Raw genomic sequence first — 143,677 nt, 5'->3', positions numbered from 1 at the left:
ACACATGCTGCTCAGAGTGGCAGACACCCAAGACCTGCCCTTTCATCTTTGAGAAGCAGAAAATCCCACCCAGGCCTGTGCAGGGTGCAAATGATACCCCAGGAGGGCAGGAGACTGAGGCGTCACGGTCCCTTGAGTCTGAGCATGGCTGTGGACCCGGGAGGTCCTCCTTAGCCCCCACATCCATGCTCTTGGCCAGGCCTCTTAGGTACTAGCCTGGGCCCCCAGGAATGTGATGATTTGCCGCAGCAGGGGTCGCACCCCCACCATGGAGCAGGCCAGGCCTCTGCAAGTCCTCAGGCAGGGTCCTTCCTCCTGTTCCAGGCCCAGCCCCCACACCCACAACCGGTCCCATCCCATCCCGCCCCTTCCTCTCTTTGTGTTGAAACTGGCTGAGGAGAGTAGGAAGTGCTGGCCCTTGGAAACCTCGAAGGCCTCTCTCTCAGGCTCATCTAGGAAACAGCCGGTGAGCTCCCCCACCACAGGGGCCTTGGCAGCAGCAGGGGGGATTCCAAGCAGCTGCCATCTTGTCAGCTTTCCTGTGGCAGAAGCCACGGGGTCCCTCCGGGTCCCCTGAGGCCCTAGGGTCCCCCCGGGTCCCCTGAGTCCCTAGGGTCCCCCAAAAGCCCAGAGGTCACCAGGCAGGTGGAGGGCAGTGTGGGGGCCCGGGGATGAGAGGAGAGTTTGAAAGGCCTTGAGTCAAGCCCTTCCTCACAGCCAAGGACAGTGGAGAGAGTTGGCAGAGGCCTCAGCTCCTCAGGAAACTGCCTAATAAACTGCCTAATGAGTCTTCCTCCCTCTTGCACGCTGCTAAAATCTTAGAGGTCCAGTGGCTGAAGGCACGGCCCATCCAAGAGCCCTATCTATCCTTACAGGGGGCTTTGCATGAGGAGGGGTGGGCAGGGCAGCTAGGCCCTGTCTCCCCCCACGTCCAGAGAGTCCGGAGCCCAGGCCTGCCTGAGGCCTAACCCCCGTCCCTTCTACCCAGGATTAAACAGGAGCCTGCATCTTTAAATTGTTTTTTTGTTTGTTTTTTAAGGTGACTGTAACCTAAACTCACCTTGAGCCCCTCGCAGCCCCCATTCCCTCAGCAGCCATTTTTCCTTTACATTTTTACTAATTCCCAGCTGCAAAAACTGAGACATTAATGATAAGCAAAAAGAAGAAAAGTCTCAGTCGCCATAATCTCCCAGCCTGTGTTGACAATTTGACATGATTTGACACGTTTCCTTATAACTTTTTTTTCCCTGCATTTGCACAGCTTGGAGTTTTAGAGTCTTAAACATCCGGTGCCTGAGCCCTGATGCTGCAGCCTGTGGGAGGTGGACAGAGGATGCTGGGTGGCTGCAAGGTGTTGGCAACAGGGCCTGGCACCAGGCACGTGCTAAATATGTGATTGTGACCCCAAGGCTCACAAGTTTCCCATCTACATTTTACTCAGGAGAACAGAGGCTCAGAGAGGTGAAGTGACTTGGCCAACATCACACAGCTAGGAAATGGCCATGCCCTTAGGACCCAGCTGGACTAACTTGCACCGCAGCCCAGCTCTACCCGACCCTGGTGCTGCCACAGCATCGGGACAGGGGCAAGGTGGCCCCTGCCCATCAGCCTTCCTCCTCGCACATTCTATGCATCAAAGACCCCAGGGCCACCAACAGAGCCTTCTTTCAGGCTGGGGCAGGGGCTGAATTGGCTGCTTCCTCCCCCTTCAACTTGGCAGAAAAGCCTTTTTGTTGTGGCCCACACAGAGGCCATTCTCCTCGGGCTCACGGGAAGGAATGCCGGCTTCCTGCGCATCCACAGTGCCCAGGCCACACGGGGTCCTGTGTGTAGGTCCCAGAGGAGCCCCTCCACACCCCCCAGCCCTACCTCAGGGAACTTCGGCTCCCAGACTTTCCTCCTTACCCTTGACAATTTGAGAAACCACACAGGGAGGTAGGGGACAGCCCCCCTCGGCTACCTTGGTAAATGCCGGGGATTTTCAGCCTCACAGCACTTTCAAGACGCAGCAGTTCCACCCTCAGCTGACTTCTCAAGTGGCCTCATGACCCACAAAGTGTTGGCAGAGGCCCCTGCCAGGCTTCTCGCCCTGTCTCAAATGTCCCCTGCACTTGCCTGCCTCTGTGCCTTTCCTTACGCTGTTCCCTCCCCTGGAAAACTTTTCCCTGTACATGTCATCCAGTGCAAATGGCATAGACCCTTCAAGGCCCAGGGTGTGGCTTCCCCATCCCAGATTCCGCCTGCTTTCCTCAAGGTGGTTGTTTCCTTCTGCCTCTGGCTCCACAGCACATGGATCTCCTCAGCTCTGAGCCCAGCCTGCCCCTTGTTCCAGGCACCCAGACGCTGACCACGGCTCCATCACTCTCAGCGCGGGGGTGCGTCCTTGGGCAAGTACCTCCACCTCTCTGAGCCAATTCCCCACCGGTACAATGGGCACGTGGTCATGCCTCTTCCATCACGCGGCTTGGTGGAGCTGATGCTTAGAAACACGTAGAACAGCTCCTGGCTTGTGAACGGCTCTCGATGGTTCGTTACCAATATCCCTACTCTAAGTGCAGGTACCTGGTGGGCACTGGGGTGGTGTCCGTTTCCTGCCTGTGGGATGGGGTCACAGGTCGGCCAGCCTGAGGACAGGTGTCTGGGAAGAGGGACATTCCTGTCCCACCCGCTTCCCTCCCAGCTGCCAAGGCCTCACCCCACTGGGCCCTGGGGACAGGGCTGCCCTGCCCCAGCTCCTCCCTCACCGAAGCACTTGCCCTTCTTCCCAGACTCTGGGCTCCAAGCCCCAGGCTCAGGTTTCCTCTCCAAGCACCTCTGACACCTCCCACCCCCACATCTTTCACCCACTCCAGGCTTCGCCAGAAATAGCCTTGCAACTCCCCTCCACTGACAGCCAAGCTCAGAGGCCTCTCTTGGACAAATAATATTACTCCTCTCTCAACATGGGTCACAGCATGATTTCTTAATGGGATCAACTGGATTCCATTTAAAACTGTTCAGAAACAGGGCAAGGTGGTGCATGCCTGTAGTCTCAGCTACTTAGGAGACTGAGGCGGGAATTCGAGGCTGCAGTGAGCTAGGACCATGCCATTGCACTCCAGCTTGAGTGACAGAGCAAGACCTTGACTCTTAAAAAAAAAAAGAGAGGGAGAGAGAAAGGCTGGGCGCAGTGGCTCACGCCTGTAATCCCAGCACTTTGGGAGGCCGAGGCAGGTGGATCACTTGAGGTCAGGAGTTCAAGACCAGCCTGGCTAACATGGTGAAAGCCAATCTCTACTAAAAATACAAAAATTAGCCGGGCATGGTGGTGGGTGCCTGTAATCCCAGTTGCTCCGGAGGCTGAGGCAAAGAGAACTGCTTGAACCCAGGAGGCAGAGATTGCAGTGAGCCCAGATCTCACCACTGCACTCCAGCCTAGGCAACAAAGCAAGACTCTGTCAAAAAAAAAAAAAAAGTCAAACTAAAAATATTTGAAGAGATTTATTCTGAGCCAAATATGAGTGACCAACAGCCTGTGACACGGCCCTCAGGAGACCCTGAGAACATGTGCCCAAGGTGGTCAGGGCACAGCTTAGTTGTATGCATTTTGGGGAGAAATGAGACATCAATCAAATACAGTTAAGATAAATGTTAGTTTGGTCCAGAAAGGCAGGACAAAGTGGGGGCTTCCAAGTTATACATAGATTTTAAATTTTACTTTGTTGAAAAGAGTTATTATCAATAGAAAGGAATGTCTGGGTTGCGATAAAGGATTGTGGAGACCAAGGTTTCATCATGCAGATGAAGCCTCCAGGTAGCAGGCTTTCTGAGAGAATGGATTATAAACATTTTTTGTTGTTGTTGTTGTTGTTTGTTTGTTTTTTATCAGACTTGAGATCTGTGTTGATGCTAAATGCTGGTTGGCTTTTCCTGAATTCCAAAAGGGAAAAGGATACAAGGAGGCATGTCTGACTCCCCACCCTTTCCGTCATGGCCTCTAGCACTTTTTCAGGTTAACTTTGGAGTGCCCTTGGCCAAAAGGAGGGAGTCCATTCAGATGACTGGCGGGAGTGGGCTTAGAATTTTATTTCTGGTGGAAGAAAGGAAGGAAGGAGGAAGAAAGGAAGGGAGGGAGGGAGAGAGAGAGGGAAGGAAAGAAGGACGAAGGGAAGGAGGAAGAAAGAGAGGGAAGAGGGAAAGAAGGAAGGGAGGAAGAGAAGACGGGAGGGAATAAAGAAGGAAAGAAGGAAGGAAGGAAGGAAGTGAGGAAGGAAGGAAGTGAGGAAGGAAGGAAGTGAGGAAAGAAGGAAGGAATTCCTCTGGGTCAGTGACACAGCACTATCCTACAACCTGTGGACTCCAGCCCAATCAATCTCTCTTTACAGATGGGGATACTGAAGCCTGGAGAGGGAGTTGATTAGGTCATGGCCACCTACTGTTTGAACTGTGTCTTCTGATCCCCAGGCAGCACTCTCCTGTCACCCTCCCCTATCTTACCCCCCCACCGCCCCACTCCTATGGAGGATCCCCCTCATCTGCTCTTCTGCAGAGGGCAGGGGGTTGTGATTAATTCAGCTTTCCTGATAAAGGGCAGTTCTGTGCTTCCTAGAGCACGAGTTTCCAGTAGCTAATGAGGAGGAGCTCTGCTTGGCCTCCCCTCCCTCTGCCAGTGGCCCCTACATTGTCCTGCAAAAACAACCCCTCCTCCCTCTCAGTGCATGGACTCTGGCAGAGCTGACTGCTCACCCAGTGGTGGCTGGATGGGCTTGTGCCCCAGGACCAGACAGCAGCCCCCGAGTGCCTGGTGCAGCAGGAAACCCAAGCCTAACCCATCAGGGCCTCCCCCGGACTTTTCCTGGAGTCCCTGGGAGGAAGAAACCTGTGTCCACTGGGATTGCTGAGCTCTTGGGATGTGAGCCTGGAGCCCTTGACAGGTCATCTTGCCCCCACAGGGAGAGAGCCTGCCCCGGAGCGAAGCCAGTACAGAGGAAAACAGCCTTGAAGTGGCACAGAGCTGAGGAAAGGGATCATCTGAGAACCTGGATCCAGACATGCCTAAGGGCTCGGGGCCCGACTTTGCAATTTCACATACCGATCAACTCACTTTATTTCTGAAGCCAGTGTGAGCTGTCAGGTTCTGGTTTGGTTTAGTTTTTTTTGTTTGTTTGTTTGAGATGGAGTCTCACTCTATTGCCCAGGCCGGAGTGCAGTAGCACAATCTCGGCTCACTGCAGCCTCCATCTCCCAGGTTCGAGTGAGTATCCTGCCTCAGCCTCCCACGTAGCTGGGACTACAGGCACATGCCACCACGCCCACCTGGCTAATTTTCTTTTTTCTTTTTCTTTTCTTTTTTTTTGTATTTTTAGTAGAGACAGGGCTTTACCATGCTGGCCAGGATGGTCTCAAACTCCTGACCTCAAGTGATCTTCCTGCCTCAGCCTCCCAAATTGCTGGGATTACAGGTGTAAGCCACCATGCCTGGCCCCAGTTTGGTTTGGTTTTTAAATTTTTGCCTTGACAATGTCCTAGGGTAGCTTGAGTTCCAAATTCATGCCTCCCTTCATGCCTTTTTGTTGGCCACCCAGGACTCCTCAGGAGCTTGCCAAACTCCAGGACCACAAGGCGCCCATCTCTTCATCTGTCAAAAGTATACTGAGAACCAGGGCTCCCTCTGGGGTATCTGGCACAGCCCCCCAGTTGCTTATGATAGCAGAGGACACCTGGGTCTTTGCAAGAGCCCCTAGGGATCAAGTAGACAAAGGGTGGAAGGTAGGGGTTGGGGCGAGGCAGGGGACATCAAGTTAACTGCTACACTGCAAGCTCCGCCTCCCGGGTTCATGCCATTCTCCTGCCTCAGCCTCCCAAGTAGCTGGGACTACAGGCACCCGCCACCACGCCTGGCTAATTTTTTTTTGTATTTTCAGTAGAGATGGGGTTTCACCATGTTAGCCAGGACATTTTCGATCTCCTGACCTCGTGATCCACCCACCTTGGCCTCCCAAAGTGCTGGGATTACAGGCATGAGCCACCACGCCTGGCCACATGGGCGTTTTCAGATTACATAAAGTAATACGTGGTCAGCCATCACAGACAGTGAGGAAGCCACGAAAAAGCCAAAAATGGCCAGGCATGACTCATGCCTGTAATCCCAGCACTATGGGAGGCTGCGGCGGGAGGAATCCTTGAGCCTAGGTGTTCGAGACCAGCCTGAGCAACATAGCGAAACCCCATCTCTACCAAAAAAAAAAAAAATTTTTTTTAAATTAGCTGGGCATGATGGCATGTGTCTGTAGTCCCAGCTACTCAGGAGGCTAAAGTGGGAGAATCACTTGAGTCCAGGAGTTTGAGTTTGTGGTGAACTGTGATTGTGCCACTGCACTCCAGCCTGGGCAACACAGCAAGACCCCCTGTCTCAAAAAAGAAAAGTCAAAAAAGACCATGGAAAATGCGAACAATCTGGCCAGGCACGGTGGCTCACGCCTGTAATCCCCTCACTTTGGGAGGCCGAGGTGGGTGGATCACGAGGTCAGGAGAGCGAGACCATCCTGGCTAACATGATGAAACCCCGTCTCCACTAAAAATACAAAAAATTAGCCAGGCGTGGTGGCGGACGCCTGTAGTCCCAGCTACTCGGGAAGCTGAGGCAGGAGAATGGCGTGAACCCAGGAGGTGGAGCTTGCAATGAGCCGAGACCGTGCCACTGCACTCCAGCCTGGGTGACAGAGCAAGACTCTGTCTCAAAAAAAAAAAAAAAGAAAAATGCAAGTAATCTCTGCTTTCCCACCAAACATCCTTGACACTTTAATGTAAATCCTCCAGGCTTTTCCTTATGAGGAGAGATATATATATATATCAGAGAGAGAGAGAGAGAGAGAGTCTCGCTCTGTCGCCCAGGCTGGTATGCAGTGGCACGATCTTGGCTCACTGCAACCTCCACCTCCTAGGTTCAAGGGATTATTCTGCCTCAGCCTTCTGAGTAGCTGGGACTACAGGCGCATGTCACCACACTCAGCTAATTTTTGTATTTTTAGTAGAGACGGTGTCACCATATTGGCCAGGCTGGTCTTGAACTCCTGACCTCGGCCTCCCAAAGTGCTGGGATTACAGGCGTGAGCCACTGCACCCAGCCATATTTTAATTTTTATGTGAGTTTATACTGTGCATATTTGGATTTTTTAACCTGCCTTTTTCATTTAATATAGCATGAAATTTGGATGAGAAATTGTGGGATGTAGGAGACTTTCACTTTGTACTTGATTCATTGCTTGAATTTTTATAAGCATGCATCATATGCCCACGACGATAAAATACGCGAGCAAATGGTGCAGTGAGTCTTCACTTAACGTCATCGGTAGGTTCTTGGAAACTTCAACTGTTAAGCAGAAACAACAGACTGTATAACAAAACCAATTTTACCGTAGGTTAATTGGTATAAACAAGAGTTAAGTTCCTATAGCATGTAGTTCCTCCTTTCACTTAGAGTCTGAGTTTCCAGGAACCTATTGGCAACATTAAGTACTCACTGTATACTTTAACTCTGTCTCCCAGGCTGGAGTGCAGTCGTGCGGTCTCGGCTCACTGCAACCTCCACTTCCCAGGCTCAAGCGATCCTCCCCGCTCAGCCTCCTGAATAGCTGGGATTACAGACGCACGCCACCATGCCTGGCTAATTTTTGTAATATTTTTAGAGACAGGGTTTCTTCACGTTGGCCAGGCTGATCTCAAACTGCTAGGCTCAAGGGATCCACCCGCCTCGGCCTCCTACAGTGCTGAGCCACCGCATCCGGCCCGTAGATCATTTCCTACTACATCCTTTTGGTGGATGCACTCTATGGATGCCTGGAGTTCCTCAACCCATGGCAGGACAATTACAGATAAAATTCAGAGATGCCTGTAATTATCACAGATGATCCTCCAGGGCTCACACTGCACCAGACTTGATATGCTTCTGCACCCCCGTTGAGGGAGTTCCTCTGCTTGTACTTCACAGCAGAGGAATCCAAAGCTCAGAGAGGTGAAGGAACTTACACAAGGCCACACAGCTAACGAGTGATGGAGCTGGGACTCAAGCCCACACCTGCTTCTAACCCCAAAGCTCATGCTCTTAATCTTTCATGTATTCAGGGAACATCTACTGATGTCGGGGTTCAGGCCAGGGGTCTAGCAGTGAATAATATAGAGACCCTCGGCCAGGAAAGGTGGCTCACGCCTCTAATCTCAGCACTTTGGGAGGCTGAGGTGGGTGGATAACCTGAGGTGAGGAGCTCGAGACCAGCCTGGTCAACATGGCGAAACCCTGTCTCTACCAAAAATACAAAAATCAGCTAGGCATGGTCACACGCGCCTGTCATCCCAGCTACTTAGGAGGCTGAGGCAGGAGAATCACTTGAACCTGGGAGGCGGAGGTTGCAGTGAGCCAAGATCACGCCATTGCACTCCAGCCTGGGCAACAAGAGTGAAACTCCATCTCAGGAAAAAACAAAACAAAAAACATAGAGACCCTCCTACTGAGGTCACATTCTAGGGAGGTGAGCATTCCAGGCAGATGGAGGAGCAAGCACAAAGATCCTGAGACTGGACCAGGCCTGGCCTTTCTGGTCTGAGGACCAGAAAGGAGACAGGCAGTGGGTGAAGGGGATGGAGGTGGGAGGAAGAGAGCAGGACCAGGCTACGTGGTAGAGTCGGAGTTGTTCTAAGCCTGATGAAGAGAAACCATGGGAGTATTCTAAGGGGCAGGTGGAAGCTGACATGATCTGATTCATAATTTTAATAACACATCCTGGCCGGGCATGGTGGCTCACACCTGTAATCCCAACACTTTGGGAGGCCAAGGCAGGCAGATCACCTGAGGTCTGGAGTTCGAGACCATCCTGGCCAACATGGTGAAACCCTGTCTCTACTAGAAATACAAAAATTAGCCGGATGTGGTGGCATGCACCTGTAATCCCAGCTACTCGGAAGGCTGAGGCACGAGAATCATTTGAACTCGAGAGGCAGAGGTTGCAGTGAGCAGAGATCACACCACTGCACTCCAGCGTGGGCGACAGAGCAAGAATTGGTCTGAAAAATAAATAAAATAAATAATTAAATAAATAAATAAAAGATACATTCTTTTTGTTTTGCTAAATGACTTTTGCAAACATCTACAATCCTTGCCTTCAGAGAGAGTCTAAGAAGCGGAATTGCCAGCCCACAGTGTTCCAAGGTTTAATACTGACAAAGTACTCCCAGAAAGAAAATAACACCTGTTTCTATTCCTCCCTGAAGTGGTTGAGTGCCCATCCTCTCCACTAGGTGTGAGATCACCTTTATCAACATAATTGGTGAGACTGCTAAAAATAATGCTTTGTTGGCGTTATTTGCAGTTCTTTGATTACCACTGAATCTGAACATTTTTGCCTATGTTCATTGTTAACCCTTTTGGGTTTGGGAGTTTTGGGGGGTTTTTTGGTAGAGGGAGGGGATAATGGCCTACTCATCACCATTGCCCAGTTGCCTTTTGCGATGTTTCTTCTTGTTGATTTGTAAGCACTCTCTCTAGTGTGAGGAAATTGACCCTTTGTTAGTCAACGAATTTTCAGGGCTAGAAAGTTCTTAGCCCAAGCTCCTGGGCTCCTTGTGCAACATGTACAGATAGGGAAACTGAGGCACAGCCAAGAATGGGTATTGGCTCTGGTCAGTTCAGTCAGTTCTCTGGAACCATGCTGGCTCTAGTAAGAACCTTCTGCCCACCTCATTCATTACGTGAGAGAGCCTGTCCCTTCCTCTACACCCTCCTGGTGTCTATAGGGCTCTTTCTCTGCTCCCACCCCCAGTTTCCTACCACAGCCTGTTATTCAGTTTCTAGTGGAGGGGAAGACATTCTGCAGACAACTGGCTCTGTGTGCAGATGCCTCCCATGGAGGAATGGGCTCCTGAAAGCAGAGCTTTGTTTCCTGGGGTGGGGATGAGCTGTCCTCCCCTTGTCCCCAGATAACAGGAGGGGGACACAGAATGTGATTAGGAGGCTTGCTGAATGCACACATGCTTGTGCCAGCAATCGGTTCAAGGTGGTGCAGTGCTGCAGGAGCAGGCTTTGGACATTAAAGGAGCGTCGGAGGAGAGACAGTGGGTGAATCTGACTAAGTCCTGGATCAGGGCTCAGAAATCCTGGATCAGAGTCCAGCTCTGTTTGTGCAACTTACTTGAGCTTTCAGCCTCTGCTTCCTGTGTTAAGATGAGGATCCCAATGGCGCTAAGAATCAGTGAAAAGATGGGCTTAAGTATGTGCAGACATGAGGTTCCACTGACTTCCCAGCACCCATCTTCCCATCTCTTGGCTACACACCTTAATTTTCCTCTGGGAGCTGCCCCTCCTTCAACTCTGAGTTCATGAGTTGCAGAAAGGCTGCCTCTCTCCTCAGCTTCAGGGGCAGGTGGGGCCCAGGTGGAGTCAGTTCCCCATCCACAAATCTATTCCTACCAGGAGTGGGCAGTGGTGCAAGTCATGTCTGGCCTTTGTCTATCTTAAAATGAGCATCACACAAAAGAACAGAGGTACAAGACAGAAAGATGACATTGTTTCAGCCCCTGGATACAGCCAGACCTGAAGTCAACATCTCTTACATGTTTGCACGAGCCAATAAATACCATCTCTTTGGTCAATCCAAAGGGTCGAGTTGGAATTTCTGTAATTTGTAACGGAAAAAATACAAAATGCAATTGTCCCTCAATCAGATCCTTGCATTTCATCACCCAAGTCTGAGGCTCAAGGAGGGCAACAGACCTGTCCCAGCTCACATAGCAAATTAGCATCAGAGCTAGGGCTCTGAAAGTGCAGAAACTCCCATCCCAGTCACATTGTCTTGCCCACTGGGGTCTGCTGAGTTACATAACATGCAGCTGCATCCACTCTCCCTAGCACCCATGTGAACTTGCAAGTTAACAGCTTTGCAAACACATGTCTTGTTCAGTTTCATAAACCAATCCTGCAGAGTTTAGAAATCAATATTCAGAAAGCATATTTCCAAAACATGGGGAAACCTTTGTGTACCAAACTGTTCATTCAGCTTTATTTGCAACAGCAGTAACTGGAAGCCACCAGCCCAATAATGGGACACTGGTTAAACAAGTTGCAGCATATTCTTTGATGAAATATACCCCACAGGTCGGGTGCGGTGGCTCACCCCTGTAATCCCAGCACTTTGGGAGGCCGGGGCAGGTGGATCACTTGAGCCCAGGAGTTAGAGACCATCTTCAGCAACATGGTGAAACCCCATCTCTACAAAAATTAGCTGGGCGTGGTGGCTCACGCCTGTAGTGCCAGCTACTCAATAGGCTGAGGTGGGAGGATTACTTGAGCCTGGGAGGTCGAGGCTGTAGTGAGCCGTGACTGTGCCACCTGCACTCCAGCCTGAGCAACAGAGTGAGACCCTGTCTCAAAAAAAAAAAAAAAAAGGAAAAGAAATACCATACAATATTTATTTATTTATTTATTTACTTTTGCGGTGGAGTCTCACTCTGTTACCCAGGCTTGAGTGCAATGGTACGATCTTGGCTTACTGCAACCTCCACCTCTCAGGTTCAAGCAATTCTCCCCGCTCAGCCTCCCAAGTAGCTGGGATTACAGGCACCTGCCACCATGCCCGGCTAATTATTGTATTTTTGTGGAGACTGGGTTTCACCATATTGCCCAGGTTGGTCTTGAACTCCTGATCTCAGGTGATCCTCCCGCCTCAGCCTCCCAAAGTGCTGGAATTACAGACATGAGCCACCTTGCCCGACCCCACGCAACAATTTTTAGATGATGATCCTGGAATTAGTTCATGCAACAGCATGGAAATAGATTTGATACAACTTTAAGTGAAAAAAACAGGCTAGAAATTGAACAATGGTGGTCTTTAAAGTGCAAATGAGCAGGATAAAGATTGGGAAGAAAAATTGCTGGCAGTGTTAGATTTTGTATTAGATGCGCTGGGATAATGGCTGGCTTTTCTTCCCTCTTTGATCTTTTCCAAACTATTAATAATGTGCTTTTGCTGCTTTTACTATGGAAAAAGTCCACTTGTTTCATTTTTTAGTTGTAATTAGGCCTTTCATACAGACATATCAGCAAAATGATGCTTCAATTCTTTCATGGAACGAGACAGCATAAATACTTTGATATATAAATCTAAATAAAACAAAACGACCAATAAGTATAGACGTAACTGAAGACCAAAGTTCTCGGGGCGGTCAGTCTGTGCTTCGGGCTGTCAAGTGGGGAGCTTTTTGGTGTGAGAAAGCCCTAGAGAAAGGCTTCATGGCCTGAGTCTTACAGGGTGGAAGGATCTGGAAGGTTAAGGAGAAAGGCAAGACGGGCAGAAGAATGGTGCACATTAGTGCGTGGCAGCAGGAATGAATGGGGGATCTGCAGCCTGGCTGCAAGTGACCCAGTGCTCATGCTGTGGGCGTATCAGAGGCACTTTGGGACATGTAAAGTTAGGCCAAAGTACTCAGGGTCTTCAAGGCTGTGCCAGCCCCTCCCACCTGCATTTTCTTTTTTTTTTTTTTTTTTTTTTTTTTAGACGAAGTCTCACTGTCGCCCAGGCTGGAGTGCAGTGGCGCGATCTCGGCTCACTGCAAACTCCGCCTCCCGGTTCACGCCATTCTTCTGCCTCAGCCTCTTGACTAGCTGGAACTACAGGTGCCCACCACCACGTCCGGCTCATTTTTTGTATTTTTTTAGTAGAGACGGTGTTTCGCCGTGTTAGCCAGGATGGTCTCGATCTCCTGACCTCGTGATCTGCCTGCCTCAGCCTCCCAAAGTGCTAAGATTACAGGCGTGAGCCACTGAGCCCGGCCCCACCTGCATTTTCAGAAGTGTGCAGCACAGCCCTGATTGGGGTTCACTCCCTAAACATCTTGCCAGAGCAGCCAAGGAGAGAGACTGGGAGGGAGGGAGACCCCAGGGCCCTGCAGGAGTGGGCCAGGTGAAGGCCCATCCCAGACAGTCCTACAGTGGTGCTTGATGCTTGGGCTGTGTGTAATGCCAAGTGGCCAACAGGGCAGGAGGGTTCTGCTGGCTACTAATAGAGGACAGAGGGGAGAGGAGACAGGAAATGAGCACTATGGGGGCTCTAAGTGGAAAGGGGCCTTCGAGAGCACCTGATCCACTTTCCTAATTGGGCTAACTGAGGTCCAAAAGGAGTCCATGACTTTCCCAGGGTCACTCAGAAAGTGAGTGGCAGAGTTAGATTCAGACTTGGTCCCTGGCCCTGAGGAGGGTGCACCTGCTACTCTTCCTTACTCAAGTGCAGTATATGCATACATTCTGTGTGTCTAAAGTGAAGACATTACAGAGGCTGCATGCAGTGGCTCACGCCTGTAATCCCAGCACTGTGGGAGGCTGAGGCGGGCAGATCACTTGAGGTCAGGAGTTCGAGACCAGCCTGGCCAATATGGTGAAACTCTGTCTCTACTGAAAATACAAATATTAGGCCGAGTGCCGTGGCTCATGCCTGTAATCCCAGCACTTTGGAAGGCCAAGGTGGGCGGATCATGAGGTCAAGAGATGGAGACCATCCTGGCCAACATGGTGAAACCACTTCTCTACTAAAAATACAAAAATTAGCCAGGCGTGGTGGCATGTGCCTGTAATCCCAGCTACTTGGGAGGCTGAGGCAGGAGAATTGCTTGAACCCGGGAGGTGGACGTTGCAGTGAGCCGAAATCACACCACTGCACTCCAGTCTGAGACTCTGTCTCAAAAAAAAAGAAGAAAGAAAATACAAATATTAGCCAGGCATGGTGGCGGGCGCCTGCAATCCCAGCTGTGCAGGGGGCTGACGCAGAAGAATCACTTGAACCCAGGAGGCAGAGGTTGCAGTGAGCCAAAATTGTGCCACTGCACTCCAGTCTAGGCGACACAGCAAGACTCCATCTCAAAAAAAATAAAAGTAAATAAAAATAAATAAAGTTGGCCGGGCGCGGTGGCTCAAGCCTGTAATCCCAGCACTTTGGGAGGCCAAGACGGGCGGATCACGAGGTCAGGAGATCGAGACCATCCTGGCTAACACGGTGAAACCCCGTCTCTACTAAAAAATACAAAAAACTAGCCGGGCGAGGTGGCGGGCGCCTGTAGTCCCAGCTACTCGGGAGGCTGAGGCAGGAGAATGGCGTAAACCCGGGAGGCAGAGCTTGCAGTGAGCTGAGATCCGGCCACTGCACTCCAGCCCGGGCAACAGAGCCAGACTCTGTCTCAAAAAAAAAATAAATAAATAAAGTTAATACATTACAGAGAAGGCTGAAACCCGGATCCCCTTTCACTCCCCAGAAGTAACCCCTTTTTCAGTTTGCAATATATCATTCCAGACCCTGTCTGTTTATTAAATATTATGTATCTATATATTCATAACATACATAATATTTGTTTTGTGACTGAATTTTTTGTTATCATTGTGTGCAGTGTTCTGCAACTTATCTTTTCACTCAATATTTTATTCTGGATATCTTTCCGTGTCAGCACCTAAAGATCTACCTCATTGTATTTGTTGTTTGTTTATTTTGAGATAGAGCCTCGCTCTCTCACCAAGCTGGAGTGCAGTGGCATGATCTTGGCTTACTGCAACCTCTGCCTCGCGGGTTCAAGCGATTCTCCTGCCTCAGCCTCCTCAGTGACTGGGATTACAGGTGTGCACCACCACACCCAGCTGGTTTTTATATTTTTAGTAGAGACGGAGTTTCACCATCTTGGCCAGGCTGGTCTTGAACTCCTGACGTCAGGAGATCTACCTGCCTCGGCCTCCCAAAGTGTTGTGATTACAGGCGTGAGCCTCCATGTCCAGCCCCTACCTCATTGTTTTTAGCGGCTCCCTGTTTTGTGCAATAGATTATTAGGGATAAAGGTAGCAAGTTCTCCCTCCCTGAGTACACAGGAAGGCATCCCACCTCCTTTGTAGGGGCCTAAATGACTACATCTGGCCAATGGGCCACCAGCAGAAGTGACAAGGGTCACTTCTAGTGAAAGGCAATTAAAAGAAAGGCGAATTTATGGCCGGACACGGTGGCTCACACCTGTAATCCCAGCAGTTTGGGAGGCCGACGCAGGCGGATCACGAGGTCAGGAGATCGAGACGATCCTGGCTAACACAGTGAAACCTCGTCTCTACTAAAAATACAAAAAAATTAGCCAGGCGTGGTGGCAGGCGCCTGTAGTCCCAGCTACTGGGAGGCTGAGGCAGGAGAATGGCGTGAACCCGGGAGGTGGAGCTTGTAGTGAGCCAAGATCGTGCCACTGTACTCCAGCCTGGGTGACAGAGCGAGACTCCGTCACACACACACACACACACACACACACACACACACACACACACACACACACACACACACACGAAAGGCAAGTTTCAAGCCCCTCCTCTTCCCCTGAGGCTTTTCCCGTCTCCTGATCCCTGAAGCCTCTTGTTGAGATGGTGGGTCATTATGAGACAGAAGAGACTGCCTAGCCTAGGATACATAGGCCTGGAAGCTAAAATAAAACTTCTTTGTGGCACACTATGAGATTTCAGAGTTAAGTTGTTTTTGCAGTTTAACCTTGTCTATCCTGACTGACACAGTTTTGGGGAAATCGTTTTTTCGAACAATTTCCTTCACCGATTGGTTGCTCCTGTTAACATTACAGACAGTGGTACAAGTAATCTTCATGTCTGCACCTCCTCATGCATTCTTGAGCGCCGTTCTCTAGTTTTTTTTCTGTTTACCTACCCGTGTACATCTCCGCTCTGCTCCACCGTCCTGGGAGCCTGGCCCCCATGGGCTGCATTTTCCTGCCAGCTCCCTTGCCCTCTGGCTTCTGGTTGGGTTTTACCAGTGGGAAGTGCCAGCAGGAGACTGGAAGGCTGGAGAGGGAGGTCAGGGTATGTTCCCACTTCGTCACTGCTTCCCTGTGGAGTCTGGCAGTGGCTGTGCCTTTCATGAGTACAGCTCCAAGCAGGCAGATGCTCGCCCACAGCCAGCTGCAGCTCCCACTGGGGTCTCCCCTCCACTTGCCCTCTAAGCCTGGGGTGATAATGGCACCCCGCTGTGCTGGTTCGGGGGGTGAGTGCCTTGACAACCTTTGCAGGGTCTGGTGACCCTGCCTACACCACATGAGTCATGAAAACTCTACTGTTTATTTGGTCCACCTGGAGTGAATTGTGTAACTTGCCAGGAATCTAAGTAACACACCTGACATTGGTGTGTTGTCAGTTTCAATACATGCTTCCAGATTGCCAGTCCAGGTCACAATACAACTTGTCTGACCAGGTCATCGGGTGGCCCTGCGGCGAGATGGGGACATGGGGCTTCCTCCATGGGGCTGGGACTCTGGCCACTAAGAAGCAAACTCCAGCTTTAAGCGGGTGTCCAGGCCAATCAATAGTCCTCACACTGGGACACCGGGCACCTTCCCCCTGTCCTGCTGAGAGTCAGGATAGAAACCTGACAAGGGTGTTTTCACCAACCTGAGAGTTTCGGCCCCTCTCTGGGGACTGTTTGCGTTTCGGGTCACACTGCTGGCTGCCCCCACCCCCTTCTTTCCTCTGCCAAATTGACATTCCCCAGGCTGCCAGGCCTCCAGGAAGTGGGCAGTTCCTGCCCTGTGCTGCCGACAGGGAATCTCCTCTTCCTATTCCAAGCACTTCCACATCCTCCGTACATTTCATCCCCTTCACACAGTCCGGCAAATGAGAGGTACTGCCCTCATCCCACAGACAGAGGCTGAGGCCTACCAAGGGGCGACAGCTTGCCCAAGGTCACAGAGCAAATTAGGGGCTGAGGAAACACAAAGAAAACTGACCTCCAGCCCAGTAGCCACTCCCTGTTACTCTCCTCCCTCCCCTAACTCAGCCACCGGACAGGGATCAACCTCTCTCTCCAGTTCCTTCATGCATTCGGCAAATACTGTGCGGGCATTTACTGAGCGCCAACTGCACAGGCTGCAAACTATGGCCCTCTGACCAAACTGGGCCCACTGTCTGCTTTTATTTTTTAATTTTTATTATTTATTTATTTATTTTATTTTATTAACTTTTTTTTTTTTTTTTTTTTGAGACGGAGTCTCTCTCTGTCACCCAGGCTGGAGAGCAGTGGTGCAATCTCGGCTCACTGCAACCTCTGCCTCCTGGGTCAAGCAATTCTCCTGTCTCAGCCTCCTGAGTAGCTGGGACTACAGGTACTCGCCACCACGCCCTGCTAATTTTTGTATTTGTAGTAGAGATGGGGTTTCACTATGTTGGCCAGGAGGGTCTCGATCTCTTGACTTCATGATCCGCCCACCTCGGCCTCCCAAAGTGTTGGGATTACAGGCGTGAGTCACCACACCTGGCCGTCTGATTTTATTTGTTTTGTTTTGTTTTTTTGAGACGGAGTCTCGCTCTGTCGCCCAGGCTGGATTGCAGTGGCCCGATCTCGGCTCACTGCAAGCTCCGCCTCCCGGGTTCACGCCATTCTCCTGCCTCAGCCTCCGGAGTAGCTGGGACTACAGGCGCCCGCCACCACGCCCGGCTAGTTTTTTGTATCTTTTAGTAGAGACGGGGTTTCATCGTGTTAGCCAGGATGGTCTCGATCGCCTGACCTCGTGATCCGCCCGTCTCGGCCTCCCAAAGTGCTGGGATTACAGGCTTGAGCCACCACGCCCGGCCCGTCTGATTTTATAAAGTTTTATTGAAGCACAGTCACTCCCACCCATTTGTGTATTGTCTATAGCAGTTTTCTGCTACAAAGGCAGAGTTGAGTTGCAGCAGAGACCATCTGGCTCCCAAGCCTGAAAAATGTATTATCTGTCTCTTTGCAGGAAAAATTTGCCCATGAACCACATTACGATTTTCAAGGCCATTTTGTTTTCATGAGCCCTTCCTTGTGAAAAAAATTTACAAATATATGTAATATATGTTATATATATAATTGTACAATTTTAAAATTGTAAATATATACAATTTGCATAATTTTTGTATGCATATACAAACAAAACTATATCTTATGACTGTGTTGTTATCAAAACAAATACAACCCAGGCCGGGCACGGTGGCTCACATCTGTAATCCCAGCACTTTGGGAGGCCAAGGCAGGTGGATTATCTGAGATCAGGAGTTCGAGACCAGCTTGGCCAACATGGTGACACTTTGTCTCTACTAAAAATACAAAAATTCTCTGGACATGGTGGCACGTGCCTGTAATCCCAGCTACTCAGGGGGCTGAACAGGATAATTGCTTGAAACTGGAAGGCGAAGGTTGCAGTGAGCCAAGATCGTGCCACCGCACTCCAGCCTGGGTGACAGAATAAGACACTCCCTCTCAAAAGAAAAAAAAAAAAAAATTTACAGGCTGGATTGGATTCTTTCTTGTTTTGTTTTGTTTTGTTTTTTTGAGACAGAGTCTCACTGTCACCAAGCTGGAGTGCAGTGGCACCATCTTGGCTTACTGTAACCTCCACCTTCCAGGTTCAAGCAATTATCCTGCCTCAGACTCCTGAGTAGGTGGGACTACAGGCATGCGCCACCATGCCCAGCTAATTTTTGTATTTTTAGTAGAGACAGGGTTTCACCATGTTGGCCAGGATGGTCTTGATTGCTTGACCTCGTGATCTGCCCACCTCGGCCTCCCAAAGTGCTGGGATTACAGGCATGAATCACTGTGCCCAGCCGGAATCTTTTTTTTTTTTTAGCTGATTAAAAATACATTACAGGCTGGGCACAGTGGTGGCTCACGTCTATAATCCCAGCACTTTGGAAGGCCGAGGCAGGCAGATCACTTGGGGTCAGGAGTTCGAGACCACCTTGTCCAACATGGTGAAACCCGGTCTCTACTAAAAATACAAAAATTAGACAGGCATGGTAGTGTGTACCTGTAATTCCAGCTACTTGGGAGGCTAAGGCAGGAGAATCACTTGAACCAGGGAGGCAGTTTCCAGTGAACCGAGATCATGCCATTGCACTCCAGCCTGGGCGATAAAGCGAGAATCGGTCTCTAGAAAAAAAAAAAAAGTTACAACATGTTTGTGGGTCCTTAGAAGTGTCGTAGGCCCTAAGCACTGGGCCTGCTGGGCCTCATGGAGAAGTGAGCCCTGAGTTTGTCACACGGGGGTCCTTCCATTGCTGAGAATAGAGCCCCCAAAGGAGACACCCACTGTGGTTAGCCCCTCTCCTTAGTTCTTATCCCAATCAATAGTAGGGGGCAGGGGAAAATTTTGACAGCTTTGAAGGGAACCATTAAGGGCTTAGACAAAATGATTGCTACAATTCTTGGGATGAAAATTTTAATTCTTTTTCAAACGTCTATATTTCATAATTTTTAAAAAATGTTTTGAGACAGGGTCTCCCCGTGTCACCCAGGCTGGAGTGCAGCAGCAGGATCACAGCTCACTGCAGTCTTGAAGTCCTGGGCTCAATCGATCCTCCCACCTCAGCCTCCCAGGAAGCTGGGACTACAGGCACGTGCCACCATGCCTGGCTAACTTTTTAAAAATGTTTTGTAGAGATGAGGGCTCACTTTGTTGCCCAGGCTGGTCTCAAACTCCTGGGCTCAAGCGATCCTCCTGCCTTGACCTCCCAAAGTGCTGGGATTAAGGCATGAGCCACCATGCCCAGTCTTTTACATTTTAAATTAGCTTTTTTAGAATAAATAATAAATGTATGTGGGTAAAAACATGTTTTGAAAGCTCCAAATTATCTGCAAAGCTACGTAACTCTCCCTCGCACCTCTGCAACCCTTCCCCTTCCCATCACCGACTACAATTCCTTCCAAATAGATTGTGTATATACAAAAAGAGATGCATACTTCTTAAGTCTATAGTCCTATGCAGAAATTCAGCTTGATTTTGTTAAATGGTTCTTTAGTATTCCACTGAATCAAATAATTCAATTAGGATATTTGGGCATTCCCAATCGTTTTCTGTTACAACAATGGAACAACAAATACTTCTGTACAGACCAGCTGTTCCTGAATATTCGGCACGCTTTTTTTTCCCCTTCCAAAATAATTACTCAGAAAAGAGGGAGTCCCTGTATGTACAAGTTCTCATAAAAGGTCTTGCATTACCTGATGTTTTCTGATTATTTCAAACAAGGAAGTACTATTTGGGGAAGACACAATAGCCTGAAATGACCTCAGAGAATTCTAATTTGGGATGTTTATGGCAGTCATCCAAAAGAATTCATTGGGGCAAAAAAGAGGCAAATTTAATGCAGATTTGGTAATTTTTCCTGGGGATATGACTTCACAATTGCAAGTGTTAAATAACACTGTAAACAAGTCCTTTAAAGATTACTTTGAAAGGCGTACTTTAGGCCAGGCATAGTGTCTCACACCTGTCAATCCCAGCACTTTGGGAGGCCAAGCCGGGTGGATCACTTCAGGCCAGGAGTTCGAGACCAGCTTGACCAACATGGTGAAACCCCATCTCTACTAAAAATACAAAAATGAGCCAGGCATGGTGGCAGGTGCATGTATTCCCAGCTACTCAGGAGGCTGAGGCAGGAGAATCGCTTGAACCTGAGAGGCGGAGGTTGCAGTGAGCCGAGATCATGCAACTGCATTCCAGCCTGGGTGACAGAGCGAGTCTCTGACTCAAAGCAAGCAAACAAACAAAACACAGACTAAATAAGGTAAAAGGTAAAAACAATCCAAGTGTCCATGAACAGATAAAATGTGATCCAGCTATAGAAAGCAATAAAAGTGATGAAGTTCTGATACATGCTACAACATGGACGAACCTTGAAAACATTATGCTAAGGGAAACACACCAGACACAAAAGAACAAATATTGTGAGAACTACCTAGAATAGGCAAATTCAGCCTGTGGGGTGGCTCATGCCTATAATCTCAGCACTTTGGGAGGCCGAGGCAGGTGGATCAATTGAGTCCAGTAGTTCAAGACCAGCCTGGGCAACATGGTGAAATCATCTCTCTACAAAAAAAAAAAAAAAAAAAAAATTAATTAGAATAGGAAAATTCATGGAGATAGAAAGGAGATTGGAAGTTCCCAGGGGTTGGGATTATGGAGAAATAAGGAGTTATTGCTTTATGGTTAAAGAGTCTCTAGGGTGATTTAAAGTTTTGGAAATAGTGGTGATGGTTGTACAACACTATGAATGAAATTAACACCATTAAATTCATTCTAAAAATGGATAAAATTGCAACTTTAAAAATATATAAAAACCACAATGTAAAACATATTTTAAGAGAAACCTATATAAAAACAAAAAATAAAGAAAAACAAGTCCGGGCGTGATGGCTCACGCCTGCAATCCCAGCACTTTGGGATGCTGAGGCGGGCGGATCACGAGGTCAGGAGATCGAGACCATCCTGGCTAACATGGTGAAACCCCGTCTCTACTGAAAATACAAAAAAAAATTAGCCTGGCGCAGTGGCAGGCGCCTGTAATCCCAGCTATTTGGGAGGCTGAGGCAGAATTGCTTGAACCCGGGAGGCGAAGCTTGCAGTGAGCTGAGATCGCGCCACTGCACTCCAGCCTGGGCGACAGAGCGAGACTCTGTCTCAAAAAAAAAAAAAAAAAAAAAAAGAGAGAGAAAGAGAGAAAAGTAGAAAGAGATAAAGAAGAAAGGAAGGAAGGGAGGGACAGAGGGAAGGAAGGAAGGGGGAAGACAGAAAGGAGAATGAAAGAGAAAGAAATGAAGTCAAAAGGGAAAAACAACAACAGGCCAAACCAACCAGTGATGTTAGAAGTAAAGACAGTGTTTCCCTTTGTGGTGGGGGATAGTGACCAGGAGGAGCATGAGGGGCATTCTGGCGAACTGGGCATGTTCTGTTTCTTTTTTTTTTTTTTTTTTTTTTTTTTTTGAGACGAGTCTGGCTCTGTCCCCCAGGCTGGAGTGCAGTAGCACCATTTCGGCTCACTGCAAGCTCCACCTCCTGGATTCACGCCGTTCTCCTGCCTCAGCCTCCCCAGTAGCTGGGACTACAGGCACCGCCACCACACTAGGCTAATTTTTTTTGTATTTTTAGTAGAGACAGGGTTTCACTGTGTTAGCCAGGATGGTCTCGATCTCCTGAGCTCGTGATCTGCCTGCCTCAGCCTCCCAAAGTGCTGGGATTACAGGCGTGAGCCACCTCGCCCAGAGAATGGGTTCTGTTTGTGAAAATTCATCAAATGGTTTGTGTATATGAAAAAATGAAATATACCTGCAGGACGTAATATTTTGCAAGTAGATAATTGTGACTTGTGTTAAATTTCCAGGGACAGCATCTTAGGTGTTACAAACACTTAGATGGCAGTGACAGTGGAAAGCTGAGAGACACTCAGAGAGTAAGCACAGTGACAATGACGAAGAGGGGGCAGATGCATGTGCAGAGAGTGATGTAAAATGTAGACATACTCATTTAATGGAATATGACAGAGGGAACAAAGCTACATTTCTAAAGTTGTACCTAATATGTGATTTTAAAGTATATATGTGGCTGGGCGTGGTGACTCATGCCCATAATCCCAGCACTCTGAGGGTGTGAGGCAGGCAGATCACTTGAGGTCAGGAGTTCAAGACCAGCCTGGCCAACAGAGCGAAACTCCATCTCTACAAAAAATACAAAAAGTAACTGGCCTTGGAGTCACAGGCCTGTAGTCCCAGCTACCAGGGAGGCTGAGGCAGAAGAATCGCTTGAATCCGGGAGGTGGAGGTTGTAGTGAGCCGAGATCATACCACTGCACTCCAGCCTGGGTGACAGAGTGAAACTCTGTCTCTAAATAAATAATAAATAAATATAAATAAAAAGAAATGCAGGAGCTGGCAGTTGGGAGTTGGGCCAGCACAACTGGGCCAGTAAAGGCAGGGGCCTGACAGCCACACCCTAAAATCATGTCTCCCCAGTGTGTCTTCTTGAGTGAATGAGAGAGCCAGCTGATGCAGCAAAGTGTGTTCCAGCAGCTCATTTCACATTAGCCACAGGCCCAGTGACAAGAGCTGTTTCTGGCTCATGGCTTTCCAGAACCCATCCTGCCTTCTTCTCATACCAGTACCTGGATTTTCCTTGGAGAAATCAAAGCCATGCTCAGTTTTCAGTCCCCTTGGTTGGGGGAAGGGTTGGCTTGACCTCGCAGATGCAAGGCTGGTCACGTGATCCAGGCCTGGCCAGTCAGCAGATTACACCCTGCTGGCTATAGTGATTGGTTCAAAGATGACCGCATGACCCAAGGGTGCCGTGCCCCATCAAAGCTAACCTTGCAATGGCATAATCTTGGCTCACTGCAGCCTCTGCTTCCTGGGTTCAAGCAATTCTCCTGCCTCAGCCTCCTGAGTAGCTGGGATTACAGGTGCCCAGCACCACGCCCAACTAATTTTTGTATTTTTAGTAGAGATGGGGTTTCACCATATTGACCAGGCTGGTCTCGAACTCCTGACCTCAGATGATCCACCCGCCTAGGCCTCCCAAAGTGCTGGAATTACAGGAGTGAGCCACCGGGCCTGCCAGAAAGGTGGTTTTCTGATGGGCTTGTAGATTCAGAACTGCTGCATGCCATCCCGCCTGGCTGAGTGGTGTGCGTGTTGGAGATGTGGCCTGCCTGAGAGTCCCTGCAGGGGAAGTGAGACGGATTACTGGTGACACTGAACCCTGGATGCACTTAGGCCTAAAGTGAGATCTACCTCGCCACTGTTCAGATACCGGGACCAATAAGTGCCCTTTTAAGCTGAAGTCAGTCTGAGTTGGGCTTCAGTTGCTTGCAAACAATAGAGGGCTGACCAGTGTACCAAGGCACCTTGACATATGTGGTCACTGAGAGTAACTGTGGGGCTTCCCTGTTTCAGATATTTTTGGGGAGGAATCACCAAATTGCATCTCCTACCGGGAGGTGCCCAGACATGGATGTTCTCTCCCATCATGGAGGTTCACAGCAGCAAAGCCTGGGGAGACTGGCAGCCCATAGGCCAAAGAGGCCCCTGCCTCACCTGCACCATTCCTTCCCTTTTCTCTCCTTCTTTCTCTACAGGCCATTGACCAGTGGCAGCAGCCTCCTCATCCTCTCCCAGACACACTCTGGATCTTGGTTTTGCTCTTCTTGCCTCTGGAGAGCCCCAACACTCCCCATTCCCACTTGGTTTAGCTCAGGTATGTCCTCTTTGTGATGCTTACAAGACACACAAACAGAACCAGAACCACTGATCCCTCCTTTGTGTTCCTTCTGCACTGTTTGTATCCTTCTATTTAATGCAGAACTTGGCACTCACTATGATCAGTCATTTATTTCTCCTTTCCTGTTATTTACTGAATGTCTTCTGTGTTCCCAGGATTGTTTTGTGCATTGGGAATACAGCAAAGAACAATCTATTTTCATGGAGTTTATATTCTAGTAGGGAAACAGACATGAAAATCAATACATCAGTGAACTACGCATGGTGTGCCTGAGAGTAAGTGTTACTGAGAAAAATCAAACCAGGAGAGAAGACAGTGATATGGCTTGGCTGCGTCCCCACCCAAATCTCATCTTGAATTGTAGCTCTTATAATTCCCACCTGTTATGGGAAGGATCCAGTGGGAGATAATTGGATCATGGGGGGCAGTTTCCCCCATACTGTTCTCATGGTAGTGAATAAGTCTCACAAGATCTCATGGTTTTATAAGGGAAAACCCCTTTCACTTGATTCTCATTCTTTTGGCCTGTCACCATGTAAGACGTGCCTTTGTTCTTCCTTCACCTTCCACCATGATTGTGAGGCCTCCCCAGCCAGGTGGAACTGTGAGTCTATTAAACCTCTTTCCTTTATAAATTGCCCGGCCTCCGGTATGTCTTTATTAGCAGCATGATAACAAACTAATATAGACAGGGAGGGCTGGAATGTGGAGGGAGGGTATGCTTTTAAATAATGCAGTTGGCCACACAGTGGCTCATGCCTGTGATCCCAGCACTTTGGAAGGCCGAGGTGGGCAGATCACTTGAGCTCAGGAGTTCAAGTAGCCTGGCCAACATGGTGAAACTCAATCTCTATTAAAAATACAAAAATTAGGCTGGGCATGGTGGCTTACACCTATAATCCCAACACTTTGGGAGGCCAAGGCAGGTGGATTGCCTCAGGTCAAGAGTTCGAGACAAGGCCAGGCGCGGTGGCTCAAGCCTGTAATCCCAGCACTTTGGGAGGCCGAGATGGGCGGATCACGAGGTCAGGAGATCGAGACCATCCCAACATGGGCTAACATGGTGAAACCCCGTCTCCACTAAAAAATACAAAAAACTAGCCGGGCGAGGTGGCGGGCGCCCGTAGTCCCAGCTACTCGGGAGGCTGAGGCAGGAGAATGGCATAAACCCGGGAGGCGGAGCTTGCAGTGAGCTGAGATCCGGCCACTGCACTCCAGCCTGGGCGTGGTGAGACTCCGTCTCAAAAAAAAAAAAGAGTTCGAGACCAGCCTGGCTAACATGGTGAAACCTTGTCTCTACTAAAAATACAAAATTAGCAGGGCATGGTGGCGTCGCCTGTAGTCCCAACCCCTGCAGGCCACTTTGGGAGGAGCCAAAATGCAGAGTGGATTACCTGAGAGTCAGGATTTCAGGGTTAGCCTGGCTAATGTGCCAGAACCCATCTCTACTAAAAATGCAAAATTGGCTGGCGTGGTGGCATGCCTGTAGTCCCAGCTACTCGAGGAGAGGCAGAGGCAGAGGAATGCGCCAGATCCAGGAGGTGGAGTGCCTCCTGGAGTGCAGTCAGGCAGAGATCGTGCCACTGCTCAGCCTGGGCAACAGAGCAAGACTCCATCTCAAAAAAAAAAAAAAAAAAAAAAAAATTAGCAGAATAGGTGGTAGGTGCCTATAATCCCAGCCAGGAGGCTAAGGCAGAATCATTTGAACCTGGGAGACAGAGGCAGCAGTGAGCCAAGATCATGTCACTGTGCTCCAGCCTGGGCAACAGAGTGAGTGAGACTCCATCTCAAAATAAATAAACAAACAAATAGATAGATAAATAATGTGATCAGGGAAAGTCTTCCTTAGAAGATCATCTTTTAGTAAAGGCCTGCAGGAGATTAGGAAGTGTAGAGGGTTGAATGGTGGCCCTGAAAAGATGCATCCACATCCTATTACCCAAAACCTATGAATGTAACCTTATTTAATAAAAGGTCTTTGAAGATGTCGTTAAGGATCTCAAGATGAGATCATCCAGGATTATTCACGTGGGCCTTAAGTTCAGTGACAAGTATCTCATAAGAAAAACACACAGAGGGGTGGGCGCGGTGGCTCACGCCTGTAAGGAGGCCGAGGCAAGGGATCACCTGAGGTCAGGACTTCAACACAAGCCTGACCAACATGGTAAAACCCCAGCTCTACTAAAAATACAAAAATTAGCCAGGCATGGTGGTGCGAGCCTGTAGTCCCAGCTACTCCGGAGGCTGAGGCATGAGAATCGTTTGAACCCAGGAGGTGGAGGTTGCAGTGAGCTGAGATCGCAACACTGCACTCCAGCCTGGGCGACAGAGCAAGACTTCATCTTTAAAAACAAAAACAAAACCAAAACAAAAAAACCACCACACGCACAGAGATACACAGAAAGGTGAAGACCAGGTAAAGATGGAGGCAGAGATTGAAGTGATGCAGCCACAAGCCAAGGAACACTTGGAGCCACCTGAAGCTGGAAGGGACAAGGAACGATTCTCCCCTAGAGACTTCAGAGGAAGTGTGGCCCTTGATCTAGGAATTTGGGGCTCCAAAACTGAGAATAAATTTCTGTTCTTAAGTCACCAAGTTTGTGGTAGTTTGACATGGCAGCCTGCCTTAGTCCCTTTGTGTGGTCATGGGGGATTACCTGAGGCTGGGTAATTTATTGAGAAAAGAGGTTTATTAGGCTGACACTTCTGCAGGCTGTACCAGAAGCATGGCACTGGCCTCTGCTCAGCGTCTGGGGAGGGCTTTGTGCTGCTTCCACTTATGGCAGAAGTCTAAGAGGAGCCAGCATACAGAGATCACGTGGTGAGAGTGAAACGGAGAAAAAGAGGCGGAGGCGCCCAACTCTTCTCAACAAGCGCTTCTCACGGGAACTGAATGAGAACTCACCCGCTTCCATGAGAATGGCACCAAGCCAGGCCAGCGACAGTGGCTCATGCCTGTAATCCCAGCACTTTGGGAGGCCAAGACAGGCGGATCACAAGGTCAGGAGATCAAGACCATCCTGGTTAACACAGTGAAACCCTGTCTCTACTAAAAATACAGAAAAATTAGCCAGGCATGGTGGCAGGAGCCTGTAGTCCCAGCTACTCGGGAGGCTGAGGCAGGAGAGTGGCGTGAACCCAGGAGGCGGAGCTTGCAGTGAGCCGAGATCGCGCCACTGCACTCCAGCCTGGGCGACAGAGCAAGACTCCATCCCAAAAAAAAAAAAAAAAAAGAATGGCACCAAGCCATTCACGAGGGATCAAACCCTGTGATCCAAACACCTCCCACCAGGCCTTAACCTCCAGCATTAGGGATCAGATTTCAACATGAGACTAGGTAGGGCCAAATAATCCATACCCAAACCACAGCACAGTCCTGGAAACGAATGTGGATTTTGGTACTAGGAGTGGGTTGCTACTGTAACAAATACCTAAAATGAGTAAATAGCTTTGGAATTGGATAATGGGTAGAGGCTGGAAGAATTTGGAGGTACATGATAGAAAAAAGCCTACATTGCCTTAAGTAGACTGCTGGTAAAAATATCTATCTATATATATAGATATTAAAGATACTGATGTTGGCTGGGTGCAGTGGCTCATGCCTATAATCTCAGCACTGTGGGAGCCTGAGACAGGCAGATCACTTGAGGTCAGGAGTTTGAGACCAGCCTGGCCAACATGGTGAAACCCCATCTCTACTAAAAATACAAAAATTAGCTGGGTGTGGTGGGGGCACATGTAATCCCAGCTACTGGGGAGGCTGAGGCAGAGGCTGAGATCACATCACTGCACTCCAGCCTGGGCAACAGAGTGAGACTTTGTCTCCAAAATAAAATGAAATAAAAATAAATAAAGATTCTGGGTGGGTGCAGTGGCTCACGCTTGTAATCCCAGCACTTTGGGGGGCCGAGGTAGGTGGATCACAAGTTCAGGAGTTCAAGACCAGCCTGATCAACACAGTGAAACCCTGTCTCTACTAAAAATACAAAAAAGTATCCGGGAGTAGTGGCGGGCTCCTGTAATCCCAGCTGCTCGGGTGGCTGAGGCAGGAGAATCACCTGAACCTAGGAGGCAGAGGTTGCAGTGAGCTGAGATGGAACCACTACACTCCATCCTGGGTGCCAGAGCTAGACTCCATCTCAAAAAAAAAAAAAGAAAAAAAAAAAGAAAAGAAAAGATGCTGATGTTGAGGGCTCAGAAGGAAATTAGGAGCATGGAAGAGAAAACTTCCATAAGCGCAAATAATATATAGTTATGAACAGAATGTTGGTAGAAATATGAACATTAAAGGCATTTCTGGTGAGAGTTCAGAAGGAAAAGAGGAACATCGTTTTGTTCTGTTTTGGTTTGTTTTGTTTTTGAGACAGTCTTGCTCTGTTGTCCAGGCTGGTGTGCACAGTGGTGTGATCGCAGCTCACTGCAGCCTCAACCTCCTGGGCTCAAGCAATCCTCCCACCTCAGCTTTCTGAGTAGCTGGGACTACAGGCACAAACCACCATGCCTGGTTAATTTTTTATTTTTTGTAGAGAGAGTCTCCCTATTTTGCCCAGGCTGGTCTTGAACTCCTGGCCTCAAGCAGTCCTCCCACCTTAGCCTCCCAAAGTGCTGGGATTATAGGCAAGAGCCACTGTGCCCAGCTAAGAAATGAGAAACATGTTATTGAAAACTGGAGGAGGCCGGGCACGGTGGCTCAAGCCTGTAGTCCCAGCACTTTGGGAGGCCGAGACAGGCAGATCACGAGGTCAGGAGATTGAGACTATCCTGGCTAACATGGTGGAACCCCGTCTCTACTAAAAGATACAAAAAACTAGCCAGGCGAGGTGGTGGTCGCCTGTAGTCCCAGCTACTCGGGAGGCTGAGGCAGGAGAATGGCATAAACCCGGGAGGCGGAGCTTGCAGTGAGCTGAGATCCGGCCACTGCACTCCAGCCTGGGTGACCAAGCGAGACTCTGTCGCAAAAAAAAAAAAAAAAAGAAAGAAAACTGGAGGAAAGGAGATCCTGTTTATATGGTGACAGAAAACTTGGCTGAAGTGTGTTTTACTGTTGTGTGGAAAGTAGAACTTGTTAAGCAATGAACTTAGTGAGGAGAATTCCAAGCAAAGTGTTAAAGGTATGGCCTGATTTCTCCTTGTGGCTTCAAATATGAGACGAAAGACATAAACTAAGGAAGGAATTGTTAAACAAAAAGGAAACAGTGCTTGTGGATTTAAAAGTTTCTTGGCCTATCCAGATTGCAAAGGATGTTAAAATGAGGAAATTTACTGTTGGAAAAGCGTGCTGCAGAGAGAGAGACAAAAATGTATCTAGAGAACTTTGTGCTGAAGAGATTAAGTATGTGACTTATGCATTTACTCAACCATTTTCACAGAAGCCAGGGATAAAATAGAGATGAACTCAACCAGGAAATATATGTGGAGGTGCCTCTTGTCTAATGGCATGAATCCCTATTAAATACATGGGAGACCCACAAGGTTTTTGAAAGTATTATACCAGCAGAAACAATGCCAGCTTAGACTGAAAGAGATGGAGACAAGACAAAATGAAAGAAGGCTATCGGACCCGCAAAATTCTACAGACAGCAACTGGGCTAGACAGGGCTGCTGAGAGTGGATCATTGAGCCGAAGAGAATCATCCTCAGGCCTTGGAACTTATCAGAATTGGCCCTGATGGATTTTGGACTTGCCTGGGACTCATAACCTTTATACTCCTTCTGCTTTCTCCATTTCGGAATGGAAATATCTGTCGTATGCCTGTCCCCCATGATATTTTGGAAGCATGTAATTTTTTTCCTAGTTTCATACGTCCATAGGTGGAGAGGAATTTTGCCTTAGGATAGAACATATCCCAGTTCTCACCCATTCCTAATTAACTAATGAGATAAGGGACTTTTTTGAGATAATTATCTTTAGATGAAATTTTGGATTTGAGTTAATACTGTAATGGGCCCACATGTGGTGGCTCACACCTGTAATTCCAGCAGTTTGGGAGGTCAAGGTGGGTGGATCACCTGAGATCAGAAGTTCGAGACCAGCCTGGCCAACACGGTGAAACCCCGTCACTACTACGAATACAAAAATTAGCGAGGTGTGGTGGCACATGACTGTAATCTCAGCTACTTAGAAGGCTGAGGCAGGAGAATCACTTGAACCCGGGAGGTGGAGTTTGTAGTGAGCCGAGATCATGCCACCACACTCCAGCCTGGGAAAAAAGAGTGAAACTTCATCTGAAAACAACAACAACAGCAACAACAACAAACTAATGGATGGAGACTTAGGGGATGTTGTGATGGGGTCAGTGTATTTCACTCATGAATTTGGGGGCACTTGAGAATGGACTGTGGTGGGTTGGATGGCGGCCCCCAAAAAGATATGTCAGTGTCCTAGTCCCCAAAACCTTTGAATGCAATCTTATTTGGGAAAAGAGTTCTTGTAGTTAAGGATCTCTAGATGATAGATTATCCAGGTGAACTCTAATCCAACAACAAGTGTCATTATAAGAAACACACAAAGGAAAGACAGATGGAGAGGAGAGGGCCATGTGAAGACAGAGGCAGCCATAAGCCAAGGAACATGGAGCTACCAGAAGCTGGAAGATGCTGGAATTCTCCCTTGGAGCCTTTGGAAGGGGAGTGATTTTGGAACTCTGGACTCCAGAACTGTAAAAGAATGAAATTATTTTGTTTGAGCCACCACGTTTGTGTCATTTGTTATGGCAGCCGTGGGAGACTAATACAGGAAGAAAATAATGTGGCCCTCTGGGGAGGAATGTTCCAGGAAGAGGGACTGGCATGGCCAGAGGCCCTGAGGCAGGGATTGTGCTTGGTGAGTTATGGAAAAACGAGGAGCCACAGCAGCTGGAGCTGATTGAACGGTGACAGTGGTGGGGAGTGAGGTCAGAGCAGCTGCAGCGAACCAGATGATGTGAGATCCTGTAGAGCCTTGTTGGCTTTTACCTGGAGTGAGGTACGGCAGATGAGTGACACGGTTGGACTTTCAGTTTAAATAAACAAAGGAATAAATGAGTGCACGGCAGCCACCCCATCACATCCCAGTTATGTCCCCGTCTGTCTACCCTGCTAAACTATGGGTGCTCTGAGGGCAGGGACTATGCCTTAAGATTTTTTCTTTTGCATCCTTAGGGTCCAACACTATACAATCAAAGTGCTCCTACAAACCAATAAGAAAAAGAAATAGGCAAAAGAAAAAGAAATTCAAGTGTCTAACAAACATGAAAAGAGGCTGGCTCGGCCGGGTGCGGTGGCTCATGCCTGTAATCCCAGCACTTTGCGAGGCTGAGACGGGTGGATCACGAGGTCAGGAGATCAAGCCCATCCTGGCTAACACGGTGAAACTCCGTCTCTACCAAAAATACAAAAAATTAGCCGGGTGTGGTGGCGGGCGCCTGTAGTCCCAGCTACTCGGGAGGCTGAGGCAGGAGAATGGTGTGAACTGGGAGGCGGAGCTTGCAGTGAGCTGAGATCAGGTCACTGCACTCCCACCTGGGCAACAGAGCCAGACTCTGTCTCAAAAAAAAAAAAAAAAAAAATGAAAAGAGGCTGGCTCAATTATATTCCTAGAGAAATTGCATCCCAAGAGACACAAAAACATGTGCTCACAAAAAGACTTGTATATGAATGTGCTTATAGCAGCTTTATTAATAATAAGTAAAAATGTAAGCAGACTAGGTGTCCATTGACAAGAGAATGAATAAACAATGTGTCTATCTATACAGTGAAACACTGTTTAACAATAGTAGTTAACTATTGCAATGACTATCACAAATGGATAAACCTCACAGACATAATGTCGAATGAAAGAAGCCAGACAAACAGGCACAAGTGGCATGATTCCATTTATGGGAAGTTTCAGAATAGGCAAAACTATGATGAAAACGTAAGAGCAATCAGGTATTCCTGATTGCCTCAGGACAGTGGTGGGTTAGATATTGACTAGATAGCAGGTGGTGGGGATGCAGTTTTCTGGGGATCGTGTTCTATATCATGACAGGGAACTGGGTTACACAGGTGTATGCATTTGTCATCACTAATCAAATGACACACTTAAGATTGTTATATTACCAGACCAGGCGTGGTGACTCATGCCTGTAATCCCAGCACTTTGGGAGGCCAAGGTGGGAGGATTGCTTAAAGCCAAGAGTTCGAGACCAACCTGGGCAACATAGTGAGATCCCGTCTCAAAAAAAAAAAAAAATTGTTACATTACCATATGTAAAATTTACCTGGGGTGGGGGAAGAACTATGAACAAATATTCAATTCTAGTGAATAATATGCATGCCCAAGTGTTTAGGGACGAAGTGTCTGATGTCTGTAATTTACAGTGAAATATACATTTAAAAAATAGGGATGGACAGATAGATATGTGCTAAAGCAAATCTAGTAAAATATTAGTTGCAGAACCCATATGGTGGGTAGATGGGTGTTCACTGTACAATTTTTTTTTTTTCTTTGAGACAGAGTCTCACTGCCGTCGCCCAGGCTGGAGTGCAGTGGTGTGATCATGGCTCACTGCATGACTGCAGCCTGAACTCCCCGGACTCAGATGATTCTCCTACCACAGCCTCCCTGGTAGCTGGGACTACAGGCACACGCTACCACTCCTGGCTAATTTTCTGTGTTTTTAGTAGAGACAGGGATTTGCCACATTGCCCATGCTGGTCTCGAACTTGTGGGCTCACATGATCCATCTGCCTCAGCCTCCCAAAGTACTGAGATCACAGGCATGAGCCACTGTGCCCAGCCCATTGTACAATTCTTTCCACTTTTCTACATGCTGAAAATTTTCATAATGAAGCACTGGGAAAAAACACGAGGCTCAGTGATCAAGGATGTGCAAATTACAAGACACTACGTTCCATGCACTGGATTGCCAAAACTGTAAAAAACTAGTGGTATGCAGTGTATGCAAGGGTGTGGGCATTGTCCTATACTATAGATGACGGGGCCTGTGGCGATGGTCCCCCTGAAGTCAGTGGCTCTAATCTTGTGTGCTTCCTTCCTGTCCCCTCCTGTCCTGAGCATCCCCTGCTTTACATACCATGTATACAATGTCGCATCCTGTTTTCCCCTCAGTGTTACAGTCTCTATCAGCATTTATTTCCCTACTGCTTTAAAAATTATTTGTAAACATGGTACTTAAAAGAAAACAGGTATTGTAGGATTCCGGTGTTGTTTTTTTCTTTAAAAATATTATTATTATTATTATTATTATTATTATTATTATTATTATGAGACACTCTTGCTCTGTTGCTCAGGCTGGAATGCAGTAGCATGATCATAGCTCACTGCAGCCTCTATCTCCTGGGCTCAAGTGATCCTCCCATCTCAGCCTCCCAAGTAGCCAGGACTCCAGGTGCACCTCACCACACCCAGCCTTTTTTTCTTTTTTTTTTTTTCCTTTTTTAAAATGATTACAAAGTTCACTGTAGAAAATTTAGGAAGTCCAGAAAAGCACAAAGAAGAAAGTAATAATCCCCACTACCTTGACATGTGACGCTTCTCCTTCCTGCCTTTTCCGTGCACATGCATGTATACACACACGAACACAGATTGCTGTTTGTACTTTTTTTTTTTTTTTTAATGGAGTCTCACTCTGTCATCCAGGCTGGAATGCAGTGGTGTGATCTCGGCTCATTGCAACCTCTGCCTCCCGGGTTCAAGCAATTCTTCTGCCTCAGCCTCCTGAGTAGCTGAGATTACAGGCATTTGCCACCAAGCCCGGCTAATTTTTTTGGTATTTTTTAGTACAGACAGGATTTCACCATATTGGCCAGGCTGGTCTTGAACTCCTGATCTTGTGATCCGCCCACTTCAGCCTCCCAAACTGCTGGGATTATAAGCATGAGCCACCGCGCCCAGCCTGTTGTTTGCATTTTAACAGCATTGGGATCCTATAGGACTTTGTGTTTTGTTACTTGCCTATTTAATAGAATTTTTCTAGAGCATAGTTTTATAGGCTACCTGGTTCTCTATTGAGGGACTACATTATGCCTCTGTTGTTGGGGTCCAGGGAGGGTCAGTTTGGGGCTTACTGTGCCCTTGGGGAGCCCTGGTTAGAGACAGGTCCACAGACACAGACTTTAGAGGTGTGCAGGCCCCTGGGCTTGGAAGGCCTGGCAGAAGCACTCACTGACCCTGGAGGGGGTTCATCCATTCCCTGGCCCCCACCTGGCTACCGCAGCAGCTCCCACCAGTGCCTGGTGCCAGGGCTCAGCTGGGAACCGAGCGGATAATCGCTGTCCCCTCAGTGGGACCCTGCCTGTCCCGGCTCGTCCTGGGCTGTCCTGAGCTGCCCTCACTGGGCTGGGTGGGGTGAGGCTGGGCCTTAAGTCCCCCTGAGAGCTGTGGGAAGAGCTGGTGCCTGGGGCCAGCAAACAGGAGTCCTGCTTCAGCAAGGCATTTGGCCCAAGAAGTATCCTCAGTCCGGCCCTCAGCCCGGAGGAAACCCCTGCACAGCAGGGCTCATTGTGTTTCAGGATTTCCCGTTTCCTGACCGCCTAACCTATTTATGGGCCACAATGGATGCTTCCCCAGGGAGACCCCTACTGTACTCAGGCCCATTTTCAGGAGGCCTCTGGACCCAGCCACATCTCATAGGTCCAGCCTGGGCTTGGCCCGGGGCAGGGACAGTCAATGGGTGTCACCTCGTGATAATTCCATCAGTAGATAGAACCTGCCAGGGCGCAACGTTGAGGATTCTGAGGCTCTGTCTGGGCTCAACAAGAAAGAGTGTGACGGTCCATCAGCCGCGACTGTGTGTGTGCAAGACAGAGGGGTGGTGGGTGGTGTGAACTCACAGCTCCTGGCTTACATGGTGAAGGCATTCTCTCTCTGTGCTGGCACTAAATTCCTTATTTCTGAGACAGAGTCTTGCTCTGTCACCCAGGCTGGACTGCAGTGGCGCAATCTCGGCTCACTGCAACTTCCACCTCCCTGGTTCAAGTGATTCTCCTGCCTCAGCCTCCTGAGTAGCTGGGAGTACAGGCTGACACACACCTGGCTAATTTTTGTATTTTTAGTAGAGATGGGGTTTCGCCATGTTGGCCAGCCGGGTCTCAAACTCCTGACCTCAAGTGATCCACCCACCTCAGTCTCCCAAAGTGCTGGGATTACAGGTGTGAGCCACCACGCCTGGCCTAATTTTTGTAGTTTTTAGTAGAGGCAGGGTTTCACTATGTTGACCAAGCTCATGTCAACTCTTGGCCTTAAATGATCCACCCACCTCAGCCTCCCAAAGTGCTGGGATTACTGGCTTGAGCCACAGTGCTCAGCCTAAATTCCTTTTTAATCTCATCTCCTACCTCCCTTCCATATCCCTGCCCTCCAGCCACAGGTCCAATCTCTTCCTGTCTGTGCCCTGCCTCTCCCTGTCTCAGGCCCTTTGCTCAGGCTGCTCCTTTTCCTAACCTGTCTTCCCCTCATCTTCAGCAATTACAGCAGGCAGCTTTATCTAACGCAGCAGGCAACTTTCAACTGAGCAATTCCTTTTTTTTTTTTTTTTTTTTTTTTTGAGATGGAGTTTCACTCTTGTTGCCCAGACTGGAGTGCAATGGCATGATCTTGGCTCGCTGCAACCTCCGACTTCCAGGTTCAAGCAATTCTCCTGCTTCAGCCTCTGGAGTAGCTGGGATTACATGCATGAGCCACCAAGCCCAGCTAATTTTGTATTTTTAGTAGAGACAGGGTTTCTTCATGTTGGTCAGGCTGGTCTCGAACTCCCAACCTCAGGTGATCTGCCTGCCTCAGCCTCCCAAAGTGCTGGGATTACAGGCATGAGCCGCTGCACCTGGCCATTTTTTCTTTTTCTTTTTCTTTTTTTTTTTTTTAAGCTGGTCAGGTGAAGCAGTGAGAGAAGAGAAGGAACAAAGAAATCTGCTACTGGTTGTGACTGATTAGTTGTAAACACCACTGGACTTGGACCAGCCCACTGGGCAATTCTTACTGAACCTTCAAGACCCAAATTCAAATGTCACCTTTTCTGGGAGGCTTTCCTGTGCCCTCAAGATTGGGCCACACTCTCCACTATCTCTTTTTTTTTTTTTTTTTTTTTTTTTTTTTTGAGACAGAGTCTTGCTCAGTCACCCAGGCTGGAGTGTAGTGGCGGGATCTTGGCTCACTGCAAGCTCCGCCTCCCAGGTTCACGCTATCCTCCTGCCTCAGCCTCCTGAGTAGCTGGGACTACAGGTGCCCGCCACCACACCCGGCTAATTTTTTTTGTATTTTTAGTAGAGACGGGATTTCACCATGTTAACCAGGATGGTCTCGATCTCCTGACCTTGTGATCTGCCCTCCTTGGCCTCCCAAAGTGCTGGGATTACAGGTGTGAGCCATTGTGCCCTGTCACTCCCCACCATCTCTGATGTACATTCACTGGGAGAGATCGCCAAGTTTGCGGGCATCAAGTCCCCTAGAAACAGAGCCAGAGATGGGAATTATTGTGCAGGAGTTTTACTGCGATCTCAAGAAAACTGTAAGAGTGAGAAGCAGGGCAGGGCTGGGCCAAGATGTGGTTTTGGGAGAAATCTTGCCCCAGCCTGATCTGAAGGGGAGTTTCAGGGCACGAATGGCACCAAAGAGGCTGTGAAATCAAGAGGCAAGGGGACTAGGCTGCTCTACACCCCCACCCCGCACCCCCACCCAACCCACACTGCTGGCCTTCAACCATCGCTCATAACCTCCTGGGCAGGTCCAGTAGCACGGCTCCCATCAACCAAAGGCGTCCTCTGGAGAGCTTCGAGCTCCTGGCAGCTCACAGCTGCAGCGGCTGAGGGAAGGGGGCACCAACCCGGGGAGCTGGGGGCAGTGTCCGTGTCCCCGCCAAGTGTCAACTTCCCAGGGCAGGTACGGTGTCCGCAGAGCTCAGACTGGGCACCAGAAAGCACAGAGTTTAGCGTCTGATGAGCTAAGCTGAGTCCAGGGAAGGCAACAGCTTTGGGGCTGCTATTGAAACTGCCTTTACAAAATTAATGACTGAGACAGTGAAACAGATCTAACTTAACTGACTCCATCTTGCTTCTAACCTCTAAGCTGTCCTTGTTCATTCCTGGGCGTAGGCTGAACTAACTTTGGGAGAAACTTAGTTCATAGTTTATAGTTTAAACAAAGACGGTAACAGCACTTTCCCAAAACAGACCTCCTTCTTGCCTGGGGACTAGCTTGCCTTTGTAGGACTAACATTAGCCACAAGATTAGAAATTATGGTTTAGGAGTCATGCAGCTGGAGATTCTGACAAGATTCTGACCTTCCCTAATCTGCTCTGTGCTTGAGATATTTTGCAGACTCTGCACTTGATGGATCAATTGGCACCACCCAGATCAGTAAACTGGCTCATCTGATCTGATCCCTATGATTTCATCCCTGACCAATCAGCACTCCTGGCTCACTGGCTTCCCCCACCCACCAAGTTATCCTTAAAAACTCTGCTTCCCAAATGCTCGGGGAGACTGATTTGAGTAATAATAAAACTCTGATCTCCCGCACAGCTGGCTCTGTGTGAATTACTCTTTCTCTATTGCAATTCCCCTGTCTTAATTAATTAGCTCTGTCTAGGCAGCAGGCAAGGTGGACCCCTTGGAAAGTTACAGTACTGGCTGACTCTGTGGCTGGTGGAGGCCCCCTTCCACCCTAGTACCTTCCCAGCAAGCCTGGGGCCTCATCTTGTGGCTGCATCCCATCCTCCCTGCCCTTGGTTGTGCTGGCCAGCCTGGCTCTGTGAAGGCCGTGGACCTCTGGGCAGATGTTTTGGTTCTGGATCTTTCCCGGGCCCCGGCCACCTTCCACTCCCCTCCGTGCCTTAGGCATCATCCCTAAACAAGTCACCTCTAGACTGGCACACAGCTCCCCAAAACCCCTCCTCCTGGAAGCCTCCCCACATTGGCTCAGCCAAGGGACGGCTCAGCTCCATTCCCTGCCCCAGTGACAGCTTTAGGGTTTACACCATAGAAGACTATGCGTATGCAGGAGCCTCAATATTAGAAGTTTCAAAATAGTTTAAAAGGCATTTTTCTGGGTCACCCATTTTTACAACCATACACTGCAAAGGTAGATAGCCCTGCTGTGGCCACGCAAGGTGGTTAGGCCGGCCCACCTGGGGTGTGCTGGCCCGTGAGGCCGGTGTCGGGCAGGGGCAGCAACCGCGCAGCATCCTCTGACACAATCCGTGTGGCGCTGGCCGGTTGTTACATGGGCTTGCAGGGATAATGGCTGTTGAGAGGCCGCATGGCCCCGGGCAGATATATATCACTGGCCTAAGCATTGCCTTTTGATATTTACAGTGCTCATTTGAAGTCTAGGTCTGTAAAATTCAGAAATATGTTTTCTTTTCTTTTCTTTTCTTTTCTTTTCTTTTCTTTTCTTTTCTTTTCTTTTCTTTTCTTTTCGATATGGAGTCTGGCTCTGTCGCCCAGGCTGGAGTGCAGTGGCGCAATCTCGGCTTACTGCAACATCCACCTCCTGGGTTCGAGCAATTCTTTTGTCTCAGCTTCCCAAGTAGCTGGGATTTCAGGTGCCCACCACCACACCCAGCTACATTTTTTTTTTTAAGTAGAGACAGGGTTTCGCCATGTTGGCCAGGCTGGTCTCGAACTCCTCACCTCAAGTGATCTGCCTGCCTCAGCCTCCCAAAGTGCTGGGATTACAGGTGTGAGCCACCACGCCCGGCCCAGAAATATGTTTCATCATGGAAATAAGGACTACATGATAACAGATCTAGTCTTCATGAGCCTGTTTCACCTTCTAGGACCTGGGCCAGACACTGGCCCTTAGTACATATCAAGAAGTGAATGGACAGGTGAGTGAGTGAGTGGGTGAGTGGATTCACAGGTGAGTGGATGGATGAATGTGTGGATGTGAATCAATGGATAACAGCCTGCTTTACAAATGAAGAAACAGGTTCTAAGAGGTAGTGTTGCTTGCTCGAAATCACAAGTAAGTGGCAGAATCAGGATTCCAATTTAGTTCTATGGAGTCCAGAGCTGAAATCAATCAACATAATGAATCAATGCAATCCTTTCTTATCTTTATGGCACCTGCAACCTCGCCAGATAAACCCTAACCTGTGGGGTGTACCAGTATAGCGAGAAGAGGAGAAAAAACCTCTGGGGCAGGGGAGTGGTGGATTGGACTCAGGGAAAAGGCAATAATGGGTAAGGCGACACTATTCTTTTTTGGGGGGAGGGGGTTTGTGTTTTTGGTTTTTTTTTTGAGACCGAGTCTCATACTGTTGCCAGGCTAGAGTGCAATGGTGCAATCTCGGCTCACTGCAATGTCTGCCTTCCAGGTTCAAGCAATTCTCCTGCCTCAGCCTCCCGAGTAGCTGGGATTACAGGCGCCTGCCACCACATCTGGCTAATTTTTTGTTTTGTTTTGTTTTTGTATTTTTAGTAGAGATGGGGTTTCACTCTGTTGGCCAGGTTGGTCTCGAACTCCTGACCTCATGATCCGCCCATCTCGGCCTCCCAAAGTGCTGAAATTACAGGCATGAGCCACTGCACCTGGCCCTTGGGCACCACTGTTCTTGCCACTTCCTGCTGGCCTAGCATCCCCCCGACCCCCAGTGGTGCTGGGTTGGCTTCCAGCCAGACCAACCAAGGGGCTGGTTTCAAGTACCTAGGTTTACACGATAGAAGACGGCGTATGCAGGAGCCTCAACATCAGAAGTTTCAAAATAGTTTAAAAGGAGTTTTTCTGGGTCACCCATTTTTACAACCATACACCATAAAGGGAGGTGGACCTGCTGTGGCTGTGCAATGCAATGAGGCTGGCCCACCTGGGGCGTGCTGGCCCGTGAGGCCTGTGTCAGGCACAGGGCACTAATGTCCCAGCGGTCCTCTGACACCCTCCATGTGGTGCTGGTTGGAAGTTATGGGCTTGCTGTTGAGAGGCTGCGTGCCCCTGGGCAAATATACATTATTAACCGTGGTGTTTATACTGGGAGGAGCGGGCAGACATGGGGGCTGGGGAAGGCCTGGGTCCCTCAGAGCAGCCTATGGGATCCATGAATCCCAACAGGGATCCATACGCAGGGGCAGGGAGGGATGTCCGGGAACCTCAGCTTCTCCCTGCAGCTGAGCCCCCCATTTGAGGAGGGCAGGGAAATGGCGGTGGGGCTTGGGGACGGCGGAGGAGAAAGAGGAAGGGGGGTGTGTCTATGCTGACAGCCCCTCCAGGAGCCAATCTGCCTGGGAAAAGGAAGGGAGAAAAACAGCTCATTCCTGGACCACCAGGCAAGGGGGCTGGAGCCCCAGCTCTGGCTGGATGTACTTTGCAACCTTAAGCACTAGGCCTGGGGCCTCGGGGTTAACCAAATGAATGACAAGGGGTTGGACCAGGTGACCTGATGAGATTTTTTGGCCTGGGACAACCTGCTGAACATCCCTGAGTCAAGGAAGGGCCTCAGGCCCTACAGGCAGAGGAGGAGCAGCTAATTGCCCAGGGGACAGGAACTGAATCCCAGAGCCTGGAGGGAGGATGAGGTGGTCAGGCCTCGGTGTGACCTGGGGCAGCAGCGCAGGGTTGGGAGAGATGCCCTGAAGTGAGGCAGACCGGGGTTCTGGTCTCAAGTCAGCTACTTGCCAGCTGCAAGCCACTTTACACCCCTGAGCCTCAGACTCCCCACATGGGATGAAGGGACAATAGCCGTACCTGCTTCGAAGGTTGCTATGAACACTGTTGATAGCCAGGAGGACTGAGACCTGTTCCTGCCCTTTCCACCTTGGCTTCCCTGTGACACATCAGCCCTAGGGAAACAGGGCCAGTGCCACCCCACATGCAGGTGGCAAAACTGAGAGGCTCCAGGGGGTGGATTCAGGCCGGTTTCCTTCCGCCTTTATGCACACTGCTTCTCTCCAGCGTCCACTACAGGTGATGGCCACGCTACTCCCATGTCCTCACATGCACCTGGGTTATGTCAGCGGCAGCCATGCGTGCACATGCACTCTCACACACTCACACTCAAACACACACGCACACTCACAAGCACACATGCACACTCACACTCAAACACACATGCACACTCAAAGACACATGGATACTCACACTCAAACACACACATTCACACTCAAACACACATGCACACACAAACACACATTCCCTCATGCACACACACTCACACATTCCCTCACACTCACACATTTACTCTCACACATGCACACACACTCATACACTCTCACACACACATATTCACACACATTCTCACACACACTCTCATACACTCACACACATACACTCTCACACACCCCTGCCCTGCCCGCAGGCGCCTGGGGTTGGGCAGTGCTAAGGGTGGGAGTTGGGAGAAGAGCATGGTTTTTCCAGCTGCTGGGCTCCTTCTGCCAGAAAGTGAGGGAGGAAGAAATGGAGGCGGCGGCGGGAGGGGAAGGGTGGGAGTGGGGTGGAGTGGGGGAGGTGGCACTGGCTGGCCGTTCCGTGGAAAGATCACTTTTTCCCTGGAAACACTCCACGGGTTCCAGCCCTCCACCCTCTCCTCCAGCTGCCTTTTCCTGCCTTTCCTGGAACAAAGGCTGGGGGTGGGGAGGAGGAGGCCACAGGGCCCACCTGGACATGGACACGCAGCGACATCACCCCCCAGGCTTGAGTTGCAGAGCCCCCACCCTGCCCTGTCATTAAACCCAGGCCACTAACCACAACTCTGCCTTACGGAGGGAAACTGAGGCACAGAGCAGAAAACCCACCTTCCCCATGGGGTGCCATCAACCCCAAGAAACACCATGCAGCCTGTGCCCTTTGAGAGGTCATGGTGGCCAGTCCCTTGCCTCGGGTAAGGCCAGGGCTCCTAGGAGGAGACCCCTTCCCTGTGGGACTGTTCTGCTGCTTATTTTATTTTATTTTTGTAGAGACAGGATCTCATTATATTGCCCAGGCTGGTCTTAAACTCATGGGCTTAAGCAATCCTCCTACCTCAGCCTCCCAAAGTGCTGGGATGAGTGTGAGTACAGGCGTGAGCCACAGCACCCAGCCCATGCTCTGCTGTTTAATCAAGAAGTTCCTGCTGTGTCCTACCAGGTCTTCTGGTTGTAGCTCATCCCCACTTTCTCCTCTGGGAGGTGGGAAACAGACCCACCCAAGGCCTGTCCCAGCCGCCCTCCCTGGCCTGTGAGCCTGGGCCGTGTGTGGAAGACAGGGCAGCGGGAGAACTGGGGAGAAGGCCTCTGCCTTGTGCTCCACCTGGCTCTAGCCTAGGCTTTCTCATCCCTTCTTTCTCTCCCTCCCCTCCTACTTCCCGTGTCTACTAAAAATACAAAAATTAACTGGGCGTGCACATTGCCAAGACAATCATAAGCTAAAAGAACAAAGCTGGAGGCATCATGCTACCTGACTTCAAACTATACTACAAGGCTACAGTAACCAAAACAGCATGGTACTGGTACCAAAGCAGATATATAGACCAGTGGAACAGAACAGAACCCTCAGAAATAATACCACACATCTACAACCATCTGATCTTTGACAAACCTGACAAAAAAAAGAAAGGGGAAAAGGATTCCCTGTTTAATAAATGGTGCTGGGAAAACTGGTAAGCCATATGTAGAAAGCTGAAACTGGTTCCCATCCTTACACCTTATAAAAAATTATTTCAAGATGGATTAAAGACTTAAATGTTAGACCTAAAACCACAAAAACCCTAGAAGAAAACCTAGGCAATACCATTGAGGACATAGGCATGGGCAAGGACTTCATGTCTAAAACACCAAAAGCAATGGCAACAAAAGCCAAAACTGACAAATCGGATCTAATTAAACTAAAGAGCTTCTGTACAGCAAAAGAAATTACCATCAGAGTGAACAGGCATCCTACAGAATGGGAGAAAATTTTTGCAATCTACCCATTTGACAAAGGGCTAATATCCAGAATCTACAAAGAACTTAAACAAATTTACAAGAAAAAATCAAATAACCCCAACAAAAAGTGGTCACAGGATATGAACAGACACTTCTCAAAGACATTTATGCAGCCAACAGACATATGAAAAAAATGCTCATCATCACTGGCCATCAGAGAAATGCAAATCAAAACCACAATGAGATACCATCTCACACCAGTTAGAATGGGGATCATTAAAAAGTCAGGAAACAACAGGTGCTGGAGAGGATGTGGAGAAATAGGAACACTTTTACACTGTTGGTGGGACTGTAAACTAGTTCAACCATTGTGGAAGACAGTGTGGCGATTCCTCAAGGAACTAGAACTAGAAATACCATTTGACCCAGCCATCCCATTACTGGGTATATACCCAAAGGATTAGAAATCATGCTGCTATAAAGACACATGCACACGTATGTTTAATGCGGCAGTATTCACAATAGCAAAGACTTGGAACCAAACCAAATATCCATCAGTGGTAGACTGGATCAAGAAAATGTGGCACATACACACCATGGAATACTATGCAGCCATAAAAAAGGATGAGTTCATGTCTTTTGTAGGGGCATGGATGAACCTGGAAACCATCAGTCTGAGCAAACTATCGCAAGGACAGAAAACCAAACACTGCATGTTCTCACTCATAGGTGGGAACTGAACAATGAGAACACTTGGACACAGCATGGGGAACATTACACACCAGGGCCTGTTGTGGAGTCGGGGGAAGGGGAAGGGATAGCATTAGGAGATATACCTAATGTAAATGATGAGTTAATGGGTGCAGCACACCAACATGGCACATGTATACATACGTAATGAACATGCACATTGTGCATATGTACCCTAGAACTTGAAATATAATAATAATAAAATTTTTTTAAAAAAAGTAGCTGGGCGTGGTGGCTCATGCTTATAATCCCAGCTACTCGGGAAGCTGAGGCAGGAGAATCTCTTCAACCCAAGAGGCAGAGGTTGCAGTGAGCCGAAATTTCACCACTGCACTCCAGCTTGGGCAACAGAGTGAGACTCCATCTAAACAAACAAAACCTCCAACTTAGTGAAAACAAGGCATTCAATGATAGATCGACTGCAGAAACTGCTTATTACCTACTACTCATTTTATTTTATTTTATTTTATTATTTTTCTTTTTTGAGACAGAGTCTCGCTCTGTCGCCCAGGCTGGAGTGCAATGGCATGATCTTGGCTCACTGCAAGCTCCGCCTCCCAGGTTCACGCCATTCTCCTGCCTCAGCCTCCCGAGTAGCTGTAACTACAGGTGCCCGCCACCATGCCTGGCTAATTTTTTGTATTTTTAGTAGAGACGGGTTTCACCGTGTTAGCCAGTATGGTCTTGATCTCCTAACCTAGTGATCCGCCTGCCTCAGCCTCCCAAAGTGTTGGGATTACAGGCATGAGCCACTGCACCCGGCCCTAAAGTCATATCTATACAAAAACAAACACTAAAGAGAATAGATCTATCTAAAGTGACAAAAATAAGTATAAATAAATACCAGATTTTAGGCCGGGCGCGGTGGCTCAAGCCTGTAATCCCAGCACTTTGGGAGGCCGAGACAGGCGGATCATGAGGTCAGGAGATCGAGACCATCCTGGCTAACACAATGAAACCCCGTCTCTACTAAAAATACAAAAAAATTAGCCGGGCGTGGTGGTGGCGCCTGTAGTCCCAGCTACTCGGGAGGCTGAGGCAGGAGAATGGCGGGAACCCGGGAGGCGGAGCTTGCAGTGAGCCGAGATCGCGCCACTGCACTCCAGCCTGGGCGAGAGAGCGAGACTCCGCCTCAAAAAATAAATAAATAAATAAATAAATAAATAAATAAATACCAGATTTTAAACAAGAATCTGTAAAAATTTTACTACCTAAGGATTTTCACTCAAAGAAGAAAAAAATATGGCCAGGCACAGTGGCTCATGCCTGTAATCCCAGATGTTTGGGAGGCTGAGGTGGGTGGATCACCTGAGGTCAGGAGTTCAAGACCAGCCTGGCCAGCATGGTAAAACCCCATCTCTATTAAAAATACAAAAAATTAGCCAGGCATGGTGGCAGATGCCTGTAATCCTAGCTACTTAGGAGACTGAGGTAGGAGAATCGCTTGAACCAGGGAGGTGGAAGCTGCAGTGAGCAGAGATGGTACCATTTCACTCCAGCCTGGGCAACAAGAGTGAAACTCCAACTCAGAAACAAACAAACAAACAAAAAACTACAACCAAAAAAGCATAGTAACACCAAGCTTGCAGGATGGTGAGTTAACAGATACATTTTATCTTAATGGAAACTTATGTAGCAATTCAGTAACATTTCTGGATGAAGAATCAAGTTACTGTTGCACATTTGTGAAAACTGATCCAGGAGTGTTTCCTCTAATTTTAATTCCTCCTCTTTATTTAAAGTATTAGCAGGAGCATCATTATATGGAATGTCTAGCATGTCTTCCCTTAATCCAGTTGACTCCTCCTTTTGATCCTCATCAGTATTAACCTCAACTGTCTATGCCCTGGGTGTATTCATTAACATATCATTTCCTAGGGACTATTACTTAGCAGCTTTGCCTGCCTTCTTTCTAAGGCCAGTTGTTTATTTCTCTCAATTTTTTGTTGTTGCTCTTCTGTTAGGCTTCTACTTGACTCAGAAGCAAACATCTCACTTTCAGATGAGTTTGTCAGAAAGGGATCAAATTCAGTGGCAGTTACATCATGTCCATTATTTTCCACAGCTTCATCATTATTGCTAATAAAATCTTCAGGTAAAATAGGGAGATCAAGTCGAATTTGTTTTAAACAAGTCTGAACTTCCTTTTCATTTCCCAGATATTCAACTCTGTCAATACGATCCTCAAACTGCAGTTTAGGGAATAGCCTACGTGCCCAGTGTTCCATGTGTCTGATTAGGGTCTTCAAATCTTCAGCCTCATGACCTTTACCTTTGAATTTTGCCTTATCAAATACATGCCTTAAGGCTGGAAGTCCTCTCTCTGAAATTAATCTCTAGCATCCAGCTTGGGTATATTTCTTTTAACTGTTCTCTTTGGAGGTACAGGAACAGGTGCTCCACTTCCTGACTCTTCATCAGGTTCAGCCTCTTCATCATCTTGTCTGTCTGGAGAGACTGCAGGTGGGAAAGGAGGAAAAGCTTCATCTTCTACATGCTCATAATCTGGTAGGTCAATCATGCCATTCTCCTGTGGTTCTAGCATCTTTTCCTCTCACGCAGAAAGCAGGGGCCACAGTGCACAGCTCCAGCGTTCTCGCTTTCACTTTCCTCTTTCTTTTCTTTTCTTTTTTTTTTCTTTTTGAGACAAAGTCTCGAGTCTCGCTCTGTTGCCCAGGCTGGAGTGCAGTGGTGCGATCTCGGCTCACTGCAAACTCCGCCTTCCGGGTTCAAGCGATTCTCCTGCCTCAGCCTCCCGAGTAGCTGGGACTGCAGACTCCCGCCATCACACCCAGCTAGTTTTTGTATTTTTAGTAGAGACAGGGTTTCACCACATCAGCTAGCCTGGTCTCAGACTCCTGACCTTGTGATCTGCCCTCCTTGGCCTCCCAAAGTGCTGGGATTACAGGTGTGAGCCACCGTGCCTGGCCTCACTTTCCTTCACTTTCTCCTTTTTTTTTTTTTGAGTCAGAGTCTTGCTGTGTCGCCTAGGCTGGAATGCAACGTTGCAATCTCGGGGCTCACTGCAACCTCCACCTCCCAGGTTCAGGCAATTCTCCTGCCTCAACCTTCTAAGTAGGTGGGATTACAGGTGTGCACCACTATGCCCAGCTAAGTTTTGTAGTTTTAGTCGAGATGAGGTTTCATTATGTTGGGCAGGCTGGTCTCAAACTCCTGACCTCATGATCGGCCCGCCTCGGCCTCCCAAAGTTCTGGGATTACAGACGTGAGCCACTGCACGCGGCCTCTCCTTTGCTTTCCTGCTCTCTTCTCTCTTCTCTCTCTCTCTTTCCCCTTTCCTCCATCTCCCCTTACTTTTCCTCCTCCTTTCCTCCCACCCTTGTCCCCTCATCCCACTCTCTCCTCAAGCTCTCCAGCACTCCTAGCCTCATACCCATCCTGTAGGCATCTCCCCAAGTTGTTCCACCAGCTCCTCAGACTGCCCCCAGCCACCCTGCTCCTCCCCAAATGCTCCCAGTCCCATTGGTGGCTCCTCCAGACCCCTCCGTTGCTCAAGTCAGAACCCAGGGTTCATCCTGAGCTGGTCAGTTGACTCAACCATTGGGCCCATTACTGGCCAGGCTCGTCCACCTCCTCACCTTCGCCAGGTCCCTGCTGGCTGCTCTCTTTCTGTGCCTGCTCCTGGCTCCCATCTTCCCCAAAAATCACCTCCTAAGGGCTGACATGGGACCTTGGGTGAGGGCCTGGTGCTTTCTGGATAAAGCCCCTGCTCTGGAGCAAGACCTGTTGGCCCGTCCCCACTCAGCCAAGCACCCGCACCACTCCCGCACGTCTGTGGTAGGCCTGGTCTCCCCAGGCCTCTGCACATGCTGCCTGCTCTGCCTGGGAAGCCCTGTCCCTCCTCTCACCCCCGTCATAGGCACACACTCTGTCCCAGGCAACTCGGCAGACCAGGAGCTCCCCCTCTCCATAGACCCTGGGTTGTCCCTCTGTGCTCCCCGTTTCCTGCCCACTTCCCTCCGAGGGCAGGTCCCTGTCCAGCACAGAACGTCACACTTAAGTGTAAGGGACTTGACCCAGGTGAGGAGTAAGAAATCCAAGTAAAGGCCAGGCTCGGTGACTCATACCTATAACCTCAGCGCTTTGGGAGGCTGAGGCAGGAAGATCACTTGAGGCCAGGAGTTCGGGTCCAGCCTGGGCAACATGGCAAGCCTCATTCCTACCAAAAAGAAAAAAGAAAAAAAAAATTAACTGTTTGCACTGGTACACACCTGTAGTTCCAGCTTCTCGGGAGGGTGAGGTAGAAGGATCGCTTGAGCCCGGGAGGTGGAGGTGGCAGTAAGCTATGATCCAGCCTGGGCAACAGAGAGAGACCCTGTCTCTAAAAATAAATAAATAAATAAATAAAAATTTAAAAATCCAGGTAAAGACTGGCTAGGAGGAATCCCTAATAGAGCCAAGAAGCGGCCACCGATGTGGAATCCCCAGAAAAGCAGAGCTGGGGAGGTCTCTGACATTACAAGCCGAACCCCTTCACACCTCGGCTGGGGAGGCTTCTCTCCTGTCCCAGGATCCTAGGCAGGTACCCCTAGACCCACGGGTGCTGGGCTGTTTGCTGTGAGGCACTCCATGAGGCGGAAGCACCGCTGCTGGTCGGGCCACTCCGAGGGCAGTCCGAGGCCGGCAGCCTGTAGTCTCTGCCGTTGTTTGGACCATCTTGCCCATACACTGAAAGAGAAGGATGATAATCTCCCTGTACTCGGCCCCTTCCCCTGCCAGAAGGAGCCGATGCTGCAGAAGAGAAAGGGGGTCTTTATGCCCGCAGGCAGAAGGGCACCGCTCCCCTCCTGGTCCCCCCAGGATGACCTCTGTTGAAAGGACTCTTTGTGAGGCTCCCCGAGTCTGGCCAGGGCTGACACAGAGTCCTCCCCAAGTGGGGGGTGGTGGCAGCCAGCTGGGGGGCTCTGTCCGGGTGAGGTCACAGGACATGGCTGGGGAGGCCTCTGAGCCTTAAGACCTGAGGAAGAGGCCATCTGACGGCAGGAAATGAGAGAGGACACGCCCCCCACAGCATGTAGGAGTGAGGTTAGACTTGCTGCTGCCTGGGTCCAAACCGGCCCTGGTCTCTCAGCAGCTACTGCAGAGTGGGTTCCTTGTGGAATTGGTCACATAGGAGGCGATGCCCACCCCACCTCCTTGTCACCTACTCTCCCCTCACTCACTATGTTTCGTTGTTTGTTTGTTTTTCTAAAGATGGGGGCTCCCTATGTTGCCCAGGCTGGTCTTGAACTCCTGAGCTCAACCATTCCTCCCACCTCAGCCTCCCAAAGTGCTGGGATTACAGGCATGAGCCACCACGTTCGGCCACGCTGTTTGTTTTTGTTTTTGTTTTAAGAGACAGAGTCTTACTGGAGTGCAGTGGCACAATCACAGCTCACTGCAGCCTCGAATTCGCAGGCTCAAGTGATCCTCCCACCCCAGCCTCCTGAGTAGCGGGGACTACAGGCATGTGCCACTGCAATGGATTTTTTCTCTTTCTTGAATCAACTGGCACATGCCCACTCCCAGGGACTTTGCAAATGCTGTTTCTTCTACTTAGAATGCTGTTCTCTGAGATGTTGGAGTTGCCCATTACTTTCTCAAAGGGGCCTACTCAGCCCACTCCCCATTCGATGCCCCCTCCTGGCTCTTTCCTTTGCCCTGTCACCTTCCAGCCTACCATGTCATAGATCATGCCTGGCCCCTCATCCCCCATCTAGAAGTTCAGTGAGGGAAATCCCATTCACTTATTTCACATCCCAGGGCCTGACATCCAGTGGGTGCCCAGTGAACATTTGTCTGAATGAACAAATAGATCATTTCCTTTAATTAATCCCTTCTCTCACCCTGAGACGGAGGCACAATGATTCCTTTACAGACGAAGGCTCTGGGAACTGAAGGATGTTTCCCAAGTTACACAGTGAGAAGGAGCTAGAATTGGGATCAGATTTGGGGCTGTCTGCCCCCCTCCCCCCACATGGCTTTCACCAATGTGCTTCCTACCTCCCTGGTGACAGCCACCCACACACACCATGCCCCCCTGCCTGGCTACGCTCCAAAGAGAGAAGGGCTTGTCCCTTAGGGAATGTTCCCAAAGATGCCTATCAGAGGCAGCTCTGAAGTTCAGGACCACCCAATCCCTCCCTTGCAGGGTGAAAGGATCCCAACCCCAGGTCCTCAGGCAGAGCCCAGCCTGCAACCCTGCCTTCCTAGGAGAACAGGAGAGCAGCCACATCCGTCCCCAACCTCACCCCTGCAAGCCTGACACTACCAAGCTTCGTGCCAGCAGGCCAGGCTTTGACTCTCTGCAATCTCAGCACCTCACCTGTCAAATAGGGCAGTGCCACCTGTCCAGCAGGTGCATCTTTGAGGGACAGGTAACAATGTACAGGAAGGGGCCCCCAGGACCTGAGCTGCAAAGCTGCAGGCATAAATGTCACCCCTGCCCCGCTGCCAAGGCTGGAAGCCGGCAGGAAATGAGGAATGGGAATGCCAGAAAAGAGCTCACCCCTGCCCCACTCCCCCAAAGCTGGAGGAAAAGGCTGAGCGAGGGGCCGCCGAGGCCATGAGTCAGCCTCCCCTGAAAAGCCAGGCAGGGGCCCAGGTCCTCCTCCATGGGTGGGGAGGGTCTCCCTAGGGAACAGCAAAGCCACCCGGGCCAGGAGCCATGTGGTATTCATCTCTCTCAAGCCTATGGAAGGGTCTAGCGTGATGCTGACAGCAGCCAGCGGGACTGCACTGGCCCCTCGAAAAGGGGATTTCCTTACAAAGGCCAAGCTTGGTGCCTCCTTGGGGGCCACCTACCCCTTTCTCTCGGACTACTTGGCATGGCCCCGTCCATCCTGCCGCCCCCATCCCCCAGCAGCCCCCACAGTGCCCAAAGGGCCCCTCTGAGCCAAGGACAGGGCATCAGAGAACAGCAAGGCAGTCCCTTCCCAGTGCAGATGGGGAAATCGCCCCCGGGGGCAGCACTGAACTGCCTGGGGCCGCACGGCCAGCTAGTGGCAGGGCTGGAGATGGGGCCCAGCTTAGCCTGGCCCCAAGGCCTGGCTCTTGGCCCTGCTCTGAAGACAACTCACTCAGGCGCATCCGACCCCTGGGCTGCTGGGTTGAACCCTCTGGCACAGGCAGGCTCTGACCCCAGAGTGGGGACACCATTCATTGCCCCGTTTCATCCGATCTCTCACCAACCCCCACCCACCCCTTGCTCCAGCCACAGGAACTTCTTGCAGTTCCCTCAAACTGGCCAGGCTCTCTCCAGCCTCTCCAGCTCCAGGCCTTTTCTCTCTCTTTCTTTTCTTTTCTTTCTTTCTTTTTCTTTTTTTTTTTTTTTTTTTTTTTTGAGACGGAGTCTCGCTGTGTCGCCCAGGCTGGAGTGCAGTGGCGCGATCTCGGCTCACTGCAAGCTCCGCCTCCCGGGTTCGCCATTCTCCGCCTCAGCCTCCGAGTAGCTGGGACTACAGGCGCCCGCCACCACGCCAGCTAGTTTTTTGTATTTTTTAGTAGAGGCGGTTTCCACCATGTTAGCCAGGATGGTCGCCGATCTCCTGACCTCGTGATCCTCCCGCCTCGGCCTCCCCAGTGCCGGGTTACGAGCGAGCCACGGCGCCGGAGATGCTTTCTTTCTTTTTCTTTTTCTTTTTTCTTTTTTTTTTTTTTTTTGAGACAGAGTCTTGCTCTGTCACCAAGGCTGGGGTGCAGTGGCATGATCACTGCTCATGCAGCCTTGACCTCCCAGGCTCAAGTGATCTTCCCTCCTCAGCCTTCCAAATAGCTCAGACTACAGGCATGCCACCACACCCAGCTAATTATTTTATTTTTTGTAGAGATGGGGTTTCACCATGTTGCCCAGGCTGGTCTTGAACTCCTGGACTGGAGCGATCCACCTGCCTTGGCCTCCCAAAGTGCCGGGATTAAAGGCACAAGCCACAGTGTCCAGCCCCTCCAGGCCTTTGTCCATGCTGTTTCTTTTGCCTAGAAATGTGTTTCTTCTCCTTTCCCTGGTCAGCTTGTACCCATCCCTCAGCTCTCAGTGCAGACAGTAGACATGGCTTCCTCTGAGAAGTGCTCCCTCTTTCCTCCCACCCACCCCCATGAAGGTGGGGTTACAAGCCGCTCTCTGGACTCCCATTCAACAGGAAAGCTACTCTGCAGGGCCCATGGCTCAGCCCCAGATCCCAGCAGCACAGCCAGTACACAGCAGTGGCTCACTGTTTGCTCACTGAGGGAACCAGTGAACAGGAAGGAATGGGCAGCACTCACGGTGGAGGGGCTCCAAGATGACAGCAGGGGCAACCCCCTCCTCTCCCACTCCCTCCTCTGGCCACTCCAGGTGCTGGGGAGCTGGAAGGGAGACTGAGAGGGGCAGGAGCTGCCACTGTCACCCTGACTGTGGTCTCCCCTTGGAAGGGCCAACTCCACCCTCTGCTCTTCAGATTCTTTCTCACTTCTGCTCCAGAGCCCCTGCGGCTCACCTCTTCACTCTCTATTTTCCTCTTCAAATTCCAGAGAGAGGAATCCGACAGCCGTGGCCTGGCACTGGCTGGCCCAGGAGATCATCTTGCAATCATCTTCACCCAGCAGCCCAGGGCAGGTCCATACCCCAGGGTGATTCACTCAGAAATCCACTCATTCTTTCATCCCTGTGCCAGGCACAGTCCTAGGGGCAGGGGATCCGGCAGGGAAGAAACAGATGGAGCCCTGCCCTCCCGGGGCAGACAGTCCAGGAGACTCTTCTCTCCTCCCCACGTTTCTAGGAGCCTCAGTCTTCCTGCCTGATAAAGATTTCTTCATTTCTCCTCTCCTTGCCACAAAACCCTTCTATGCAACAGAGACACAGTCGGGGGCCCAAGAAGGAGGCCAACCACGAGGACCACATGAGGACCCTAAGACAATGACAACTATGGTTACCATGACAACACTCACCGTGGGCTGAGTCCTGCCTCAAGCCCATTCCATCTGCTATCAGTGAATCCCCGCCATGCCCTAGGAAGCTGCACGTGGCTGTTATTCCCATTTCTGTGAAACGGGAAAGTACAGTGAGGTTAGTGTCACATCCTCAGGTCGCAGAGCTCAGGTTGGTAAGCACTGGAACCAGGTTTAATCCAAGTCATCACATCCTGAAGGGAATGGCTGAGCCACTGAGCCACTTGGTTTTTCCCACTCAGAAGGGCACATCCATTGGTTCATTGCCCTGCAATGATCCTGCACCATCGGAGGTGGAAGGCCTCCATTCAGCCTGCCTTCTGGACCGAAGAAGGTGTTGGGCAGGGCCTGCCTGGAAGAGGGGGACAATCACCACCGTTGCCTAGCCAGCCCTTTACGAGGAGAGACACCACCCTCCCCCAGCAGCCCAGCCTCAGTCTCAGGGACCTCTTTTCCTTCTCCACTGTTGCCAGTGGCACAGGGGCCAGTGCCAGGAGCTGTGCGCACTTTACCATCCCATGCTCAAGACACCAGCTCTATTTCCTGCAACCCCCACCTCTGGCCTCTGGCCTCCCTGGCCCGTCTCTATCCTCTGCAGCCCCCATTGCAGCCAGGGCGCCATCCTGCTCCCCAGCGCCCCCTGTGGCCGTGTGGGCTGCCCTCTTCAGGCTCACCCCACTGTTGGGCCCGACAAGGCCATCCATGTGTCCCAGTTGGAAGCTAGTGGTCAACTCAAAATAACTACTCCCCTCCATTCTGACACAACTGTCTTCCCCAGAAGGACGACAGCTGCAAGGGATTAGAGCTGGGGACAGAAGGAGAGAACCCCCAACCCACAGCCCCAAGCCCACGGAGCTGGAGCAGGTGGCAGCGGCATGGGGTGAGGAGCCCGCTCTGCTCCTGCGTCTAGTGCTGCCCTGTCTTCTGGAACAAGTTCCTCTGCCCCCGGAACTGGAGAAGGTGAAAGAGGGGATCTGGAGGGTGCAGCCTCCCCTACCCCAGCACCCCAGCCTGGCCCACCTGTCGCTGGAACCCGCCTCCAAGACTGGGACTGCAGCCTGGAAATTGATGGGAAGAAATCACGTGCTCCTGCTTACCCAACAATTGGCTGTCCCAAGCCTAGACCTCTTGATTCACTCCACCTTCCCCCCACAGTCTGGTGCCACACGTCCTAGTCCTTCCTCCACAAAGCCTTCCTCCACACCACCACCCAAAGTCCAGAATCACACAGTTCACCCACCCCCATACTCTCTCTAACCATATTTCTAGAGGGGAAGAGTTCCCTGGGTGAGGATGACACTCCTGTCCCTTTCCTGGGAAAGCTTGATCACTTTCTCCCTCCAGGTCACAAGGGTTTTCAGGGCCACGTTTTCAGGCCACCTCCCAAGCACATATGAAGAGAGGTGGCATCAAAACAGACCTCCACCTGGCAGGTAGCCCTTGACCTTCCCGCATTTACTGAGCCTTTTCCCTCCCCCTCATCCTTCTAGCTTTAAGAAAACATCGGCTGGGCGAGGTGGCTCCCACCTATAATCAAAGTCCTTTAGGAGGGTGAGGTGGGAGGATTGCTTGAGGCCAGGAGTTCAAGACCAGCCTGGTCAACATAACAAGACATCATCTCTACAAAAAAATTAAAAAACTTGGCTGAGTATGGTGGTGCATGCCTGTAGTCCCAGCTACTCAGGAAGTTGAGGTGGGAGGATTGCTTGAGCCTAGGAGTTTGAGGCTGCAGTAAGCTGTCATCGTGCCACTGCACTCTAGCCTGGGTGACAGAGCAAGACCCTGTCTCTAAAAAAGGAAAACTTCACATTATATACACTTTTGGTAAACCACATATCCTTTTAGGAACTGAGATGAGATACACATTAATAAATTAATAAATATTACCTGCTTTCTCCGGACTATGCCTTAATGTATCTTTTCCTCTCCTTGCTCAAGGGCACTTGGGGTCTGAGGAGAGGAGCAGGTACTGAGACAGGGGGACTGTGTGCTCCTCTAGGACCTGAGCCACTCAGGTTTTTGTAATCAGCTGCTACCTGAGGAACCACCTGAAACTTCGTGGCTTAAAACCACCACCATCGTATTTGCTCCCAATTCTTGCCTTTTTTTTTTTTTTTTTGAAACGGAGTTTTGTTCTCGTTGCCCAGGCTGGAGTGCAATGGCGCAATCTCGGCTCACTGCAATCTCCCCCTTTGAGATTCAAGCAATTCTCCTGTCTCAGCCTCCCAAGTAGCTGGGATTACAGGCGCATGCCACCATGCCCTCTAATTTTTGTATTTTTAGTAGAGATGGGGTTTCATCATGTTGGCCAGGCTGGTCTCAAATTCCTGTTCAGGTGATCTGCCCACCTCGGCCTCCCCAAAGTACTGGGATTACAGGCATGAGCCACCGCACCTGACCTTGTTTGTTGTTGTTGTTGTTGTTGTTGTTGTTTTTCTTTTGAGACAGAGTCTCACTCTGTCACCCAGGCTGGAGTGCAGTGGTGCAATCTCAGCTCACTGTAACCTCTGCTGCCCAGGTTCAAGCGATTCTCCTGCCTCAGCCTCCTGAGTAGCTGGGATTACAGATGTGCACCACCACGTCCAGCTAATTTGTGTGTGTGTGTGTATATTATTATTATTATTATTTTTTTTTTTTTTTTTAAATAGAGATGAGGTTTCACCATGTTGGCTAGGCTGGTCTCGAACTCCTAATCTCAAGTGATCCACCTGCCTTGGCCTCCCAAAGTGCTGGGATTACAGTCGTGAGCCACTATGCCCAGTTCCCTTTTGGCTGAACTCTCTGGGCAGTCCTTCTGCTGGGCTGGCTGGTGACCACCTGTGTACCTGTATTCATGGATAACTGAAGCCTCCACATGCCTCTCCCTGTGGTCTCCTGACATGATCTCTAGGGTAAGTCTAAGGTAGCCAGACTTCTTTTTTTGTTTGTTTTAGACACAGGGTCTCACTCTGTCGTTTAGACTGGGGTTTAGTGGCACGATCACGGCTCGCTGCAACTTCAACCTCCTAGGCTCAAGCAATCCTCCCACCTCAGCCTCCAAAGTAGTTGGGTCTACAGGTGCATGCCACCACACCTGGCTAATCTTTTTTTTTTTTTTTTTTTTTTTTTTTGAGACAGAGTCTCATTCTGTCACCCAGGCTGGAGTACAGTGGAGCGATCTCAGCTCACTGCAACCTCTGCCTCCCACGTTTAAGCTATTCTCATGCCTCAGCTTCCTGAGTAGCTGGGCTCACAGGAGTGTACCACCACACCCGGCTAATTTTTGTAAAAATAATAATAATAATTTTAAAAATTATTTATAGAGATAGGGGTCTCCCTATGTTGCCCAGGATGGTGTCAAACTCCTGGGCTCAAGTGATCCTCCAGCCTTGGCCTCCCATTACAGGTGTGTGCTAGGATTACAGGTGTGAGCCACCATGCCTGGCCTATGCTAGCCAGACTTTTGATGTGGCTGCTCAGGGCTTCTGAGAACACAAAAGCAGGAGCTGCTAGGCCTCCTGATGGCTTAGGCTGGGACCTGGCACAGAATATCACTTCCGCCATGTTCTGTAGTTAAGCATGTCATGGGGCCAGCCCAAACTCAAAGGAAAATACATGAGGCGAGACATGAATACTAAGAGGCAGCATTCATTGGGGGTCAACAAATTGACAGACTATAATGACATACATGGAACTGGGCGGTGCATGAAAAATTCTAACAATGGTAATTTGGGGCCGTGGGAATAAGGGTACTTTGTGCTTTCCTATTTTTACATTTGAAAACAGACAGGAAATAAAGGGGAGGCTCAAACAAGGCATCTAGCTCAGCATCTGAGCAGAGCTGTCTCAGGCAGCTGTCACTGCAGGCCCCCCGGTCCCCAGGGAGTTAGGGCCTCCTGGGGCCCCAACATGGGAGAGGGCAGGGGAGCTGTCCCTGACTGTCAGGGCCTATCAGGGTGGCAAAGGGGCCCTTGTGCTGGGCCTGTCATTCACAACAGGCCTGATATGAGACATCGTGTGTGAGTGAGGTTACTCAGTGGCCAAGGCATCCTGTCAAAGCCAAAGAAGGTAATGTGTGTCACTCGTCACATAGGTCTCAGCTCGGGCCCCATTCCTGAGGCTCAATGCCTATAATGCACCTTAAGTGTTTATTTATTTATTTATTTATTTTTGAGATAGAGTCTCACTCTGTCACCCAGGCTGGAGTGCAGTGGCGTGATCTTGGCTCACTGCAACCTCTGCCTCCCAGATTCAAGCGATTCTCCTGCCTCAGCCTCCCAAGTAGCTGGCACTACAGGCATGCGCCACCACGCCCGGCTAATTTTTATATTTTTAGTAGAGATGGGGTTTTGCCGTGTTGGCCAGGTTGGTCTCAAACTCCTGACCTCAGGTCATCCACCTGCCTCAGCCTCCCAAAGTGCTGGGATAACAGGCATGAGCCACTGCTCCTGGACTGTTTTGATATTTTTAGAGATGAGGTCTCACTCTATGACCCAGGCTAGAGTGCTGTGGCATGATCAGAGCTCACTGCAGCCTCAGACTCCTGGGCTCAAGTGATCCTCCCATCTCAGCCTCCTGAGTAGCTGGGATCACAGGCATGTACCACCATGCGTGGCTGTCTTGTTTTTCAATGGATCTTCTAATCTCTTCCTTCTAAAGAGTGGTCCATGGACCAGCAGTGTGGGTATGACCTGTGAGCTCATTAGAAATGCAAAATCTAGGGTCTTATCCCAGACCTGCTGAGTCAGAATTTGTATTTTAAGGCCGGCCGTGGTGGCGCACACCTGTAATCCAAACACTTTGGGAGGCCGAGGAGGGTGGATCGCTTGAGGCCAGTAGTTCGAGACCAGCCTGGGTAATATGGTGAAACCCATCTCTACTAAAAATACAAAAAATTAGCTGGGCCTAGTGGCAGGCACCTGTAATCCCAGCTACTCAGGAGGCTAAGGCAGGAGAATTGCTTGAACCTGGGAGGTGGAGGTTGCAGTGAGCCAAGATCATGCCATTGCACTACCGCCTGGACAACACAGTGAGACCCTATCTCAAAAAATAAATAAATAAATAAGAATTTGCATTTTAATAACATCCCTAGGTGATTCCTATGCATATTAATGTTTGAGAAGCCCACTCAAATCAGCTTATTAAGGTCACCGTTATACTATATTGAATTTTTTTGGTGGTGGTGATAACATCTCATTGTGTTCAATGCAAGCATTTAAAACAGCATTGTCCAGTAGAAATTGCCTTTACCTGCACTGCCCAAGGTGGGAGTCGCTAGCCATGTGTAACTACAGAACACTTGAAATGTGTCTAGTATGATAGAACTGAATCTTAAATTTTATTTCATGTTAATTAATAAAATCTTAATTTAAGGCTGGGTGCAGTGGCTCACACCTATAATCCCAGCCCTTTGAGAGGCCATGGTGGGAGGATCACCTGAGGTCAGGAGTTCGAGACCAGCCTGGACAACATTGTGAAACCACGTCTCCACTAAAAATACAAAAATTAGCCGGTTATGGTGGTAGGCCCCTGTAAACTCAGTTACTTGGGAGGCTGAGGCAGAAGAATCGCTTGAGCCCAGGAGGCAGAGGTTGCCATGAGCTGAGATCATGCCTCTGCACTCCAGCCTCGGTGATAGAGCAAGACTGCGTCTCCAATAAATAAATAAATGAAAATAAATTTTAATTTAAGTAGCCACACAGCTAATGGCTACCATATTAGATGGCATGAATTAAAAATCTATTTGTGTTTTGGCCAGCCATGGTGACTCACACCTGTAATCCTGGCACTTTGGGAGGCTGAGGCAGGCAGATCACCAGGTCAAGAGATCAAGACCATCCTGGCCCACATGGTGAAACCTTGCCTCTACTAAAAATGCAAAAAATTAGCTGGGCATGGTGGCACTTGCCTGTAGTCCTGGCTACTTGGGAGGCTGAGGCAAGAGAATTGCTTGAACCTGGGAGGTGGAGGTTGCAGTGAGCCGAGATGGTGCCACTGCACTCCAGCCTAGGTGACAAGAGCGAGACTCTGTCTCAAAAAAAAAAAAAAAAAAAAATCTACTTTGTGTTATAATGGCTCATAAACTGCCTGGGTGTGATGGCTCATGCTTGTAACCCCGACATTTTGGGAGGCTGAGGCAGGCAGATCACGAGGTCAGGAGTTCAAGACCAGCCTGGCCAACATGGTGAAACCTCATCTCTACTAAAGATACAAAAATTAGCTGGGCGTGGTGGTGCGTGCCTCTAATCCCAGCTACGCAGGAGGCTGAGGCAGGAGAATCACTTGAACCTGGGAGGCGAAGATTGCAGTGAACTGAGATCACTCCATTGCACTGCAGGCTGGGTGACAGGGTGAGGCTCTGTTTCAAAAAAAAGAAAGAAAGAAAGGAAGAAAAGAAGAAAGGAAGAAAGGAAGAAAATTGCCAGCAGCCTGGCCCCTCCTCTGTCTACGGGGGGATTTGCACGGCCCCTGTACCCCTTGTTACAGTTTTACAGACAAGGCAGGAAAGATTGTGTCACTGAGTGCCACGGAGCCTCAGGAAGCTCCACCTCCTCCACATCCTTCTTTGAGGTTGCTGGGATTTCCTGGGGTGGTGGTGGCCTTGGGCTGGAGTTAGGAAAGGGGCTTTGGGTACAGAGCATCTTTCTCCCTCCTGCCCCTCTGCCAGCATGCTGACCAAAGTGATCACAGCCTTCTGGGAATGAATCTCTGCTCCCCTATCATTAGTACAGGGATCTCAGCAATACCTTTCCATTAGTGAAATGAGTCAAATTCAAAATAAATGACTGGCTAGAATCGTTATATAGGTACCTCTGTCACCATTAAAATGGGACATAAGAATTGGGTGAGCCCAGGCTTGTAAGAGTTTTGGGACATCTTAGTGCAGAACTCCTGCAGGACTTGCCCCTCGCTCCCACCCACCCACACGCTTAAGAAGGAATTCCCACCTGGTACTGCTCTCTCATCCAATCCTGCTGTCCATGTGTATTAGTCTGTTCTCATGCTGCTAATAAAGACACACCCAAGACTGAGTAATTTATAAAGGAAAGAGGTTTAATTGATTCACAGTTCCACATGCCTGGGGAGGCCTCACAATCATGGCAGAAGGCAAAGGAGGAGCAAAGTCACATCTTGCATGGTGGCAAGCAAGAGAGAGCATGTGCAGGAGAACTCTCTTTTTTTGGGGGGGGCACAGAGTCTTGCTCTGTCACCCAGGCTGGAGTGCAATGGCACAATCTCAGCTCACTACAACCTCTGCCTCCTGGGTTCAAGCGATTCTCCTGCCTCAGCCTCCTGAGTAGCTGGGACTGTAGGCACCTGCCATCACACCCAGCTAATTTGTATATTTTTAGCAGAGACGGGGTTTCACCATATTGGTCAGTCTGCTCTTGAACTCCTGATCTCAGGTGATTCACCTGCCTCGGCCTCCCAAAGTGCTGAGATTACAGGTGCGAGCCACGGCATCCGGCCAGAACTGTCCTTTCTAAAACCATCAGACCAGATGGGCATGGTGGCTCACGCCTGTAATCGCAGCATTTTGGGAGGCCAAGGCTGGTGGATCACCTGAGGTCAGGAGTTTTAGACCAGCCATGCCAAAATGGTGAAATCCCATCTTTACTAAAACTACAAAAAAAGTTAGCTGGGCATGGTGGTGTGCACCTGTAATCCCAGCTACTCCAGAGGCTGAGGCAGGAGAATCACCCCTGGGAGGCGGAGGTTGCAGTGAGCTGAGATCACGCCACTGCGCTCCAGCTTGGGTGACAGAGCAAGACTCTGTCTCAATAATAATAAAAAATAAATAAATAAATAAATAAATAAAACCATCAGATCTCACGAGACTTATTCACTATCACAAGAAGAGCATGGGAAAGACCCGCCCCCGTGATTCAATTACCTCCCACCAGGACCCTCCCACAACACAGGGGAATTATGGGAGCTACAATTTGAGACTTCGGTGGAGACACAGCCAAATCACATCATCATATATCCTAAAATTTGCCATGGAAAAGGGAGTGAACATGCACTTCCACTGAGCTTTAGGTTTAGGTGGTATGAACCTATTTTGCATGCTCACTAATAATTTTTTTCTCCTTCCTTTTGGGCTGAGATTTGCTTTCTTTGTAGCACACTACCAGCAGTCAGGCGGAGGGAATGAGAACTACAACTCTCCCTGCCTTTCACTGCTGGGGGCTTAGGTCAGTTCCCAATACCAAGAAAAGAGGTCTTGGGCTTGTAAAGAGGCTTTAGGTTCAAGTAAACATGAGGGCGGTCTTGGAGGATGGGAGGGAGCTTTGGAGAGTGACTTGGATCCCAAAGGCTAGTGTATTTATGGCCCGATTTTCCTGTATTTATTGATTTTTACTATGTTCACTCCAAAATACCAGAATTTACAATTTAAGACTTTATGGAAGCAGGGGCTGGGGGATACCCGAGTGATGAGAGAACCCATGGAGGCTCATACTGATATTTATTGCTGTCATTCAATAGAACAGTAGAGGCGCTTGGTGACCTTTTATACCCCTTTAACAAGGGGCTCTGTTCAATCCCTTTCCATATTCACCCCTTGCACACTGTTTTGCTTTGCTTCAGACACCATGGATACCAAGAGGCACGATTTTTCCGAGGCTCATGCTTTATCCAGATGTTCAACGTCTTGTGGATTTACAATTTGGAGTGCCTCTATCACAGCCCAGAGGCACTCGTGGTTTGCATTACAGGACCGCACACTTTCAGGTTATGGAAAATGTATGAAGATGTAAGTGACATATTAGAATTCCGTATTAAAGGAGGAACTTAAGGGTTTTTTGTTGTTTGTTTGTTTGTCTTTGGTGGGAGGAGGTTGCAATCTGCAGATGTGCCTGGGTGGCAGGCCGGGGCGGGGGAGGGCGGTGTTTTGTGTTTCTTTTCTCTCCCAGCAGTGTCTGACCTCTCTACGCTCAGATGTATCATATCCACTTGCTCACTCCAACGTGGAGCCACCCTCAGATGACAGAATCACCAAAAAACACCAGGAGAAGGTATTAAAATGCAGATTTCTGGGTTGGCTTTAGACAGAGAGAGAATAAAAATGTTCTCTCTTGGGGTGGGGACAATTGTCATTTTAATAAGCTGGGTCCCAGGCCAAGGAATCTGAATTTGCTGGATTTTCATTTTCATTTATTTATTTATTTATTTATTTTTTGAGTGTTGCTCTGTCACCCAGGCTGGAGTACAGTGGTGCAATTGTAGCTCACTGCAGCTTCCACCTCCCCGACTCAAGTGATCCTCCCACCTCAGACTCCCCAGTAGCTGAGACTACAGATGCATGCCACCACGCCTGGCTAAGTTCTTTATGTTCTGTAGAGATGGGGTCTCGGTATGTTGCCTGGGCTGGTCTTGAATTCCTGGCCTCAGGTGATCATCCCGACTTGGCTTCCCAAAGTGCTGGGATTACAGGCATGAACCAGCACGGCCTGGCCCAGAAACGTAATTCAAGAATATGAATTAAAATTCAGCAGATTAGTCTTCCTGTGGGAAGGTACATTGTGGCCACCCCCCCCAATCAGGTCTATCCTTATTTATTAATCTATTTATTTATTTAGAGACAGTCTTGCTCTGTTGCCCAGACTGGAGTGCAGTGGCACAATCTTGGCTCGCTGCAACCTCCACCCCCTGGGGTTCAAGAGATTCTGCTGCCTCAGCCTCCTGAGTAGCTGGGATTACAGGTGCCCACCATGCCCAGCTCATTTTTATGTTTTTAGTAGAGACAGGGTTTGGCCATGTTGGCCAGGCTGGTTTCGAACTTCTGACGTCAGTTGATCTGTTCACCTCAGACTCCCAAAGTGCTGGGATTACAGGCGTGAGCCACTGTGCCCGGCCTATTGAAGTCTGTTCTAGATACCTTATGAACAGACACTTGATGTGCTCAACAGCAGGAGACTGACCTTCTAGCAGGAAACCCTAGGTTTTATTCCCAGCTCTGGCCCACGTGAGCTATGCAGCCCCCGTGAGCCCTTTAACTTCTGTGCTTGTCCATAGATGGGGGCAGCGCCACATATAACCTTCCAGACAGGATCCCAAGGGCGCCACATGCAACAGCTATGAAAGCATGCTGCCTTCTGAAAAGCACTGCCATGTACCGCGCAGGTCGCCATCTTGCTTAGAAGTCACCCGCAGTGCCAAGCCTTCCCAGGCTTCTGGGAGAACACGCATGACAGGGATCAGGAAACTGAAAAAGCTGTCCATGCTAGGAGGCTGGGTGCAGGAAGAAAGGGTAACTTGATTCTGTTCATACATTCAGGTGCTGTCATTTCAGAAATGGGAAGTAGGACTTAATATCTTACTTACTTTATACTTTTTTTTTTTTTTTTTTTTTTTTTGAGACCAAGTTTCACTCTTGTTGCCCAGGCAGGAGTGCAGCAGCGCAATCTCAGTTTACTGCAGTCTCTGCCTCCCAAATTCCAGCGATTCTCCTGCCTCAGCCTTCCGAGTAGCTGGGATCAGCAGTGCGCGCCACCACACCCAGCAATTTTTTTGTATTTTAGTAGAGACAGGGGTTCACCCTGTTGGCCAGGGTGGTCTCGAACTCCTGATCTCAGGTGATCCACCTGCCTCGACCTCCCAAATTGCTGGGATTACAGGCGTGCACAGCCCTTCATATTCTTTGGACCATGAGCTCACAAATGTACCATGAGCATGTATTACTTTTATGATTCCCTCCCTGGTTAAACACAAATGAGATTTTCACTGTCAGCCTGAGACCCTGGTGTTCAGCTAATACGTGACCACGTAGTGACTGGCTAGGCCAGCCCTCACTGCTGAGGCAGAGCTGACTCCAGTGCTTGAGGCAAGGGGACGCCAACACAAAAGAGGACAGGGATGGCATATGGGTCTCATCAGGTGCATTGGGTCGTCATTCCGCCCTGTTGCTTCTAGAGGGGCTAGCTCATCCTCTCTGGGCTTCAGTGTCCTGATCAGTAAAACGAGGGCGATGGGGATGCAGACAAGAGCTCCAAGATCTTTTTCAGTGAATTTCCTGACACTCAGGGCTTCTGGCTGAAGCCGCTGTGGGGGTTAGGGATATCAGTTTGGGGTTGTTCTCTGGGATTCTTGAAACCTTCAGAAATGCCCCAGGAGGGGACTGGTGTGGCGCCCGCCAGTCTTCTAGCCTGGCTATAGAGGAAGCAATCAATGGGCCAGGGGCAATTAAGTGCCATAGTAAATCTGCTCTTCCCCAGAATCAGCCCTGTTGGGAACGGCTGTGTGCTATTCCAAGTTCATGCCAATTACCTAACACTCTCTCATTTAGAGGGCAATTCCTTCTAAAACACACCATGACTTCCAAGGAGCTGGATAATGCAATTCTGCCTGCTCCAATTACCGTGATCCGAGATCACCCGGGCCCAAACTCCATGAGGGCGCCTCAGCCCAGCAGCCTGTCATTCCCTCTTCCCTCAGCCTCACTGGAGGTTGTCGTCTTCCCGGCGAGCTGGAAAGCTGCAGGCAAGGGGCTGTGCAGTCATGATACCACTGTTCACCCTGGCCTGGGGCCAGCTCAGATAATACCTCTCATCACCCCCGGGGCCCCTCGATTCCTTCTTCCTCCGGGATGGGTATGTGAGGCATCTGGGAAGCCGCCCGCCTACCACCCTAAAGAGGGTGGTGAGGTAATCCCCAGACACGTCTGACAAGTGCCTGGGGTGAAAGAGGCTCTGTGTGGAGGAGAGTGCCTCGCTGTGTTTCTCTGAACCCCCAGGAGCACTTCACTGATATCCTGGCACCCAGAAGAGATGAGAAGTTAACCCGGTTTTCTTGTCACCACAAAAGCATCTTTCATGCCATAATCGAGTCTGGATTGGAAGGAAGATTTCACTAGACAGTGGCCAGAGGCTAGATACTCTGTTGTCACTGCCCACCCCTCCACCCACACAGCCATTCGAGGATTCCTACTGTAACCCAGAAAGTGAGGGAGACAGGCACACTGCCTAACAGGCGGATGCTGGTATGCTAAGGACAGGGAAGCAGGACGACGTTCAGTTTTGACCGGAGTTGGCCCTGCGAGAGCAGGCTCTGTCACCTGGGCTGAGGGGGTGTTCTGTGATGCTGACGACAAGGGACTCAAAGGAGAGGGGCAGCATCCTCCAGAAGGTGGCTCCAGGCTGGTCGCTGGCAGGAGAAAGGGGAAAGTTGTCTTAACTGCGCCCACCTGAGTTTCAAGCACTTGACAACCGTCTCATCAGGGAGCCGTGGAGCACCCTTCCCTCCACTTCTCCCCCTCCTGTAGCCCCTGCCTCCTCAGAGACTTGGCCATGCTTCCCCACAGCACACTCTGGAGGATACGGATGTGGGAAAAGCGTGCTTCCTGCCATTTAACTTCTCAGAAGGCAGCAATGGTAATGACAAATCTCAGAACTTAATGTTTTCACCTCTAACCAAAGTCAAAATGGCAGGTGCCCACAATTCTAGTCTGTGCAATGACAGCAAACCCGGGGCAGTGACTGGGGGAGGGCACAGAAACTGGAACAGTCTTTTGATCTTGCATTAAGTTTGAAATTTTTATTACAAAAGTATCTTTCCAAAAAAATTTTTTTTTGAGATGGAGTCTTGCCCTTGCCCAGGCTGGAGTTCAGTGGCACGATCTCAGCTCACAGCAACCTCCTCCTCCCAGGTTCAAGCAATTCTCCTGCCTCAGCCTCCCAAGTAGCTGGGATTACAGAAGCACGCCACCACACCCAGCTCACCCAGCTAATTTTTTATATTTGGTAGAGACGGGGTTTCACCATGTTGCCTAGGCTGGTCTCAAACTCCTGACCTCAAGTGATCTACCTGCCTCAGCCTCCCAAAGTGTTTGGGATTACAGGCGTGAGCCACTGCGCCCAGCCAAAAACATTTTTTTTTTTTTGTTTCGTTTTAATAGTAGAAGAAAGTATACAACCGATTAAAAAAATTCTGCCTAGGTGTAATCACTGTTATTAGTTCTGTGTCCTTCAAGATCATCTAGGACACCACCTAATAGGGGGATGCTGATACGTGCTCTTCTCTGCCCTCAAATTGCTTTCCCCTTAGAAATGTTGCATGTGGCAGAGTTGCATCATATACAGTGCTTAACTTCTGCAAATTCATCTGTGCCTTAAAAAAAAAAAATGCAGGCAATAGTGCCAGTGTCATTCCACTAAACAGGCATCTGTCCAGAATAAGCTCAGTGGGGAAAATGGTGTAAGGTTCCTGTTCCCTCATGCGATTCCAGCGTTTAAAGAAACATTTTTCTTTAAGTCCCTACACTCAAAGCCAGTACTTCAGCTGGAACTCAAATAGAGAAATGGTGATCTGCTCCAATGCTGAGGATACAAGACGTGCTGATTACCGCACCAAAGGCGTTTAGGTGTAATTTAGACTATGTCATTCTGTCTTAAGCTCAACCTAGGACCCAATCCCTAGCAAGATGACTCCACTGGTCATATACTATTTTTTTCCCCATTTAGTCTTAAAAGTTGTTCTGAACCAGTTTATACAGTTGACCCTTGAACAACTCAGAGGCTAGAGGCACCGACCCTCTTATGCAAAAATCTATGTATAACTTTTGACTCTCCCAAAGCTTAACTACTATAGCATCCTGTTGACTAGAACCCTGATAATATAAACAGCCATTCAACACATATTTTGTATGAATTACATACTGTATTTTGTGTTCTCACAATAAGGTAGGCTAGAGAAAAGAAAATGTCATTAAGAAAATCATAAGGAAGAGAAAATCCACTTACTATTCATTAAGTGGATCATCATAAAGGTCTTCATCATCACATTGATGAGGAGGGGAGGAGGAGGAGGTGGAGCGAGAGGAGCAGGGACTGGTCTGTTGTCTCAGGGGTGGCAGAGGTGGAAGAAAATCCTCATATAAATGGACCTGCACAGTTCAAACCTGTGTTGTTCAAGGGTCAGCTGCATAATATGTCTTGTTCTTTAGATACTTTAATACAAGATAGTTCACAGCATGAAATATACAAGATGTTCAATGGAAATAGTTCTCTTTTCATATCACAAAGGAAACAGAAACATCACCATGAAGAAAGACAAACTAGGAACAAATGTACAAACCAGGAATATATCATTTTATTCATTTCCAGATTATGAGTATTACACAGCATATACAAATATTTAGATAATATATAAAACACAGCATAAACTGCAGGAAGAAATATTGGTCTGGAATTCCTTAAGGGCCATCTTGAATTCTGTAAGTTCATGGAAAAGGTATCTGCCCCGACACTGGGACAGGCGGCGGAATAAGCTCCAGCGTTCACGCGCCACTCACAGGACTCCTTACCCCCACTGCACTTACAATGCAGTTACAGAGTTACGACATGTTCACCGGTGTCCATGACAAGCAACACAAAGTATAAATAACAGAACTACAGCAGAGTGAACTAAGATAAATATGTTTTTGCATCATCCTCCACATAGTTTCCTCTTTAAAAGAAGAGTCACATCCAGGGTCTATCCCTTGAGTCACAATTCCAGTTATTGCTGAAGGGAAAAAACAGAAAAGAGGCATCAGTTTAAGTTACTAGAAAACAGACGGTCAGTGTCACAGGCCCCTGCCTCTGGTGACACTTGAGTGGACAGTGACTGTGGAGAATGGACACACATCTGCAGCAGACAAGCAGGGAAGCACCCACTATTGTGTTAGCAGGTACCTATCAGCTGATAATACTTTTGGGCTGATTAAGAGTTAAGATGGGGCCGGGCGCGGTGGCTCATGCCTGTAATCCCAGCAGTTTGGGAGGCCGAAGCGGGCAGATCACTTGAGGTCAGGAGTTTGAACCCAGCCAACATGGTGAAACCCCGTCTCTACAAAAATTAAAAATTAGTTGGGCATGGTGGTGGGCGCCTGTAATCCCAGCTACGCAGGAGCCTGAGGCACAAGAATCCCTTGAACCGGGGAGGCAGAGGTTGTAATGAGCTGAGATAGTGCCACCGCACTCTAGCCTGGGCAACACAGCAAGACTCCATCTCAAAAAAAAAAAAAAAAAGAGTTAAGATGGAAGATATTTTCTGAAGTTCTGTGAGCCAGTGGTAGGAAGTGCCTCATCCCCTCTCACCGTGGAGAGGGGAGACAGCAGTAACAGAATCTTTCACAGGAGCATTCCTGATTCAGTGCTGATGCTAGAAGGAGACCTAAGATCTTGTGATATAAAGACCCCCCAAAGTGTCAACACAGAGAGGCTCTGCAGCTGAATTCTTAGACCAGAGCACCTTCCAGGAGCACAGCTCCCCCAACTCACTGGTGGGCCTTCCTCTGGGGAAGACTGGCTTACCTTTGCCTTGTTCTGAACTGGGAGATACAGTTTGAACTCTGCCGGCAGCTCATCTTCTGAGTAGAGTCTGTCTGAGAAGTAAACCCGTCGGATGCGACAGTTTGCATGGATCTGTCAAGGCAATGCTTCTTTTGAGAGGCTAAACGTGACCGTTTTCTCCCTTTTCCAGAGTCTTCTAGAGGCCCTCTTCTAGGAATGGAAACGCTTCATCTCTGGCATTTCCTTGGCTTGTCTTAGGGATGGATTCTGGTAAGAGGGAGGTCTTTCTTGCTGCATTCACCTCTATACCTGATCCGACTCCTCAATATTTCCTGGACCTTTGTGAGGCCAAAGCTCTCTGGACAGTGTGGGAAACTGAAGCCAGAAATACACACTGTTCTGCTGTGTGGGCCACAAGCCAGTATTAGACGCAGTGTGCCCTAACCCCAACCCGGGGCTCTGTCTGGGAAAGGAGCAGTACCTGCACTCTGAGGGTCTCAATGTAATTGGTGCCATACGCTCGCCGCGTGAAGTCTAATAAGTTGAACTGAATCTGGTTCCAGCCATCATCCAGCCGCATGGGCATGGTGCAGATGAAGGGTTTGACCCGGGTGGTGCTCTGGTAGTTACTTGCCCGAAAGCGACGACGCACATTCTTGTCATCTAGTACCTGTGAAATACAGAGAAGCAGCATCACACAGAGAAGAAGCTCTGTCTTGGAAGCAGCACACAACCTTGTCCAGACAAGGACCTGAATTCCCACAGCTTGCTTTCCCAAGGCTGAGACTCACAGGAAAATAAACAGACCAGACACAGGTCATACGCTGCATGCAGATGGGCCGGAAGTAGCAAGTTTATCTTGTTTGTTGCCAAGACAACACCAGCTGTTTATGACATATAACAGTCGGCTGGCTCTCAGACCACAGAGTACCTAAATGTTATTCCTTTTGAAAAATCAGAAATACTAAAACAGAACAGCCACTGAGTATTAAATAGTCACTCCCGAAATGGATACCATGCTAACTCTGAAGCTTTGAAATCGCTAGATTTTCTAGGTGCTTACTATTTCTTTAAAAACCTGGCATTAAATTTTGATTACTAATGCCAAATTTACATAACAAGGACTGCATTGGGCTTATAGTAGAAGCAGAAAAGAATACATGCGAAAGGATAAAGATACTTTTGTAGGGCCACTTTTTCCCATCAGGTCAAAGGCTCTCTCTCTGGTATAGCCAAGAGTGGACACATTCACGTCCATGTACTTACCTGTACTTCGAAGGTAAAATACTTCTTCAGGTTTTTGATAATCATGACGAGGAAAGGAAGTTTAATTCCCAGTGTCTTCTTGGGGTCTGCAGGGCATGTGATGTATGTGGTGCTGTAGAGAGAGGAAATACCAATAAACACACTCCTGGACTCTCTTCCTTTGTGGTATACACAACAATAATACAGGGTCCAAGAGGAAACACTGGACAGCAGATCTAAAAGATTCAGACACGCCACCCAGTGAATCCCTCAGCCCTAAGTCAGCAGATGCTTTAACAAACGCTGGACCCAGAAATAAAAGCTTAACACAGGACTAGACAGCAGCAATAAAATATCTGGAAAAAAAAGCCAGACAGTGGATCTCAGAAGCTCCTCCGGTGAGAGAAGACCTCAATTCTGGTGCAGGGGAGCCACTGAATGACAGAAAACCAAAACTGAGACCTCTATGGCCCTGAAAACCACACTGTCCACCCACTGGATGAGCCGTACAACACCGCCCACTCCCCACACCAACACACGCTTTGGTTAATAATACAGCTAATACTGACATCGTGCTTACTATGTGCTAAGCAAGGTTTTAAGTGTTTTATATATATTCATTTATTTACTCCTCGCAATAACCCTATAGGGAAAATGTACTATTATTCTGTCCATTGTACAGATGAGTATGCTAAGGTCTGGGGAATTCAGTAACTTGTCCAGGGTAAGCTCTAAGTGGCAGAGCTGGACTCACATCTGGCACTCTGACTCTACAGTCTATGCTATTAGCCTCTATGACATATGCCTCCCTAGTACATGATGTCTCTGGGAGAACAGAGGTGGCAACCTACCTTACATTTGTCCCTTCAATCTCTAGCACCAGGGACTGGATGTCATTATCAGTGATTCTTTTGATGTGGCCATTCCGTACCTACAAGAAAGAAAATTCGATTAGTACTGAAATATCTGATAAGGCTGAATAGGACCATTTCAAGAAAACCATGGTAGCCCAAGAGGCGTACAAAGAAATTTGTGACACAGTACACTGAAGCTTATATGTACGTAAGCCATGCTGTTACCTCTAGACAGGGTCACATCAACCACCATGGGAATCCCAGGTAACTTGGCAATCCATAAATCAGGGGAAACTTCTCCCCAAATACATCAGCTCAATTTAGATTCAGCTAATATCTACTGAATGCCTACTATGCACCACGAATATCACACACATTATCTTCTCACTTAAGCCTCACACAGTCAAAACAATAAGGCAGGTGATACTGTTTCCATTTTATAAATGTGGACATTGGCACCCCGGAACTGCAAATCCCAAACCCTAAGTAGGAGACTCAGGATTCAGCAGTCTTTCCACTGCCTCATACTGCCTCGCAGATTTCTTTCTTTCTCTTTTTTTTTTTTTTTTTTGAGACGGAGTCTCACTCTGTCGCCCAGGCTGGAGTGCAGTGGCCGGATCTCAGCTCACTGCAAGCTCTGCCTCCCAGGTTTACACCATTCTCCTGCCTCAGCCTCCCGAGTAGCTGGGATTATAGGCTCCCGCCACCTCACCCGGCTAGTTTTTTGTATTTTTTAGTAGAGACAGGGTTTCACTGGGTTAGCCAGGATGGTCTCGATCTCCTGACCTTGTGATCCGCCCGTCTCGGCCTCCCAAGGTGCTGGGATTACAGGCTTGAGCCACCGCGCCCAGCGAGAGATGGAGTCTCACCCTGTCTCCCAGGCTGGAGTGCAATGGCGTGATCTTGGCTCACCACAACCTCTGCCTTCCAGGTTCAAGCGATTCTCCTGCCTCAGCCTCCTGAGTAGCTGGGATTACAAGCGTGCAGCACTACGCCCAGCTATATTTTTTTTGTATCTTTAGTAGAGACGGGCTTTCACCATGTTGGTCAGGCTGGTCTCGAACTCTTGACCTCGTGATCCACCTGCCTTGGCCTCCCAAAGTGCTGGAATTACAGGCATGGGCCACTGCGCCCATCCTGCCTCGTGTACTTCTTTGGCCAGAAAAGCCAAGGAAAAGCTGAGTGTTACTGAGGAGGGCAGCAACAAAAAGTGAAAGCATTCCTCCCCTGGAGTTATCCTGCTCCATGCTTCCCTATCTGCTTTTCCCTAATTTTCTACTTTTTAAAGCAGGAATTCAATTCCCATCTGTGCCACACACAGACGCCTTCTTTAGCATTTTCAGCCCACACTGACCTCTCTTTTCTGATTTGTTTTTCTGGCTCATGTTGTCTAGATGACATAATTTAGCACCTCATCCCACATTGTTTTGTATTGTTTGCTGCATATGTAGGAGGTGGATGATGGGGAGGAATCAATACTCAATACAGATTCCTCCTCTCAAAATATTTAGGAAAGAACAATTATCTTCAAGCATTAAACTTTTTTTTTTTTTTTGAGACCGAGTTTCACTCTTGTTGCCCAGGCTGGAGTGTAATGACGCAATCTTGGCTCACCGCAACCTCCACTTCCTGGGTTCAAGCGATTCTCCTGTCTCAGCCTCCCGAGTGCGGAGGTAACAGGCATGTGCCACCATGCCCAGCTAATTTTTTTTTTTTTTTTTTTGTATTTTTAGTAGAGACGGGGTTTCCCCATGTTGATCAGGCTGGTCTCGAACTCCTGACCTCAGATGATCTGCCTGCCTCGGCTTCCCAAAGTGCTGGGATTACAGGCGTGAGCCACCGTGCCTGGTCTAAACTTTTAAGCAACAAATATGGACAGAACAGAGATGTGCAGAGGCACTTTCAAAACAGGGCTGGGGCCAGGCACAGTGGCTCATGCCTGTAATCTCAGCACTTTGGGAGGCTGAGGCAGGAGGAGAGCTTGAGCTCAGGAGTTCGAGACCAGCTTGGGCAACAGAGTATGACATTGTTTCTACAAAAAATTAGCCAGGTGTGGCGCCGCGCACTTGTAGTGCGCTTATAGTCCTAACTACTTGGAAGGCTAAGGTGGGAGGATCACTTAAGCCCAGGAGGTCCAGGCTGCAGTGAGCCGTGATTGTGCCACTGCACTCCAGCCTAGATGACTAGGTGACAGAGCAAGACCCTATCTCAAAAACAAAACAAAACAAAACAAAACAAAACCAAATCCCAGCACTTTGGGAGGCCAAGGCGAGAGGATTGCTTGAGCTCAGGAGTTTAAGACCAGTCTGGACAACATGGTGAAAACCCATCTCTACAAAAAATTAGCCAGGTGTGGTGGCACATGCCTGCAGTCCCAGCTCCTCAGGAGGCCGAGGTGGGAGGATAGTCTGGGCCTGGGAGGTCGAGGCTGCAGCAAGCCGTGATTACGCCACTGCACTCAAGCCTGGGTGACAGAGTGAGATGCTGTCTCAAAAATGAACAAACAAACAAACAAACAGGGCTGGACTATTAGGGCTGAATGGAATATCATATGGAAAAGATCAACTAGGTTTAGAACAGGAGACATCAGAAAGACAAACATATGGTCTTTCTTTAGGTATTGTGGAAAGGGCTGTGTTAGGCTGCCATAATCAATGACTCAATCACACTGACTAAAGCTCCTCTTGTTCACTCATCAGACTTCTGATTACAGTTTGGCTATTAGACTTGCATATGGGGAGAAATCAGTGTTGAGGCTGGCAGTTTTATTTTTCAACATAAATTATTAATAATATGTTTCTGTTTTTAGACATTAGTCTCTGTGACTCTGTCCCTGTGAGTCTGATCCATTCACGGTCTGCCTGGTGTTCTACAGGTGACATCTGATGTCACTGCCCACCCTTTTCACAATTGCAACCAAGTCTTGTCTCCTTAAAGAAGAATAAGCTCAAGCAAGAGCAAGGACCAGTTATGAAGCATCATTTCTATCTTCGACAATGCTTAGCACTGTGCTAGCCATAAACTAAGCATTCAAATATTTGCTGACTTCTGGAATCTGTCACCCTAAGAGTTGGCACAAATGAATAGGTTCAAGGAGGGTTTTAAAAATTCCTGGATAACACATCCACCGTGGACTATTACAGGAAGCCAGAGATGCTGGGGCATATCACAAAGCCCACAGGACCGCCAGCATGAAGAATGCTTCCACAAATGGGTGCCCATTGTCAGAGACAGAATGCTGGGCTAGACGGGACCCCAGTCCCCGCCAGTGGAGCATTTCTTAGGCTCTCAAGACACAAAACGTCACATTGAAATGCTTCTCAGACAAAGCTGGCAATGTTCAATGCCCTCCTGCTTTGAATTCTGGGCCTCTTTCCAAGGAGATTAAGAGCACAAAGGCTTGGCTCTGTGCAGAACACGCCACCACTGCCCACCTCATTCGCCATCTAAATGTTCGCAACCTAAGTGGCAATATTCCTCCTATATTTTCTGTGTAAAACCAGGCAGATTCAGTGAAGAAGGAATTAATCAATAAATCATTTCCAACTAATGCGAGCAGCCCTACTGATAAGAGCTGGCAGTATTCCAACAAGATGCAAACACTACTTTTATAACAGACCACTAATTATTCTCAATAACATAACCATTCTTTAAAATGGGACAAACTGCAAAGATCAAATAGACAGCTAAATTGAAAGGATTAAGAAGTAACTTGGGCCTGGAAACTGCTATTGTTAAAAAGCAACATGTTGCTATTTATCCACCCTTATTTAAAGCATGCCCTCAAATTTCACATCCCTCAAGCTCTCTCCGGCCAGAGTCAACAAGAGGCCTCCGTCAGTCACAGAAAGACCAGCCAGATCTCACAGGGAGAAAATGTTAAGGGAAACTGCCTTCTGCCCCTCTCAAAGTTGACTACTTCCCTGGGACTCCAGCAGATATGACCTATTCAGGTCTTTACAGAAGAAAACAAAGCCATACAATGCACACAGAAGCCAACGCAGGCTGGAAGGCGGATAGACTGTAGTATTCCTACACTTCTGCCCCAAGGCAAGCTAACTTTTAGTTGGATTTTCAATAACTTACTAAAGAGATTTCTCTCTCCCCCAGTGTTACTAGATAACAAACACACTCACAAATTTAAGTTTTACAAAATGAATGAATGTATTCCACAAAACAAGGGAACTTGGAGGGGTCAAGGCAACTTTGTTGAAGGAATGCCCGTCAGTCTCTCTCGAGTTTGAACCTGGCTGGTGGTAAGACAAACTAAACAGAGCTTTTCCCCAAGAGACTGTTTAACCCCCAAAGAAGAAAAATACAAGTATCCCCATATGACAAGCCTCCAGATGTCTGAAATAAAATTAAGTGAATTTGTTAGTGAATTATGATTTTTCTCCTTTATTGTTTAAAAGGCTGCAAATACAAACTCACTGGAAAAGAGTAGGGTGGAGGTGGTAAGGGCGGATCAATCAGATACGTGCATTGGAGGGTAGGGAATTTCCCAAAGCCTTTTCTCTAGGCTCTGAAACTAGGATCAAAGGGGAGAGGTAACAGGCAATTGGGGCAAAGGCTCCCCACCACCATGGCAATGTGGCTGTCACTGCCTAATATTATAAAGGTCTTCCAGGAAAGCAACCCCCTCCTAAAACCAGCTTCTGACAACAGCATACAGGAAGATACACGTCTCAGAAAGTATCCACGTCCTTTCCTTAGCTCCTTCCAGTTCAGGGGTCACTGGGCAGGCTTGGCTTTGAGATGAAGATAAAATGAACCGCTCAGCATTTATTGCTGATGGTGGAAGCAGGTTTTAACATGCTCTGTCCCTCTCTAGATCACAAAGAGCTGTTTTTGATTTGTTAATTCTTTTTCATTCATGACACATTCCCACTATCAAAGTGTGGCCTATGAGTGCTTTATTCCAAAAAAAAAAAAAAAAAAATCTAAAGCCAATATTGTTTTATTTCATTAATTTCCCCTCCTCTGCCCATGAGCTGGAGGTACTCAAAGAGGTTCAGAACCCAGTTACTGGCAATTACAGATTATAATGGTTCTCAGCCTCTGCAGACAACAGAGGGGACCAAAGCTTCAGGCTAGTCTTACACTCTCCCAGGCTTTCCATGGTTGCTAGGGCAACTAATAAAGAACACTGATTTCTCTCCCTCCCCGGAATGTAAGCCTCAGGGAGGTGGGTCAAGCTCAGGGAAAAAAAAAAAAAACAAACTACTACTACTGGGATAGGGAGGGAGCCGGTGGATGCTATATATTTCTATGATTGCTTTAAAAATAACACGAATTGTATCCATTCCCTCCTCCAACTTTCATTTTTCTGGCCCCACCCACTCAGCCTGGCAGGCAGCTGAACCCTCAGCCATCTGGTATCCTAGCTTTAATGACACATGCTCTAATTTACATTAAGCCATTAGAGCTGTCCATTTCAGCAGGAAAGTTCCCGCACTGGGTTAAGGGCTGGTTTCCCAGACAGAAATTAGGCAGAGGGAGACCCCTGTGGGGAGAACTGGGCATAGCTCTGACTCAGACTCCCAGGCTCCAAGAGAGTCTGAGACTCCCTTTGCTGTACTTGACAGGGGCTATCCAGACAGCAGACAAGCAACTCTGGGCATACACCAACAACCCCTAAGTTAGCGTAAGGACAATTATGTGCATAGCTAAGAAAAGGCAAGTGTAATGAAAACCCATGCCTTTGGATAGGTGCTGTGGCTCATGCCTGTAATACCAGCACTTTGGGAGGCTGAGGTGGGCGGATCACCTGAGATCAAGAGTTTTGAGACCGGCCTGGGCAACATAGTGAAACTCCATCTCTACTAAAAATACAAAAAAATTAGCTGGGTGTGGTGGCGCACACCTGTAATCCCAGCTACTCAGGAGGCTGAGGCAGGAGAATTGCTTGAATCCGGGAGGAGGAGGTCGCATTGAGCTGAGATTGTGCCATCGCACTCCAGCCTGGGCAACACAGCGAGGCTCTGTTTCAAAACAAACAAACGAACAAACCCAAAAAACCATGCTTTCGTTCAATTACTGTAAAACCCGACTCAGAATAATGAAGAACATTCTCCCAGGGTCCAGCTGACCCTGGGAAAGCCAGAAAAAAAAAAAAAAAGTTTTACCACCTTTATGTCCAAATACACTGAATTCTACTACTGAAAATGGCACCAATTTAATTTTTATCAACAAGGCGTGCTAACTAAAAACTAGAATGTAGGAAATTTTTTCTGAAGAGAGACTATTTTTAAAATTAGAACAGGAAATGGGAATCTAACACTATCCAGTAACAACAGCAAAAGACTCTGGTCTAATATTTAGTCCTGGAGTAGGGAAGATACAGCAGCAGCTGAGAGAAAGACAAGGTGACAGGAAAGACAGACAAAGGCGTTTTCATGAATTAATGCAATCTCATCTCATGTACTTTTAGGATGCTACCTTGTTTTTTTTGAGACGAAGTTTTACTCTTGTTGCCCAGGCTGGAGTGCAATGGCACCATCTCGGCTCACTGCAACCTCCACCTCCCGGGTTCAAGTGATTCTCCTGCCTCAGCCTCCTGAGTAGCTGGGATTATAGGCATGTGCCACCATGCCCGGCAAATTTTTGTATTTTTAGGAGAGACAGGGTTTCTCCATGTTGGTTAGGCTGGTCTTGAACTCCCGACCTCAGCCCACCTCGGCCTCCCAAAGTGCTGGGATTATAGGCGTGAGCCACTGCGCCCCGCCAGGATACTACTATTAAGACTGAAAATTATACCATGTTTTGCACAAGTATAAGTGGGAACAGAACCTCCTGGTATTTTCCTTACAACCAGAAGTAATGTTTACATTAAACATAAGAGTCTTTTAATAAATATAAGATGTGCTGGTCCCAGATGTCAAGGTAACATTAAAGAAACCCCTAATTTCTTCTAAGCTGTTGGTTTAGAAACTTACAAAAGCTTCTATCAGGAACCTGTATAGCCAGGAATACAGACCTTAAGAAGCTAATAATGTCACGTGTGATAAGTAGCAGTAAATTAACTTAGCCTGAAGAGTCAAGGAAGGTCACTCTGAGAAAGGCCTTTGAACTGTGACTGGAGACTAATTTGAAAAGATGGGAGTGAGGCTTGTGGGGTGGTGAGGGGCAGCGCCCAGCAGAGGGACCAGGAAGTGCAAAAGCTTAAAGGTGAGAGAACAGGACTTCCTTCAATTCAGTAGGAGGCTACTACTAAGAGGGGGAACCGGGTGAGGTGAGCCCCGCCTGGAGAACGAGTGAAGCAGGTGCCACAGCATGGGTTATGTGGCCTTAGAGCCACATTAAGGGCTTAGGGCTGGGCGAGCCACGGTGCAGCAACTAAATTCTTCTCATTTCAGAAGTCTGGTTTTACTGTATTTCGTATTCCTAGACATCTGGATGGTGGGCTCATTTCAAACATCTTATTTTAGTTTTGAGCAAATTCCTTAGTCCCTGCCATATTTAATACTATATGTCATTACTTATAAAGTACTAACTACAGTCATGCATTGCTTAAGCATGGGGTCACGTTCTGAGAAATGCCTCATTAGGCAGTTCCATGGCTGTGTGAATATCAGAGTGTACTTACACAAACTTAGACAGTACAACATCCTACACACCTGGGCTATATGGTATAGCCTATTGCCCCTAGGCTACAATCTGTACAGCATACAACTGTACTGAATACTGTAGGCAACTGTAACATAATGGTAAGTATTTGTGTTTCTAAACATAGAAAAGGTGCAGTAAAGTACTGTATAAATGATAAAAAGTGATACAACTGGATAGGGCACTGGCCATGGGTGGAGATTGCAGGACTGGAAGTTGCTCTGGGTTGAGTCAGTGAGTGGTGAGTGAATGTGAAGGCCTAGGACATTACTGAACACTTTATGAACACCATACATTTATGCTACACTACATTTATTTTATTTAGTTATTTAATTAGGGCTGGGATTACAGGCATGAGCCACTACACCTGGCAGGCTACACTAAATTTATTAAAAATATTTTTCCTTCATCAATAATAAATTAACCTTGGCTTACTGAAACATTTTTACTTTATAAACTTTAAAAATTGAAAAAACTTTTAGTCTATTTTGTAATAACACTTAGCTTAAAACACAAACACAATGTTCAACTGCACAAAAATATTTTCTTTCTATATATTTTTATTCCATAAGCTTTTTCCTTTTTTTTTTTTTTTTTTACTTTTTAAACTTTTTTTGTTAAAAACTAAGACACAGACACCACACACATGAGCCTAGGGCCGCACAGGGTGAGGATCATTAACATCAATCACAGTCTTCACCTCCACATGCTGTCCCACTGGAAGGTCTGCAGGAGCAATAACGCACATGGCGCTGTCATCTCCTATGACAACACTGCCTTCTTCTGAAATATCTCCTGAAGGACCTGCCTAAGGCTATTTTACAGTTAACTTTTTGTTGTTGTTGTTGTTGTTTTCTTTTTTTTTTTTTTTTTGAGACGGAGTCTCGCTCTGTCGCCCAGGCTGGAGTGCAGTGGCCGGATCTCAACTCACTGCAAGCTCCGCCTCCCGGGTTTGCGCCATTCTCCTGCCTCAGCCTCCCGAGTAGCTGGGACTACAGGCGCCGGCCACCTCGCCCGGCTAGTTTTTTGTATTTTTTAGTAGAGACGGGGTTTCACCGTGTTAGCCAGGATGGTCTCGATCTCCTGACCTCGTGATCCGCCCGTCTCGGCCTCCCAAGGTGCTGGGATTACAGGCTTGAGCCACCGCGCCCGGCAACTTTTTGTTGTTGTTGTAAGTAGAAGTATGTTCTAAAATTATGATAAGGCCCAGCACGGGAGCTCATGCTTGTAATTCTAGCACTTCGGGAGGCTGAGGCAGGAGGGCTGCTTGAGCATAGGAATTCAAGACCACCTGGGCAACATGGAGAAACCCTGTTCTCTACAGAAATAGAAAAATTAGCGAGGTGTGCTGGTGAGGGCCTGTAGTCCCAGCTACTTGGGAAGTTGAGGTGGGAGGATTGCTTGAGCCCAGGAGATCGAGACTGCAGTGAGCCCTGATGTGCTACCGCGTTCCAGCCTGGAAAACGGCAAGACCTTGTCTCAGAAAAATAAAATACAATAAAATAATGATAAAGAGTACAGTAAATACATAAGCCAGTAACATAGTCATTTATCATCAAGTGTTAGGCACCATACATCATTGTATATGCTACACTTTTACATGACTGGTAGTGGAGTAGGTTGGTTTACACCTACTCATAAACACGAGTAATGCATTTGACTTAACGAACAACTATTATGTCACTAAGCGATAGGAATTTTTCAGCTCCATGATAATCTTATGGCACCACTGTCATGTGTAAGGTCTGTCGTTGACCAAAACGCCATCATGTGGTGCATGACTGCATATACTATAACTCTGTTGCTAAGGACTTTATATACAGCTTCACTGAATCTTCATAACCGTGAGAAATAGATGAGAAAACTGAGTGGTTAAGGACATGGCTAAGGTCACACAACTGGAACACAGCACAGCCAGGATGCAAATCCAAGATGTCTGACCACGCCCTAGCACTGAGGTTCTTAGGCAAGATACTGCTCTTCCGCTTAAGGAACCTGCAGTCCAGTGGACGATCTACAATAGAAAACTGCCAGCCACAGGCGTACCCATGAGGCTTAACTCAAATTCCCAATGAAAGGAATGTTTTTTTTTTTTTTGAGATGGAGTCTGGCTCTGTTGCCCAGGCTGGAGTGCAGTGGCCGGATCTCAGCTCACTGCAAGCTCCGCCTCCCAGGTTCATGCCATTCTCCTGCCTCAGCCTCCTGAGTAGCTGGGACTACAGGCGCCCACCACCTCGCCCGGCTAGTCTTTTGTATGTTTTAGTAGAGACGGGGTTTCACCGTGTTAGCCAGGATGGTCTCGATCTCCTGACCTCGTGATCCACCCGTCTCGGCCTCCCAAAGTGCTGGGATTACAGGCTTGAGCCACCGCGCCCGGCCGAAAGGAATGTTTAAGTTGAGATCCGAAGGATGAGATGGAGGGGAGGGGCTGTGAGCTTCAGAGTGTCAAATAAATTGCAGGTGTTACAAACACGAACGAGCAAGCCATCCTCATAAAAAGGGAAGCTTGCAAATTCACTGGTACTGTGAATACAGTGCTCACTTCTACACAGACACAGAGCCTAAACAACAGTCAAACCAAATTTCTCAAGATTCTTCAAAGAAACCAAACAGAAATTCTCTCTATATATACTCAGGAAAGAAAACAGTAAAGTTTTCTGGAAATAAAATAACTATAAATAGGCACCACAGTCAATATATACCTAGTGGCAAAAGTCAAGGCCATGTCTAGCTAAATGTAGACAGTCCTCAACTCCCCACAAACTCTGTCCTTATTACAACTTTGCCTTAGTCCCTGGGAGCAGGAAAAATGTTTTCTCTATCTTCCCAAGTCTACACAAAGCCTGTCACTCAGCTGTCGCTCAATAAATCTTTAATAAGTACATCAATTCCCAGCATTCCCCCTACTGGATTGAATTTCCAGCACTTTCTGAGGACTTATAGCTGAGAAAAAGCACACACGACAAAGCTGAGGGATATGGCCCCAAACTTTTTTTCTTCTCTTTCCTTCCCTTGCCCCAAGAGGGGAACAAAACCTCAATCCTAAACATTTTTCAATTGAGTCTAAATAAGAGTTAGAAACACAAAATTAACTTTTACCATTGTGAAGATTTTGCTTGAAATGAGTGTTCTAAAGGTTTTGCCAAAGTGTCTCTTTAATTTACTCCAAGTAACCCTGCCAATCGATTTAACAATGTTTTCACACGTGTTTATGTCATCAGGGTACCATCCAACCTCTAGTGGCGTTGTTAAGGGACACAGTGCACCATGGTTACTTTGCTTTTATATTCTTGGGTAAACATGTTGACCAGTCAAAAAGCCACATTTGAAAACTAAAACACAGCACACAAGATCAAGCCCAGAAGGGTTAAAATGGAAAACTGATACAAGTTTCCTAACAGAAATTCTGAGGCCTCCCTACTACGGGAATTCTTTGAGCTTTAGTAAGTTCTCTGATCTGCTCTGAAAACCTCTCCTCCTAGGTCAAGTCCCATTCCCGATTTCAATTGCCTTATACTGACACTTTGTTACAATTCAGTTTCCAAATTCCACTGGCACAGAGGGCTCCCCTCTCTTGATGCCTTCTGACAGCCCATAACTGAGTCAAGCGACAGCTGGGAAACCAATCTCCTTACAAAGTTCCCAGGCACCCCGGGCTCTCTTTGTACAGACGCAATTTATAGTTTACGATGCTTTATTCCATTGTGAAAAAAAACCATGAAACCAAAAACCTCAGTAAGGCAGCAACATTAAGGAACTGCTTTCCTGTACTCCGGCACTAGCTCTAGCTTGTGGATAGAATCATCTGAAAGAGAAGAGATAGATGGGCAGATTTTACATACACGAAGGCCCAACTTCATTATATTCAGATTTTTCAACTATCTTATGAAAGTAACACTATGAACACACCATCCTCACAGCTGCCCTCAGAACGCAGAGTTCCCTAGTGGTGACAGGCAGAAAGCTGCCCATGTTCTCTCCCAACTTTATGTGGCCCAGAGCTCTCATCTGTGGATAAGGGAATACAGAGGCTTGTTCCGAGATAAAATCCAAAATTCTTGGCTTCATTACCAATAAACCCTGCTGAGATTATTCCACATGCATCTCTATAAAAAGCAGCATTCATCATACCCACACTCGACATTCTCCCAGAGAGAAGTACTAAGAATATGACTGAAATTCCACACTGGAGTGCCTCCTGTAACTTATATTCAAGAAATAGTACAGCTGATTGCCTGGGAATTTGCATGAAGAACGAAATACCAAAGTAATAAAATGCAGACCAATTCATAGACAGCTAGATCTTTCTTCACATCTGCAAAAAATAGACTCATCATCTCGTGGGGCCAAACACAGTATCATCTAGTGGATGCCGGAATAAAGATGAGGCCTGTACTTGGCTCTGAGTTTATTAATCCAAACAAGACTTTGACTGTCAGCATTCTGCAGTTTTCCTGATGGAGAAATCAGGTACCGAGGGCATAGTACAGGCAAGTCACAGTGAGTGTGGAGCAGGTGCCAAGGGCCACTGAATTCTGACTTATTTGGGATCAGTGGGAGGAAGGGAGCAAATAAATGAAATTTAAACATCACTGGCTTGGCCGGAGGTTTTCTGTCTGCGCCTCTGTAAGGGTGCCTGAACAAAGGCTCTGTGTCTAGCGCCCAGCACCATGCCTGGCACAAAACAGGATATCAGTAAATATTTGGAATCCGTGAATAGCAGGTACTTTCATCTGTACATCCCCGAAGCTCCCTCAAATAAGTTCGTGCATTTCATGCTAGGAGATGGGCACCATCAACCCCATTATATTGGTGGGGAAACAGTGGCTCAAAAGAAGGGACTGACCGACCAAGTCAAGTCAGCAGCAAGGGTCGTGGCCCTAACCACACCACAGCTGCAGGACGCTTAGATCCCAGCCACGCCCACCCACATGCACCACCTCACCTCCTCCGCTGCTTACACGACGCCCCCACCTCGCGCCCCAGTCCCGCCAGGCTGAGGACAAGGCACAGCGTCCTCTCCGCCTCTCCCAGGCCCCAATTCGACACAACCATTCCCCGTCCCCAGTCCCCAGACGAGGAGGGGGTGTAGCCCCTCCACCCCGCACCGCCGCCGCCCCCAGCCCGACCTTTTTGTCCCAGATTTGCAGGGGCTTGCTGCCGATGCTGTAGAGGATGGAGAGGAAGCCGCTCTGGAACGTATTTTTGAACATCTCGCCGGCGGCCTTCTCCTAAGCCGCCCCGGAGCCGAGCTAGGCCCAGGAGTAGATACAGGCACCGAGCGGCGACGGCACAGCAGCAGGCCGGCCCTGTTCCGAAGAAGGGTGGTTGAGCTCCCGGCCTCCGGATCTGCAGTCACTGATGGCCGGACTCGGACGCGGGAACGCAAAGTCCGCGATCTTCAGCTCCTAAGCTGCGAGCTCAGAACGGAAACCACAGCAACTACCGCCCGCGCCGCGGTATTTCCCCGCCTTCAATGGAGGCGGAGGGCCGCCCGTTGCTTAAAATGAATCCCTCCGCCCATCTGAGCCCGCCCCTGGGAGCGCGGGGTCCAATCCCGTTACAAGAACCACGGACTTCCGTTTCGTTGCGCTTGTAAGCCCCGCCTGGTCCCGCCTTCTCTTGAGAAAGAGCTCAGTTGTCAAGGAACTATTTTTCTTGCCGTCGTCGCAGAGAGGCCTTTGGAAAAGCGGAAGGGCACGGAGGGTTCTGGCCGTTGTTGCTGGCGCCTGCGTGGTGTCATGGGAACGTGGCGGGGCGGTGAGTGACGTGAGGGGGCGTGACGGCCAGGCCGGGAGGAGTTGCCCGCGGGGGAGAAAAGAGGGTGGGCAGGGAAAGTGGCTTTGAAGAGCTTCTTGGCGTCGGACGGACGCCCAACGAATGCTTGTCGGCCAAGTACAGGATCAGGTTAAAGGGAGCTAACCAATATTGAGCACTAACTGTAATGAGAGCCTAATATACATTCCTGCCTGTCATTATTCACATTGTGGCATGCAGTCAAAGCGACACTCTGAGGAAAATGTATCGCCTTAAATACATTGATTAGAAAATAAGAAAACCCGAACATTATTAGGCCGGGCGCGGTGGCTCACGCCCGAAATCCCAGAGCTTTGGAAGGCCGGGGCAGGGGGATCGCTTGAGTCCAGGAGTTCAAGACCAGCCTGGGCAAAAAAACGAGACCCTTCCTCTACAAAAAAATACAAAAATTAGCCGGGCATGGTGGCGCGCGCCTGTAATTCCAACTACTTGGGGGTCTGAGGTGGGAGGATCCCTTGAGCCCGGGAGGCAGAGGCTGCAGTGAGCCGAGACCACGCCACTGCACTCCAGTCTGGGCGACAGAGCGAGACCCAGTCTCAAATAAATAAATAAATAAATAATCCTGAACATTAAGATAAAGGCAGAAATTAATAAACAAAATTAAGAAAGTTGAGTTGAACCAACAACTGATTTTTATTATTTATTTATTTATATTTGAGACAGGATCTTGCTCTGTCACCTAGGCTGGAGTGCAGTGGTGCAATCATGGCTCACTGCAGCCTCGACCTCTCCTGCTCAGCCAATCCTCCCACCCCAGCCTCCAGAGTAGCTGACTACAAGTGTGGGCCACCATGCCTGCCTAAGTTTTTTTTTTGTAGAGACAGGGTTGACTATGTTGCTCAGGCTGGTCTCAAACTCAGGCTGGTCTGCACTCCAGCCTGGGCAACACAGTCTCTGAAGAACAAAAATAAAAATAAATTAATACGGCCGGGCGCGGTGGCTCACGCCTGTAATCTCAGCACTTTGGGAGGCCGAGGCGGGCAGATCACAAGGTCAGGAGATTGAGACCATCCTGGCTAACACGATGAAACCTCATCTCTTCTAAAAAATACAAAAAAATTTAGCTGGGCGTGGTGGCTGGCCCTGTAGTCCCAGCTACTCGGGAGGCTGAGGCAGGAGAATGGTGGGAACCTGGAAGGCGGAGCTTGCAGTGAGCCGAAATCGGGCCACTGCACTCCAGCCTGGGTGACAGAGCGAGCCTCAGTCTCAGAATTAAACAAACAAACAAACAAACAAATAAATAATAAAAGAGGGAAAAGAAAAGTCCTTTTTTTTCCCCCTCCTGGACTCAAGCGATCCTCCCACCTCAGCCTCCCCAGTAGATGGGGCTACAGGTGCACACACCACACCCAGCTAATTTTTGTATTTTTTGTAGATAGAGGGTTTTGCTATGTTGCCTGGGCTGGTCTCGAACTCCTCGGCTCAAGCAATCCACCTGCCTTGGTCTCCCAAAGTGCTGGGATTACAGGCGTGAGTCACCACGCTCAGCTATCACTATATACTCTGCACTATTGCCTTTATTTCTGATGGGAGGGAAGTTCCATTTTGACTCAGCTTTTAAAAATATATCCTATGAAGAGATTCACCGACTCAGCTTTGATGAGACCCAAATTCTCTGCTTACCTTTACAAATTTTACAAAACCATGTGGACCACTTAAATACATCGCTAAGTCACCTCCCAAGTGCTTGGAAGGGCCAAGCAAGTGAGGGTGCCTGAAGTTTGAGTTTCCTCTGGATGAATATGTCTCCGCTTCTGTCATATCATTCCTTTACTGATACTCTATTCAGTCAGGTTGGTCTTTGCCATTTCCCATAAGTAAGCATTTTCCCACCTAATTTCCTGCCCATACCATTCCCTCCTCCATTTTGTCTGCTTATTCCCAGAAGGCAGGGCTTTCCCTTCAACCCTCTTAAAGTGAGGTAGGCGGCGGGGCGCAGTGGCTCACGCCTGTAATCCCCGCACTTTGGGAGGCTGAGGCAGGCGGATCGCCTGAGGTCAGGAGTTCAAGACCAGCCTGACCAACATGGAGGAACCCCGTCTTGACTAAAAATACAAAATTAGCTGGGCGTAATGGCACATGCCTGTAATCCCAGATACTCGGGAGGCTGAGGCAGGAGAATCGCTTCAACCCAGGAGGCGGAGGTTTCGGTGAGGCGAGATCGTGCCATTGCACTCCAACATGGGCAACAAGAGCAAAACTCCGTCTCAAAAACAAAACAAAACAAAAAACAGAGTGAGGTAGGCTCTCCTTTGTACCCCTCCACCACTGGGTCTAGAGGTGGGATGTAGGTCCTCCTTTTTCTTCGTATCTCCTCCCAGACCATTGCCTCTCTCTCATTCCAAAACCCCCCAGCTCCTTTTAAACTCATACCATCAGGCTCCACTACCCACCATCCCTCCCTCATTGCAGCCATCTCAGATCCCTGGGTCATCTCTTGAATATTTAATGCCTGGCCCATTGTCTCTCTCCATGACTCTCATGAATGACTATTTCTGATATGTGTGCAACAGCTTCATTGAGATGTAATTTACTTACTAGAAAACTCACCCATTTTAAGTGCAAAATGATTTTTCGTATATTTATTGAATTCTGCAAACACCATCACAAATTTTCCATAACTTTCATCATTTGAAAAAGAGTCTCTCATCTAGTTTCTGTCCCTATAGATTTGCCTTTTCTGAACATTTTATCTAAATAGAATTATACAAAATGTGGTCTTTTGTGTCTGTCTTCTTTCACTTAGCATAATGTTTGGAAGGTTCATCCACACTGCAGCAATCAGGACTCTATTCACTTTTGTTGCTAAAGGGCATTCCACTGTATGGCTGTACCACATTTTTGTTTATCCATTCATCAGTTGACAAACATATGGCTCATTTCTACTTTTTGACTGTAAAGAATAAGGCTCTTATGAGGCTGAGCGCAGTGGCTCATGCCTGTAATCCAAGCACTTTGGGAGGCCGAGGCAGGTGGATCACTTGAGGCCAGGAGTTCGAGACCGGCCTGGCCAACATGGTGAAACCCTGTTTCTACTAAAAATACACAAATTAGCTGGGTATGGTGGCATGTGCCTGTAATCCCAACTACTCAGAAGGCTGAGGCAGGAGAATCACTTGAACTCGGGAGGCAGAGGTTGCAGTGAGCTGAGATCGTGCTGCTGCACTCCAGCCTGGGTGACAAGAGCAAAACTCTGTCTCAATAAATACATAAATAAGGTGGCTATGAACATTCACATACGAGTCTTTATCATGACATATGATATATCTAAGAGTGAAATTACTGGGTCCTATGGCAATTATATGTTTAACATTTTGAGAAACTACCAAATTGTCTTCCAAAGTGACTGCATCATTTTCCAGTTCCACTAGCAATGTATGACAGTTACAATTTCTCCACATCATCGCCAGCTCCTATCATTGTTTTTGATGACCCAGGACTTCACTCCACCCCAGCTACCTGCTCTTGTGGAATGACCTCTCCCTCAAGCATCCCACTCTACTACCCCTTCCTATTATTATTCAGGCTCCCTTCTCATGTTCTGAGTCCTTGAGGCCTCAAGTTACGCAACATCACTGGGACTTTGAACATACTACTCACCTCTGTCACATCCTCACTTTCCTTTGTCCTGGCTTAGATTTCACAGCCCCTTATTAACTCATTGGTTTGAGTACATCCTCCACAACATTTTCATCCTCTCCTCCTGGTGTGCACATGGATTCATGTGGCAAAACCTAAGCCAGGTTAAATGTGGTTGCGTCTAGTCTGTTTATCCCCAGGCAGTTAGACATGGCTGGAGAAAGGTTCACAGCCATGAGGACTCATCTTGCATCAAATTCATAACCATGGACCTCCAGTGGACACTTAGTGCAGCTCAGCAATTCTCTGACATTTCCTGGGCACTTGGTCTCCGGTATTAGTTTGTTCTCACGCTGCTGATAAAGACCTACCTGAGACATACCTGGGTAATTTATAAAGAAAAAGACGTTTAATGGACTCACAGTTCCATGTGGCTGAGGCGGCCTCACAATCATAGTGGAAGGTGAAAAGCACGTTTTACATAGCAGCAGACAAGAGAGAAATGAGAGCCAAGTGAAAGGGGTTTCCCCTTATAAAACCATCAGATCTTGTGAGACTTATTCACTACCATGAGAACAGTATCGGGGAAATCACCCCCCATGATCCAATTATCTCCCACCGGGTCCCTCCCACAACACATGGAAATTATGGGAGCTACAATTCAAGATGAGATTTGGGTGGGGACACAGACAAACCATAACACTCTCCTTTATCACCTTCCCCTCTTCTCCTCAACTTTCAATGTTTCCCCCAGTACCTTTCCAATAAATGCCATCTTCCTCCTCCTCTTCTTCTCCTTCTTCCCCTATCACTATTATCTATTTTCAAACCTTTTAAATTATTTCAAACAGGAACTCTGTACCCATTAAGGAAGTATGATCTTGCTTCTATTTCACTGAGAAAACTGAAGCAATCAGAACAGGGCTTCCATAGGACCCTTCTGCAAAACACACAACCCAGATGTGTACACGTCCAGGTATGGTGCTTTCCCTCCCATTGCACAGGAGAACCACCTGTGCTATTTAAGGACAGCCCTTGTACCTGGGCACCAGTTCCCAAAGCCATTGACTCATCACAGATGTTATTCCTGCAACAATGCCCTTGTGCTCCCACACCATCAATTTTCCCTCTGCAGAGGATCATTTCCATAAGTCTATGAACAGCTGTAATATTCCCATCTAAAAATAAATCCCTTCCCTTGGCCCTACCTCTTTCCCCCTACAGCTCAATTTCTCTGCTGCCTTTTATAGCAAAGCTTCTCAAAAGAGTTGTCTTATGCTCCCCACTTCTTTTCTCCTGTCCCTACCTCAGTCCATTCCAATCCCACTTCTGCCACACCACTCTTCAAGCTCAGTTCTCATGCTCACAAGTGACCGCCATGTTCACAAACCCAGCGGCCAATTCTGACACCTCATATGACTTGATTTTTCAGCAACCATTGCTTCCTTCTTCTTGAAATACATTCTTTCCCTGACTTCCAGGCACCATACTCTTCTAGTTACCCCCTTTTATCTTTTCACCAGTCATTCCTTCTTTGTCTTCTTTGCTAGTCCATCCTCATCTCCTCCGTGTCTAAGCTTCACAGGGCTCCAGGTGCCATTTGTGAACTCCACTCTTCCCCAAATCCACTCCCTCCAAAATCAGCTAGTCTCATGGCTTTAATAGCTCCCTATATATAAGCTGATTCTTTCCACCCCTATTCCCAAAGTCTATCTCCATTCCCACTGCTCCACTGGGCTCCGTTTGCCTATATCCAACCATCTACTTGACTTCTCCCCTGGGAGGTATCATGGGCATTTGGATCTTAACATGGCCCAAACAGAGCTTTACATTTCTCCACCCTCTCCCCTCACACACATCCCACACACAGCCCTTACCCAAGCCTGCTCCACCCCGAGTCTTGCTCATTTTGGTAAATGACAGCTTGATTCCTTGCTGAGACCCAACACCTTGGAGTCAGTTCAAGCTCCACTTTTTCCTCACAGCCCACATCAGCAAATTCTATAGCTCTACCTTCAAAATATCTTCCCAATCTAATCACATGCCTACCTTTATTTTTTATTTTTATTTTTCTGAGACGGAGTCTTGCCCAGTCGCCCAGGCTGGAGTGCAGTGGAGTGCACTGCAAGCTCCATCTCCTGGGTTCACGCCATTCTCCTGCCTCAGCCTCCCGAGTAGCTGGGACTACAGGCGCCCGCCACCACGCCTGGCTAATTTTTTTTTATAATTTTAGTAGAGACAGGGTTTCACCATGTTAGCCAGGATGGTCTCGACCTCCTGACCTCGTGATCCACCCACCTCAGCCTCCCAAACTGCTGGGATTACAGGCGTGAGCCACCGCACACGGCCCAGGCATTTCTTTATAGCATCGCAAGAAGGGCTAATGCAGGCCCCCTCCCCTGTACACCTGAGACAGTCTCCTCCTGATGGCTCACAGCCACTCTTGCCATCCTGTAGTCCACTCTCCACATGGCAGCCAGAAGGATCCCCTTAGTAGCTCTTTGCTCTAATAGCTACTCATTTTGCTAAGAATAAAACTCAGGCTCATACCTATAATCCCAGCACTTTGGGAGGCCAAGGTGAGCAGATTGCTTGAGCCCAGGAGTTTGAGACCAGCCTAGGCAACATGGTGAGACTCTGTCTCTACAAAAAAAATGCAAAAATTAGCCGGGCGTGGAGGCGCACACCTGTAATCCCAGCTACTCAGGCTGAGGCACAAGAGTCACTTGAACCCAGGAGGCGGAGGTTGCAGTGAGTCAAGAGTGTGCCACTGCACTCCAGCCTGGGTGATGGAGTGAGAAATATATATGTATATAGTATTATTATATATATTATATATAATATATATTTAATATGTACTATATATAATTATATAATATATAATATTATATATTATAACATATATAATACAATTATATAATATATAACATATATAATACAATTATATATAATATATATTATAACATATATAATACAATTATATATATTATATATTAGATATAATTATATATAATATATTTAATATATATTTTTATATAATATAATTTTTATATGTATATATTATATAGTATATATTATATAATATTTATATATATATAATTTTTATATAATATAATATATTTATTATATATATATATAATATATATATATAATATATTAAATATAATATATTTTTTAAGAGTATGTAAATATGGCGGTAGTTGGCTCAAGCCTGTAATCCCAGCACTTGGGAGGCCGAGACGAGGCGGATCCACAGGTCAGGAGATCAGAGACCATCCTGTAGCTAACCGCAATTGGGAAACCCCGTCCTCTACTAAAAAAAAGAAATACAAAAATGGCAGGAGGCTGTGATGGCTGAGCCTGTAGCTACCAGGAGGCTGAGGCAGGAGGAGGTAGTGGGCAGGAGGCAGGAGCTTGTAGTGGCTGAGATCCAGGCCACTGCACCTCCCAGCCTAGAGCAGAGGCAAGACTAAGTCTCACAAAAAAAAAAAAAAAAAAAAGTAATAAATATAAAAATATATGAGTGTATATATACATACATACATATATACACACACACACATATATACACAAATAAAAAAAAAATCCTTACTCTGGTCTCCTCCATCTTGTTCCCTGAAGCTACTTTGGCCTTCTCTCCCACATCCTTCTCCTCACACACTCCTCCCTCAGTGTTGCCTGCACCCTGTACCCCTCTCTCACTGGGCTTCCCTCTGCCTCTGCCCCTGCGCCGGCTGGTGCTGCTCCGCCGGCTCACTCCTTTCCTCACTCAGAGCTCCACTCAGGCACTGTCTGTGTTAGCTCCCTAGGGATGCCACAACAAATGACCACAACCTGAGTATGGTGGCAACTGAACAAAATAAAATTAAAGTAAAATTAATTCAAAATAAAATGTAAATGTAAAATGACAACTATGTAATCTCTCACAGTGCAGGAAGCTAAGAAGTCCAAAATCGAGGTGTTGATTGGGCCATGCTCCCTCTGAAGGCTCTGGGGCAGCGTCCTTCTTTGCTTCTTCCTGGCTTCTGGTGGCCCCCAGGCATTCCAATCTGGTTGGCTTGTGGGAGCGTCATTCCAATTTCTGCCTCCATCTCCACATGGCCACCTTGTCTCTGTGCCCTCTCCTCTCATTATAAGGATACTCAGCATTGGATTTAGGGCACATCCTGAATCCAGCATGACCTCATCTTGAGATCTTTGACTAATTACATCTGCAAAATCCTTTCCAAATAAGGTCACATTCTGAGGTTCTGGGTGGACATGAATTTTGGGGGGATATTACTCAGCCCACAATACTACTTTACTGGAGAGGATGTCTTTGACAACCCAGTCTTAAAAACAGCACCCCCTCCACACCCTACCGATGCTTGTTCTCCCACTGCTCTGGCTGATTCTTTTTCATTGCACTTATTACCACTTGACAGTCTAAATAGTTATTTGCTTATTGTCTGTCTTGCCCATCACTCAGTTCTGAGCTTCTGGGAGAAAGAATTTGGTCTGTCTGGCTTATAGATGTATTCCCAGTGCTCAAGCCTAGTGCTTGCATTTTTAAGTGGGTATGCAGTATGTGTTGAATCAGTGAATCAGACTCACAGGCTTGGGGCTCTTGGCCACTGAAGGTGCAGCACAAGCTCTGTGTCTCCTGGTCTCTGCAGCTCCAGACCCACGCAGTCCATAGAGCCCCTCCTCAGCTTGGAATCCAGGCTCACTGAGCCCATTTGCCTACCCACAAAAGCTCTGTGGTCTCTTATTGGGTTGTGTTGTTCTTGCAACTTTCTCTCGGTAACTATGCATTTTCTGGACACAGTGGCTCACACCTATAATCCCAGCACTTTGGGAGACCAAAACAGGAGGATTGCTTGAGCCCAGGAGTTCAAGACCAGCCTAGTCAATGTAATGAAACCTTGTATCTACACAAAAATAAAAAATTAGCCTGGCATGGTGATGCACGCCTCCTGTAGTCCCAGCTACTCAGGAGACTAAGGAGGGAAGATCACCTGAGCCTGGGAGGTGGAGGCTGTAGTGAGCTACTCCAGCCTGGGTGACAGAGTGAGACTGTCTCAAAAAAGAAAAAAAGAGGCTGGGCACGTTGGCTCATGCCTGTAATCCCAGCACTTTGGGAGGCCAAGGCAGGTGGATCACAAGGTCAGGAGTTCGAGACCAGCCTGGCCAAGATGGTGGAGCCCTGTCTCTACTAAAAATACAAAAATCAGTCAGGTGCGGTGGTGGGTGCCTGTAATCCTAGCTACTCAGGAGGCTGAGGCAGGAGAATTGCTTGAACCTGGGAGGCAGAGTTGCAATGAGCTGAGATCACACTGCTGCACTCTAGCCTGGGTGACAGAGCAAGACTCTGAAAAAAAAAAAGAAAAGAAAAAAGAAAAGAAAAGAGAAAGAAAGAAAGAAAGAAAGGAAAGAAAGAAAGAAAGAGAGAGAAAGAAAGAGCCAACAGCACAGACATCTCAATTGGTTCAGCTTACACAATTTTGAAAAATAAAGAAATCACGAAAAATAAAGTTAAGCAAACTTTCCATTTGATGGGTGCTAAAACTGCTGTGCCCAGATCAACTATAGAGAAGAACAGAGCTTTCAATGGCAATTTTAAATAAGTGGGATCAAGAATCTGAAGCATTTCTTCCAAAACAAAAACAAAAACAAAAACAAAAACTGCAACAGGAGATGACACACGGGTTCACCAGAACGATCCTGAAGACAAAGCACAAAGCAGTGGCTACGAAGAGGTGGAAGTGGTCTGGCCAAAGCAAAAGTAGACCAGTCGAAGGTCATGGCAACAGTTTTTTGGGATGCTGAAAGTATTTTGCTGTTAACTTTCTGGAGGGCCAAAGAATGATAACATTTGCTTCCTATGAGAGTATTTTGAGTAGGTTACCCAGAGCTTTAGCAGAAAAATGCCTGGGAAAACTTCACCAGAGACTCCTTCTCCACCACAATGCTCCTGCTCACTCCTCATGAAAAACGAGGGTAATTTTGCAAGAGTTTCAACAAGAAATCATTAGGCATCCATCGTACAGTCCTGATTTAGCTCCTTCTGACTTCTTTTTGTTTCCTAATCTGACAAACTCTTTAAAGGGCACCCAGTTTTCTTCAGTTAATAATGAGGCTGGACACGGTGGCTCATGCCTGTAATCCTAGCATTTTGGGAGGCCAGGGCGGGTGGATCATCTGAGGTCAGGAGTTCAAGACCAGCCTGGCCAATGTGGCGAAACCCCGTCTCTACTAAAAATATAAAAATTAGCCCGGCATGGTGGCACGCATCTGTAATCCCAGTGCTTGGGAGGCTGAGGCAAGAGAATCACTTGAACTTGGGTGGCAGAGGTTGCAGTGAGCCAAAATCATGCCAGTGCACTCCAGCCTGGGCAACAGAGGGAGACTCTGTCTCTAGATAAATGAATAAATCAAGCAAGCAAGACTACACTGGCATGGTTAAATTCTCAGGACCCTCAGTTTTGTTTTGTTTTGTTTTGTTTTTTTGAGACAGAGTCTCACTGTGTTGCCCAACCTGGAGTTCAGTGGTGCAGTCTTGGCTCACTGCAACCTCCACCCACCAGGTTCAAGTGATTCTCCTGCCTCAGCCTCCTGAGTAGCTGGGATTACAGGCACGTGCCACCACACTGACTAATTTTTTTGTATTTGTAGTAGAGGCGGGGTTTCACCGTATTGGCCAGGCTGGTCTCGAACTGCCGACCTCAAGTAATCCACCCGCCTCAGCCTCCAAAGTGCTGGGATTACAGGCACCTGCTACCACACCTGGCTAATTTTTTGTATTTTTAGTAGAGGCGGGGTTTCACCGTATTAGCCAGGATGGTCTCGATCTCCCGACCTCGTGATCCGCCCCCCTTAGCCTCAAGACCTTAATGTATTAAATTTATGAGTGTAGATTTAGGTTAGTATTTGAATGCTTAGGAAGATTTCATCAGATTTTAGGCCTTTCATATTATTGGAAGTGTGTGCAAATCAAACAGTGTAAATGTGTAATTTAAACAGTTTAAAACGGCCAAGGAAACTAGATTAAGTGTGCAAGCAATTTTTTCATTGTAATTCATTAAGTTTTGAACTAATTGAACGTTAAAGATTAAGCATTTCTATCTATATACAAAATCAACTTGTTTGTAGCTATAACAAGATTTATAAACTGATCTTAAAGACATGAGGCAAATTAGATATTTAAATGTACAGCTTTAATAACTATTGTTTAAAACACCAGTAACCGTAAGCATCCCTTTCAGTGCACAAAAGCCCTAGTCAGATGCCAACACCCAGTGGACAGTGTCTGTTCATGTTAGTCCAAGCCCAGAAATTCAGAGCATCTGCCCTGGAGACACGATGGGCTTGCCACACACTGGAAGGCAGAGTTGACTTCCCGTGTCTCTTTTCTGATGGCGATGGGGATGGGGATGCGGAGGTATAGCAGTGAGGTGAGGAGCTGTATCCCTTAGCTGGGAGCAAAGATGGAAGGGTGCCCTGAATGACTGGAGTGTCTAGCTGGCAAAGGACAACTGTTTCCCAGCTCCAGCAGTGATAGCCATTGAGCCTATCAGGAAGAGTCATGGTGGGCAGATGAGGTTCCTGCTCATCTGAGAGTGGAGTCTAAATGGGAGCCTGTGAGGCCCTGCACGTTACTATTATTAAAAAAAATGAATTTAAGGCTGGACCCAGCGACTCACACCTGTAATCCCAACATTTTGGGAGGGTGAGGCAGGAAGATCGCTTGAGCCCAGGAGTTTGAGACTAGCCTGGGAAACATAGCAAGCCCTTGTCTCCATTAAAAACTTTAAAAAAATTAGCTAGGTGTGGTGGTGTGCGCTTGTAGTCCCAGCTACTCAGGACTCTGAGGTGGGAGGATCATTTAAGCCCAGGAGGTTGAACTGCAGTGAGCTACGATTACACCACTGCACTCCAGCCTGGGCAACAGAGCAAGACCCTGTCTCAAAATGAACTTTTAACTGTACATACAATCAAATGTACTCTTTTTTAGGTGTAAAGTTTTGACAAGGGCACCAAGTCAAATAACCGCCACCACATTTAGGACACAGAACAATTCCATCATCCCTGAAATGACCTCATGCTTATGTTTTGTAGTCATCCCTAACCCTTGGCAACCACCAATCTGTTCTACATGGATCTGGCTTCTTCGCTTAGCACAATGCATTTAAGATGCACATTATTTTAACAGCCTGTAGAATAATATTCTGAAAAAGATTGTTCATCCATTCTGCCACCTGGCCCCTCATAGCCAGAGCTATTTTAAAACATGCTGGTCCTCAGCATGCTTTTTTTTTTTTTTTTTTTTTTTTTTTTTAAAGCAGGAACTCACTCTGTCACCCAGGCTGGAGTGCGGTGGCGTGATCATAGCTCACTGCAACCTCAAACTCCCGGCCTTAGGCGATCCTCCCACCTCGGCCTCCCAAAGCACTGGGACTACAGGCATGAGCCACCATGCCCTGCCGTTGTGCTTACTTATGAAATCTTTCCCATGGCATTTCAAATACATTAAAATGCAACAATTTTTCATATTTATGTTTTTTTCTTCTGTGATTTTTGAGAAGAATCCTTAGAATTTGCTTTTGAAATTATCTGACAATTCTGTGACTCTTCACTAATTTATCATGAGAAAAATATTTTTAAAAGCAAATATTGAATTTAATGAGCGACACTCACAAGGCTGTACATTAAGACATTTAATTCCACTTATTAATATTTACTTTCAACTTTCTTAGGTTAGAGCCAACACGTTTTCTTTCTTCAGGTCTCAAACATTTCTATAGTCCCCTAAAAAGCTGAGAGGCTGCGGACACTGTGCTCCACATGGAGGCCTGCAAGAATTCCATGGCCAAAGTCATCACAGCTCCAGCCTGCACCAGTGAGGGAAGGGACGGGAGGCTGCTTTCTAGAATCATAAGAATACCCTTTCTAAAAAACATCATATAGCATAATTATTTTTAAAGATTTCATTCCACATACATACTGTCCAAAAATGTATGTGCAAATTTGTTTATTGCAGCAATACTGGTAATACTGAAAAATTAGGAACAATTCAAAGTGTATGAATAACAGATTGATTCAACTGTGGTGTATCACGCAATGGTAAACCATGCAGCCACGAAAAGGGATGAGGTAGATTTATACATGCTAATGCAGTAAGGTGGAATGCACTAAGTGGAAATACAAGTTGCAGAATAAGAATGCATAGTCTGATTATAATTTATGTAAAAATGAAAATTATAATTTTAAAATAGTAAGTGCATTGGAAAAAAATGGGAAGATAAACACAAAATTTAATGGTGATTACCTCTAAGGGAGGAAGAGGCTTTCGTGTGAGCATGGGGTGTGTGTGGCTGGGGGCGGGGGCTTTCGTTATTTACTTCTCTGTAAGCATTTGAATTTTGTTGTTGTTGTTGTTTCTTACCACAAACATATATTACTTTGGTAATCACGAAAATGCAATCAATATTGTTTAGAACACAACCAGGACCACTGGGAGATGAGAGCTGATGTTCTCAATCTCCAAGCACATTGAGGAGGAGCTGAAGACAGTTTTCGTGTTATTAAGTGTTAGGATATGTCCCCTGCTTTCAAAAGTCAAAACAACCTACTCAAAAATCACCTCCTTTCCCTTTTTTCTACAACCACATACTTTCTCAGCTCCACCATAATCGCCCACAAAACTGAAAATTATTTGTGAAACATGATTTCCACATGGAGCAGTTAAAGAGAGCCTTGGTTGAGGGGGGAAATTGGAGGAGGGAGCTATGGTTCCAAGTTCTACATGACATCTCAAGATGCAAGCCAATCAAATGATTCTATTCGAATAAGACCCTCCATGTCCGGAAAAGACCTCAAATGGCAGTAAGTCATGCTAAGTAGCACAGATACGTGCTGTGGAGATAAACATGCACGCACAAAGCATGTTCCTAGGTACAACAAGGTACAAGGTACAACAAAATAAAAGTATTGTGATGCCGTCCCAGAGATCTGGGAGACTCACAGAAATTTGCACAGTCTTGAGTCACAAAGGGCCCCACGAGACAGCCAGCTTGAGAAAATTAGGCCAGTGATGGGGCTGGAAAGCACCAAATCTATCTGCTTGGTGTCCCACGGGTGGTGGTCTATGGGTCCTCACCTGCTGGTGTCCAGAGGGGATGCAGTCTCAAGCTCCCACACCTGAGCAACAGCTTAGATGCCACAGAAGCTGGTCCAAAGGACACCATGATGCTGTGGTGGCCCTGAAAGGGGCCTCTTTGCTTTCCTCCACAGTCACTTAAAAAACTGTGAACATCCACACTCGGGTGCCCACCGTGGGCCAGAACTAGCTGCAGAGGAGAGAAAATGTTGTGTGGACAAAGTTGCTTTTGTGGAGACCTAGCTGGCGCGCCATCCAGTGGCTTAGGTGTCTAGATCTGCCCATAGCTTCTGCTGTCCCCCAGGCAGTGGGAGGACACAAACCAGCAGCCAGGACAAGGTCATGGCCACTGCTTTCACCTGCCCTGACACCGCTGTCTCGAGCTGAGGACCATGGGAGCCAGTGAAGTCTCATTTGTAGCACTGGGTTTCTCCCGTTTAACAAACACAACCAGTGCTTCCGTTCTAGCTCCCCGAGTATCCACTTTTCCTTCCAGCTCATGGATGCTTCAGAACGTGTGGTCAGAAGCAGCCCTCAGATCAGAGACCCCGACCCCTCTCCTGCCTCAGGACAGCAGACTCAACAAGCCTCTGAGATGGGGCCTTTCTTCAGTAGCGGGTGCTCGGGGGACAGGATTGAGATGGGATGAAATGTGAAGACGGGAGCAAAGGGGCAACCAAGAAAGGGCCAAGGCATCTTCCTGCATTCTCAGGAGGCGACTCTTCTTTGAAGGAGAGGCCAGGGAGGATGCTGGTCAGTGGGAATGTGTCCAAGGCAAGGCCCCGCTTTCCTGGCTGAGTCTACTTCAGCCATCCATGTTGTCCCCATTCCTAAGACGGGTTCACTGTGTACCTCTTACCACTCACCTCTGGAAGAGAGTCCTTACAAATGGGCCCTCCTTGGCTGAGTGTGGTTGCTCACACCTCTATGTAGTCCCAGCACTTTAGGGGGACGAGGAGAGAGGATCACTTGAGTCAAGAGTTTGAGACCAGCCTGGGCCACATAGCGAGACCCTGTTTCTACAAAAAAACTTAAAACTTGTCAGGTGTGGTGGCATCCACCTGTAATCCCAGCTGCTCAGGAGGCTGAAGCAGGAGGATCACTTGAGGCCAGGAGGCCGAGGCTGTAGTGCTCCAGCTATTGTTGCACCACTGCACTCCAGCCTCGTGACAGAGCAAGACCCTGTCTAAAAACAAAAATGAAACCTGGCCCGCCTTGCCCCAGGGACCTCCCCTGCTTCATCTGGTTAGAACCTGGCACAAATGCACTTTTGTCTCGTCCTGAGTCACAAGTCTCAGTTCATGACCCTTTCCATACTGAAAACTCTCCATACGTTTCTTTTAAAACCTTTTATTCAATAATATATACTTTTAAAATAATAATACGTAACTGCCGCCATGCCACATACTGCCCCCATCCCCCCACTGTGGAGTCTGTGGTCAGCTAGTTAGCGTGGTTTGCTGCAAAAACAGGCGGCCACGGGACGAGCTGAGGGGCTCTGGGAGCAACAGTAACCAACAACATTCTGCATACCCTTCACATTCCCCATGCTTTCTGGGTCGGGAAGAAGTCAACAGGAAGCCAAAGGCAAGTGAGCCTTTTACATTCGGAAGTGAGGTTTGATATACGGTGGTGGGCTGCCCTTCGCTTGGTCTAGTTCGTGCTCGCCAAACCTGCCACCGTTTTGTGTCTGCTCACGGAACGTGATCTCTCTATACGCGTTAAGACGTTTGATTTGGTTCTTGTTCTGCTTATGGAAAAGTGGGAGAACCGCAACAGACCTGGGGAAAGAGACGGGAGGAGGGAAAGACGTCATTAATCAACCTGAGCGGGCGAGGGGAGGCCTCCATGTGCGGGAGGGCCTGCGCTAGAATGCAAGCTCGGCCTTCCCATGCCACTTGGTGGAGAACCCTGCGAGAACTCACTGAGTTCAGGTTTCCAACAGTACCCTCTGCCTTCCTCTTCTGATTATCATGACAGAAATGGTCTCTAGCATGGCCTTCTGTCACAGGAAGGGTGCTCTGGGCACCATGTGTGTTGTGACCCACTCTTCTACCCTACCCCATCCCTCGGGTCCAGGGCGCTGATAGAGAAGGCTCGGAGACTCTTGACCATCCTGTGCCAGTCAAGCTACAAATTCAGCAGTCAGCTCTAGGTCCCCCTCAGACCTGACCTGATTATCTGAGGTGTCTTAGGACTAAGATGGGGTCTGTATTTACTCAGAAAAAGGGCTGAATCCACTAATAAACAAAGAGCAGTAAGTGAGCTCAAATATTTTTAACTCTCCCCTGGAAACAGCTAGCTGCCTGGCATGGCCTGAAAACCTCATTTCTCCTTCCAGGTCCAGCAGAGCAAGTGGGTGGTGAGATGCCGGCAGCGGAATTCTAGAAGCAGTGCCTCCCAGAACAGCACTACAGTACTGAGAAAGGACTATACACCTGGGAAGCTGTCACACACACAAAATTATTTCATGAAAACTTTCTTTGGGTAAAGGAAGGGTTCCACTGCGTAGTATTTGAGAAGGGCTGCGTGGTGCATAAGGTTTAGAAAGAAATGACTATATTTGCCTTTAAACACTTCAGCTGATTCCAAGCACTCCACTTCAGAGGATCAGTGAGAAGAAACTACACTAATTAAAGACACCACCACCTGCCAAATAATAGCGCTGTCCTGCAAGGAATGGGGCTAGGGAGAGTGTTTCACATATGCAGAACACCGGGCCACAAGGTTAAAGTCATGCACTAAAACAGTCAATCCCAAGAAGCAGGTGTCTGAGTGGCGTGACTCAGAAGCAAGTACATAAACACGGAGCACTCCCACCAGGACACCACTCTAGCCCCATTTCTGCCAAAGGAAAGTTTTCACATCAAGGTGTAACACACATCTTTGGAGTTCAACGTTTATGCCTCCCCACTCCCCAAAGAGACAGGAAATACAAGTTAAGGTCCTCATAGCAATAGTTTGTCTCCCACTTGGGAAAGCTGGTTATTGTCAACATTTTTATTTAAGAAAACAGGATTTAACATGGCATTTTTCTTCCCTCTAAGGGCAGCAGCACATAAATCATACATCAGTCATCCAGTGATACAAAGAGGTGGCCAATTGTGTCTGAAGTAGTCACTTGTAAAGGATCATAACCCAGGCAGTGTTGCTTTTCTGCAAACAGAAGGAAACAGAAGGCTCCATGGTCCTTGAAGATTATCCAAGTTTTCCACTAGTTGTCAAGATTTCTGTCCCAACCTCTTAGTCACCATTTACAGCAAGAAGAGCCAGCAAGTGAAAAACTGTTAATTTATTGATTCAAAGTTTTTTTTTCTTTTTAAAAAACAATCCCCAATACATGCAGTTCAGGGTTAAGTATCACATTTGTAGCACATTGTTGAGTCTCAACACAAAAATATGCAACACCTGTATAATCCCATCACATCTTTTTCCAGCCTCTACAATACCTAGTTGGGGGTGTTTTCATTTACACATCCACATAGCTTAGAAGCATGTTATTAGCGGTTGATCTGGCCCGATGCTTCTCTGCCACCTCCCCTGCCCTGGTCTCCACCGTGGGGTTATTTTTTTCTAAAGGCAGGATGTTACTCAGTCTTAATTTATTAAGGTCACTGACAAACTTTGGCTTCTTGTGTGCTCATGTGGTCCCTGCTTTTGCTTTCGGAAGGGTTTATATTGAAACAACTGTGACTCTGATCAGTTATTATCCCCTCGTTTATTTGTAGGAAATAAGTTTGCTTGTTCCTGTGGGTGCTCACACAGTAACACAGGTTCCTAAAGTAATCATTTAATCTGAACTGGCATTAAAGGAAACTGTTAACTGGGCTCTCTTAGATCTGCTTCAGTTCATATAAAAAAACTCTTCCAATTGTTGCATGTGTCTCAAAGTAGTTCTGCTTCCATCCTTATCAACAGAGCACCTGGGAGAACCTAAGTCATTTCCCTGAGTAGGCACAGACCATGAGCCCCGCAGCACTCAGCTCTCTCCGGGACTCAGCACCTGACTCGAGAGCACCACCTTTCAGTCCACTGGGACCAATCCAGCGGGCAGCGCCCTCCCCAGGGTGCATTCCAGAACATAAACTTGGTACCCTCTGATTTATCCCCTCAAGAAGTACATTTCCTCCTCAAGAGCTACCTTTAGATGGTTTTTCTTATTGGTCCCTTTTAACAGCCCCTCCCCTAGCCACTCTCTTCAAGTCCCCAACGATTACGAGTTTGTCTGTCTCCTCTAATCTGTCAGTCTGAGAGCACCTTCCTCTCTGCAAGGGAACACATTTGCTTTAAACCTTGTGAGTGCTGACATGTTACAGAATGTCTGGGAGGAGGCCCGGCTGAGTGACTGGTGTTTAAGTGCCTCAATGAATGACATCAGCACTTCTCTAGTTGACGAGAAGGCCCAGGAAAGCTTGGTCTGCATCATACACTCAATAGCTTCTCCTACCCAGCCACCTACCCTGCCTACAGGGATAGGACGAAAGCAAGGCCAGCTGACAGCATCCAGGGGAGAGTGAAATGCCACCACACCAGAGGTGCAAATGTGACTCAGCACTTCATGAGTTCTACTCTCACCATAGGATTTCTCAGCAGAAGCAAACCTTGCAGTTAGTTAGGCTCACTTGTAGCCAACAAATGATACAGCCATCTGGATTTGGCATAGGAACCTTTTGTTCTCACCATACCAGGTCTATGTTCTTGAACATAGGCAGTACCTGAGATGATAGTATAACACTACCCTGTTCCCCACATTTTTTGCTTTTCTTTAGGAAATAATTAAGTCCTTATCATAGGCACTTTTAACCTGTTTAAGATAATGAAGCAAACAAATGAAAAGTACTGAGATGAGTTTAAGAAAGAATATGCTAACTGAAAAAGATACTGGGTGCGTACATTTACCATGGTTTAGTCTAAATATTAGACACACAGACACACACACAGACACACACACACCCCTTTTGGAACTCTCCAAGACCATCTCCAAATCTAGGTAAATAATCTTAAATTTTGGGGGAAGCTAGGTTTGGAAACAAAAATGGTTTTTGGAGACAGGAAAAGAGACGGTCTGAAACTGGACTCACTTCAGTTTGGAAAAGAATGGCGTAGGTGCCAAGACCAGACCCAGGAAGGGGTGAGCATTTCAAGCCCAGTTATGGTCTAAGTCTAAGGCATGAAGAGAGGTAAAAGTCCAGGTGCTGGAAAAGCAAGCTGTGTGCTTAAAAGAAGAATGCCTGTGTCAAAGTTGCAGTTACAAAACCCCAGGACAAGGCAGGCAGGTGGTGTCTGCACCTACACCACCGTCAGAGAGACAAGCAGAGGTCAATCACCTGACTCTTCTCCTCCAGGTACTTTTATTACCTTTGGGGGACCCACGGGAAAGGAATGGGGTTACCGCTTCACCAAGACCCTCCAGCAGGCTCCACTTGCCTGGTCCAGACAGGCAACTTAAAAAAAAAAGGGGGGGGCTGAGGAGTGGGTGATAAAGGAGATTGGAGGGGGAGCAGGAAAGACATGCAGTGGCACATCTCCCTGATGATAACCAATGCTTCAGGATTGCCTACAAGGGCACATTAGAAGGCTTTTGATAATCCAAAACACTGAGTTTTGCTGCCTGACATATCAATATAGGTTTAGCCGAGAGCTCACATCTTGCTTTTGATTTTCAGGTAGAACAAATGTTTACATTAGTATACAGCATGTGCAATGCAAGCAGGCAGCATTGGTATGAGAACCTTAACTGAATGCATTTCTTGGCTTTGGGATCTTATTTTTTATTTTTTACTCTATAAACTCAACTCTATAATAAGAGAAGAGATTCATTTGTATTTTAAGTTCCCACAGACCAAACGACAAAAATAGAATCTACATTTAGAGATAGGACCTGCTACCAATACCAATAAGATTTTATTGGAATATGGAATGTAAACAAATGTTTCAAACAAACAATCTAACCTTATAAAAATGTATGGCATTATTAAATAGTTAATAAAGAAATCCTAAAGGGTGATGTGGTAGACACCTCTAGTTCTAGCCTAGGTGTGTGAAGTCCCCAGAGCTGTGGCATGGCCCTGCAGCTGGGATGAGGGGACTGCCTACAAACCATGTTGCTGCTGAGTCCCCCAAATGAAATCAGCCCTATTTTTGTTTAAACAAACTCTAGCTTTCTCTGCTAACATGAAGGTTTGCACAATGGATCCAACACTTGCTCCAGGAGCACTGTTTTCTTCCCCAAGCCCCTTGTATATTCCTCTCAGTTGCTTGAGTTTCAGATGACCCTGCCCAGACAACTCTAGTACCTGCATGCAAGACAGACTTATCTTTGCCATCACATAAATGAATCACATATCAGAACTCACAAATGCATATTACAGTGGGAAACTGTATCTCATGGGGATAAAAGGAGGTGGGAGAGGGATATCTTTTTCGGTCTTTCCTGAAAATATTCTAATGGGATGTTTTCCTCCCTCGCCTTGCCTGAAGACTGACTTTCCAGCTTTAGTTATGGTTGTGAACAAAAAGGTCTCTGTTTCAGAGAGGTGTATTAAAATAGGTGCACACATAGGGATGTGCTGGGAAATGGTGACGTTCTCTTACAAGGCTGCCAAAAAAAAAAAAAAAAAAAAAAAACAGAAAAAGCAACAAAAAAATAGCAACAAGATTTTATGGTAAGGCAAATCAACAAAGGTTATAGTGAGCTCCAAGTTATGCACTTAGCATGGAACTTTTGATGATACCCACGGACCAGTTCATGGCATTGTAAGGTTTCGTGATCCCTCCTGACATCAAAGAGGGCTCTTGTGAAAGTGACTGCAGTTTGCTCCCAAATGAATCCACTTGGAGGAAAACTGCAGGGATGAGGTACATTTCCTGGAGAGCTCATGTCATAAAAAAATACATAAAACATGGATTTGTAAAGAGCTTAAAAAAAATACTGTCACTGTTTTAATATCTCCTTTTTGTAAATGAGGCTGGTGTGTCAGTATAGACTGCTGACATTTCGCTAAGACTTGAGCCTGAATTTCACCAAAGGAAACCCAGACCACCATGGAATAGATAGGAAGTCAGACATTCAGAGCTTGTTGACTGAATGGGTTAATTCAACAGTGGTGCCCTGTTAAACAAAGGTAAATGCACAACAACTCCGAGTCTCTATCTCCCATGCATTCCAAAGGCAGAGCTCCTTCAGATCCTGAACTAGGTGCATCCCCATGCTGCCACAGTGACAGCTCCCTGGAGACTAGCACTGGGGAGTTTCTTTCTTGCTTTTTGACAGACTTTTAGGTCTTTACTCTTCTTTGCATTTAGAAGGAATGATAAGAATTTCTTTTTATCACACTGTAGTTTTCCTTCAAGGTTTGTGTTTGGTTGGTTGGTTTTATTGGCAAGCATCAATGCCGCATTACCCGTCGCTTTCCAGTCTTCATCGTGCTGCCGTGAGACCACTGGAAAGCACAGCATTGTCTGCACAAGGCTGGGACTGCTCCTTCACCACAGGGTCTGCAAGAAAGCAGGAGGAAAGTCAGGCAATCGGGGTGGTGAATGCTGAGAGAAGCCCATGGCAAACCCACCCTTTCAACTGAGAGAGAGACAGACTGATGGGCAAGCCAGGGTCAGGGGGGCAACAGGGGAGACGGAAATCACGGAATTCCAGCCACATAAAAACCAAACACTGAGAAATGATCAGGGGAATCGTTATTGCAGTCAACTCTTATACTTTCTCAGAGCACAGACTCAACTGCTAAGAGGCATAGAAACCCTAATTTCCCACTGTTCAAAATTTCTACTATTTTTATTTTCTTTCAATACTAATATCATCTCTAATCCCTAATGTCTTCAAAGCATGTAGAATAATAAGCACTTCAAAGGAAAGGCGAGTAAAAAGAGCCATTAGAAGACCTATCCATTTTAAGCAACCGTAGTTTGAAATTTTTTAAATTGAAGTATGACATATATTCAGAAAAGCAGAAAGATCATTAATGACATGTCATAAACATCAGTATTCCTAATTTGATCTAACTCGGGTAAAACCATCTTTCTGTCCCAGACACTGGAGTGGGGACATCTGAGTTCCCTGGGGCTGAGGTCTAGAAGGCTGAAGGCTTTTCCATTTGTGGTCTCCCTTATGCATACGGGCCATAGGCTCAAGACCACAGCGACACATTCTTCAGGCAAGAATTTAGTTCATCTCCAGAGGAAATCAAAGGAGAGGGAAAGACAGCATATTGGTTAAGCCAGAGACAACGACTTTAAGTGTTGAATGTTTCCATCTTGATTCAGAAAGCGAACTGAGGTAAGTCTCTCAGCCGCCATGCCCCCCAGGAAGGAGACTGATAACAACAGGAAGTTTATTTGAAACACACATTATCAGTGGAAAGAACCATACACATGCAGAACAATAAGCAACCGCACAAAGTGAATGCGCACACACTTCCAAGTGAGCAGTTCAGTCAGGATTTCAGTGAGGTCTCTCCATACCTATTTACCTTTCCTCAAATTCCTTTCATCCATCCATCTGTTCATCTCCTTCTTTCAAAATATACAATGGTTATCTTACTACTTTTAACTAATTACTAGTTTTCTGAGGGGAGAAATAATCTTCAATTAGGTTTCCACACAAATATATATATGTTTGAAAACAAATTTTAGAAACTTGTGATCCATTAACTCAGGGTAACAGGGAGTAAACAGCCTGAATTCAAGGGAGATACATTCAGAGAATAAGCAAACACCTTTGGTGATCAAGAAACGGATCTACAAAGTTGTTTCAATCATCTACAATAAATGAGGTCAAATTCTGGAATAATCCAATCCAAATACCCTAGAATTCTCCTGACTGGTCTCAAAGATAAAGAGTGGAAGATTTGTTCTCTTGAACGAATGACTCCCTGAACACAGTGCCTGGAGACTCACAGAAGTATGGGTGCTCCATGGCCTCTTTGGCAGTCAGTCTCTGTTGATGGTCATATCGCAGAAGTTTGTCCAGAAGATCTAGGGCCTCAGGGCTGACAAGGTGTCTGTTCTCACTATGGATAAAGTTTTCCCAGCGTTTCCGTGAATGTCTGAGAAGAAAAATGAAACATCAGTAATCAGAGACTAAATTCAACAAGAATCCTTATCTACTAGGGCTAAAGCCAACAAAATCTTAGAATAATGTACTGATTACAAGCTTGTTAAATCTCTAACTGGTGCCTGCCTTACTGCCCCATAGTTACAGCATAGCATCCCGAAACACAATGGTGCTCTGTGATTAGATAAACACAACTAGGTAAAACTTCTATATCTGAATATCTGATTTAGAATATGTGGAACCTTTCTAGATTATTTTTTATGCGGTATGCTTTTAGTCAATTCTGGGTGGCATGCAGGACAGTGGGTAATTTTTATCGGTCAGCAGATATATTTCCCAGGGCTAGCCTCAGGAACAGCGAGGTTACACAAAATACCGTTTGAAAACTGTTAACAAACTGTTTACTTCTCAACATTATTGCACTGTACCTGAAAACTCAATGTACTTTAAAATTTGCTATTGTATAGAAAAACCATTACGGAGAACAAGAAGAAATTGTAAGTCTCTCCACCTTGAAGAGGTATGAAGTAAATAAAATAAAGTAAAATAAAATAAAATAAAATAAACTAAGTTTCTTATTGAAAGAATCATCGCTCTCCAAGTTTGGCCATTAAAAAGAAGCTTTTGCTGTACCAGAAAACTTTTTTCTGTAACGTTATGATTTTTGTTTTACCTTTTCTACTAATAGGTTATCTCTCAGAGAAGTAAAATGATTAAAAGACATAAAGCCCAAATATCTCAGTAAGTTAAAAGAAAATATGCATAGGAAAAAAGACGGCTATTTCCATTTTACTATAATTAGAACAGGAAAAGAAAGTGATTTTGGCTAACCTTTCCACTTCTGAAACGGGGTAAGGTAAAGCACTCTTTCTCTTACTTACTGTCCCAGGATATCGTTGAAGTGTGGATCTAGGTCTATGTGATACTTCTTCAGATACCCATACAGTTCTTCTGTACCCAGAACCTTGGCAATGCGAACAAGCTGAAACACAAAACAAACTGACCAAATCACTGAGCTCAGAACATACTGTGAGCCCATGAGGACGCTTTACCAAAGAATCAGAAGACTTCCACACCACTAACCCTCTAGGGACCAGGTACAAACCCGAGTCCAGGGCAGGCAGACAGACCCAAGGACAAGAAGTTCACATGAATGCAAATTTCCAAACTGCCTTTAAAATAACACAACTTATGATAATAATCTTCTACAGATGGACAAGTACAGGGCATCACAATCTAATGGCTAAAATCTAGTTTTATTAGACAAGGAGGTGCCTGACTTCTTCACATTCACTTTGGAAGGTTGGCACAGATAGCATTATCTGCCTCTACTTCTGCCGACCTGGCAAACACAAAATTCTGTGCAATCTTTATCTTGAAGAAAAGCTCATATGCAGACACTGAGTGACATTTAGTGGCTCAAGGATAGTATTCCTATCTACGGATGCTATTTTCTTGGCATTCACCCCCAAATAAGTAAGAACCAGATTGTGTTTGCTCACCTGGTCATAGTTGTCCTGTCCATGGAAGAAGGGTTCCCTTCGAAAGATCATGCTTGCTAACATACAGCCCAAACTCCACATGTCCAAGCTATAATCATACATCTAAGGCAATAAGGACAACCCATCAGCCAAGGGTAGTAGAAATCCATTTTTCTGATATAAATTTCTTTTTTAGATGAGATTGGGCATGTTCAGGGTGGTATGGCCGTAGATTATTTAAAAAAAATTTTTTTAACTTCCTGGCTCCTAGAAATGTTCTGATCTGAATTTCTAGTCTTCATTTAATCTTTACAGATATTTTAGATTTAAAAACTTCTCTGTCCCCCAAAAAACTAGCTAAGAAAAAACTAAAATTAGCATTTTAGGGTGAAATAATGGCTGGGTTTTGAGTGTATCCAAACTGACTAGATAAACAGCAAATCAGAAAAAGCCCTAAGCAAGTATAAATAGCCCAGAGTAGCTCTGCTAAACAAGTTTACCTGATAGTCCACGAGGAGCTCCGGTCCCTTGAAGTACCTTGAGGCTACACGAACATTGTACTCCTGAGCAGGATGATAGAATTCTGCGAGACCCCAATCTATCAGTCGCAGCTACAAACAGGACAGAAAAAACCATGTGAAAGGAGTGTTTCTAGGGGCCTATGCCTTAGAACAAGGCCACATCACATTAGGTAACAATCATTTGTCCACACAAAAAATGTGAGCAGGTGCACTGGCTTAAAGATGACATTTTCAGCAACTGTGCAAGAGGTCATTTTTAGAGTAGAGCACTTGAAATGCTTTTTGAAAAAATTTTAAATTATCCTGGTTCATTCCTCTCTCTAGATCAACAGAGCTCAACCTTTTTTTCTGCCTACATTCAGAAACTGTAGGCAGTTACATTTGGTAACACATTCTCCCATTATTCATAGCTTTTCATTATAAGCTCCAGGCGTCAGTGAAAGGGCTGGGGGGACACATCCCACTCCAGGACTGAAGCACTGCTCCATTGATTTATTCGTCTACTACTAGATGATCCATTTACTCACTGATTAGGGCCAACAGAGATGGATATCAAAAATAGGGGGGACCTAAGTGTTCTTTTAAGGCCAGGCAGATTGGTCTGCAGGTCATCAAGAAATGAAGCAGAAATCACCAGCTGTAATTTCTTTCTGAGGCCCTTCAGAAAACTATGACCAAAATAAAACAAGTGACTATAGTTAGCCACTATACTTAAACCGTCTACTTTCCTTGTGTACTACGCTTTACAAAGTAGAAATCGACAATGGAGACGGGAAAAATCACAGTAACAAAAGTTTGCCCAAAAACCCATCATGGGTCTACAGAAACCTTCGTGGCACTGGACAGCTTTCTGGTCTGCTCTAAGCCTTTTAATCAAGCTTGTTGCTGCCTGGCTGTAATGGTACCTTTTTCTGTTGGTGATCTATCATGACATTGTGAGGTTTCACATCCCTGTGCATGATTCCCTTGCTGTGGCAGTAATCCAGAGCCTATTAGGTAAGAAAGCACAGATAATAGTAAGCAACCCCACTACCATCCCCCAATGCAAGCACAGTCTTATTATTTGTGACACCTTGACTTGAATACAGTCCCCCAAGGGGCAGCTTGCTGCCTGTATTGAAAGATTAAAAAAAGTGTGCTTCAGAAGGCACCCCTTGCTCTCTCGGCATACTACAGCCAGTAGAGAGAGGGTATGAAGGGAATGGCAAGGGCTAGGAGGAAGATTTTTTTTTTTTTGAGATGGAGTCTCGCTCTGTTGTCCAGGCTGGAGTGCAGTGGCACAATCTCGCAATCAACACTTTGGGAGGCTGAGGCGGGTGGATCACTTGAGGTCAGGAGTGCGAGACTAGCCTGGGCAACACGGCTATATTAAAAATACAAAAGGTAGCTGGGTGTGGTGGTGCACGCCTGTAATCCAGCTACTTGAGTGGGCTGAGGCAGGAGAACTGCTTGAACCCGGGAGGTGGAGGCTGCAGTGAGCCAAGATGGTGCCACTGCACTCCAGCCTGGGCAAAAAAGGCAGGCAGTGGGGAGGGGGGTGGTGTGTGTGTGGGATGATAAACCAGACTCTGGAACCTCACTGGAGTCACCTCTCATAATGGTTCAAAGGACAGACCAGCATCTATGTGGACATGAAGAATGACATTCAAATACATCTTTCAATATGGCTTATTTTGTACACAAGGGTCCCACGTGGGTTTTCTGGATGACCAAGCATTAGTATTTTCCTTAATACAATCCCCGAGCCTTTAAGAATTATCATTACGAGGCCAGGTATGGTGTTCACGCCTGTAATCCCAGCACTTTTGGAGGCCGAGGCAAGCAGATCGCTTCAGGTCAGGAGTTCAAGACCAGCCTGGCCAACATGGCGAAACTCCGTCTCTACTAAAAATACAAAAAATTAGCCAGGCGAGGTGGTGGGCGCCTCTAGTCCCAACTACTTGTGGGGCTAAAGCACAAGAATTGCTTGAACCTGAGAGGCGGAGGTTGCAGTGAGCCAAGATGGCGCCATTGCACTCCAGCCTGGGAAACAGAGCTGATCTCAAAGAAAAAAAAAAAAAAAAAAAAAAAAAAAAGGAATGATCATTACATTATTACTCCAAGGGAGAAAACTGCTTTGTATAAGATGATTGATATGCAGATATTAGGTATATAATGGTTTTTCACAAATTTAAAGAGCTGTGCAACCATTACCACAATCCAGTTTTAGAACATCTCCACCCCTAAAATTTTTCTTGAGCTTGTCTGTAGTCAATCCCCTCTCCTAACTTCTCCCAATCCCTCCATGCCCTGCCCACAACCACTGACCTGCTATTTGCTGGTATAGATTTGCCTTTTCTGCACATTCATAAATGAAATCATACACGTATAGTGCTTCGTCTACCTTCTTTCACTCAGTATACTATTTCTGAGATTCATCCAAGTTGTTTTTCCTTGCTGAGTGGTATTCCACTACTACTGATGGACATTTGGGTTGTTTCCACTCATGCTTTAATTTCCCTTGGGTAGATTCCTAGGGGTGGAAGTGCTGGGTTGTATGCTAAGTTTGTGTTTAAACTTTTAAGAAACTGCCTAATTATCTTCCACAGTGGCTGCATCACTTTTACTCCCACCAGCAACCTGAGGGTTTAAGTTTCGCCACATTCTCATCAACACCTGTCATTGTTCAACTTGATTACAGCTTTTCTGGTGGGCATAAAGTGGTATCTCCATGTGGTTTTGATTTTTATTTCCATAATGAGTGATGAAGTGGAACATCTTTTTATGTGTCTATTGGCCATTCTAAATCTTCTTTGGAGAAATGGTGATTCAAATCTTTCAATCATTTATTAGATTGTTAAGCTCTATTTTTTTTAACATAAAAATTTGCTTCTAAATCTCCCTTGCCTAAAATAATAACTATCTTCATAAACTTCAAATTCAGGACCTTTGGCTAACCTTAACAAGCACCTGAATCCTACACAAGGTCAACGAAATACTCCTCAAGCAGAATCCCTGTCCTCTACCTACCAGTAGAGCCCCCACCAGTTGTAACAACCAAAAATGGTTCCAGATTTTGCCAAATGTCCCCTGGGGGACAAGCTTGACCTGGATGAGAAGCAATAAACTAGACTCTCAAGGACACTGGAGTGGACTTCTTCATGTTGGAGGAGTACACAAGCCAGAGAATGAGCCCTGGGATTAGCATTCCAGGAATAAGCTCCCCCGATCTGTGCTTTTCCCTGAACCAAGAGTATACAATATAGAATGCTTGTTATGGCCAGGCGCAGCGGCTCACACCTGTAATCCCGGCAGTTTGGGAGGCCAAGGCGGGCAGATCATGAGGTCAGGAGTTTTGAGACCAGCATGACCAATACGGTGAAACCCCATTTCTACTAAAAATACAAAAATTAGCCAAGTGTGGTGGTACGCGCCTGTAATCCCAACTACTCAGGAGGCTGAGGCGGGAGAATTGTTTGAACCTGGGAGGTGGAGGTTGCAGTGAGCCGACATCGTGCCACCGCACTCCAGCCTGGGCGACAGAGATTCTGTCTCAAAAAAATAAAAAAATAAAGATTGCTTGTTATTTGAAGATCAAGAACAGGCACTACTAAACTATGGGGATACATATAAGGATATAATCTTCAGAGGAGACACTGAACAGAAGAACACAAGAGAGCCCTGCAGGATGTTCACAATATCCTCTACCAGCCCTGCCCAATAGGACTTTCTGCAACGACGGAAATATTCTATTCCTGCATGCTATGATACAGTAGCCACTAGCTACATGAGGCCACCGAGCACCTGAAATGTGCCTAGTGTGATTAGGGAACTAAATTTTATTTTATTATTTTATTTTTTGGGACAGGGCCTTGCTCTGTCGCCCAGGCTAGAGTGCAGTGGCATGATCTCAGCTCACTGCAACCTCTGCCTCACAGGCTCAAGTGGATCATCCCACCTCCACCTGCTGAGTAGCTGGAACCATAGGCATGCACCTGGACCACACCTGGCTAATTTATACATATTCATATATATATATATGCGTGTGTGTGTGTGTATTTTTTTTTTTGGTAGATACAGGGCTTTGCCATGTTGCCCAGGCTGGTCTTGAACTTCTGAGCTCAAGCAATCCACCTGCCTTGGCCTCCTGAAGCGTTGGGATTTACAGGCGTGAGTCACTAAGTCTGGCCAGCAACTAAATTTTAAATTTTACTTAATTTACCTATGGGCAGTGGTTACTAACTATACTGGATATCATCGTCCTATGTAAATCTGGGTGACAGTTTTACATACACAAACATCCTAAAAACTTTACATTTAAGATTTATTTAATTCGCTTAAATTCTACTTCAATTTTTTTCCTCTGTTTTATAATAACTGTAGCAAGATTCCAAAGTGCCTTTGTGGCAGTGCTTTATGACACCAGGGGTCGTGGGCAGACCTCCCTGAATCTGAATCAGGAGATCTGGTTGAGTCACTGAGTCATCACACTGCAGCCCTCAGCCTCAGTTGTTTCTACATTTTCAAAGGAGTTAAATATTTAGTCTTCCCCACTCCTATTTTTTCTTTTCAGAGAAAATTTACCAAGTGTTGATTCTGCTATATTGCCTACTCTGTCCAAAGGAATAAACTAATTAAGACCACAATACCTGGCATGGGAAAAATACTCAATGAAAGCAAAGACTGAACAAATACAGTAAGGTAATTAATTCTTTTGCCAAGTTTCCTAGTCGGACTCCCTATGGAGTTACTGACATGCTTTGAAATTCTTTGGGGAATTATTTCAGTTTTAAAATCTGGTACAGTTTCTGACTATTAAGCATGAAAGACATTTTTCAAGTTTCATCTGGGATTCTATGTCTCATTAGCAAAAATAAGTATATGCCCTTACTGCCTAGCTGCTACTTCCAGAAAGCAGAAAGGACATCAGACATTGAGCGACACCCACATGTCCACTTGGGAAGACCTGCATTAGTTGGATGTCTTTATGGGACCTAAGGGCAAGCTGGCTTAAACAACTTTAGCTTTGGCTGATGGTTAAATAACACAAAATCTCAATACCACCTTACTTAAAAATAACCAACTGTGAGATCTGAATTGTAGCTCTCATGGGGTGAGAGTGCATAGGATTACTCGGGAAGCACCTCCAGGAAAGGAGCTAGCCTGACAGTTCACAGGATCCTGGCACTGCAAATTTTATCCACACCAGTGCTTCAATTTTAGTCTGGAGAAGACATGGAGAAAGGTGGGATAAATCAAGCTCGATCTTTTTTTGTCTTTCTGATCTTACTGACAAAAAGGAAGGCCCATTAGTCATAAGAGTGAACCTTAAACCCACCACCTCAGCTTTCTCTAAAAAAAAGTGGTTTGTACAAGTTCTTATAAAAACACATTCATTTCATAGAACTGTTCTTAAGATCTACAACTACCCTAAAACTTTTCGCAAGATTGCATATTAATACAAGCATTTCTGGAAGGAGTTCAGTTTTCTCTAGGTTCTTAGTGATCCATGACACAAAAATCTAGGACCCATGGGTGTATTCCAATTTACAAATTGAGCATTCCTTTAAGTGTTTATCTAGACAAACAAAATGATCATTCCTCCACCAACCAGTAATTCTTCAAATTTCATTGTGCTTGGGGTTAGTAAGTCTCTTAGACATTCTACCCATCACTTCTCCCTGCATTAACGAGCCAGGGCTACAGGGGTAGGAAGACTCATGCAAGTAGATGACGACACATGGCAAGGAAAGATGGCTGCAAATGCCTGCCACCCCTGTAGGCATGTCTCTCTACAATATGACTTCAGTGCTTTTCCCATCAAGAAGTGGAGTCGGTTTTTCCACCCTTTGAAGCTAGGCTTGGCCATGTGATTTGCTTTGGAGAATAGGGTATTAGCAAATATGACACAGGTAGAGGGTTGAAAAGTGCCTATACATTGAGGTTTCCCTCTCTCTGCCGCTAGAAACCCCAGGAGGACCACCATGGGAAGTAGCATGGACTTCACGGGCTGGAGGATGAGACCTCAGCTATCCCTGCAGCTCCAGCTGTGGTCCTAGATTGTGAATGAGGCCATCCTGGACCATCCTACCCCAGTCAAGTCAACTGAGACCTAAAGAATCACCTGGCTAACTCACAGAATTATAAGAAACAATAATCATTTTTTAAAAGTCATTAAGTTTGGGGTGATTTGTTATATTCACAGTAAGAATAAAGCAGCAAAGAGAAAACACATGGACCAAACAAGAGCTATGGGAGGTTCTAAGGTATAATGTTCCTGGTACCCCCTGACTGGCCACTTTTTTGTCAGTTCCACTGGAAAGTTTCTATGTGAAGATTCTTCGATGGAGGCCTCAGTATAAGTTTAAAAACTTCACTAAATCCTCTGGGTATCAAGAAACATTCTGCTTGAGTTCTCTTTGTTTTCTCAAAAACTTATCTTTTAATGAACAGGCCTGAAAAAATTAACAGTTTATGAATACCACTTACTTTAAGTAGTTCATACATATAAAACCGGATATCAAAGTCTGTCAGGATCTGGTAGAGTTGCTGAAACAGATTCCAGAAAACAGAAAGTTAATTTAGTCTCACTGCATCTTGTCATCCTAAGTGCAGGCCATTCTCTAAGCTTATTTGATATTTATGTGACTAAGGAATCCCATGACGTTTTTACTGCCTGATCTGAAATAAATGGGAAGACTAAAGATGAAGGTTTTATATTTTAATTACAAAAAAAGGAAGGAATTCCAAGGGAGAAAAACATTTAAGCCAACTCAGATCTTTCCTATTTAATGCTCTGTGATTTTGCCAATTACAATTATTAACCACAATTACACCATTGTGAAGTCTAAGTTGTCTGTCTTCACATTCTTACTGAACATCAAGAAAACTAACCCCACTCTAACACCACAGTATATTCTAGAGAAGTGGGTTCTGAGTGGATGGCAGAGCTCTGAAGAACTTCATGGGCTATTGTGGTAAAACAGTGGCGAGACAGGCTGTTCTCAAAAGAAATGAGGAAAAAGGAGGTGCTATAGCATTTGCAGATGGCAAGAGCTTACAAAAAAATCTATACCCTCTGCTCCCTGGAAACCAATTCCAGGCTGGAAAAAAAGAACATTTCACAGGCAACAACTGATGTTTTAGGAGTGAAAAAAGACAGGGGTATCAAAAACGATCACCGGCCAAACTGATAGACAAATGGAAGTTTTCATTATTGATAATCCAAAGACCCACTCACTGGAAGTTTTTAAAAATTTTCTAAGAGTCAGAATACATTAATGCTACAAGCTTCATTAAAAGCATCATAAACCCCTGTCAGGAACTCTCATTATCTTTGATATCCAATCAAATCCATGTAAATCTGTTTTCCCATCAATTCGCAATCCACACTTTCTATAAAATTAAGAAACACACCTTTATTAAACTTCTCTTGTTCTTCTATTGGGAGAGAGAGACAAGCAATGTAGGGAATCTCTCCAGGGAACACAGAACAGTGTATATACAATATGTCTGTGTAATGGGGGGAAAATAAAACTATACATCCACATTTTCTGCATCTGCAAAAATGATATAGAAGAAAGTAATAAAAACTAGTTTCATGTATATATGTGTAAAGGAATAGGCAGTTGGAATACAGGGGAATGAAAGAGGCTCTTCACTGTCTACCATTTTATATTTTTGATCCACATATAATGTTCAAAAAAATTTAATAAAAACATCAAATTTGCCGAGAACAAAATTTAACATTTTCTAAGAATACCAGGTCTTTGCTTTCTCAAGTTTCCCCCTTTAGGTAAGAGTAATTCCCTCTTCCAGCTTAGGAAAAATATTTGATTTCATCAACCTTAGGGCAGCGCAGGGAATGAAACGCACAGGCCAGTACATGGTGTTGTGGGGTTGGGTGGCTGGCCCTGGCTGCAGCTGACCCCCATTCAGGCAGAACAGCACCAACAAGCCACCTCCTCTACTCAGGAGAGCTTCAGCTACATAACACACACCCAAGTTTTTTGTTCTGCTCCCAGCTCTGCTGCAAGAAGGCTTCTTAGCCAGGACTTGGCTGCACACTGACAGCTTGAATGTAAAGACAGAGGCTTAAGATTCCATCTCTTGGGTGTCAAAGCAGTGCCTCCTCTGTGAGTTAAGGAAATCCCTCACAGAGACTATGCTAAATTGAACTTCAAGTCAATAAATATGCTATGAAAGAGAAAAGATCAAATTTTCTAACCCTTAGAGGGCTGGAATATTTTATTTCCAAAAAACTAACATGGGCTATCTTATTAGGACTTTTATCTGTGGAAGGCTTTCCTCACCATGTGGTACCTACACATGCATCTGTATAAACAGTGCAAGCCATAAAAACAAATGTCTCTGGACTGTCAACACAGTATTTCTAGCTACAAAAACCATTAACAATTTAATTCAAAAGACACCAGTTGTACACTAGTGTTTAGGCCTAAGATATTACAAAGTCCCAAGTGACTGACTGCCATTCACCCTCACTTCTCATGATCTCTGGGTAGGAGGAGACCAAACTACATCTGTCTGTAACATTTAACTGCCAGGGCCTAAAATTCAAGACTATGCAGGGTCCACAGTCTGGCTTCCTCCGACTTTTGTAGCTCTGTTCTTCACTGCACCCCTAGAAGTCCCCAGCTCTGACAAAACAAGCCCATGTTTGCTTCCCTCTCTAGCCCTGCTCCACCTTAGCCTATAAAGCCAAACCCAACCTGTCTGCTTTCTACAGAGCTGACAATGATACCTCCCTTCTCTATCTCCATGCCACTGACTCTCCAACGTGGCTGTGCACAGGACGCCATTAAGAACACAGAATCCCCAGAGTTAGCATTCCTCACACAGGGACTGGTGGTAACCTCAGGTTCTCAAGGTGATTCCTCATTCTGCTGTGTGCTTTGTCCAGACCCCAAGAGTCTCACGCCAACATTCCCTGTGCTTCGTGGCATACACATGACAGGGAGAAACGGGTACAGTGGCTGGTGGCAGAGTCATCAAATTTGGTGATAAAAGATCTCTGAACTCTCCCCACCACCCAAGTATGCGAAGGGCCCACTGAACAACTCACTCAATACCACACCCATTTCCTACACTGAACTCCAACCACATATGAAGTCCTCGCACAGTAGAAGAGCAGGCGCTTCATACACCAAACATCACGTATGGCAGCTCTGTCTTGCATACATGTTTTCACAATGTTCACAGTCAATGGAACAAAACAGAAGCAGTCTTTCAAGAAACAGAAGTACCAAGAGTCCATGACACATTAGAAAGAGAAACGTCACAAGAACCACACTTACCCTCCCTTCTTCTTAGCCAGCTATGGGGAGAACATTATTAAACAATCCACTGCAAAATGCTGGCAGGAAGTCAGCTTTGCTTACATTTTCAAAAAATGACTTAAAAGGTGGAAATTTCCTGGGCCTTTTAATTAGCTCCAAAAAGTCTGAGAAGGAGAATGGCAGAAATTGTAATTTGGTCATCAGACTCAGGGCCTCCATGGTATAAAACCACAGACACCCACAAAAGCATGGCCACAGGTGGGCCTCACTACTACCGTAAGCATACACACAGCTGTTCAGACTCCAATGCGATTCAGCTGCATCACCGTGAGCCCAGACTCGAAGACCCCATTTCCAACCATGACCTTCAGAAGATTCACACTTTATAAGAAAGCTTTCCCAGGCAGCTCTGGTCACCTGCCAGATGTGCGAATCACCAACACACCAAACTCTCAAGACACACAGTGTGTGCACATTCCCTAATATACACAGCTCAGTCCATGCCCATAAATCCCTGTCATGTGTAGAGAGAAGAAAAAGTGGTGGGATATATAAAGTCCAAGCAAAAGAGGTATTTACTGTAGCAGTCACCAGTTTAAGAATTGTTTACATGTAACCCTTAAGTTAAAGAATAAAACTAAGGTCAACGTTTCTAGAAATTTAAGGAAGTAGAATAAATCTTTAATCAAGCAGATCAAAGTTATTACAAATCCCCCTGAAAATGTCACTTATTTCCCTATAAGGAAATGACAAAATGTTAATGACCTATAATAACATACATGATGTAATATAAAAGTACAATTTACTTCCCCAATTAAGATAATTGTTTAGTCTGTAAACTCAACCTCTAACAGAATTAACAAGGCCTCACATTATCTACTAAGTGGTGATTTACCTCTACATGATTTAGAAATTCTCCAAATATCAATATGATTCTACTAGCTTCTTAGGATGGAGCCCATTTGGCATGTCTTTTTGAAATCCCTTTGTTTTTTAATATTTCAAAATAGTACCTTAGCTTCTCTTGAGACACCTTTTTTTTTTTTTTTTAATTGAGATGGAGTCTCATTCTGTCGCCCAGGTTGGAGTGCAATGGCATGATCTCTGTGCACTGCAACCTCCGCCCCTCCGGGTTCAAGTGATTCTCCAATCTCAGCCTCCCGAGTAGCTGGGACTACAGGCGTGCACCACCACACCTAGCTAATTTTTTTGTATTTTTAGTAGAGACGGGCTTTCACCATGCTGGCCATGCTCGTCTCTAACTCCTGACCTCAGGCGATCTGCCTGCTTCAGCCTCCCAAAGTGCTGAGATTATAGACATGAGCCACCACACCTGGCCTGAGACACTTCTAAGTATGGGAGGTTGCTACAATTATTCATTCCAACTCTTAGAGACCAACTTTTCTCATTCATTTGTTTCGAAGTTTTGTCTTGTTCTAAAATATCTTTATTACAGTTTCGGTATATATAAAGCATAAAAACTGCTGATTTTAAGGAGAAACTGACCAAACCAATACCTCTACCATAAAGTGAAATACAAGGAAAAAAAATTAGTAGGCCATAATTCTGAACTAAATTAACACACTTGGCATAAAAAATGATCATGTACTAAAGTTACAAAGCAACCATCAACAAATTCCAAATAATTAACATTATATAGGTCATATTCTCTGAACATAGTGCAATCAAACTTTAAAAAAATTCAACTGGATCCTGGATCATACATTCACAAACACACAGCTATAAAGAATATTACTGAAACAATAATTATAGAGAAACTTTTGAGTATGAACTTATCTTAGATGGCACTATTGTATAAATACTAAATTTCTTCGGTGTACTAAGAGTATTGTGTTTGCACAGGAAAACAGCCTAGTTTCAGTGCTAGCATATTTACAAGTGACGTATCATAATGATGTCTGCAACTTACTTTAAAATGACTCAGCAAAAAGATAAAATAGAGGCAGAAAGGAGAGGCTGGGCATAGTGGCTCATGCCTGTAATCCCAGCACTTTGGGAGGCCAAGGTGGGCAGATCACCTGAGGTAAGGGGTTCAAGACCAGCCTGGTCAACATGGTGGAACCCTGTCTCTACTAAAAACACAAAAAATTAGCTGTGTGTGGTGGGGCATGCCTGTAGTCCCAGCTACTCAAAAGGCTGAGGCAGGAGAATCGCTTGAACCCAGGAGGCGGAGGTTACAGTGAGCCAAGATCAGGTCACTGCACTCCAGCCTGGGTAAGAGATCGAGACTTTGCACTCCAGCCTGGGTGAGAGATCGAGACTCTGTCTCAAAAAAAAAAGGAAAAAAAAGCCAGGGTTAGGGGACAGGGAGAGAAATAACTGCAAATGTGGCAAAACAGTAACAACTGGTAAATCTAGGTGAAGGATATATACTGATTGTGCTATTCTTTCCAATTTTCCAAGTAAAAAGTCTGGGGAGAAAAATGCAAATTCACAATGTTGCAGTTTGCACTTCTAGTTTAAAAACTATCCAGAAGCAAGTTCCATAACCATGGGATGCAGGTAAAATGATGCTTGGGGTTATACAAACTTAAGCACACGTATTGTGAAGAAAAACAAAATCAAGGCTTGGCACGGTGGCCCACACCTGTAAACCCAGCATTTTGGGAGGCCAAGGCAAGTGGATCACGAGGTCAGCAGCTCAAGGCCAGCCTGACCAACATGGTAAAACCCGTCTGTACTAAAAACAGAAAAATTAGCTGGCCGTGGTGGCACACACCTGTAATCTCAGCTACTCAGGAGGCTGAGGCAGGAGAATCGCTTGAACCTGGGAGGTGGAGAATGCAGTGAGCCAAGACTGTGCTACTGCACTCCAGCCTGGGCAACAGTGTGAGATTCCGTCTCAAAAAAAAACAAAAAAGAAAAGGAAAAACAGAATCCAATGAGTTTAATTCAACTCAAGAAATGAAGAAGAAAACCACTGAAAGCCCAACAAAGTTGAAGGAAGAAGAAATGTAAGATAGGAGCAGAAAGAGAAAAACAAAAACAATAACTGAGCAATAAAACCAAAAAGCTGGTTCTTTTAAAGGATTAATAAGAGATCCCTAGCAAGACTGATTTAAAAAGAAAAGGAGTAAAGGCACGAATACTACTTAAAAATGTGAAGGAAAGGATAACTACAGATACGCCAGAGGTTTTTTTTGTTTTGTTTTGTTTTTGTGACCAGTCAACAATACAGTTTTTAAGTCCTAAGAGAATTCTTTGTGTCAATCAAATTGAAAGTAAATAAAATATATATTATCCAAATAGACTCAAGAAGAGACAGAAAACCGGGATAAACTTTAACCTGTTTTAAAAAGGAAAGTATGGTTCAAAGTCTTCCTCTCACCCCTGAAAGACATCTACTCATATAATACCTATCTCATATAAACTTTCAGAGAATAGGAAGAGGAAAAGCTACCCAATCTATCTTGTATAGTATAACCTTGATACCAAATTTAGAGAAGGACCCTATGACAAAATAAAATTATAGATCAAAATTTATAATCCATTGCACCAATATAAAATACTGAAAAGAATGGGCTGCGGGCTGCATCACTGTTAATTCACCCTCGTATTAACCAGGGACAAAAACTCTCTGGGTGATACCCTTAAAACCAGTTGTTAATATACTTTACACTAAAATTAAAAAGATAAAAAAGACAAACTTTCCTAATAAGATGGACACAGGACAAAATAAAAAGAGTAAAGGACATCACGACAATGAACTAAATGATTTTCTATTTGTGGCCTGCCTATCTGGAAAAGAATATAATTTTCCTGCCATGATTTGCTCTTCAAAAATACACATCTGCCATCTGATATTTAATGATCTCTTGACTAAAATGTCATGGCTTGAACATTCAAAGGGGACCTCCAGTTAAACAAGGCAGATCAAACACCTCTGCTCTACCTGAAACTCCTCTAAAATAACCGTAAAAAGGGGCAGGGAGATTAAATCGTAAGAACTAAGGGATAGGAGAAACAACATTGTGAAGCTGGAAAACATGTCTCTGCCAACAGCGAAAGGGGAGCCAGAGGCAAACAGCTTCAAACTGAACAACCTCAGAGAGGCTTAGGACAGGCGACCTCCGATGTTGGTCTAAGAGAGCAAACAGAGTGCACTGGAAATGGGAAAATGAGTTTAAGATACCACATTGAAAACTGGAGATTTAGGTGAAGTCTGCACAACACTCCCCATGGTTCTCCTCAACTTGAGGCTAAGATACCAGCAGCCAAGCCTGCATCCTTGAGACAGGGGCTGATGGTTCTTTAGAGCAATGAGCAGACATTCAAAAACCACGATATTTCAGAGACAAATAACAAAAACTCACACACAAAGAAAAATAGAGAAAAAGTATGAAGGGAAAAAATACAATATTCTTAGTGAGAAAATAGAAGGTATTACATAAAACATAAAAGAACAGGATACTATTTTAAAAAGTTCCGAGACCAAAATGGAGCTGTAAGATGTGAAGTCTAACATTTGAATGAGTTCTGGAAAGTGAGAACAAAGAAGAAAGGGGAGAAAAATCAAAGAACATTAAAAATATTTTTTCCAAAACACAGGGGAAAAAGCCCAGCAAGTATGCAGAACAAAAGATAAAAAGGACCCATATGAAAGCACGTCATCGTGAAATTTCAGAAGACTGGAAATGAGAAAATCCTAAAAGCTTCCAGAGGAAAAAAACAAAAACAAAACCATCACATAAGATGAAACCAGAATGGCTTCAGTGGTAATACTGGAACAATCTCTTCCAAATCGAGGACATTATGAATTAGAACCTACAATTCTATACTCTAGCAAATACATTAATTGGTAGGACAAAATAAAAATGATTTCAGACATGCAAGCCTCAAAAAAACATTAATTTCCCGTAATCTCTTTAAAGAAAGCTACAAGAGAATGTATGAAACATCCCCTTTGAGGGTTAAGACCCGAGAGAGAATTTCTCTAAGAAATCAGAATTCCCACTAACTGATCTTCAGCAGTTGTTAACTCAACAGAGCAGATGCCACTTCAAGAAACAGAAAATGGGCTGGGCGCGGTGGCTCACGCCTGTAATCCCAGCACTTTGGGAGGCTGAGGTGGGTGGATCACGAGGTAAGGAGATTGAGACCATCCTGGCTAACATGGCGAAACCCCGTCTCTACTAAAAATACGGAAAAAAAAAAAAAAAAATTAGCTGGGCGTGGTGGTGCACGCCTGTAGTCCCAACTACTCAGGAGGCTGAGGCAGGAGAATTGATTGAACTTGGGAGACTGAGGCTGCAGTGAGCCGAGATTGCACTACTGCACTCTAGTCTGGGTGACAGAGTAAGGCTCCGTCTCAAAAAAAAACAACAACAAAAAAACCACAAAACGCTGAGGTGAAATTTTACACGTGTAGCTAGACAATTGGTAAAAACTCATTAACGAGGCACAGGCATTTAAAACTTTGGGAATTACACTATGAAGTTCCATTCACATAAGCCTTTCAATTTTTACATTAGGAAAATACTTGGTTTCACTAAAGACTATCTGGTTTTCTAAGACATGCACACACATTCTCATTCACATATACCAGGATAAATGTGGGTGATTCATAGGATCAGCTACACATATCGGCATAGTACCATACCAGCTAAGCGCTGTTATGCTGCTGAATGAAAAAATTTACACCCTGTTCTTTAGAGTTCACTGCTAATTTCACCTGTGAGGAATCATATTAACAAGAAAATCTGTCACATGTGGGAAGTGCTATATACTACACAAAAAACTTCCTTGTTTTGTAGGTCAAAATATCTTCTTTTGCTTACTTTTCACTAACCTTGTTTTAGTCATTTTAGAGTGATAAAGAAAAATTAGGCTGGGCGGGACAGTGGCTCACACCTATAATCCCAGCCCTTTGGGAGGCAGAGGTGGGTGGATCACCTGAGGTCAGGAGTTCGAGACTAGCCTGGCCAACACGGTGAAACCCCGTCTCTACTAATAATACAAAAAAAAAAAAAATTGCTGGGGGTGGCAGTGCATGCCTGCAGTCTTAGCTACTCGGGAGGCTGAGGCAGGAGAATCGCTTGAACGCGGGAGGCAGAGGTTGCAGTGAGCCGAGATCGCACCAGGCTGGGCAACAAGAGCGAAACTCCGTCTCAAAAAAAAAAAAAAAAAAAAAATTTAGGTGTGAGAATAGGTTCTCTTACTCTCACCCAGAACCATCCCTCCTGATACCAACATCTTTCAACTGCTGATTTAGTTTTGTCTCTAGCTCCTGTAACAACAAAATCACAAGTCTCTTACTCACTGACAGAGTTACAATCAACTACAAGTCCTCCAAATGCCCCTGAAAATCAACGCTACTATTTTGTCTGTATATTGGTTTTTAAATTACGTGCTAAAAAGGGGTTTCCACCATGTCTAGTATGCCTAACCCCCAAAATCTTGAAATTATAAAATTTGTGAAAAACCAGTTTAAAACCATGATTTTAAAAGAACACTTCAATGTCTAAAATAATTTACATTATAAGAAAATGTAAAAAACCCAGATAGGGCTCTTCTAAAGCACTGAGTCTGGTTTTCCTGAATCATTTATTTGTACGTCACGTGCACACACACACTCGCTATCTGACAGCACTGAATCCAATGCATTGCTTCTTTTCACAAGAGCCTTGTATCTGTCTATCCCTTCCTCTCGGCAAAGTAAGATTTTGTACAAAAGTCAAAGTTAACATACAACTAAAGCTATGCTGTCTAAAACAAGAGTGTTACAGATGAGGCACGAGCTTAGACCCAGCTAAGCAGCTACTCCTGGAGTAAGCAAGGCAAAGGGTGATGAGTAATTTCACCTAATGCAAGAACCCTAGCCACTTTCTGCATCCTGCACTCATGCTTTAAGGAACCCAATTTGTTATCTCCTCCTCTCATCAATGACAGCCCTGTCCCTTGGGTTCTGGAGTACACAATATTTATCACCACCTCCCCCTCACCCCGTTAACCCCATGCCAGAAAGAAAAGTATACGCACCTTAAAATCTGTATTATTGATATATTCAAATACCAAAGCTGGTGTCTTTGACTGTAAAAGAGAATATTAATGCTTTTTAAGTACCCAAACAATAATCAATGTAATCTGCTTCTGCCAAAATGGCCCATCCCCAAATCCTACTCAGATAACAAAGGGATTCACTCATCAGGGACAGCCTGTCAAGAAAAGTATTCTCTTGAAATTTTATGATGTCTGGAATTTGCTTCAAAATAACTGGGGATAGTGGGAGGTGGGAAGTGGTGGGAGTATAGATGAAATAAGGTTGGCCACAGCTGATTAACTGCTAAAGCTGGGTCATGTGTAAAGGAAGGTTCATCACATTATGCATTTACTTTTGAAAACAGTTGAAAATTTCATAATAAAAAGTTTTAAGAGGAATGTATTCTCTGAATAACCTACCAATGGCCTTAACCAATCTTCAATGGTTATGTGAGGATTTATACCCTGGAGTGTTCCAGTTTGCCAACTATATACAAAAAAAGTGACACATTTTCATCTTAGTTGAGCAAGCCAGAATTGCACTTGACAGAATTATCACAGGTTGTGGGAATGTATCATAGGTCTTTTGGGGGACCAAAAGGAAAATATAACCATCCATGATATGATCAATAAGCTACACCATAATATTATTGCCTTGGCTAGAGACCATTACAGATGGTCTCATCTTATCAAGCAGACCTGTTCCTAAAAACTCATATATAATCGATTATTTTTAAAGTACTATAATCTTTAATCCAATGAGTACAAAAATGTTAAATATTAGCTTGTATAAATCTAGATTTTCAAATAACAGGATTCCTTAATTGAAGTAAAATAACGCTAATTGGCAGTTAAGAAGCTTTCAAAATTGGGAGAAAGTAGGGACTTAAGGAGTTATAGAAAAAAAAAATCATCTAGCAATCTTTTGCTCAAGAACCATGTGAAAGTTACCTAGGAAACAGGCCACAGGGCAGCATGCAGATCTCTGCGAGGACAACTCAGAGTCCAAACAGCAGCCCCAGTAGCAGCCATGATTAAAAATTCTTCACCAGCCCGAAACTGTAAGGGTTTCATCAATATTACCACATCTCTCTACAGGCTGTGAAGTAAGCCTGACCTTCTAATAGACAAGGGGTCCCTATTGATTTTTGTCAACTTCAATTTACTTGTCTTACATTATCACGTAAAACATACACATACTTTAACAAATTACAAAAATAATAAGATGTAGCACTAAGTTCCGCTAACTTGAAAAAGAAAAAGCAAAACAAAGATGCTCCTGGTATACCACATACTAACTCACATTTTAAAAATTATTCTGAAATTCCTATTTTTACATGGTGCTCATTTTTCAATGGGTACTCATTTCCAATGCAGCCCATTTTCAAACAGGAGGCAGGCCAGAACTAGTCATTATAAAATCAATCTGTGCTAAAAGGACAGGATATATCTTAAAGGCCAATTAGTTACAATCTGGCATACAACAATCCCTTCCCTTCTCAGTCTTCTCAGGGTCCAGAAGGAAAAACTTTCCTTATGCTTCAACAATACTGTGTAATCTTGAGTGAATCTTCTAACCTCTGCAAACTACGATTTTCTCATGGTACCCAACCCAATGGACTATTGTGAGGACTGAGTGACATGACACAGTTGGGCACTTGGAATATGCCCAGCACATAGTAAGCACTCAATGCATGTTAGCTACTATATTATTACGAGGATGTCTTTAGCAGCCAGGAAAAAAACCCTATTTCTTTAATAAACAAAACTATCAAAGGAAGAGAACAGGGAAATATCTGAGGTAGAGCAGGTGGAGAACAGCAATGGGACAAGAAGGGGTACGAAAGTGGGAAGGTGAGGTGCCTCCAACCTTAGCTAATCAGAAACACCTAAGGTTAAGTTACTCCCTAGGGAGAGAAAACAAAATTAAACAGTACATTTAAAATGACTAAAAACTAAGCATTAACAAAAATATTTTAGTCTATCTACATATGCGACGTGAGCCCTAATGACACATGCTGAATTAAGGGAAAGACGACGACTTCTTCAAAGGGTCAGTGGAGCTGGGACCTCCTCAGGCCTTTATGCCAGGTGTCCACGTGGAGATGTTCATTCTCCTTGTGTAAACCCAGATTTTCAAATGTCACGCTTACTTAAGTGAGGTAGAGTAACACAAATTGGCAGTAATGCACTTTCAAAACTGGAGAGAGGCTGGGCCTTAAAGGAGACATTCAACAAACATTTGTGGGCTGAATCAAAACACTGAAGTACAAACCCAGAAAAGGGATTTTTCTCTGTACACTTTCAGGTTCCATCGCAGTGGTTGTAGCTGTTTTATCACTGGGCCACCATGATTTTTTTCTGGTTTTCAAATCAGTCAGTAGTTAAGACAAACACCACCATCCCCACTGTATCATTACATGAGGTTCTGCGTGTTAAACAACCCCCATATCCACACCCCGGTCTACTAGTATACTCCCCCAACCATTTGGCACCTACCACAGGGTCCTTTACAGTGTCAATCAGCTTAATGATATTTGTTCCACCACGAAGGTTCTCCAGAATCTTAACCTCTCGTTTTATCTTCTTTTTCTTCACTGGCTTAAATACACAAGAGTAATCAGAAGTGAGACTCCTTTTGAAGTTAGTAAATAAAACTTTAAAACGTTAGCCAATAAGATGGACAGTATGCTATCTTGTACACTCTGTTGTGTTAAAGAGCGTGCCTAAATTCGAAGAGAAAAAACTGACATAGAACGGGCTTGCCTGTAAGAACCTTTAACATTAGGTTAATTTACAGACCCATACAGCTTATGTCTCAAGATCTTTAAGTAGTTATATTGAGGGCACTTAAAAATTTTGAATACCCGTATCACACTTCAAAAATAAAACTTCTGCTTACTAGATAGCTGCCAAGTGGAAAATATAGCTCTGAACAGCTGTATATCATGCACTCACAAATGGAAAAACCAAAACAAAATGGTGAGACACCTGCTCTTCCAATGAGTTACATGTAATTTTGTCTTTCAGGAGTGAAAGACCAGTTCACTGACATCAGGTTACAAACTTGCTTCCCAGCTGCTGGCTCTCATTTCCTGTCACCACTCCCATTTCCTTAATATCTAGAATCTGAAATCAGCACAGAGCCAGTTAATGTTTCCCAACAGATCCCATTCCTGAAGAAAGAGATGTCGAATCAGGAAAGGAGAAATCAATCTGATACAACAGTGACTGAACACTTCTATCTAACTTTTCAGTCTGCTGGAAAGATTAAAAGTTTTAAAAATAATTACTCTCATTACACATATTACTCCTTGTCTTAAATGAGCTAAAGAGTTTGAGGAAGAATAGAAGCGGTTCTGAAAAAGTAAGTCTATCATAATCAAGTATGCTTTATAAGGCACTCAGAATGGTGACTGGAACACAGTAAGCACCTAATAAATGATAGTGTTATTTTCATATTTTTAGTAATTTATTATTTAATAAGTCATTATGAATTCTCACAAAGTCCCTAAGTAGCAGAGTTGAGCTATCTGCCCAAGATCACACAGCTTATGGCAGAGTGAGGCAGGAATCAAAGCTGGAAGCTGGGCAGTCTGACTGCATGCTATACTCTTGCCACAGTGCTTTTGTTTCCCAAGTGTGGCCAACGGGAGAAACGTAACTAAGGAAAAAGAGTATTTTATCATTGAGACACTGTTATAATAGCAGAGGCAAAGAGAGGCCAATGGATTTGCCAAGAAATAATAAAGCAAGACTTCTTTTGCCTGTGTGTGGGGTGGGGAAGGAGAGGGGAGGGGGAAAATATAACATACACACATGCCAAAGAAACCTTCATCTTTTGTTGGTCACTAAGATACAGCTTTGAACACATAACAAAACAGAGAAGGAAAGGACTATGAAACTCAGAGCACTTGCATCACCTGTAACAAGGGGCTTAACTGAGAGGCTAGGCTGGGCTCTTGCTGCGTCCTTGTGAGCTAGCTGCCATGATGATACCCACTCTCCGCCCGCTGTGCCAGGGTTCCCAGGAGAGCAGATGAGGCTGCTGTGCATGTTCCCTGACTCCACTTAGCAACCTTATTCCTTAGTCCCTTTTTCATTAACAAGGGAGCTCGAAACTTTGGGGAAAAAAAGCACTGTACAATCCGATTAAAAAATAGCCAGGGAAGGACACACTACAAAATAACCAGGCTGAAAGATTCAAATATGTCAATGTCATGAAACAAGCTGCGCAATTGTTCCAGACTTTTAAAATTTGACAACTGAATATAACACATGACTACAACTGAATATAATCATATAATCTGGGATTTTCCTTTGCTATAAAGAACGTTATAAAGATAACTGGCAAATGTGAATGAGAGCTGTAGATTACCTAATAGCATTGCATCAATGGTTACCTTCTTTTTTTTTTTTTTTTGAGACGGAGTCTCGCTCTGTCGCCCAGGCTGGAGTGCAGTGGCCAGATCTCAGCTTACTGCAAGCTCCGCCTCCCGGGTTCACGCCATTCTCCTGCCTCAGCCTCCCGAGTAGCTGGGACTACAGGCGCCCGCCAGCTCGCCCGGCTAATTTTTTGTATTTTTTAGTAGAGACGGGGTTTCACCGTGTTAGCCAGGATGGTCTCGATCTCCTGACCTCGTGATCCGCCCGTCTCGGCCTCCCAAAGTGCTGGGATTACAGGCTTGAGCCACCGCGCCCAGCCTACCTTCTAATTTTTTAATATGGCATTGTAGGGTTATGTAAGAAACTCTTTATTTTTAGGAAATGCATACTGAAGTATTTAGGGATGTCTACGATTTACTCTCAAGCACTTCAGGAAAATATACATAACATAAATGTTATTATATAGGTGTATATATGTACATATATGTATGTATGTATGTACATATGTGTGTATATATGAGAAAGAGAAGGATAAAGCAAATGTTAACATTTGAGGAGTCTGGGTGAAACAGATATGGGAATTCCTGCAACTTTTTTTAAGTCCGAAATTATGTTAAGAAGTTAAAAGAAAAATAAAAACTGACTTTTTCTTTGAGACGGGGTCTCACTCCGTGGCCCAGGCTGGAGCGCAATGGCACAATCTCAGCTCACTGCAACCTCCGCCTCCCAAGTTCAAACAATTCTCCTGCCTCAGCCTTCCAAGTACTACAAGTGCACGCCACCACGCCCAGCTAATTTTTTTGTATTTTTAGTAGAGATAGGGTTTCACCATGTTGGCCAGGCTGATCTCGAACTCCTGACCTCAGGTGATCCACCTGCCTTAGCCTCCCAAAGTGCTGGGATTACAGGTGTGAGCGACTGCGCCTGGCCAAAGCTGGTTATCTTATACTTAAAAATTCAGCCAATGCTACCAGTTTAGTCAATGCCTTTCAATGTAAGAAAATTCTAGATTTGTCATCCAATACTGGAAAGTAGCTATAGATCTGCGAGAGTGGTAACAGAGAGAAAAAAACCCGCAACCAGAAGCCTATATCCACCAAAAACCTCTTCTACTCCTAACAGTACTCCTAACTGCTTACAGGGACAACCCATTAGTTGCCTTTATGACACTGCCCCATGTAAAGTCTTGCATTGCTCTCCCGTTATTAAGCAACGGCTCAGGCCTGGACAGCCCAGTTAAGATGAACCTATCTATCAATACATCTAAAGGTATCTTGCATAGCAACTGAAGCATATTTTGTTGCCCACCAGGTATCTAACTTAAACTTCCCAAACTAGAGACTGGGAATAGCAGGGCAACTCTGAAGGTGGCACATAGGAGTCCCAAGTCACAAAGGCAGCTAGAGTCCTCACAAGCTGACAAAAGACCAAGAGATGATAAAAAAGAAAGGTGACCGACCCACAGTCCAGGACACTTCCCTCCAAACCATCAAAAACTCAGCTACAGGTAGATCCCTTCAGCTTCAGTTTATTCCTCTGAACTGGAAAGACGCTTGAAAAACTAAATCAATGAGCTCTGAGGAGCTGAAAGTGATCCTTTTAATGTGAATCAGAGATAAAAAGTTAGGATTTATGAGGGAGGATTGTTGGTATCCTAAGGAAAATAAACCGAGTTTTACAGAAATAAGGATGCTTTGATTCTCCTGTCCAGAGCCTGTAGCCATTTACCACCAGTTACACAAAATGTAGAAAATACATGTATTTCTACAACGATCTCACAATTTCACTCTGCGTGCTAGAGAAAGTCTCCATCTGGGGTTCATTTATTCCAGTTCAGAGACTATCTGTTTAAAAGATTCAAAGTCAATCAGTTTAGCTATTGTCCAAACTAATAAAACAAAATTTTTTTTAACTCGAAGTCTAGTAGACAAATTGGTGAAAAAAAGAACAACTGAACTAACAAATTCAAGACAGGCAGGACTTTATCAACAGCTCCTAACTCTCAAATTTGGGGTTACTTTTACTCTACTACCAAACTAACAACTGCTCCACTATGATATGAATTTCATCACCTGCAAAGAACAATGGTTGCCAGGAATGTAGAAGGACAGAGTAAAAAGAAAGTTCAACTACCCTGGTGGCATCCCTAAAACCCACTGCACTTGACCTAAATAAAAACATTATCTGAGCAATGTTATCTCATCACAGAAAACTTTTCCTCTCATCTTTCAAGTTTCATCATCCCAATTACATGATCTACTCCTTGAGGGTAATTGTTTATTCTCAGGAGTTAAAAAAATTATTAAAAAAGGCAAGGCATAAAATCAAAATGATAATCAGATACCACCTCACACAAGTCAGGACGGCTGCTATCAAAAAAAACCAGAAAAGAAGTGTTGGCAAGGATATGGAGAAACAGTCAAACTTGTACACTGCAGTCAGAATGTAAAATGGTATAGCCACTCTGGAAAGTTCCTCAAAACATTAAATATAGAATTACCTTGTGATCCAGCAATTCCACTTCTGGGTCTATACCCAAAAGAAGTGAAGCAGGGTCTTCAGGAGGTATCTGTACACTCACGTTCAAAGCAGCATTATTCACAATAGCTAAAACATGGAAGCAACCCATCCACTGATGGTGAACGGCTAACAAAATGTGCTATATACATACAATGGAAAATGACGTAGCCTTAAAATGGAAGGAAATTCTGACGCATGCAACAGTGATAAACCTGGAGGACATAATGCTGTGCAAAATAATCCAGTCACAAAAGGATAAATACTGTACAATTCCACTTATATGAGGTACTTGGAGTAGTCAAATTCATAGAAACAGTAAAATGGTTGTTGCCAGGAAATGGGGAGGGAGAAATGGCTAGTTATTGTTTAATGGATACAGAGTTTCCATTTTACAAGACTAAACGAGTTATAGAGATGGATGGTAGTGATGGCTGCACAACATTACCCATTGAACTGTACACTTAAGAATGGTTAAGATGGTAAGTATTATGTTATTTTATTTTATTATTTTTTAGATGAGTTTCGCTCTTATTGCCCAGGCTGGAGTGCAATGGTGCAATCTTGGCTTACTGCAACCTCTGCCTCCTGGGTTAAAGCGATTCTCCTGCCTCAGCCTCCTGAGTAGCTGGGATTACAGGCGCCTGCCACCATGCCCAGCTAATTTTTTGTATTTTTAGTAGAGGCAGAGTTTCACCAGGTTGGCCAGGCTGGTCTTGAACTCCTGACCTCAGGTGATCCGCCTGCCTCGGCCTCCCAAAGTGCTGGGATTACAGGCGTGAGGCACCGCGCCTAGCCTATGTTACATATATTTTAACACTATTTATTTATTTATTTATTTATTATTTTGAGATGGAGTCTCGCACTGTCGCCCAGGCTGGAGTGCAGTGGCGCAATCTTAGCTCACTGCAAGCTCTGCCTCCTGAGTTCATGCCATTCTCCTGCCTCAGCCTCCCGAGTAGCTGGGACTACAGGCGCCTGCCAACACGCCCGGCTAATTTTTTGTATTTTTAGTAGAGACGGGGTCTCACCATGTTAGCCAGGATGGTCTCAATCTCCTGACCTCGTGATCCGCCTGCCTCGGCCTCCCAAAGTGCTGGGATTACAGGCGTGAGTCACCGCGCCCAGCATTTTTTTTTTTTTAAAGGCAAGGCATAGAGCAGACCCTTTGAATCTCATCAAGAGAACACTGCAACCCTTTCTACTACTGGTTCTGCCTCTAAAAATCATTCGCATTGCCCAAATGTAATATTGTTATTACTACACTTTATTTATCTCTCAGGCCAGGCACTGTTTTAAGCACATTTAATCCTCTTAGATGAGCACTAGTAACATTTTTTACTTGAGGAAGGACACTGAGGCACAGAGAACTTAAGTAACTGTTCGATGTTATAGAGTGTCTACAGTTGGAACTAACACCTGACACCAGGCAGACCACTTCTAGGCCATACTCTCTCAGGAAAGAAGCATTTTGTAGATTACTAAAACATGATAATCAATCTCTCTACCCATCTGTCTACAGTTTATCTGACTTTCCTGACAACCCTGTGACTTAAGCAGGAAATGTATGCTTATTTCATAGATGAGAAAACAGTCAAGTGGTATCAATGAAGAAACTAGTTTTTGAACTCAAGCCTTCTGCCCTCTCATTTATAGCACTTCTTACACTATACCACCCTGATTATGAGATGGCAGATCCTGAAATTAAACTCTAGAAACTATCTGGAGCCCTGCTTTATACATGAAAATGGGCACACTATATCAAGATACTCTTTTCACACGTGGTTTGTTCTCAAATAAACTCCTGTATTAAAGGGACAAAACTATTAATCCCCAAATCTGCCAAGTGATCATGCTGAGACTTGGAGGAACTCTATGGGTTAAAAAAAGCATAAAAATACTCCTTATTGATGCTTTGAGAGAATAAAGCAGCATTTCATTTAAGCATTAAACATGCTGATGTGGATACTAATCATAGAGAACCCCTGCCTGGGTCCCTACAGCCCTCTAGGACTCTTGGATTCCACACTTCAACTAGCAACTTACCAAAGTCAAATACTTCCTTTGAGAAAAATTACTCCAAAAATCATTAGAAACGAATTAACTTCATTTGACTCTTGGTGAGTGTTCCTCAATTCTTCCAGTACAGATCAGTACATCACAAAGTCAAACATCCAGCAAATGTCCTAATTATGCTCCTCGCACCTGCCGAGACTTCAGGACAGGTATACGGGTCCTACACCGAGTGCTTCCACCCTGTGACTACATGACGCTGAGCATATAAATCCTTTCTCTGGGTCTTGGTTGATTTGTAAAAAGGGCCTGGGTTCTAACGGTTTCTAAGCACCCGCATTCTGTGATTCTGTTTGACACCGGTTAACTACACTCTTAATCTGTGACTCCCCACCACAATGTTGGAAATAGCCTAGTTCACATACAATTTTTAACATTATTTTGAATGTTAGCAATACTTACAGTAATACTGTTTTCACTACTTTTATACCATGAGACATTAGTGAAAATTAGAATGTACCAAAAATTTAGATAAATACCACTAATGTGTTGTTTCAGGAAGATGTCTTCATACACATGCCTAAATTCAAAAGGGTAAAAAACTTACCACAGGAGAAGCTAGAAATAAAGAAGAAAGCACCATTCTGACATAACATAAAGATCACCAGCTCACGATGAAGCTATTAACAAAGATGTATAACCAACGCCCATCCTTTTAACACTACCTACTTACAACACAAAACTTAAAAAATATCTGCAAATATGCTAAACATGCTTAAGGAGCAAAATTTAATACCACCATCCTTTGTTTAAAGCTAAAGGATTAATATCTGGGGGGAAATGGATAGTCAATCTGTTTATAAAATAAGACTACTAAGAGGAAGCCTTATATGGGAATTTCCAAGTCATTTTAGCACTGGTTCGAAATGCTATCTGTTTTTAAAAACAGTGTTGCTCTTAACTTTTATTCAAGAAATAGTTTAATTTGAAAGATCCCAAGGACCCCAGGAGGTACTGAAATCTACACACACAGGCAGTGTTCATAAAATTCTAAAAGTTGTCAAAAGTGGCCACTTTTACTTCTGTGTACACTTTTCTAAGAGGTACTACAAAGGAAATGAAGAATTGATTTTTCAAAATCAAAAGATGAAACTTCTGACACTAATGTAGCTTTCTGCCCAGCCATATAAACCCTTACCATTTTCCTCCTCCTTTTTCTCTCTTCTCCTCAAAACAATTTGTCAAAAAAAGATACAACCTCTCCATTGATTGGAAAGTTTTAAGATTTTAGCCACAGAATACCACTTGGGGATAGACAGTAAAATTTTGCTCACCAGTTTCTAAATTCCTAAAACTTCTTAGTAGCTCATTTTTGATCAATACCTGGAAATCTACCAACGCAAATTAAACGATATAAAATTCCTCTGTAGTCACTCATCATTTACCCATTCTCACACATAGGAAAGAACTGATATGAAACTACAAAAGTAAGACCGCTTGTCCTCAAGAAAGGCACCCTCTATCTTGGTCACTATGTGCATAATACAATCCTGCAGCTAAAATACAGCAGGCTTATACAAAAAGGAAGGCTGTTCTAAATTCTTCCAAGTTAAGAGCAACTGGTACTCCGTTAAGGACCTAATTTCCTATGACCAAGCACCACAATAGTAGCTATTAGTCATAACTTCAACTTATTTGAATAAAGAAACACAACTTTGGCTGAAGATCCTGTTCTTTTTAAAAAGTAATACTTTTAATTCACAAAACAACAAAACCACAATAATGCCATTAGTGATGTATTACCCCATCCTTCAGACAGGAACAAAATCTGGATAGAAATGCCACCGGGCTTTAAAAAACATAAATAAGTGAGTGTAATTTCACTAGTGGTTTAGGCTGCACTGTGAAAACAAACAATGTCAAGAAGAAACAAGAAACATTTCATTAACTAGGGGCCTCCCAAGTCTGATTCCAGGACACTGGTACCTGTTTCTGTGCTCAACGTTCAGATCCTACAATCCAATGCTAAAATGAACAGTAAGAAATATGAAGAAATAGGAAACAGGAGTTCTGGCTAATGGTCATTCAACATAATGACATTAGGTAAGTTTCTTTGGGCCTAGGTCTCCCATTTGTAAAGATAACCTGCAGCAGCTTACATACTGGGTTTCCTAACATCTGCCGAGAATCTTTAGAGTAGGAGAAAGCTAGAGCCTATGAAGCTCTTCAGATGATGAAGCAGCAATGTGATGCTCTCCTAAATGAACATGCTGGGATTTATACATACACCTGAATGCTGTTCCTTTCAAAAAAAAAAAAAGCACCACAGAAAATCGTACACTTATTCTAAAAATGCTGCCATAGCACAAAAGTTCAGACATTTTTCCAGAATTGCTTTAGAGTCAGCAATTCATTCTTCTGAATATACAGCAGTGGAATGTGGATATTCCTAATTTCAATTTACGCCTCGCTTATTTCTTAGATTTGAAGCAGCTTATTAAAAACTTATGCTTATATATATAAAGCTAATGTATGGTTTTTTAAGGTAATTTCCCTGTGACTTAAAAAAAAAAAAAACCTGTGACTTCATAAATGCAATACATATTTAGGGAAGAGAGGAGTCACACTCAGTATCTTCAACATCAATTCCTCACTTCTCATCCCCAGTGTGTCTGAGAACACAAGTAACTGTCTATTTCTCTTTACTGCAATTCTGCTTCTTCATCACTAGGCTAGGATGTTTTGAGTGATGGAGTTAATCATTTTTTCTGAAAGATTACCAGAAAGCATAAGCCTGACCCCTCACTTTAAACAGTGATTACCTACACAGCTGCTCTAACACACAGAAACAGCTTTTCAATTCCACATTCTTAGTCCACAGAACCTCTGCAAAAGGGCCACACTGGAAATCACATGTATGCAAAGTGCTTACGTCACTCTTCCGTCTTCTCAATCTCTCACTAAATGACATGTATCCACATGAAATGATCTGGCAATAACGAAGACCCATCACAGATTCTAAGAACTACTTTTTACTATAGCCTATAAAACATTATTAAAGCTATACAATTAATCTGTTACCAGAAGGAAAATTTAGCCGACCCTTCATGCTCATTAAAATCATCTTCATGGAAGAGATAACAAAAGACATATCATTATCAAACTGATTGCTAAACCATATATTAAAATCGTTTTGTTCCAATTATTGCTTTAGTAATTATACGTGAATTCTTCTACATTTTTACTAGCTGATAAGCAACAATGGCTCTCTGGCTTCCCAACAAGGCTTCTCAGCACTACTGGCGCACTATATCCATCCCACCTGAAACTTTACTGCCAAAGGAAAAAAAAAAGCAAGTGATTATCTGCTAAGGAATTTCCTTCCACTTGGGTTTGACATACATTTCTGAAGTCGCTCCAATTTTTTCCAACTTTCTTTCTGGAACAACGGAGAGCATGCACCAAGACTAACAAACACAGTGCTCAGGGAGCCCTTAAATTGAGAATGGCTTTCCTGTCTTTTGAATACCTATTTATTTTCTAACAAATGGAGCCCTTTAGGAATTTTTGCTTTAGGCAATTTACTTTTTAGAACAAACACCTTCCTGAACTTAGATTTGAACTAAGATCTGTGACCAGTCTGCACATTTTCTTGAAAGTTCACAGGAAAATGGGGTGGAAAAAGAAGTAATGAAGGGACATCAGATAAATAAAATCTGAGCGTGGGCTGGGCACAGCGGCTTATGCCTGTAAACCCAGCAATTTTAGGAGGCCTGCAAGGAGTCCTTTTGGAGGACTGCTTGAGCTCAGGAGTTTAAGACCAGCCTGGGCAACTTGACCAGACCCTGACTCTACAAAAAAATTTTAAAAATAACTGGGCGTAGTGGCATGCACCTGTAGTCTCAGCTACTTGGGTGAGATGGGAGGATCACTTGAGCTCAGGAGTTGAAGGCTGCAGTGAACTATGATCTGCACTCCAGCCTGGGTGACAGAGTGAGACTCTGACTCTAAATAAATAAATTAAATTAAATTCAAGCTTGCATTGCCCATTCTAGAACGTGACTGGGGTAGCTTACGACCTTCTGCCCTGTGGGGGGAAAAATGTTACATACCACTCATAGGACACTCACCTTGAGGATTTTTACAACCACTCTCTCATTGTTGGTGATGTTAATGGCCTCAAATACTTCACTATATTTTCCCCGACCAAGTTTTCGAACCAGTTGGTAATCATCTTGATTACTGTAAAAGGAAGACACACACATAAATGCCAGGACTGGGGGTTAATCTAAGCAAGCCTATGCTCGCTGTATACGTCACTCAGCCGCTTCCAACAGGCAAACACTTGGAAGTGTCTATACATCACGTCACAACTCATTCCCTAAATGAAAGCCACGACGTAATCTTGGCTCCCTTCACTCTGCAGAGCTCCTAACCTAATTGGTCTCTCCTAACTTGGAAAGATGGGGCAGGAAGGCAACGCTCTGAGCCAATCCAGAGGGGTGAGCAAAGCACCCGTCCTGAAGGCCTAGAGGGTGCCCCCTGTGCCCCGCGGCTCCGCAGCACCTGCTTCCCGTTTCACACCCTGAGGGTAAACAGTGCCTGCTTTAAAAATCTGGACGTCTTTAAGAAATTTCCTCCCACCACCTCATCTCAGAAAACCGAAAAGGCAGGGAATTTTAATAGCTCCAAAGGACAGCTGTTGACTTCCCACCCCAGTGGAAACCCAGAAGCGTGAGGAAGGGCTACTCCCTCACTTCCACCCGGCGTCGATCCCTGGACCCCACACTTCTCCCCGAGTAAAAAAGCATTCCTTGGGGGAAAGAGGTGCGCAAACCGGGGAGAAAGGGACAAGGGGAGGGAAGAGGAAGACGAGGACATGTGCGAGAGCTGGACCTCTGCCTCCCTGCGGGCCCGCGGAGGGGTCGGCGGGAGACACCACCGGGCCCGAGTGCGGTTCGCAGGGGGTGGCCGGGCGGGGGCAGGGGTCAGCGGGCCCGGCGGGGGGCGGCGGCGGCTTTACCCCCAGCTCGGGACGTGAGCCTCGTAGTCCCAGTACTCGCGGCTCCTCAGGCTGTTCACCTCGGCGTAGACCCGGGCCCTGCTGCCCGCGGCCGGGCCGGGCATGGCCAGGCAAGGACCGGGGGCGGCGAGCGCAGAGAGTGGCAGCAAGCATGACTTGAGAGCTGGGGCGGCAGGCGGGGCAGCAGGCACCAGGCACTGAGAGGGAGGGGCACGCTGGCAGGCGGCCGCGCCAGGCCAATTGCGGGCGAGCGGGCTGAGAGGCACCAGGGGCACTCCGGCCGAGCCAGCCCGGCCTGGGCAGCTGGGGGCGGCGTGAGGCGGTGGCGCTCTGGAGTCACGGCAGATCTCCCGCTCGGCTCCGCGGCCCCAGGAGAGCGGCAGCAGTGGCGGCACAGCAGTAGCCGAAAGGCAGCGGCGGCGGCAGCGGAGAAGAAGGAGGAGAGGAGGAGGCGGAGGAAACCCGGAAAAGGGGCCGCGCTCGCTGGGAGCGGCCGCCGCCCGGCCTGGGGCCGCCCAGGCTCACAGCGCCCCCTGGAGCGCGGGGGGACCCGCCGGGCGGTGCCGGCCCCGCCCCGGCCCCGCCCCGGCACGCCCCGCCGCCTACCTCGCGCCCTCCCGCACCCTCCCGCACCCTCGCCCTCCCGTCGCCCCAGGTCGGATGGTCCAAATCGCCTCACCCTCGGGCTGGCCTGACTTCACGCAACAGGAGCCCCCCTTCCACTGGCCGTTACCCTAGAGCCCTCGCCCGCGAGTCCCGACCCTTTCACTGTCCTTGGAGACCCTACCCCTAGCCCTGCACTCACCCAGCTTTTACCCACCCGACACCTCCCATACTGACCCTATTCTGACCCTCCTGTCACCCAAACTGTCAAGTCCCTCCCCAGGGCCTCGCTCAAATCTCAGAACCTCTCCCACCTCAATACTTCTCCCTTTCCCGGAGACATACCCCTCCTTCCCCCTCTGGACCCTGCCCTGTTAGGGTAGACTCCTCAGTCCCCAAGGCTTCCCACCCCCGTCATTCAGAGTCCTCCTCACAAAACCTTTCCACGCTTCCCCCAAATGCCCTTCCAGAGCCTTCCCTGAATATCCACTTTGGTCACTTGGTTAAGCTGGCGTCGGCCAGGTTGTGCCACTGCAAAGTTACAATTTTTCCCTTTGTGATTAATTAGTTATTTGTGGGGAGAGACTTTGAGTGTGTAAATCTCCTGTTTGTGTTTAGGAGGAGGGAGAGCAGAAGAATTGCAAATCCGACCTGAAGGGACAGCAGGGGTTGGGGATGCACCAGGGTAGGTGGTCAACTGAACTGGCCTGGCTTCCAGTGTTGCTTGCAGCCCTGAACACCCTTCTTCTTGGACCTTCTAGGCCCTTCCTTTGTCTTCCTTTCCCATCCTGCATCCTTTATCGACAGGACCTCTGCACCCAGTGCAGGTTGCTCTCATTCCAATCCCTTTTCACAGTCTGTTTTCTAGATGAAATCCTGGGCCTTCCTCCTTGACACAGCTAAGAGCACAGACTGTGGAGTCAGATCTATCCAGCACTGCTACTTAGAAACTGTGTGACCTTAGGACAATTACTCAACCTCTCTGTGTCACAGATTCTACAGCACAAAACTAGTAATAGCACTCACTTCACAGGGCTGCAAGGAGAATTAAACAAGGTAAAGCATGTGAAACACGTAGGATGGTGTTCAATATTAAGATACTATGTGTACAATATGATTATTCCCAGACCCAGGGCCTTTCTCTGATCATGCCTCCCTCCCTGAGACCACCACGCATCCATCTTTTGGTTCCTTCCATCCTCCCAGCTTAACTAGGAGCCACGACCAACCCCTCCACCCCACCTTCCCAAGGGTGACTCCTTTTCCCTATTCAAGTTTCGCCTTTTTCTTTATTAGTAGTATTTTTTTTAGAAATAGAGTCTCACTATATTGCCCAGGCTGGAGTGCAGTGGCCTATTCACAGGAATGATCCCACTACTGATCCGCACGGGGGTTTTGACCTGCTGTTTGTCACCTGGCAATCTGGTGGTCCCCCAGCCCCAGGAGGTCATGATAGTTGATGCCAAACTTAGTGTGGACACCTGATCGGCATTATGCACTACAGCCCAGAACTCCTGGGCTTACACGATCCTCCCACCTCAGCCTCCTGAGGAGTTGGGACTACAGGCATGCCCCCAGCTCAAGTCTCACCTTAAAGATGACTTTCTCTACAGTTGATACTTCTCTATCTCAGCACCCTATCCACATCCTTCATAAAACTGCATATCTTGTCATTATTTGTTTCCTTATTGTCCCCTCCCTTGTAAAAACAGCACAAGAACAAGGACAGAGTGTGGGTGCTCACCACTAGCTCGCCCAGCATTTGCCACAGTCAGAGACCTTCAGTGAATACAGTGTTACCCCACAAATGACTTAGGGATTACCAAGGGGAAACGAGGTCACCACCTTATCCGTGGTCCAAACTTTTCATCAGTAGGGAACCAACTAATCCTCTGATGTGATGCAACGAGAAGGGACACCTCCCCCATGAGGTACTCCTGCCAAAACATTTAACCTGAATCTAATAATAAGGGCGCCATCAGACAAATCCAAGCTGGGCGACATTCTGCCAAAGAGCTAAGCTGGGTTCTTCAAAAATGTCAATGTCACTAGGAGAAAGAAAACCAAACGAAACCTTGGATTAGTGTTCTTGATTACTGAAGACCGAGAGACATAACTAGATGAAGTGTGTGATTCTGAATTAGAGTCTGGATTTTTTTTTTTTAAGTAGAAAGGAAAGGAGGAAGGGAGGGAGAAAGAATGCAGCTCATATTGGGTTGGTGCAAAACTTATTGAAATTCAATTGAAAGTAATGGCGAAAACCTCAATTACTTTTGCACCAACCTAATAGAAGGGTACTCCAGGGGAAATTTGAATATAGGATGTATATTACACAATGTTATATTGTATCAATGTTAAATTTTGTGAGTATGATCATTGTATTTAGTTATGCAGGAGAATCCCGTAATTTTAGGAGTTGCATGCCAAGTGTGTAGAGATGAAGAACCAGTATTTGCAATTTAGTCTCAAATGGTTCTCCAGAAAAATGTGGGTTTCTGACAGCATAAGCATGCATAGAGTGGGGAGGAATTGGGGGAAATTTTTGATAATTAGTGAATGTAGCTGAAGAGTACATGAGCTTGCAACTTTTTGGTAGAATTTGAAATTTTTCAAAATAAAAACTAGGAAAAAAAAACCTTAATGGAAAAAGTGGACTTTGGAATTTAAATCCTGAACCTGCAAACCTTTCTAAATCGCTTTCACTCTAGAAGACATAAATATCCTCAAGCTCTTAATGCAGCTTTAGGATTTGTTTCTGACAAGTCCCTATGAAGTAGTCCAGACCAGAGATTCTTAATTCCAAGTCAAATTTCTTGAGTTCTGGGAACCCCTGACACAATGTGCAGAATTTGTGGGTTAGTGTGTGTGTGTGTGTGTGCATGTATGTGTCTGTGCTGTGTGTGTGTCCATTCTTTCCTTAGCGTACATCAGATTCTCAAAGGAGGCCATGACCCAAAAATGATTCCAAACCACTGGTTTGACTACTATGTCCAACCTCTGCTGGGGCCCCATTCCTCACCTCCACCCTCAGCCACCTCTGACCCCACCCACCCTCTGTGCACCATCCTCTCATCCCTTACCACGTAGCCCACACCCATCTCACGTAACCTGCTCCCACACCTGCCTGAGGATTCACCCACACACCACTCTGGTGCAACACACTCCTGGATTTGGCTGACACCATATACTAACTCAGCCCTGAAACCTGCAGTCAGTCCGCCCACGGCCAAATGGAATGTTTCTGTGGTTTGTTGGGAGGTTGGGTGGGCACCCCATGGAATTGGCGGAGACCCCTGCCTCTCATTTCTGCCCACCCGCCATGAAACTGGCTTGGCTTGAGTTAAGATGGGCAATTGGAAATGGTACTCCTGCAACCCTCACTGAAGGAGTCTCACTTGGATGTGAAGAGGGATAGGCTGGTGACTCTGTGGGGGAGGCGCCAGGCAGGGAGGGTCCGTGAATGAGAAGCGACTTCACCTCATTACTCTGTGTGTGCAGTTTGAGGGTGAGTATAATTCAGTGGTGCAATAAAAGGAAATGAAAGAGGATATTTTGAAGCAAATAACCCAACACTTTCATACCAGCTCCAGTGCTCCCACATTCTATCCAAACACCAAAAATCCAAAAAACAAATGCACATTTGAAAATCCCTCTGAAGGCCACCTTCTATCTTCACAAGCCTACTTTCAAAACATTTGAGAAGTTTATAGGCTTTTATTCTGCACTGATGCTTCTCAAGAACCTAGCCTAAAAAAAATGAAAATTATGAACAAAGAATTATTAATTGTAATGACAGTTGGTGTATTCATCACACACATGATGATTCCACATCATTGAATCCTGCCAAAACCGTACATGGCTAAAAACCATTGAATTTAGGCTTCAAATGGGTGGATTTATGTTATGTGAATTTTATCTCAACATAGTTGTTTTTAGAAATCTATGAGTTTAGAGCTCTTGTAAGGGTCCCCTTTGTGCAGAGGAGGAAACCAAGATTCCAATGACAATGATAAACTGAGGCAGAGCCTAGATTTGAACTCTGATCTTTCTGACCACCAAGTCACTTTCCTTAACTCTGATTCAGTATGTCCTGCAAAGGCCCACAGACTTTCCTCATGATAATCCTTATCTTTAATCATGAAAATGTAAAATGACGTAAATATCACAAGCTGGGGGACCAGCTAAATTGTGGTACATTCCCTACAGTGAAATATTAGGCATTACTAAAAAGTGTGATTATGAGGAATTTTTAGCAAAGAAAAAATTTTATGATAAAAGGTTTTTAAATAGGAGAGCTGGGCATGGTGGTTCATGCCTGTAATCCCAGCACTTTGGGAGGCCAAGGTGGGAGGATCTCTTGAGGCCAGGAGTTTGAAACCAGCCTGGGCAACATTGAGAGACCCCGTCTCTACAATAAAATTTTTAAAATTAGCTGAACATGTTGGTGCAAGCCTATAGTCTTAGCTACTCAGGAGGCTGAAACGGGTGGATCATTTGAGCCCACAAGTTTGAGGCTTCAGTGAGCTATGGTCATGCCATTGCACTCCAGCTTGAATGACAGAGCGAGACCCTGTCTCTGAAAATAAATAAATAAATAAATAAGTTTTAAAAAATTTGTGGCCGGGTGTGGTGGTTCACGCCTGTAATCCCAGCACTTTGGGAAGCTGAGGTGGGTGGATCACCTGAGGTCAGGAGTTCGAGACCAGCCTGGACAACATGGTGAAACCCTGTCTCTACTAAAAATCCAAAAATTTGCT

The 143,677-nt window shown here is 46.2% G+C and overlaps 2 protein-coding genes, 1 long non-coding RNA gene and 1 pseudogene across 6 annotated transcripts; 1 reads left to right on the top strand and 3 right to left on the bottom strand.

Moving 5' to 3' along the window:
* Window positions 1-45,109: 45,109 nt before the first annotated feature.
* On the bottom strand, window positions 45,110-46,313 carry LOC101019857 (annotated as a pseudogene).
* A 20,278-nt stretch (window positions 46,314-66,591) lies between these two features.
* Window positions 66,592-83,042, bottom strand: CFAP20 (cilia and flagella associated protein 20). Of its 2 annotated transcripts, XM_003916965.3 has the most exons (6): window positions 82,631-83,042; window positions 69,894-69,973; window positions 69,064-69,175; window positions 68,279-68,467; window positions 67,819-67,929; window positions 66,592-67,027 (listed from the first exon to the last, which is right to left on the bottom strand). In XM_003916965.3, the coding sequence occupies exons 1-6, from the start codon at window positions 82,712-82,714 to the stop codon at window positions 67,022-67,024; spliced, it is 582 nt and encodes a 193-aa protein (XP_003917014.1). In that variant the 5' UTR covers window positions 82,715-83,042; the 3' UTR covers window positions 66,592-67,021. The 2 variants fall into 2 exon arrangements, with proteins under 2 accessions (XP_003917014.1, XP_031514050.1); XM_031658190.1 differs by lacking the exons at window positions 66,592-67,027; window positions 67,819-67,929 and adding an exon at window positions 67,936-68,172.
* Window positions 83,043-83,111: 69 nt separating this feature from the next.
* LOC110742042 lies at window positions 83,112-103,662 on the top strand. The gene is made up of 2 exons (XR_002519262.2): window positions 83,112-83,261; window positions 99,377-103,662. It is a non-coding gene; the product is annotated as an uncharacterized LOC110742042 (long non-coding RNA).
* CSNK2A2 (casein kinase 2 alpha 2) lies at window positions 98,370-138,757 on the bottom strand. 3 transcript variants are annotated; one of them, XM_003916964.4, is made up of 12 exons: window positions 138,318-138,757; window positions 137,425-137,536; window positions 126,878-126,979; window positions 124,379-124,429; window positions 114,573-114,632; window positions 109,010-109,093; window positions 108,084-108,194; window positions 107,605-107,706; window positions 106,984-107,084; window positions 105,946-106,094; window positions 104,439-104,532; window positions 98,370-98,816 (listed from the first exon to the last, which is right to left on the bottom strand). In XM_003916964.4, the coding sequence occupies exons 1-11, from the start codon at window positions 138,419-138,421 to the stop codon at window positions 104,456-104,458; spliced, it is 1,053 nt and encodes a 350-aa protein (XP_003917013.1). In that variant the 5' UTR covers window positions 138,422-138,757; the 3' UTR covers window positions 98,370-98,816; window positions 104,439-104,455. The 3 variants fall into 3 exon arrangements, with proteins under 3 accessions (XP_003917013.1, XP_009194814.1, XP_031514049.1); XM_031658189.1 differs by lacking the exon at window positions 109,010-109,093 and having other exon boundaries at window positions 98,474-98,816; window positions 138,318-138,541; XM_009196550.3 differs by lacking the exons at window positions 124,379-124,429; window positions 126,878-126,979 and having other exon boundaries at window positions 98,403-98,816; window positions 138,318-138,440.
* Between the last annotated feature and the right edge of the window lie 4,920 nt (window positions 138,758-143,677).

This window comes from Papio anubis, chromosome 18 (genome assembly GCF_008728515.1).
Source record: "Papio anubis isolate 15944 chromosome 18, Panubis1.0, whole genome shotgun sequence".
Lineage (NCBI taxonomy): Eukaryota > Metazoa > Chordata > Mammalia > Primates > Cercopithecidae > Papio > Papio anubis.
This window is presented reverse-complemented; position numbering and strand designations above follow the sequence as displayed.

What these genes read in the sequence shown, in the direction of transcription:
- CFAP20 (XM_003916965.3), bottom strand. Translation starts at nt 82,714, where the DNA reads ATGTTCAAAAATACGTTCCAGAGCGGCTTCCTCTCCATCCTCTACAGC. An exon ending in TGCAAATCTGGGACAAAAAG is followed by an intron (nt 69,974 to 82,630) that starts GTCGGGCTGGGG and finishes TCTTTCTTGTAG; the next exon opens with GTACGGAATGGCCACATCAA. An exon ending in TTGAGACCCTCAGAGTGCAG is followed by an intron (nt 67,930 to 68,278) that starts GTACTGCTCCTT and finishes TTGCCTTGACAG; the next exon opens with ATCCATGCAAACTGTCGCAT.
- CSNK2A2 (XM_003916964.4), bottom strand. Translation starts at nt 138,421, where the DNA reads ATGCCCGGCCCGGCCGCGGGCAGCAGGGCCCGGGTCTACGCCGAGGTG. An exon ending in TTCAACGATATCCTGGGACA is followed by an intron (nt 106,095 to 106,983) that starts GTAAGTAAGAGA and finishes TTTTCTTCTCAG; the next exon opens with ACATTCACGGAAACGCTGGG. An exon ending in CATGGAGCACCCATACTTCT is followed by an intron (nt 104,533 to 105,945) that starts GTGAGTCTCCAG and finishes GCTTTCTTGCAG; the next exon opens with ACCCTGTGGTGAAGGAGCAG.